This window comes from Strix aluco, chromosome 6, assembly GCF_031877795.1.
Source record: "Strix aluco isolate bStrAlu1 chromosome 6, bStrAlu1.hap1, whole genome shotgun sequence".
NCBI lineage: Eukaryota > Metazoa > Chordata > Aves > Strigiformes > Strigidae > Strix > Strix aluco.
The window spans coordinates 30437818-30551901 of record NC_133936.1 but is presented as its reverse complement, the minus strand read 5'-3'; the positions used below and the strand labels follow the sequence as shown (position 1 = coordinate 30551901).

The 114084-nt window shown below is 39.3% G+C and overlaps 3 protein-coding genes across 21 annotated transcripts; 2 read left to right on the top strand and 1 right to left on the bottom strand.

Annotated features, from left to right (window-relative positions):
- Nucleotides 1-7294: 7294 nt before the first annotated feature.
- On the top strand, nt 7295-37330 carry FAM117B (family with sequence similarity 117 member B). Its single transcript, XM_074829413.1, has 8 exons — nt 7295-8083; nt 14979-15130; nt 20009-20101; nt 20605-20718; nt 26729-26872; nt 27931-28156; nt 28993-29113; nt 31366-37330. Exons 1-8 carry the CDS (start codon nt 7468-7470, stop codon nt 31682-31684), a joined length of 1785 nt encoding a protein of 594 aa, XP_074685514.1. The 5' UTR covers nt 7295-7467; the 3' UTR covers nt 31685-37330.
- A 21425-nt stretch (nt 37331-58755) lies between these two features.
- WDR12 (WD repeat domain 12) lies at nt 58756-70388 on the bottom strand. Its single transcript, XM_074829411.1, has 14 exons — nt 70369-70388; nt 70217-70303; nt 70041-70135; nt 68665-68759; nt 67909-68015; nt 66914-67029; nt 66361-66515; nt 65544-65589; nt 64677-64762; nt 64340-64480; nt 64129-64234; nt 63187-63319; nt 62282-62354; nt 58756-61676 (listed from the first exon to the last, which is right to left on the bottom strand). The coding sequence occupies exons 2-14, from the start codon at nt 70255-70257 to the stop codon at nt 61599-61601; spliced, it is 1272 nt and encodes a 423-aa protein (XP_074685512.1). The 5' UTR covers nt 70258-70303; nt 70369-70388; the 3' UTR covers nt 58756-61598.
- A 156-nt stretch (nt 70389-70544) lies between these two features.
- CARF (calcium responsive transcription factor) lies at nt 70545-111165 on the top strand. 19 transcript variants are annotated; one of them, XM_074829390.1, is made up of 19 exons: nt 70545-70624; nt 75453-75574; nt 77158-77379; nt 78370-78490; nt 80730-80859; nt 82415-82499; nt 86877-87066; nt 89373-89493; nt 90409-90552; nt 90963-91196; nt 91593-91755; nt 92740-92815; nt 96653-96783; nt 97802-98168; nt 100174-100858; nt 105237-105280; nt 106628-107089; nt 107627-107789; nt 107908-111165. In XM_074829390.1, the coding sequence occupies exons 2-15, from the start codon at nt 75464-75466 to the stop codon at nt 100290-100292; spliced, it is 2214 nt and encodes a 737-aa protein (XP_074685491.1). In that variant the 5' UTR covers nt 70545-70624; nt 75453-75463; the 3' UTR covers nt 100293-100858; nt 105237-105280; nt 106628-107089; nt 107627-107789; nt 107908-111165. The 19 variants fall into 19 exon arrangements, with proteins under 19 accessions (XP_074685491.1, XP_074685503.1, XP_074685499.1 ...); XM_074829402.1 differs by having other exon boundaries at nt 100598-100858; nt 107908-109440; XM_074829398.1 differs by having other exon boundaries at nt 99586-100858; nt 107908-109440.
- Nucleotides 111166-114084: the final 2919 nt, after the last annotated feature.

The following is a 114084-nucleotide window of genomic DNA, read 5'->3' as shown; positions in this document are numbered from 1 at the left end:
GCTTTTGTTTGCAAGAAGTTCATGCCACAGGCTATCAGACTTCCTAATCAGAATGACCAGAAATATGGTTTTCATAAGGTACTTTTATGTGCATGAAACTCTGTGCATAAGAAGTGAGGTCAGTTTGTGCTCTGTTCTTGGTTTTCTTACTAACAGTTAGTCTGTATTTTTTGCTGTGACTGGTATTTTACCAGTCTGCCGTACTATTGAAATTATACCTGTTTTCTCAATCTCTTCCTCCCTTTCTTCCTCTTTCTTCCCCTCCCCTTTTCCTCTTATTGGAAAGGTAATAATTGAGCCCTGCAGATATAAAAAGTAATTTCTAGCACCTCCAGGTCTCTGGATTAGTTAAAAAATCAGAACTGATACAAATCATTGTAGCAAGTTGTAGGTCTGACTCTAGCCCATGAGGTAGGTGTTGCTGCTGCACACATCAGTTTTACTGGTGCAGCCAAGGCATATATGGGTGGCCAGAGAATCTCCTGCAGGAGGGAGGCCTTGCTGGATCTCTGCTGAGGTGGAAAGTATTTATTTGGAACCTGCATTTCCGTTGCCATACCAAAAATTTTCTTGCAGGACCATTAAAAATTCAGAATCGGGCATCAGAAACAGCTGGCTTAAAATCACTGTTAAGCAGGCTAATTTTATTTATTGTTTGCTTCTGGAAAACCAGAATGCAAGTAAATCATGTGTTTGAGCTTTACCCTGTGATCATGAGGGATAGAAATGTGCTTTTAAGGCACAAGCAAGCAGAAGTTCCCATCTGCTTACATAAGCCATGAACTGAGACTGTAAGTGAAACATGAGGTATTTGCAGCCAACAGAAGCAAGCAGCAGTATCTAAAAGGCTTGATTTGGGCACTGTGTTAACCCTAGCATAGCAGCCAGGCACAGGAGGTACTCACAGGTTCTCCTGTTGCAAACCAGCAGCAGCCAACAAGCTGCAGACTTGGGAAGCCTTCCCCCGTTCCAGGCTGGGGTGAAGGAGGCAGGCAGAGGAACTGCGCTCTGCTAGCAGAGGGAGCAAGGGAAGCAGGAGGAAGGGCAGGTTGGTTCATGATCCACCCATGGTGAGATGCCAGCTCAGAGACCTGGCTCCGTCCTGGTGTATGGCAGAGTTGAGCATCAGCTCTTGAATGCTGAGTTTTTCCTCATCATGCATCCCTGAGTCAAGTGCGCTTAGGCGGTTGCCCCTGTCCTCAGGGGAGACCAGGCATAGCCCAGCATGCAGTTCAGGGTGGCAGTCATGCTGTGGTTTCTCCTGCAGCAAAAGGGTTTCTGTGAGCTGCCAGGCAGGTTGCAAGCATGTTCAGGGAAGCCAAGAAACACATGAAGGTCAGGTGTCCACATCACCTTCCTTCCACCACGAACCTGCTGCTTTGGGCAAGCTGTTGAGCCTTCTTTGGAAGGACCCCAAGTAGACCTAGTCCAAGGATTTACTGGTCTCTGCTCCAAGGATAAGAGACAACCTGCAGGCTCGCCACTATGAAGCATCAGCCTAGCCATGACAGCCATGACAGCTGGAGATGTCTGCGTGCTCCTGCTGAGCAGAGTGAGCCTGACACCCTGGCTGAGCACTGGATGAGGCCTTGGCTGCTAACAGCAGTGGGGCTTGGGGCTTTGCCCAGCTTTGCTTTCTCCATCTTCTCGAGGATCACATCCTCTCGCTCAGCGATGGCTCTACGGCTCTCCTGGAGGCAAAGTCAGGCTGAGTGTGAGGTGCAATGCATGAGGATGGGATGGCACAACTGAGACAAACTGGTGTCTGGTTGAGATGTAACCCAACTAGTTAAAAGCTCCCCTGCCCCCCCCATGACTGAATATAAGGAGGATTCAGAACACTGCTTGAGCCATTCTAAGTAGATGTTTTCCCGAATCAGAGAATCCCATGCTCCCACTTCATCACACACTCTGCTAAAGTTAATTAGTTTAACTACAAGGCTAGTATATGTATGTGGAGAGAGAAGCAAAATCATTTTGTCACTGCCTCTCAGTGCATGAATAAGCCATGCCAACATGCTTTTCACAATCTCTTTAGCTTTTCTAAATACTATAAAAACAAACAGAAGCAAAACAAGATTGTAGGTCTGAATCAGAAGGAGTGAACTCTCTTCTCTGCTCTCTTAAGTGAAGAGTGTCTATAGTTATATGCCTATTCATCATATACAGGATGTTTATCATCCTACAACATGGCCATAAAATCTACATTATTGAAATATTGTCGTTTATCAAATTAATTGATAATGTCAAAAATTGAAATAAATATTTTACAGTACATAGTTTCATTATACTCACAATACAGAAATTGTGCTGGTGGCTTGTAGGAGGAATCAGTATTTAATATTTGTAACTCAAGATGTTTCCTTCTATAGTTCATACACATTCTTCTGCCCTGAGACTAGAAATAGAGAAACACGTTACATCTCTATACACAACACAAATACAAACAAATCTCTGTATTAAATTTGCAAGCTCTGTAAACATGTGCTAAAAATATTAAGTTTTTGGAAGAACAATTTTAATGAAAAATTACTTGCTTCCTAGAAGGAAGGAAAGTTTTATTGTTGGAGGGGAGGGATTATGTGCAAATTATCATTCAGCACCTTTCTTGCAGGATACCTTTGGGAGATTAAACTGTGTCTTGTTTAAATGAACCAGGCCACTTCTCTCAATGTTACTGAAACCAAAGATTGAGAAATGTGGTGGACAACGCGCCTTTTCTGCTGCTCATTCTCTTCCCTCAACAGAACCCAAGAACAGTTGCAGTCACTCTCAGCTGGTGAGAGCTCTTGTTGGTGAACCAAGCGTGACTCCGGTTGCCCCACTTCTTCAGCAGCTACACACTCACAACAAGGTTATTTCTTAGTGTTGCTGCTGTCATTTAACATGTGTTCAGAAAATTGATCCGTATGCATGGAAAAACATGTTGCATGTAGGTGAACTCGGCACCGGCCTCCAAAGAAATTAGTCACGTACTTCTAGGTTACGTTACGTGTGCCATGAACGTGCAGTGAAAATATCTCTCAAGCCTGCAGTTAAGTGTTGCATTGAGAAACGCGGTTTGTTTGTCAAAAATGTGTTATCTTAATGCCAGCGAGGCACTGAAGCCTCATGATGTTATTTATATGACAACTTTTCTTAAAGATTGTACTTCATAAAATGTGGCAGGAGCGCATTTTGCTTTAAGTTGTCTCTTGCTTATCGCATGTAGTTTGATTTCTGTCCAAGGTCCCATCTGTTGTTTTTTATTGTTTTAATCTTAATACCTTATTTCAATCTGCTTGCCTCCTCAAATCCCCCCAGATATTCTGGAATATTAACTAGGATCTTACAGGTTTTGTGTGAAGCAAATTCTATTATATTTGTCCTATTTTTTTAAAATGTCTTTTTCTCCTGTTGATATTGAACACCCACATAAACAAGCAAAACAAACTTACTCTGCAGGGGAGAGATGAGAAATGCAGTGAAATATCCTGGGGCATAATCTTATGTTTAGATTAGACTCCCAGAATCTTTAGTCTTTCAACCTTCAACGTTGCTTGCAACAACTGTAGGTAAAAAAACAGTTTCAGGCAGTAGATTGCTCCTTTACATGTGCTACTTTGCATTAATTTAATTTTGGAATAAGACATGAACATATTTGAAGCTACTTGGAGCACAGTCATTTTCCATAAGGTTTGCTATTATTGCTGTTATTACTATTATTTTTAACAGTACATTTTTCATATACATTACTATGAGCAGTGAGTGGTTCTACTTAAAAACTTTCAATCCTTAGTACAACAAAACTCCCTAAGTATTAGTTGTTTTAATATCTGTACAGTGGGATTTGGGCCTGTGAACTTAGTTAAACCTCATTGACCCTTGTTTCTCTGCTTTTCATTGTGGGTTACTATTTTGACCACTTCCCTGACTTGTTTACATCCCTATTTTCAGCAGGTTGCAGATTTGTTCATGCCACTATGTGTGTTTTATCATTCTGCCTTTGAGAGCACTCTTGATATGCTTCCAACGTTTGGACTGATTTGTTTGTATCTATCTGCAGCTTTTACTACACACTGTATTTTGAGAAAAGACCAACACCTTGCATGTAAGGGGACGTCTGCAATACCTACATTTAATCTCCCAACAATGACGACAAAGCAGTGCATTTCAGCAGGCCTCTGGTTAGGTGCTGAGTGCCTCCAAGTCGGTGGGAGGTGGGTGTGCTCATCACCTTTCAGCGGTGACACTTCAGCGTGGGATCTGAGCATACCAGTGTCTGCTCACCTCGTGCGGGCCAATGGGTTGATTAAAATACCAGGTAGAGAGGAGCTGAAGACGCAGAGATGGATCCTGTGTATGTGGGATCACGTGTGACTCCAGTGAGTTTGGAGTCACTAAAGTGATTAAGGTCACTAAAAGGCTGTTCAGGTGATACTGGTAGAAGGCTCACAGCCTCTATGATGACAATGAGTTTCATTGCTATTTTTTGGATCACTATTGGCACCATTACATTAGCTGTTATGGCCAGAGTAAGGTTGTCGTGGATGTGAGGAAATCCCAGCCTAAAGGTTCCACGTGAAATCGTATGAAATGTGTTGTTCAAAGTTGGCCTGGACAACATTTGGCAAAGCCTAAAGGCAGTAAGGAGTGTGACAGCTGAAACAAAACCCAGAGCTTGGGAGGTGTGAATTACAAGGAGAGTCTGGGGGGATCTGGATCCAAGTTATTCAGGGCTGGGGTTTTGTATTCGGATTTTTTTGTGTAACTAAAAAAATGTTTCAGAACTATTTTCAAGTAATCCATAATCCTGCTTTAGCTGTTTCCATTATTTCCATAAGGTGTAGGAGTAAGATCCTGTTGTAACACATTTGTTACAGTTTAAACAAATAAATGTATGAAGTACGAGGTGTTTGATTAGGTCTGAGTAACATGACTTTACATGTTGAACTTTCACATCTAATGCATGTAAAGCACTACAACTGCTGATGAGCAGTATACATGAATGCTTTGCTTTATATCCTCATAACAACTGTGTGGAGCGGTGCCATTTTTGCAGTGTGACAATAATGTGGGAAGTACTATAATTGTCACAGATATCTTCTGCATTCAGAGTCGTGACTTGGCCCATAACATGCATCATGCAAATAAATATGAATCAATACCTTTCATTTTTGGCCTCTTCAAAACAGTAGCAGGAATTAGAATGTGTCTGGAATATTTTATGCCTTAAAAATATCTTTATGGCACGCTGCTTCCAAACAACCCCAGTATTTCTGGGGAGGATAAACTGTCCAAGGAATGAAAGCCTGCTGAGCAACTGTACTGGCACTGGCAGCGGGTGCTGTCACAGCAGGAAGAGCTGCAAAGAGGATTGCGTCTTCTGCTCTTGACTGAAAATTGCAGCAAAGAAGTGAAATAAATGCTGCACAGGTTAACCTGCTTTAGGATAACCGTGCGCTGTCCTGGGCTGCCAACAAAGCAGCAGACAGGTTCCATTTATTTCTCCAGACATGCTGGGTTGCTGGTTTTCTACCTGTGGGGCAGTATGAAGCTCAGATACCCTTTTTCAGTATATACATGGAGTCACCAAGGGAATTACGAGATCCCTTCACCTCCAATGCTGGCGGTACGCAGCTCATACCCCACTCTGCCTCTCGGCCATTCCTGGTGAGGAGAGCACTGTCTCCCAGCTATTTCACTAATGAAGTGGGTTACCTGGGATTTTGCTGCTTTGCCACATTGTACCAGCAGTGCTTGTGATAGCTAGAAGAAAAGGGCTGGGAAGTGGCCCTATGTGTGTAATTTATAAGGTGACTTAAGTAAATTGTGCACTTGAAGAAAGAGATATAGTAGGACTGATGGTGATCTGCCAGGCTTCTGGTGCCTTCCCTTGACATAGTCACTTTCAGGAGTAGCCCAAGATAATTCTCAAGACTAGGAACAGCCTCTTGTAGCTGGTTTCGGTTGACCCATCCAGCTATCCTGCAGGCCATACTACTAGTATGTACCGATGAACAAGCATAATGTCCTTCAAAAGAAATTTAATTAATTCAGAATGCAAGAGCTAACTTTGTAACAACCTCATCACCAGAAATGCATCAGTTCTGTTCTCCTTTGCCAGACTGATTTCTCATAAAAAGCTCCTGACTCTGACAAGAGCTTTAACCTTCAAGGGTTTAGGTAGACCAGTGTCCAGACATCCTTAGGAAGGGCCCGTGCACACAGTCTTGCTTTTCAGGTTTGTTAAACTTGTTAGCCGCAAGGATAGAGCTCTTCAAAGGGGAAGCTGGGGCTTTTTGAGTGAAGTAGGCTTCGATCAGACACAGCAGAGAAAGGAGGAGAGAGAAAACCAAGCCCAAGCACAACCAAGCTGAAGCCAAGAGAGAACAGTATGCAATTTGTTGTCACAGCAGTGGTGTCATAGCAATGGTATTCAATTGCAACATGCAACTTGTAGAGCCAATATTGAAAAGAATTTGGGTAGGTTCTGGTAGCCCAGAACAGGCATAAGTAAATAAAGACAGAGAGGATTTATTGATTCCTTCAAGTTTTGAAGGTGCTAAAGAGTGTTTACCTTGCATCTAAATAATCCTAACACATGAACTAAGGCCTGTTTCATGCGTGTATTCTCTTCTCTAATATATAAATCAGGTGAAGAGGATGCCGGCAGTTAAAAGATTGTAGTGAAGATGTAAGTAATCAAATGGAGAAGAGTAAACGCAGCCATTAAGGGAAAAGGGGGTCAAGTCTGCCCGGATATTACCCACGTATCTGGTGCCACCATCGCTAATGCTCAGCTGGTGGCAACGCAGTTGGGTAAAACCGCTGCTGAGCCCTCGTCCTCTCGTGCGGTGCCTTTAGAGCTGATAATAACCGAGCAGCCCCGCTCCTGAGGTGCGGCCCTTGCCTTGGGACGGGCCCGGGGCAGGGGTGAGCGGAGCCGCCGGCCCTGCCGGCTTCCACGTGACCGCGGGCCGCTCGCGCGGGCGCGGCACGGCCGCCGCTCGGCCCCGGGGAAGGAACTGGAGGTCGCCCTCGGCGGCGGGGGAAGGTCCCGGGGCCGCTCGCTCGCCCGCCCCTGCCCGCGGCACGTGCCGGCGCGGGCAGCGCGCGGCCCCGCCGTCAGCCGCGTGTTGCTTTAAGCGCTGCCCCCTCCCCCTCCCCGCGCAGGCTCGGCCACTCCGGAGCGCGCTCCGCAGCCAATGGGCGCGCCGTAGCTGCGCGAGCCGAGCGGCCGCGCGCCCAATGGGAGGGCGCGGGGGGCGGGGCGGGCGGCCGGGGCACTATTGTTGATGAGGCGCACGGAGGTTGCGGCGGCAGCAGCGCGGGTCGCCCCGGGCTGGGGACGGTGGCGGCGAAGAGGGGACGGGGCCGCGGCCGCCTGAGGCGTTGGACTGCCGCGAGGAACTGCCCGCGCCCCGCGCCGCTCCCTTCCTCCCTCGCCACCGACGGTCTCCCGCGAGCCGCGGCTCCCGGCGGACAATGTCCCACCAGCGTGTGAGGCGCAACGGCTCCCCGACCCCGGGCACCTCCCTGGGGGGAGGCGGCGCGGCGGCGGCGGGTGGCGGAGCGGGAGCGAGCAGCCGCCTCCAGCCCATGCGGGCCACGGTGCCCTTCCAGCTCAAGCAGCAGCAGCAGCAGCAGCAACATGGCAGCCCCACGAGGAGCGGCGGCGGCGGCGCCAGCGCCCCGGGCGGGGGTCTCCCACGCGCGGCGCCCGCCTCGCGCAGCATCAGCCCCACGCGCGCGGCGCCCACCGGCGGCGGCAACGGCGGGCGCGGCGGCCCCGCCATGGCCACGCAGACGCCGGGGGGAGGGGGAAGCAGCGCCGCCGCCTCAGCGGCCGCCGCCTCCTCGCGGGGTAGCCCCACGCGTGCCGGCGGGGCGCGGGGGAGCCCCCCGCGGCCCCATCACCTGCCGCCGCCGCCTCCTCCCCCGCCGCCGCCGGGCTGCGGGCCCTCACCGTGCTCTTCTCCGGTGCCTCCGCTGCCGGAGGGCAGCGCTGCAGTGGCGGGCAGGGTCCGGCACCGGCGGCACTCGCCGGAGCAAGGCAGGAGCTCCCCGGAGAGGAAGAGCCCCAGCTCCCCCGTCTGCAGAGGTGAGCGCTGCCGTCGGCCCGCCCGCGCCGCGCACCTGCCGCCGTTGCGGGGGGGGGGGGGGGGGAGGCGGTGCGCCCGCTCGGCCGTTACCTGACGGAGGGGAATGGCGGGGGACGCGGGACAGCGGTGGCCGGGCCCAGCGGCAAAGGGCGCTTCCCGGGCGACTGGGCGAGGCGGCTCGGCGTGGCCGAGTTTCACCGGCGCGTCTCGGGGGGCGGGCGGGCAGGGCTCGGCCGTGCCCCTGCCCGGCGGTGTGTGCCTCCGAGCGCGCCGCGCTGCCGCGGGGGGAGGCAGGGGCCGGGGCTGCGCCCGGGCTTGTGCCCGCACTGAGCCTCCTCGGGCTGGCGGCAGCGGGTGTGCGGTGAAGGGCTTGTTGCTTTTGTTGCTGCTCTGGTGCTTCCTGGCTTTTCGAAGAGGGACAGAGAAAGCCGGGCGTGCCGTGTGGGGAATTGTAGCCGCTCCTGTAGCACTTCCGCAAAGACTGCCAAAGGTTCCCAGATGAGGGAGAGGCAGTGGTGTAGGGTATGTGCCCTACTTGAGATACTTCGGTACAAGCGGAAGGTGAATTTGGGGTCTGGGGGCTGTTGTGAAGCCGTGTCTGCGTCTCGTGCCAGATGGTGTGTGCTTTTGATCCAAACAGTGACCGCAAGTTTGCGATTAGAAAACTAGCTAGCACTGTAGGCATTGCACGTAGATGTAAGAAAGCAGTATTCAGTAGCTCCCTTAGTAGTTACTTTCAACATGAACCCTGCAGAAGGACGTGTGAACTTAAGAGTGATGACAAGCTTGCACTACAGCGAAGGTAGAAGATAGTGTGGGAATGGCATACATTCAGTAGCAAACTGCTTTTTAATGTTTTTGAATAATTAAAGCATACTGGGAATGCTGAAATGTAAGCGATATGTGGCATCTGGTTGAGGATAACAGAGGCTTACATATTAGGTCCTTTTTCTTCTTAAGATAAAAATTTACCCGAAAATGCATGAGTGAGGCTTTTTGGTAATGTCCTCAAGTCTGGAAAGATCTGTGACTTTTGAAATACCAGAGTTCACAGTTACTCTTTTTCATTAAATTGCGCATGGTAATCTACACAATAAAGTTGACTAATACACAGAAGTATATATGCAGAAATCTAGGACCAATGCAATTCCTTTAATGCTCCTAACATTGCTCCCTCTTTCTAAAATGATGATTATAACCAGACTACAGTATTGGGTTTATTTCTTTTTTTTTTTTCTATCCTGGCTCTTGAGAAATGATGCTGCCAGATTAGACAGTCATAACCAATTGGTACAAGTACTTAAGCTAATGTCTGTGTGACTTAATTTTTCTTTTTCTTTTTAATCAGACATATCACTTGAAGATTACCATTTGCTTGCAGTGTAAGAGAGCAGTGCCACAAAGGCATGTAGGTTCTGAAACAGATTTTTTGCCTTTCAGATAAGAGTAATTTAGGCTTTTCTAAAGGTTTTCTGAGGTTTTGGATTGAGGAATGTGTGTATTCTTCATTTGAGATTTTTGTTAATCGGTAATCTGAAAGGCCTTATACACATCACAAAATCCTATCTTCTTCCTGTGAACTTATAGAAACTCTTGCCCAAGACACAATATCCCAGCCTGGAGAATGTGGAACAGCATGACTAACCTTGAGATCCAGGTTCAAAAGTGGTTTGTAAAGGCGTGCATCAGACCACTTAGGGTGGAAAAGTTGCAACGTCTTCAGATCATTGCGTAGAAGCCTGTTGGCCATGCTAACATCTTTACTAGGTCTTAAGAATTAGCATATAGAAAGAAATAAGTCATTTGATTGCTCTACTGTGTTAAGATAACTCCTAGCTTTTTACAAGACGTGTGAGAACAGAAGAGTAGTGTCCATTTAATTGCCTGCATGTGTTTAAATTTCAGATCTTTCTGCTATTCAGTTTTCATCTTTTACTTTCCCTCCTTGCAGTCTCTAGCGCTTATTTCACAGACTTCATCTTCTATTTGCACATTAATGTGCTCTGTCCTTCCCATCACTGTTGTGGCCTTATTTCTATGCTGCGAGGTCTGCCCTGTAATCTTCAGTTTTGATTCAGTTTTCACATATGCACCTCTACCTGTGTGCAAACCACCCCTGTTAGAGAAAGTTCTTTTCACCTACTAGTAGACTTGCAAAATGAGATAGATGTGTATGCTCTACCTTTATTATTTCTTTCTTGGTTTATCTACTGAGTAAAGATCAAATGTGATCTTGTTATTTGTGTTCTTACATAAAACACATCTTCTCAGAAGTGTTCAACTCCAAAAATATTATAATGCACCAGGCTGTGTAAACATGAAGGCCAAGACCAGAGCCATAGCAGTTGTTTACTGACCCTTTCAGATGCCTTGAGGTTGTGAGAGTTTTCTTTATTGGATGCTGAACTTTGTGGTTTATTCCAGTTGACTGTATTGGACATTTAAACTCACTCTGAAAATTAGGGAGAAAAATCGGTTAGTCTTATCTGGAACTACATAGACCTTTAGTTGTTTAGAATGCTATGTGGAAGATTAAAGCCTACTTCTGTGAAAGGAAATGATGAAAATTGTTGTAGGAGTATATTGGAAAGTTTAAAGAGTTCAGATGTGAACCCCTCCTTGGGGTAGGGAGAAGGAATGGAACTCCATGGCACTCAAATTTCACTGTAAAATTTATTTATTTTAAGAATTTGGTGAGTGACACAGTAATAGCTGCAGACCTGTCAACATCAATTACCAAGGTTTTGTAGTAGTTATGAAAGATACTACTGTAGGAGAGTACAGAAGGCTTTGTGTACCATTACATGCCTGCTTTGCTTACCTAAGCTGTTTAACAAATGGTAGGTGTAAAGAATCATCTTTGCAGCATCATACTTCAGTTTTTTTTGTGGCTAACACTTCAGGGGAATTTATTTGGATTCAAAATGTTTTCATTCATTAGAATTAAGTAACTTGAACATCTTGAGCTTTCTGAGGTTTGATTTTGTAGAACAACGTTAATTCAGTCATTCTTTTACTGAGGGATCATTTTGAATTACTAGAAGCAAGAGTGAGAGTAGTTTTTGCATATATGAGAAGATAATAGCCAAGATTGTCTTCCAGAGGGCATATCCACAGTTGTGCTGTGTGCCTGTTCTCAATACTGTCTGAGCCAGTTGAATACTTTCAACAAAACATTAAAAAGTAGGTGAAGCCCCTGAGATCAGTTGTGTTTGAGTTTTTGGGAAAAGACAGCTATGCATGGGAGAGATCCCATGAATATCCTTTCTGAGGAAAAGGCTGCCCAGAACAGAACAAAAAGGTCAGCTGTATGCCTAGATGCCAGAAAAGCTAGTTACGTTTCACTCTTTCTTGCTTTTTTTGGATATCCTACCTGTATAAAAAGCTTCAGTTAGAACTCTGTCAGGGAACTTTGTGAGGTTGATGGTGTCCTGTGCTTTTCCAGCGACTCTTTCTGCTGCTTGCTAGTCTTGTTTAGTTTTCTCATGGTGTCTGTTAGAAGATCTTTCTTTGGACTTCTTATTTTCCTTTCTCAAAACTTTGATTTCAAATACGTAGAAGGATATCAATAGGACTGTAAGATCAATCTTCAAGTTACACTTCAGCAGTAATCTTTATTTTGCAGTTCTAACAACAGTTCTAAAATTTTCCTGAAAAATTGAAAGATGAGTTTTCAGAGTGTTTTGTCTTTTAGGACTTTCTTATGTGTTAGAACTTCCCCCCCTTCCCCCCCCCCCTTTCCCCCCCCCCCCCCCCTTCCTTTCTTTTATATATAGCAATTTTCTCCCTTTAGGTATTCAATTCAACAGCGTGTGTCCTCACACTGTCATTTCCTTTTTCAGTTGTAATTGTAGTTGTATGTTAAGACCACTCCCAAATCAGTGCTCTCTTTCCTACCTTTCCGTTAGTTATTGGTAAACGTTTGTTCAGTTTTGCTCTTCAGACACATTTTTAGACTGCCTTAGCTTAAATTGCCTTTGGAGGTGCCTGATTTCACGATTGCAATAGATGTGTGTGATACCAGTTTACCTGTAGCAGCTTTAGTCAGTCAGTTGTACTGCAGTGACTCGTGAAGACATGGTAACTTGCTTGTTATTTTCTCACATTATGGACTTTGTTGTTTCATATTGTGTATGTTCTGTTTATGCTTTGTTCTATTATTTTACTTTGCTTGAAGCCAGATTGCAGAAAGACTTTGTTTCTAAATAGATTTAGAGTAGTGACGGATGGATAGGAGGGTTGATATTTATCACAAATATTGGTTTAAAGAGATAATCAGGCCAATTAAAACAGATCTAATATTTAAGAAGCGTCTATTTGATGAAATAGCTCCATTGTTTTTCATCAGCCACAGCTGTTGCAACTGTTATCTCTGTGGAGGCAGATCTCTTGTTATGTAGGTCACATCAAGGGAAAATAGCAGCTGAACACTTGCTTCAAGTATTGTAGAGGAAAGTGCAATGACAACATTGTATATGTTCCCATTGAAATGTTTCAAAATAGCAAGAGGAGTTGTGTAGTAGACTTTGGCAATTTGTATTAAGATATGTTGTGAAGGTGGAAAAGTAAGTAAAACATACCCAAACATCTAAATAAAAGTAATTTGAAAACAGAGGTCCTTGAAGGAAGTTTTAAATTGGAGGTAAAGAGAGTATTTATAGGCTTTGTGCTCAAGCTTCCTTTGAACTTAAATAGTAAACAGGCTCTTCAGTTTCCATTCTGTGTGCCCAGCAAAATAATCTTTCCACTTTTTTTTTGTGGGGAAGGAGAGAGGGTAACAATTTCTGCTGCTTGAGTTTTGAAGCTGTCTGCTGCAGTGGCTTTGCAGATGATGTGACTGACTACATATACTTCCTGATTCTTAATTTTTTTTTTCCACATCCTTTCTGTTTCATGACGGTAAAAAGAGAGAAGCTTCTTGAAGAGGAAGAATAATAATTCAGAAGAAAAATAGGGAGAGTGTGGCAGCTATTTCTGAGACAAATAACATATTTGATATAACTTTGGCAGCAAGTGTAATTTTTAAGGAATGACACCTTGTATTAGCATGCCACATTCACCTATGGTACAGATAAAAGGAATCGTTTTGGAATCTTCTGATACAAACACACCCTTCAGTGTGCTGTATGGTGGTAGTAGTAGTCAGAGAATTTCTTTGATACAGGGGTCTAAAGCACATGGTAACTCCAAAATCGAGCTCTGTGCCACTTCCTGAGAGCAGATCTGCTGTGAGCTCAGTAGTAAGATTTAACATCGTTGGCACTAGTAGAAACAGTAAACCAGATGAGGTTTCTGGACCGCGTTAAGTGAATGTGGCTGATTATAGTGCTGATAACTATTTCCTTACAGATGAAGTGAAATATTTTTCACGCTTTTAATGTGTACACTTACAATGCAAAATTTGTATGAGGATATTTAGTATAGAATGTCACTAGACTTACATTTGGAAGACTGGTGTTCTATGAGACAAAGATGATGTCCACACCAATGAAATCTATACCTGACAGGTTTTATTAATATTTATGTATCTTTACTAGGTTGAAACTGCTTAGAAATTGAATTCTGGACTTCTGATGGCAGTGTTTTTATTTTCTGACTAGGAGTCAGGCACTAGTTCTTTTGCCCATAAATGAGTTTATGTAGAATACAAATTGCTACATTAAGTATACTTTTAGTGTAGGATTCATCCTAAGGCACAGTCAGGAAGGACGTATGACTGAGTTTTTCCAGCGCCCTTGTAAAGCTTCCATCTGATCTCTGTATCTTGTTTGCTGTTTTCTAGCCATTTGTTTTAGGCCTGTGTATTCATTATAGGTAAGATTAATACACAATTTTTTCAGGTATAATTATGTGGGGAGTAGCTGAATTGATAGCAATCTTGTATCATTGTGATATCTGGATTTGAATTTTACATCCAGAAAAGCTAGTAACACATAATATCTGAGCATGTATTTATATCTAAACCCTGGGTCTTTCCTGCTTGCTCGTCTCATTAATTTGACAAACCTCAAGTATTATTTTGAGGAGCGTTTCTTCCCAGTGTTTACGCTTATTAGCTTGTGGCGTAGTCTTTTACTGCCACTTAAAGATATCATTGACAGATGGGATAGATGCGAATTTTTGTTTTTAACCGTATTGTTTTTTCTCATGTTACTTCCTGTGCTTGTTATATTTAACTTTTTTTCAGTAAGGGTTCTGGTTCAGTATCTAAATTGTTCTGAAAAGTGGTATCAGTGTAAACACTAAAAATGAGGTGTTGCAGAAGGCATAGTGTCAGGCAAATATGAATGTAGTCACTAAGTAGCATGTAAAGGGAGGCAATGTCTTGATTATCTTGTAAAGTGTAAATCATTACCTTATCAAAGTTGACTTCTGGATCTAAGGGTTAGACATAACTCTATGAATCTGCCATATATTGTATACTGGGTAGTTAATAAAACATGTCAGTTTATAGTGTCCCTTGCATTAAAGTAGGTGAAGGGTAAAGGGCTAGTGGGGTGAACTCTAAACTTGGCATTAAATTGAAAAAGTTCAGCACAGATTTTCTTTGTTAGCCTTTATGTATGATAGCCCTTATGTAGCTATCTTTATTTCTTCCAAGCCTTCATCATTTAAGAATCCAATGCCTGTTGCACATTTGAGGGAATAAATGGTGGTATGTGAGTATCAATGGAACATTTGTGACATAAGGATGTTTTTAAGGAAACCATAAAAACACATTTCATTGCTTATTAAAACTGAATAGAGACTGAAAAAGCAAACTTAATTCCTGTACTAAAAGTATCTTATTGTATACTTATCAAATAGGAACTGCTATGTTATTATGATTTCTTGTAGGCAATTAAAATAATTAAGCTATCTGCCTTGCTTTCTAATCAAGTGTTCTTATTCCAGCTGACAAATCCAGACCACCTTCATCAAGCCCTTCCAGCATTATTCGCCGGACTTCCTCATTGGATACACTTGCTGCTCCATACCTTGCTGGACAGTGGCCTCGTGATAATCACGGACAAGCTGCTCCATGTATGAGAGACAAAGCCACACAGGTAGGATGGATTTTTGTCTTTGATGTATTTAAATGTGAAGGCAGGATTTAAATGCAAGAAGCCTTTCCCTTGAAAACATTCACTTTAGATTTCTTGCTTGCAAGTTCCTATTCACTTTCAAATTGCAGGAATCCTACCGTTGCTGTTATGTATGTGAATTATTTGCATTCTTCACTAAGAAGAAGCTGTGAACTATAATATCTGTTAAGAGTTTTATTTTGTTCTTGCCTCAGAAAAACACTAGTGTATTGCACATCTGTTGTCTCATTGTTCTTACAGTGTGCGGTGCACTAGATAGCACTGGTGTAACGTACTATTTCGTTTAAATTTATACAAGAGAATTTAGGGACTCCGTATATGTGTGTCTGTCTTAAAACTGAATAAAAAAGCTTCTGTAGTGCCTGTATAGAAGTTATTGTAGCCTTTCCTGTGATAGGCTGTTCATCCTCTATTTGTAAAAGGAAGGCGTTTAATGTTCATCTGAGATCTATGCATGAAGTATAGACAATTTAGCTCAGCTGGGAAGTGTTAAAAAAGTACATGATTTGCCAGTAAACTTCTACACCTTGGTAAAATTTCACAAGCTTTTAATGGTTCAGTCCTATGCCACCTGTAAAGACAGAACCAACAAGCAATTCAATGAAATCCACGTTACAAGAGTTATATGCTTATCATGACAGTTGTTTTATTACTCCCCTTACAGGGAGCTGTTGTTACATGGTATCCAACTGTATGCAGAAGTGATTCAAGATGGATTTTTCCATAAAATATCCCAATGTTTAATTTCTCCTTCTGTGGGTGTAGTCTGGCAGTGGATTTTGCTAACTTGTAGAGTGAAAGAAAAGCCAAGCATATCAGATTTTAAATCCCTATTTCTAGGCCATGGTTTCAACACCAGGTCTCCACCAATTCCAAAGAACATAACAGAAAATGCAGTTGGAAGAGAAACCAACAGCATGTGGCTCATGCTTGAGTTTGAGCCTGCCTTAGGTTTGGTAACAATAACAGAAATGTGGCCATGTCCGTTTCAGTGTACTGTCTACTCAAATGTGTAGGATGTTGAGCAGATGATGACTGCAGCATTGGTTGTTACTGTATGGCCTTCTCAAGATCCACAACAATTTGCAGAAAGAACCACAATTCAAAGAGCAGATCAGTAGAAAAGTAAGGTGTTAGGGGAATATGCCCATGTGGATAAAGTGGAAATAGAAACTGGTGAAGAAAGGAGAGCTGAGGAACAAGTTTTCTATGCAGGCAAATGAATTGGAAAAATGCGTAGAAGATGGGGTGAAAAGGGTAAACAAATCATAGTAAGAGAAGAGGATGAATGAGGGTGTATGATATACAAGGAATTACTGTTCGTGTTTAGCTATTACAAGGCGTCAGTAAAGGGCAGAACTAAACCAGTGTGGGTGCCTTAGCTATTTGATTTCTTAGGATAATACTTTTTTCAAAACAGTTATATTTCTATACTACTGCCAAAGTACTTGCTATATTCAGTTGACCTCTTTCAGTTTAGCTGCAGTTTAATGAGTCATGGTTGGGCTTTTATAATCTGTGTATTTTGCAGCTAGATATCATCCTTTTTGGTTTACATTTTTCTTTTGTCTTTTTCAATTCTGACACATCTAGGTGCTATGGTAATGGGACTTTCATATATAAGGGGAAATGTATTTGCAAAGATTAATGGGAAGACTGTAAAGGGCATTGGATATTTCTGCAGAATTAGTATATTTTGTGGTGATTGATGCTAGTATACTGCTGAGGGAAATAGAATGATCTGTTTGCACTTCCTAATTTAAAATTTATCAAACCAGTAGAAATCTTTGGGATACAGACATACATCTGTACCTCCAGCGCTTGTGTTGATACAACACTGATGAGACGGTGTTGCTTTTAATCTTTCTGGTGTGCTTGAGAGCAACCGTTTGAGCTAGGGACAAGTTTAAATACAATAGTTAGTTTCCCAAGATAGTATAGGCTCTTCATTTGTGTTGTTTAACGTTTCTGTAGATGTGCTGTAGATGTTCACTTACAAGATATTCTGGCTCTAGCGTGTAATTTCAGATTTCACAAAGTCTGATGTGAAATGGGTGCATTCAGATTTCAAAAGTTTACGGAGCAGGAATTGAATTTATTAAGATATAAAAGATTTTCAAGTTGAGTAAGCAGTGTATCTTGATTCTGTGGTTTATGGCATGAGGGCATAGAGTTATGTAGGAAGCAGACTGGGCAGAGACAGCAATTAGTGACACACTTTGGCTTGCAGGCCTTTACAGAGATGCCCATAGGTCATAGCTGAGAGCAGTATAAGATATCCCAGGTCACACAGAGATTCTCTGTATATCAGACTCATGCTTCAACTGATTATTTTGATGAAACCTGTCTATAAAACCAGACTGAATTGTGTACATGTGGAATGTTTGTTGGATGATAAGTGTGTTATTGAGCATCCTAGGGTCTGGCTAGAATTCATACATGCAGATATTGCTTTAAGTGCTTCTAAAACAGGTGTTTGTAATCTTGTGTCTCTTCTCCCTTGAATCAAACTGTTTTGGCTTTGCCTGTGACCATTTGAAGTACAGCTATGTCAAAGTACAAGTTAAAATGAGACAATTGCTTTGTATTTTTTAATTCTTAAAGAATAATTCATTTCACTGCAGAATTTTTGCCTCTAAGACTTCCAAGTGTTTTACTACCTTTGAGAAATTCAGCCTTAAACTCATTTCTTTCTGTAATTCTAGAACAGGCAGAAGGATGTTGTGAATGTTAACAACTAATAAGCAAGTAGTAGTACTTTAAGAACCTACAGAAACAGAAATCCCTCTTCGTCTATTGGTTGTTGGGTCAGTGTTTCTTGAAAATAAGTATTATAAACAAAATACAGGGAATAAGTAGGAAGAGAGTTGCTAAAATAGTATTACATTTCTGTCTTGATGTAAAGGTTTCCTATAATTTAATGTCTTATACCTACTCTTGTTCTAAAAAGATTTCTATTTGTTTTGAGGATGGGCATCAAAGTGAATCAGATATTAATTTAACTTAAGATTCAAGACTTATTTCATAAAGTCTTGAATATGAATTTAATACAAAGACTGATTAGAGTGTTAATGAGATTCCTGTAGGCAAGTGTAATGGTTGTGCTGAGTTGGGAAGTTAAAATTAGTGACTGAAACTTATTGTCCCAGGAGCTAGAGGATAGGATGAGACTCCAGACTAACATTTGAGAATTGCCTAGACAAAGATTGGTATTTGGGGATGAGGGTTATCAATTTTTCTATTTTATGGTGAAGATAAGTGAGTTCTTTTCTGGAAAAACAGATTCTAGTGGATTCTAATGTTGCTATGAAATAGGAATTTCAAAGCAACCCTACTACCTTTGTTATACATATTTGTCCTAGTTAGTTTTTTGACTTGGAACGATGATGATGGAAAATAGTGGAGGTTTCATTTATATCTGTAACTGAAGCCAATGGGAATTGCAACCTGTATGTTTGGAGTTACACCTCCATTTCCCCTGCAAAATGGGGGTTAATACCACATCATCATAGGCCTGGTGAATTTCTGTGTTCTGAGTACAGATGGGGTAAATAAGGTGACTTGCAATCTGTTTATCTCAAATGTAAGAACAACTGTTGCACACTGTAGATGTGAAGGATTTGAGGCAATCAAAGTTCCTGTCTATAGGAGAATGTGAGATATCAATGACTCCTAAGGATGAGTTAGCTAGATCACCACTGTATGGTAACAACTGCACTGTGGCAACAGCTGGCTATTTCAGTGTGCAAGCTGCTTCCAGAAATCCTTCCCCCTCTTTCATTAGGTATATTTCTTGTGACTGCATGGAGATTCTTGATAGATGTTATTATCCCTTTTCTTAGAGCCTTTACAGTTCACTGCTTTTCAAGGCCATTCTGGACATGATTAGGTGGGAATACAAACTGTCCCTAAAGCATGCAGTATTATCACAGACTTGCCTGTGCGTTTTGTTACCTTAAATAAATACAGTTTCTCTTAATGATACTTTGAATTTCTCAGAACTTTTTCACTGCAGTATGTTTGCAAGTTTCTTTATTAAATGTCAATGAATTTGTTAGTTTAGTGAAACTAGCTTAGTATTAAGTTGGATGATGCTTTGAGCAACCTGATCTAGCGGAAGGTGTCTCTGCCCATGGCAGGGGGATTGGAACTAGATGATCTTTAAGGACCCTTGCAACCCAAACCATTCTATGATGTGATGATTCTGTGATTATCTGTGTTGCTTTGTGCTTGGCCTGAGACAACTATGAACCTGAAGCGCTTTGAGGCATTAAAAAATTAATTCCTTGCTTTGCAATAGCTCTAGTGGTGTTTATATGCCTCACCTTCCTTTTTCTCATTCTTCTGAGCAAGAACAAGATTCTGAAGCTATACTGGTGTAGGCTTTCACAATGTTTACACCAAGCTACCCTTGCTAATGCATCAGAAATAACAAGGTCAGCATCTGTGCAGGAAATAAAATATACCATCTCCCTCAAATTCAGCACTGTTGTACTGGTTCTTCCAAGCTCTATAGCAGCTTGTGGTACATCTGGCTGTTAATACTGCCTTATGCTCAAGAATTTGGAAGGGAAACTAGCACGTTCCTGTATTGGAGTAGGTCTGAAAGCTGTGTTTTCATGTTGTTTTTTAGGTTTTTTTTTTTCAAATTACATAGTTTCACTCTACTTTTTCATACTTTACTTGTCAGACAGGCTTCTAGTCAGTGATTGCTTTTCACTCACAGTTCTGACTCTAACAAATCTTAACGCTGTTCTTTCTTCTAATTTGTCTCAAAATATTCTGCCAGAAAGTAGGAATTACCTTTTTTTAATTAATCCTGTAATCTTCTTGCTGCAGACAGAAAGTGCCTGGGCTGAAGAATATTTAGAAAAGAAGAGAAGCTCACACAAACGTTCAGCATCATGGGGCAGCAATGATCAACTCAAGGAGGTCAGAAATGCTATTATTTGAGATACCTTTGGATTAAATATTTTTACTGGTATGCGCTGTTACTGTGAGTTTTCAGGAAGGCGTGACTACTGTACTGCTTTGTTCTATTGTACAGATTGTGGGCTTGGTAAAAAATAAGAAATAGCTTTTCATTTGGTATTGATTTCATTTAATAATGCAAGACTATGAAAATTTTTAATCTGTGTGGGAAAGGAAGTGTCAAATGCAGGTGACATGCTTCATCAAAAGAGGAAATGCAGCAGTGACCAAACTACTTTCAAACTTTACATATTTCAAGTTCTTCCATTAAACTTCCAGAGGTATCTTCTGGGTTTCAGCTGAACTGGTAGCTAACATGTCAGGTTTGCAAAAGCTTAAGTCTAATTTAGTGCTGGCAGTAATTATGAACGTTGTGGTAGTAAAGAATTTTAACTAAGTGATGGAATAAATTGATGAAACAATGTGTGTACCTGGATATATCTGGTGAATTTTTCCTTTATTAGATTGCAAAACTACGTCAACAGTTGCAGAGGAGCAAACACAGCAGCAGGCATCATCGCGATAAAGAAAGACAGTCTCCATTTCATGGTAACCATGCAGCCATTAACCACAGTCAGGTAAGGCTGTGTGCTTCTTGGACATTTTGGGTAGCCAATACTATTTTTAACTCCTTTCAGGGTTGTGATTTGTCTTAAAGGGAACTTAGAAATACCACATACTGCTAAATATGTTGTAGCTATAGGTGAATTCTGTGAAATAGAACCATTTCCTTTTGACTTCCTTGAGTGTATGGGGTCCCTGAACTTTTTGTTACTTGGCTGGGTTGGCTTTGAACTCCCACTTTCAAAGAATTTCAGATAGTTAAATCCTTCCTTAAAGCAAGAATTTTAAAATGCATTCTGCAGACTCTACAAAAGGATGACAGATAATGTTTAATCTAAAAACTGTAGATTATCTTTTTCATTACACATTGCTGTAACAATTATGAATTTGCGTGTAGAATATGGAATGGAGCAAACTGGTAGTAAAATGATACACTCAGATAAAGTTGTAGTTTTTGCTGATCACATTTTGTGTCTTGACAATAGCACTTCTAATCCTATGATGAACTGATTTAGAGAGCTTAACTGACAAAAGGCTATTCAATGGGATTTTTATGTGCTCTATTAAAAGTGTTTATACTCTCCATGGCTTCATTCAGCCTTTGTAAGATGTTTTTTTTTTTTTTCTGTCATTTATCATGCCTTGAGATTTTAAGTAGTAATCACTTCAGAAATTGTGATGGTTAGGCCACCACATGTTCTGCATGCAATTTTAGTTCTCTCTCAAGACTGTTAATGAGGTCAGGTTTGCAGAGGTAATATTTTTAGCTGAATTAATAGCAGGTGGAAAAAAATTACAGGCTATTAGACACACAGATCCTTTCTCAAGTCTGTTTTGCTTGAGTAACTTCAAGAAAACCAGTAGAAAAACTTAGTCATTTTTTTTAGAAGAAAACTTTTTTTCCCCTACTGATATCTCCTGAATGTATATTTATGATACACACACAATTTTTTTTGACAGTTACAGAAAGAACAAATCCCTCACAATTGCCTTGCAAGTCAGTGTAGTTGAAAGAAATGGTGAAACTGTCAGTGTTGTGAATTGAGAAAATGCTTCAGTTGTGAAGTTTCTCTGCAAATCTAATTGTATTCCAAATTACTTCTGAAATGCAGTTAGCATTGTTCTAATATATGTTGTAGTTTGATACCAGTTAATGCAAACTATTTCCTTTCTGCCATTCCATCCTTCTGGAAATTATTTAGGCCAGGGAAGGAAGCTGTTGTGACATCAGCATGTGTCTTGCTCTACATGTACTTACCCATTCTGATAAAGGATGAAAGAAAAATACAAGGGGGAACCATACATAGTCCTGATAAGTAGCATCTTTTGTCTCAGACCTGAACTTAACTCTGCTATAGTTCATTTAATTAGGAGTCATGAATTTTCAGGACATAAGTGCCTTTTGAATCCAGTTTGTTATTAGTTTGAATTCTGTGCTACTAGAAGTATTGTATTTAGGATTTTTTTTAGAATGACATTTTTTGACATAACAATGTAGGAATTACTTCTTCAAACTCTTTAAATCTCAAAACAGAAACTGTTTCCTCTTCCTCTTCTGTATAGCAGAAGAACAGTTTGAATTTGAAACAGGCTGTCTAGTATAAATTCCTACATTTTGATCTGCTTTACTGAAGTAGGGGTGCAGTGTAGCATGCTGCTAATCTTAGTGACTGATATAGCTCAAATCAGAAGTCCAAAATGATGGAAGTAGAAAAATAAGTAAATGACTGAATCCCTTTCTAGAGGTTTTCAAGAAAGTTTATGAAAATTGTTGGGACATTTAAAAAAAGAAGAAAAAAAAAAAAAAAAGGCAGGTCAGAATACTTGATGCAGGTATTCTATCCAAATTTGTAGAACTTGTTTGAGGAATTGTTCTGTACTTGTGGGCAATTGAGGCATTTCAACCAAACAAAGAAGTGTACTGAGGAACTTCTGGTGTAGACCTTTCCATACACTGAAGAATTACATGTAGTCTAACAGGTTTGGCTTGGTATTCTATGTGTAGGTTTCTGAATGCTAAACTGTTGTCACTTTAACATAGATAATCTTAGTGGTTTTTAATTTTGAAAATGAACAGTGATGCCACTACTCTGAAACACCCCACCACCACCACCCCCAGTTATGTATATAAATTTTTTTGGCATCATAATTACTTTATTATTATGCTCATGAAATTTTGCATCTTGTATGGAGGTCTTTTGCGTTCTGCCAAATCTTAGAGTATGTGAATAAAACATTGCACAACAGATAATTAGTTTTTGGGCTTGTGAAACAGACTATAAAATATAAACTGAGGCAAAGTAGCTTTTCCAGCATTGTGTTACAAAACAAACCATTGTTTTTCTTGGTAAATTTTGTGCCAGCTGTGTTGAGCTACTTTCGAAGGGGGGAAGATACAGAAGGCTTCAAAAAGAGTTAAGTGAAGGGTTTAGATTATTGGCATTTAGAGGCTGCTTTCTAAGTCAGAGTGAAAATCTGTAACTGTAGGCATCAAGGGCAAAGTTCCTAGGCTTTCTCATTCCTTTCTAGGGAACTGCTAGATTAGAATTTCTGGCAGCAGCTCAGTTCCTTCAGGATTTGTGGAAAGGACTCTGTGGAAAAACTTGCAGTTAGTGATTAGAATATTTAGAAATTTTTTTTACATTCCCAACTTGAAGGAAACTTGTAGATGGTGACTCCAGAGGGTCATACAAAGATTTCTGAGCTCAAGAAGCTGGATTCCTGACAAGGCTGAGAAAATATGTAAGGAAATTGCCTTGGTAGTCTCTTCAAAGAGACCAGGTAAACTCTGTTTAACATTCTGGAAATGGCTTACTCTTCTAGTTAAAACTAAAAGAAGTAATTCCAGTGGATTTATTTCCTCTTCCCTACTAATAAACACTTAAGCTCTCCCACAATTCTTAGTTTTACCAAAATTTTTACAGTGGTTCTTACCACTTAAGCCTCCAACTTATTGTTTAGTTGTGCTTCTTTCTTCTATGATTTTTGTTTGAAGAAATAAATCCATACAATCTCTATGGAATAAGCTTGTTAGCTATGACTGTCCCTTTACTCAGAATCAGGAAATAGTTGCTGAGGAACTTGAGCAAGTCCTTGCTGCTGATTACAATTTTTTTTTCCCAGAATGATCAAATGTTTTTTTGCTTGTTTGTTTTTTTTTTTCCATGATGCCAGAAATGTTCCATTCTGCCTCTACACGAAGAGGGGTTTGCAGAAAAGTCACAGGCTCCTCTGGTGATCTCAGGATGCCTCTGAGAACGTTGGATTTTTAATTAATTGCATGGTACTAAATCTGTAAACAGGAGTCAAACCAATGGGATCTTCCTTTATTCTCAGTGTTAATGTAATGGAGAAACTAGAATTGAGGCCTGAGCTGAAGCCAAATGGAAGAATTAATAGATTAGGTCTTTAAAAATAATCTTTTTTCCTGAGTGTACTTGGCTGATGCTGCTACTTGACACTATGAACCATCAAGCACCCTCCTTTCACTTTCCTGGAAAGAATGTGTCCTTAATGTTTTACCAATTGATTGATCCTAAGCAACCACTAATGTTGAGACCAACTGCATACAGTTTGCAGTGGGGTGTTTTTTGTGTGTCACTCTTACCACCTTACATAGATAGAACACTTCCTTTTTGGAGATGCTTTCAACCTTGGGATGGTTTGATGCTAATATGCAAAAGCTTCAAAAGTCCTTGGATTCTATTTAAAGTTCTGTTGCTTCTTGAAAAATTGGAAGATCTTAGAGCATATTTCTAAAATGCCTGTGAACAATTTAGATTTGTCATCACCCACATTTCTTATCTCATGAGTTTATGCCACACCTGTAAGTTTCAAGACTCTGTAACTGTCCTGCATCAAAACTCCCTGACAGTGTGTTATTATGTGAGCACTGCAATTATTATCCTGTGTTTGGCACCTTGCTTCATTTTGTGCATTCCCAAATATGCAGATGAGTAGTCAGTTGTTGGTAGCCTATTCCTGTATGTCAGGGGCCAACTCCAGGCAGACCTCTGGAGGCAGTATTTCTAATATAAAGTTTCTTGTTTTGAGGCTCATTGTTCCACTACTGTAACAGTACTTCCTTCCCTTTCCACCCTCCAGCACTCCAGGTTAACAAGTCATCCTCAGTCATGTACAGAATATTATTTCTCTTAGAAGTGAAACATGCTATATTGAACCATAATGAACTCTGTTGGAGCAGCTTGCGGTTTTCTACTTTGAGCTCTTCGAATAGGACCATGATTCTAAGAATCTCTGTGGTAGGCAATCATATTTAAAGGATGGAGAATTTCCACATTTTGCTAATGGCTGCTGAAATCTTAGATGAGCATATCTGTGTTCTGCTTTCTACTTTTTAACAAGTTCATTTTGTCCTAAGAATGTATATATTTAATAACTGGGTGCATAAACAGTCTTTATTAGTGCCTAAACTTGTGCTGATATACATGTATTATGACTGGATATTGACCTGTATTTACTGGACTGTTGATCCAAGGCCTTGTTTGAAATGGAATTAGCGGGGTTGTTTTCTCAGAGCTTTTTGTGCTCTTCTTCAGTGGCTTCTGTTTGGTTTTTTTTTTCATCTTCAGGCAAGACTTTTGAAAATCTTTCCAAGTTTGGCCATTGTGAGAATGTTTAGTTTTTGTTGACATAAACAGAGTCACAAACATTTCCTGAACAGAAGCTTTTGTAGACCTTGTGCAAGTCTTTTTTTTGTAGCTATCCTAATGTTTTGGTAAAGCAAACCCAATATAATTTATAAGTTTTGCTGCCTTAGAGATTTGTGATTGTGAGAATAAGTCTGTATTGTGATTTGCACTTAGAATTCTCTTGTTTACATTAATTTTTCTAAGGTAGTTTTTCTGTCAGACAAATTTTGCATAGTTCTTGAGAATTCACATGCAAAGTCATGATGCTTTGGTGTCTGTCTATGCACAGTCTTGTTACTTAGAGGAAAAATAAAAAAAACCACAAACCAACCGCTTTGAAGACCAGGTGAGAATGCTACCATCCTTCGATCAGTAGAGGAGATATTCTCAATCACAGCACACTAGGTCACAGAGTCTAGGAATTTTACACAGGAATTCTACTGTGACTTTAAGTGTCATGCTGTTCTTGGAATTGAACTAAATGTTTGCAGGAAGCATTCCATTATCTGTAGTAGTATCCTGTATAATCACCAAGAGTCTGCTTTGAAGTTTAAGGCAGAATCTTCTAATGTTCTGCTAGCATGATTTTTTAACAGAGGGGAGGATGCTCATGGAGAGAATGGGAAATCTTGAGAAGTTGTGGTGTACCAAAAGGACCTTTGGAAGACTTCAGTAGTAACATGTTTTCTGAGAATGGAATTTTCGTGCATACTTTGAAACGCTGTTTTTTAAAATGTTAATCCTCATTCTGAAGCAACTATGTATTAACATTTGGGTTTGGGATTTTATTCTTTTTGTGAACGTTGTCTTAAACTGTTTTGTCAAACTTTTATTCTGACTTAAATAGTTACTATGTTGGTCTTCATTTCTAGCTTAGTGCAATCTTGCGTTTGTGGAATAATTTTCTTTCTGCATGTGTCATGTTACTGTAGGTGACAACAGACTTCCATTAAAATATAGTTTTAATGAAATTACAAGTGGTAAATTCCACAGCAAAGGAAGTGAAATTGTGGTACAGCTCACTTCAGAAGGAATGTGAATATATTTTAAAGGCTTCAAAATTCCTTACTTTTAAATGCTTGCTGTTAAATTTTCACTTGTAAAGCAGTGTCAAGTTGGAGGCAGACCATACCAAGGGAAACCTTGAGACTAGCTTGAAAGCTTTTCTTGCTAGAAATTAAATTTGACACAAAATTCACGATAGCTGTGTCTTCATTTAAGGCATCCATTTTAACACAATCACTATGGTTTCATGTAAATCCTTGGTATTGAGGCATGGATGTGTTCTGTTTAAAGGCTCACTTTCAAGTAGAAATAGTAACTGTTTTGTAAGTAAATCTACACTGCTTTCTCACTGTTTTTGTTTCTTCAGGCTCCCATCCCAAAGAGTGCTCTTGTTCCTGTGATACCTATTACCAAATCAACAGGATCACGATTCCGAAACAGTGTAGAAGGACTGAATCAGGAGATTGAGATAATAATTAAGGAGACAGGAGACAAAGAGGAACAGCTTGTTGTATGTATCTGCCACCATGATTGTTTTCTATAATTTTTTTGGTTTTGCTTTGAGGTTTTTAAGTCATAAGCTTTAGTTTGCACAGTTTTTGAATTAAATTTGTCTGGAACTAATTTTTCTTTCTTTAATAAAGGTAGTTGAAAAGTCTCCTGGAAAGTAAAAGGAAGGAAAGAGTTAAAGCTTGAATCTGAACCTTTTCCTCTGTGATTATTGTGATGTAATTAGTTTTCCAATAAAATAAGAAGTCTTAGTAAAACAGGGGAAAAGGCAAAAGGTCTGTTTTGAGTGCTTATGAGTAACTTTTTCTTCTCTGTGCCCATGCTGAACTGTCCCCATCGCCGTTGAAGCATAACTTGCCCATTTTTAACTTTCATTTTATTTTTAGGCATTTTTAGAGGTAAATTTAGTTCCAAAATATCAGAAATACAGGCCATGAAGATGATTAAGGGGCTGGAAATCTTGCATATGAGGAGAGACTGAGAGAGCTGGGACTGTTCAGCTTTGAGAAAAGAAAGCTCAGAGGGATCTTATCAGTGTGTATAAATATCTGATGTGCAGGAATGAAGAGGAGGGAGCTGAACTCTTCTCAGTAGTACCTAATAACAGGGCAACAGGCATCAGGCATTAATTAAAAAACATTACATTTAATCTAAATGCAAGAACACCACTTTTTTTTTTTTTTTTAATGTGCAAGGGTATTCAAAACTGAAGCAAGTTTCCCAGAGAGGTTGTGGAATCACTGTCTGTGGAGATATTCAAAACTTGACTGGACACAGTCCTGGACAGACTGCTTTAGCTGACTCTGCCTGAGCAGGGCTGTTAGACTAGGTGATCTCAAGAGGTCCCCCCTTCCAACCTCAGCGATTCTGTGAAATCTTGAAAAGTGTTGCCCTTAGTTTCTGAACCTGACTTATTTTATTTTCTGTTGGAGTCTTCTGTAATGAATAAAATTTTCTACTTCAGTTTTATGAAACCTGAAAAAACCCTCAGCATTACTGGATTTAAAGAAGCTGCTAACCAGACAAGAGCAGCCATCTGATACCTTTTATTTTTAACAGCCTCAAGATATTCCAGATGGGCACCGTGCACCACCTCCGTTGGTTCAGCGTAGTAGTAGTACTCGCAGCATTGATACCCAAACGCCTGGTGGAGCAGACGTGGGTAGTAACAACAGCAGCCGCTCCCAGTCAGTATCTCCAACCTCATTTCTTACCATTTCTAATGAAGGCAGTGAAGAAAGTCCATGTTCTACAGATGATCTTATTGCTGATTCCAGAGATAAAGGTACTGTGTAACTTGAAAAGTTCAACAATGCTAAACTTTAACTCATTGCTATGTGCCTGAACATGTAGTAAAAGAGGGGATTTGTTTCCCACATCCATGGAGAAATGATAGAACGTTTTTTGATTTGCAAGTGATCTGTTTTTTCCAAATTGCTCCAAATGCTGTGTGCACAGTATCTTGTGCTCTGTAATTGAAGCTGAATTGATGTGACGGAGGAATGTGCTTCCGAGACAAGTTTTTGTTTTTAAATAATAGATTCATCAAGTACTTTAAGCTAGGTGGAAAAAGCAAGAGTGTACAACAATAGGTGGAACGTCAAAGTAGGCTAGTCCTGTTACTTGTGTCAGGTATTTTTTATGATCTGGACAAAATGGGCAACCTTCCAGCATTTCATACATATACTCATAAAAGTTTAAATGTTTGGTGTTTTTTAACTACTCTTTTTTTACCAGACTCTTCTGAGATATATTAGGAGAATTTTATAATTCAACATAAACCTGTTCTGCTTTTTAAGGAATATTGCATCTGCCCGTTTCTTTTGGCTAGATGGTAATGACACAGGACCATAGATTCAGGTTTGCAGTTACAAACTGAAAGTGTCCAGGAATGAACAGAGGTTGCAGAGGAGCCTGAAAATGATATAAGGAGAGATAGAAAGGAGGGAGGGAATTGAGATAAGAAGCTTATTTGCAAATGAATACTTGGTGGCGAATGAAAAAGTTTCTTAATTTTATGACATTGGTAATGAAATGTATTTCAGTTTGGGGGGCATTTGAAGATATTGGGGTTTTTTATAGCATGACACATTTAAGTAATGAGATACTCTGTTCCTGCAGAGAATGGTAATAATTCTCCCTTGCCAAAATATGCTACCTCACCAAAACCCAACAACAGCTACATGTTCAAGCGTGAACCTCCAGAGGGCTGTGAAAAGGTGAAAGTCTTTGAGGAAAGCTTGTAAGTTGATCTTTATTATGTAAGAAATAACATTCAACATTCAGTGTTACCTATTGGTTTATTCATTTTGTGCCAGATCAGAATTATTAGTTCAGTTGCTAAAACCATGTGAACAGCCCGAACTCTGTTGTTTTGTGTGACTATATACTGGTATGTATTTATGTATTTTATTGATGGAATTTTGTGTTAAAATCAAAATCTTGAGAGAGTTTTTTTTAAAACCAGCATAACCTGAGAGGACTATCTCTTACCTGGCAGATAGTGGGGGAGGAACTCAATCAGGTACAGAGAGATGTGATAAGAAGCTGTAATGCAGGTGCATCAGGTAATATATGTCACAGCTTGACAGGCACATCCAGTAATCTAGACTCTGAAGACTCTATTCTTTTCAGCTCTATCTGTGTAGTTGTGAAACTTTAAGTGACAGAGGAGTGAATTTGACCCGGAGTATTTGATGCTTCGGTTATTCTGAAAAAGCCAACTTCTGTCATTTGAGAATATTCTGGGGGTTTTATGTTTTATTATTATTTGTGGTGGAGTTTTTATACCCTTATGTCACTTGGATTCAAGAATCTTAACCTATAGTTAAAAATTTCATTTCATCACACAAGGAGTATAATTTGGTTGTAATTCTCTTATGCCTATATTATCTGAACAATGCCATCTAGTATAAGTAGTAGTTAAAAAAATTATAGCTGCCTTAGTATATTTTCCATCTCTGATCTCTGCATATGGATTTTGAGAGGTCTCTATGGCCTCTCCATAGCAATGTGGAAAGGATTACAGTAACTTAAGTTACCTGTCTTTATTTTAGAGTGTGTAAACTATGTTGCCAACAGAGTAGATAGTCTTCATCTGCTTCAAGAACATGTTCTATTGTGGTTTGACTTGCATTTGCATTTCTTTTTGGATGTCCTTGCTGCGTAGCTGTAAGACTGTTTTGCTGTAGAGTGAAACAGGCTTCTACAGAAGTTTTTACCTGGCTATGGCAGTTCTTAGACACTGCAGTCTCATGCAAAAATCTTTCTCACATCTGGTACTTGCATTCCACACGTACATGGAATACATGAGTGTAACTATTTAAAGCTCAACCTTTGTTTAACATATTTCTGTTTGAAGTTTACAGGATTTTCATTTGGGAAGAAATTTATAAATGCAGGTGAATTTTCTGGGCACTTGGAGAATCAGCTAGACATGGAAATGTACCCTTTTTCATGAACAGAATTACTTTGCAGAGTAGAGTATCTCTTACAAGAGTATAGTGAGAGTTTGGCTTGCTTGGCCTAGTAGAATGAAGATAGAAGTACATATGGTTGTCTTACATGGAAGAGAGGGGGAGGTTATAGGCTAAAGGACAATGCTGTCAACAGGAAAAAAGGAGTATAAATTTCTAGTGGTTATTTTCCAGCAGGGGGGAGAGGCTTTGGAACAAATTCCCATAGTTTTGTCTTAAAGTGGAGTTAGACTAGCTTAGTAGATTTACATTGCAGGGTTAGAGATAGACACAGAAGGCATTCCTGTACTATCCACAATTTCCCTTCCAGCTCTCTTTTCCATAAAGCGTGTCTCTGAGTTGGTTGAATTATATGCTGAGATGGCAAAACTGCAAGTCAAGATCTAAATGTGTGTTCCACATGTCCTTCCCAGCTTATAGGTACTTTATCATGAATGCCACTTTGGGAATATTACATCTTACTCTCTGCATTGAGTTTTTAAGTAAGACAGGCTGATATTTTACAGAGATTCAGGACATGATTAGGTGAACATACAAAGGAGGCAGAAGTCTAAAAAAGGGGATCCCCCTATGATCATGAACAGCTCTTAGATGTGCAATATTGGGAACATTGCTATGCCAGCTTTCTTTCACAAGGCTTGCTGTATAAAGAGTGTCTGGGCAGAACTTGTTGGGTTGTGAAAGTTTCTGGAGAACGTGATCGAGAATACTTTCTCATGTATTGGATATGCCAATTCATGGACAGGGTTTGTGATCTGCAGCATGAAGTTTGTGTCTGTCTTGGATTTGGAGACAGCCTGCCCTAAGAACATCCTGTTTATCTCATAGTATATGTAAACAAGCAGTTTAAACCATCTTGCCGTTTGCCATGTGGTGCAAGTGTCACTAAGGCACTATTGAGTAGCTGAAGTACTTCAAGTTTAAACCTTGTCTCTGGTGATGTTCAGCAATACATACCTGCCACTGACAGAATTTGATTGTTCAATGTCATTTTAAAACTGTTGTATTTTATTTCTAGGCCAAAAGCATTGCATGAAATTCCAGCCTTCTACTGCCCTGACAAGAACAAAGTGAATTTCATTCCTAAAAGTGGCTCTGCTTTCTGTCTTGTCAGCATCCTCAAGCCGCTTCTTCCCACACAGGATCTCACACTTAAGGGCACTACACACAGCCTGACTGTCTCCTCCGGCATGACACCCAGTTTGTTACAGCCCATTTCTATGACCTCCTTGTCTACAAACACAGATCAAGACAGGATCTCTCGTGGAACAAGTACAGTAATACCACAGACCTCTATACTCCAGCAATCGGGACATATTGAGGAAGCTGAAGGATAGATTTAGATTGTCTTGACATTTTTCTGGGCAACTACTGGGAAAAAATTGGAACCAGTTGACTGGACCTTTCTGATCACACTATTTGCATTGTTTTAACAATTTATGGCACTGTCATAATTTGAACTGTTTGTATAATTGACAGTTTGGTAACACGTTGAGAAGTTCAGAAGGATGCAGCAGCTCGATACTCTGTTGCACTTTCTCTTATGAAGACTCTGGTTCTGTTTCTCTCCTGCTTTTTTAAACACTGGTGAAAACAAAGACTGTCATAATCCTTTGCCATTTAAAGGACCAGTTGTGATGCTGTGTGTCCTTTGACTTTTTTTCCCCATTAAAACAAAAATCTCAAGACCAACCAGCTGATCCCATTTACCATTGTAATCTGCAGAGGGAGGGGCAATCGGATGGTTTTGCAAGATGTCTTTTGTATGAAAATGTGTATTTTGTAACAAAAATTTGCCTTTTCTTGTGTGTAGCAGATGGTGTTTAGAAGACACTTTCCTGATGACGATCTCCCCCCCCCCCCCTTTTTTTTTTTTTGGTAGGGAAGGTTCTTTTTCACTTGGCTGTTTTACAGCTTCTGGGACCAAAGGATTGTTGAAGTATTTCAGCAGTCTCAAATTATGTGACCTTGCTGAACAGCCTCAGCCCTAAACAAAGTAAGGCAAGTTAATACATTTGAAACTTTTAAAACAGAAAAGTATCCAAAAAGCAGTGTTAGTATATTAGTGTACACTTTTTTGATATCAGAAGTTCGTGCTTCAGGTAAGTCACATTCTTAAAACTCCTTCCTTCACAGGATTCCCACCAGTGTTTGTTTATTGGCTGGAAAATTGCGTTTTAAAGCACTTGCCCCAGTATTGTTCTATTTGTCTGTAGGGTTTTTGTGCAGGGTTGGGGAAGAAACATGTTATCCTCTTACTCGGTATTTTTTCTTCCAGAAAATATGCCACTTGCCTCTTACAGGCTTGCTTGGCTACTTGTGGAGTTAGTCAGACTGAATCATTAGTCACTCTTGGCACAAATTTGCTCTGACATGACTCATCACTGTATTATAGACCCTGGCCACATCATACTGAAATATCTGTGCATGATTTATTCCCTTTTGTCATAGTGGTTTTTTGTGTGTCTGTTGAAGATGGTTTGTCAGGCATGGTATCTGTTACACAGAAGTTTACAGCAGCAGATACGTTCTGCCTTTTTGACTAACAACTTAGGCTGGCATGTAAAACACAGGATTTTTTGATACCTGGTCTGTCCTGATATGCAGCAGTTTATGGTTCCTTTGAAATTATAATAAAAAAAAGGGGGGAAAGGCAATTGCAAATGGAAACTCTTCAGCAACTTCAGTGAGGTCTCTTATGTGTTCCTGGAATGCATTACTTGGGTTTGAGTAAATACGGTATAGATATGCCAAAAAACTGCAGTGACCTGAATACCAATGTCATATCAACTTATAAAACAAATTGACCTTGTACCTCTTTTACAGAGTTAGATTCAGTAATTTCAAAGTAAGTGTCATCATGGACAGTCTCTGGGTCTGAATCTTGGTCTGTTACACATGAGGAGTTCTCACTGGTTTGCATATACATAGCTTCCATGGACCAGTTCCATACTTGGGTCCCCTCATAACTGCATCTATTTAAAGATGATACTGCAAATATAACAGTTTTGTTCAGTGCTTAATATGCTAACGTTCGTTGTAAACATGTCACCTGGGAGGAAAAAAAAGCCCTGCATACTTGTGCAGGTAGTTGTAGTTTTGATGCACATTTACTGTTCCTTTAAATCCTACATAAATAACTATGATAGCAACGTACTTTATTCAGCAAGTAAGTGTAAATCATACTAGCATGTGCAACTCCTGTGTTCATAGTATAATGAACCCTTATTAAAACATGCAAAAATTCAGCAAATGAAAAATGTACCAGGAAGTATTAAAATATTAGACCTGTTAAATAACTAACACAGAGAACTTGGTTTATTATCATTCTTTCCATCAAAATAGATAGGATTGTGCAGATGGGACTAAAGAACTCTGTTTTGAAGTAACAGCTCTGATACACTGAAGAAGTTGTTGAGGGACAGAGTTTTAAAGTAAGTGGCTTTATGCAGCACATTTGTGTAATTTGGCCGGTTGATAATTCCTTTCTAGGTTTTTGAATATTAATTAGTTTCTTCTGAAACAGTTACAGTGCAATTTGAAGTCTAAAATTTACTGCTTTAGATAAACCTGGTATGGTTGGATTTGTGGAAGATCAGATCATTCAGGTGAAGGAAGTGCTTGTAAGTCTGTTTTCTGTTTCTGTAACAGTAGCATGTAAAGAGTTTCTCCATCAATGCCAAACTGCCTAGTGCTTTATCAGGAGATCTTAACTGAATGGTTAAGAACCAAAGGGCTAAAGTTAACAAATAGCCTTTATTACAGCCTTGAGACTTAACTGACTTCACCAAAACTGCATTCTGATGTGTGTTTTTGTCACAGAGTGACTCTCCCAAATAGCAGTGGACTTTCTTACCCTAGGACTTTCTTTTGCACCTGTTGTTGTAGTACTTGAGCATCAATTTGGTAGTTTACATTGTATGTTATTGGACAGTGTACTGTACAAATTAGTGAGCTGCTCTGATAAAAACCAAATGTAAATGTGTGAGGTTTTTGCTTTTTATAGAAACAAACTGCATTCAGGACAACGTTCAGTCTTTTTTATATGCAGGACAACTCTGCTATTGCTGTGGCAGCTCTACTTTATTATGAATACAACTAAAGACTCAGAATTAAGAAAATATGACAGCTCTTGTTCTGAGACCAGCTTTTACATGTGTGCATACAAAAATTAGCCTTAAACTTTTTATGTGCTGTCTTGTGCCAGAGCAGAGCTGTTAGATAAAGTATTTAAATTTCAAAATAGCCTTGAGAGTGCATGGAGCTTTTTTAAAATTCTTTTATGTATAGAGTGGGGTATTCAGTTTTTTTGGGGGGTTGACCCATGCATTACTCAAGCAGTTTTACTGAAAGAGTTCAAGTTCTTTTAGCATACTTTAAATCCGAACTATGCATAGACCTAGTCAGTTCCTTGATTGCCTACTTTGTAGCTTAAGAAAAATTAAAGGTCTATTTTTATGCACAACTTGACACACTTGATATTCCTGTTTTCTTGGTGTTTTACACTTCTAGCCACACTTAAAGGCTGGCAACAGTGTTCAGTAACACTGACAGTTGATTCTGAGATATACTAAATGGTGTTCCTCCAGTTGTAAATCCTGCATAAGTCACAAGGAAGGAGGTCATCATTGTAATTAAGGTCTGTGGTGGCAGCTATGACTATTGGAATCCTTTTTTCTTTTTTTTTTTTTTCCAAAAAAACCCCAACTCAAGGCACAAGGAAAGAGGACCTCTATGTTAAACTTTGAACTTGCTTCAGCTGTTCTTTCCTTGCTTGGTGCCATAATCCTGTAGCAACAAATTTAAGTACTTGGAAGAGTAACAGATAATGCTTGAGTACATATATCTTGGAAGGAAATTCTTGGTTGCACGTACATATCTCAAGTGAGGGGAAAAAGGGAGTGAAAATTAAATATTGCATACTGTGGAAGTAAATGATTGCTGTGTTTGATTTACATAAAGCAATAGCAGCTCTTAAAAAGTATGTTTAGTCTCAGGGCTATTTTTTGGTTTGTTCTAAAATACAGTTTCCTGGAGTTGAGAATCTGAGATTGTTAGAAAACACCGAAGCTGAGCCTTTTGGAAAGAAAAACACAAAGTCATATCCATTAACCTTTCTTCTGCCTCAGGCCTAACTTCTTGTTGCTTATTGAGACTAATAGAATTCAGTGTTACAGCAATAATTCCTTGCTGAAGTATTATCTATTCTCTCCCTGCCATCTCTGAAACACTGATGTCTTCACAGTAACTCACTGCCAGTGATGTCCATATTTCCTTGCTGAATGTTTCCTTGGTGAATACCTGACAGCTTCTCTGTGAAAGGGTGAGAGAGAATGCATAAAAAGTCACCAGAGACTTGAAGTTACAAAGATCAGTGCTGCAGGGTGACTTCTTGGGTATCTTGATTTCCATTTGACTCATCATGAGCACAGACACATACAGTCTGTGTAGGTCTGTTGCTTTTATCTTTATGGTTCGAGGCAGGACTGGTATTTATAAGAACCATTTTTTTATAGACAGACTGCAGACCTGTTCTCATCCAGAACTGATGTGCACTTAGATGTATCTCCAAAGCTTGTGTGTAATTCTTAATTGTTCTCATGAAATGAATATAACCTGCAAAAAAGACCCTTGACATAAAAGCATCCAAAGACTTGAGAATGTCAGGACTGTGCTTTCTCCATATAATTCCATAGGTTAAGTGTGTGTCGTTTATCAAATGTCATAGCCTAAAGATGTTGTTATGGTTTACACCCAAACCAGGTTGGCATGTATTAAAACAAAAACGTTCACTCTTAGAAAAAGTAATAGAAGGTACGCCTTTCCTAACCTAGGGAGATGAAAAGCACTGTGGAAGGATTGGTTTCATTGTGATCAAAGAGTTCTTATGGAAGTGTTCCTCTAAACCTGGGTATCCCAGGAAACAAAATGACCACTTATTGCAAGATGTACCTGTATATTTTCTTGACATGAGTTTGTGAGTGTTCAGCAACTCTAAAAATCAGTTCTGCTCTTAGCCTTTTGTTTATACAAAGAATGACCTAGATGCATTGTTCTGAAACTGTTACTTTGTGTGTCAAGTCAAGTGAGGAGAGAATGTTAACTATTCACAAGTGTTTTGTGAAATTCCAGTCCTGTACCCCAACTGAACTGCAACAGTCTCTGAATGCTCCAAATGTAAATGGAGTCCTGTTAACTGCTTGCTCGATTTCATTGCATGTCATCAGTAAATACTTAAGGTATGGTCTTTGTTTAATAGTTCTTCATTGGGATGTGTATTTGACTACAGAGACTTATGTAGTGTTGACAGGTCTACCTGAATTGCAGAAGAGGACTTGGCCTGATAACACTGCAAGTTAATATTTCTTACACAAATTCCTTTTGAAACAACTCTGTTTGGAAAAAATCTAGTAAGCTAAAAAAAATGAAAAACCTTTCTGGACACCTCATCTACCCTAATTATCAATGTACTGATAGATAGAATATTGCTTGGCTTTATTCTAAATTATTTCATTTATTGAAATGTGCAATTTCTGAGGGTAGCACTCAGGGGGTGTCCAAAATTGCCATTAGATTTGCCTTTGTATGAAACTGGCTGATATGTTTTCCTCTGTTACACTGTGATAACTTGTGGAGGTGTTCTTGCATATGTTGTAATGATAGGTTACTTGTTGCATGTAAGGCAATTTTTGTAAGCAAGAGGAATTCCAGGGATGTTCTGCAAAAAGGGCCTATTCTGAGGTGATGTACACTGGTGTAAAACTGGAGCAGCTCGACTAATTTCAATGGAATTCTTGATTTACACTAGTCTCTTTGCTATGTGTAGTTATGCCAGTACTATTTTGCACAATATTATTTTGAATCTTGAATTCTGACTTGTGAACTGTTTCTACTGAAAACAGTGAAAATTTTACAAACTGCAATAGCGGAATGTTTTTGGGCTTTTTTTTTTTTTTGCCTGAAATAAAAAGTAATCACTTTGAGCTATGGATTTGGATTTGTTTTTAGTAGCAACAGCTTTTGTGTGCTCTGACAGCCTGAAGAGTTGCCTGAGGATTTACCCTGAGGGTAGTAGGTGTTTACTTCCAATAAAATATGCACTTTTAACCCTTTCAGAGGAAATTCATCAGGGTAGAAATCTCTGATTAATCCCTACCCTTATTCCTCCAGTACATCCTCAAAATAGTCCTGAGAATCTGCCTTTCCCTGTCTTCATCTGCAGTAGCTTTAGTCAATTCCTGAGCACTTTACAATTCCACTATTAGGGGAGATGCCACAAGCCATGGATTTTGGGTGCAGGGGGATTCAGCATGTGTTCTCCTGGGAGTGAGGGTATGGGAAACAGTACTGAGAAAAAAGGCCTGGATTCTTGCTGGTAGATTCATACTACTATTCCGTAGAATGCAACTGCTGAAGCTGACCTGGGAAGGTACTTAGACTGTTTGGTGAAATAGTCTCATATTCTACATGTTTCTGGTCACTCAAAACAAGCTTGTTTCTTCATGAGCAGAATTTGGAGCCAGGAGTCCTTTATACTAGAAATAGTGAGCTAGATAAATTATATAATTTGGGGTTTCTTGCTAGCTCTTTAGTAAATTTAAGTCTAATTTGTTTAAAAGGCTTGGAGCAATTCCCCTTCTGGAAAATCATTATCAGCTATCTTTCATTCCAGGATGAAGAGAGAGGTAGAAGATTTCCCTGAATCTTGAGGAACTGAAGGATTTTCAGTGTGTACCCCTCAAAGCAGAGCTGGCTTGTGCTTTTCTGTTGGTGGAAAGGGTTGGGCCAATACATCTAACAGCAGCATCAAGTTCCCAAGAGTGTGCGTTTCACAGCCAGAGTCCTTGGGTAAATTCACACCTAACTCAGAAGCTGCTTGGTTAAAATGTAAAAGAGGAATTCACAGCTGTTGGGAGTCTGGAGCAGAAGAGTCTTTTCTGTATTTGATGTTTCTCACATTTTATTCTTTTTCACCTGTTCAGTTGTCTGCAGATGTTTGCCTGTCTCCAGGTGAACAGGACCTGATTCTTTATTAAATAGGCTATGACCACATTCTCCATTAAACTATTTCTTCACCACCAATTACAAATCTAGTATTTATAGTTTCACACATGTAATGATGATTTTACTGTAAACACATCTGATGTTTAAATTCCTTCCACACCTTATATTACATATAGGTAAACTGCAAGACACATGAAGCTGATGAAGATAATCTATGAAGACAAAGAGAACTGAAAGAGTAACTCCATGTGGTGAGCAATTGGACAGTCCTCCAATTCTGATTTCACTGTGAGCAGTTACGTTTCTCAGTTATATAGCTGCTCATTTTGTTTCTTCAGATAGTGAGAGAGAAAACCAGGCAGGAGGTGGACTAGGAGAATTTTGTGGGTATCTCAGCTTTTTCTTAGAGTCAGGTTTGACCTGCGTAGCAAATTGGTATAGAAGTTGTAAGCCACGGCTGCATGTGTTTTATCCTATCCCCTTGTCCTCTTGCCTCCTCTTGGCTCTCTACTCAGCATTTGGAAGTTGTTATCCCACCCAGACTTTGAAACTTTTCAGATGCTACTGTCCTAAAATATTCCTTCTGTATACAGCATTTACAGAAGCACTGTTGACCTGTCAGACGTACTGGTTAAGTGCTGCATATGGTAGACTTAAAGTTAGAATAGGGTGGAGGAAATAATTCAGGTGAAGTTCTCCCATGCTTGAAATAGGCTGGATTCATTACCACTGCATGTACCGTTTTTCCAAGTCTTACTCCTGCCAAATAAGCCTTATTTGCCACGTCGTGCACTGTTTACAGAACCCTGTTTCACATACCTGAAGCCACAGCCCTGTAACTAATTCTTGTATTGATGTAGGAGCATGTCCGTAATGAATAATACTTTCACATTGTGGTGACATTGCTTGTAGGAAAGAAAAAAAAATCCCATAGTAGATAAAAAAATAATTACTGCAAGCAAAATAGAGCGTTGTTCGTTAATTCCTACTTTTACGAGCATGGGTATGTAACTGCGGTGATTAAGCTGTTGGTTAAGAAACTGTTTGTTACACGGTATGTTGTGGATGCCTTTTCTAAACTATAGATGTGTAGCTGACCAGTGTAAACACTGTTTCACTGTAAATAATAGTTTCACTGTAGATGGAAATGGCTATTAGGGAGGTTTCCCTGTTTCCTGGCAGTAGGTGCAAGTTTGTGAACAGTGAGTGCTGCCAGAATTCATCTGGCTGTGTGTGTCAGGGAGGCAGGAGGTGAGAATCTGTTCTGTTTGCACTTCTTCATCTTCCTGAACCTCTGAAGCTAATTACAAGTTAGGACAGACCTTGGCCTACAACATCTTGTTTCGGACAAATTAACAAAGGGCTACATCCTGGTCTAGCCTGAATCTTTTGCATGGCTTTTGCAAATTCAAGATTTTAATTGTGTCTTAAAAATATCCTTCTGTATACAGAATTCATAGAAGCACTGCTCAGCTGCTAAGACATATGCGTGTGCTGTGTAGGGTAAATGAAGATCTACAGCAGAATTTGGTTTACAATTTGCAGGTAAAATTAGCTATAATTACTGCAGTGAATACATTAACATCAGCTGGGAAACTACAAACTGGGCTGAGCAGTCAGATAATTGAGTTACTTCTCTTGAGATTAAGTTTTTGTTTCCATTTTCTGTTTAAATGGAGCAGTTTGTTTAATAAAATTTAAAAAAAAACCCAAACCCACAACCAAAAAAAACCCCAGAACCCTAGACCATTCTCAACAGTTTGAGAGCTGTAGATATTTAATCCCTTGGTAAGAGGTTGCTTAACAGCATGTTCCTGTGCTATGTATGGAACAATTCCCTTTCCCCACACAAAATTATCTTTTCCTAACAACTTTTGATGCAAGTTGTAAATCATGTCTTCAGCCCATAAAGTTGACCTTCAGGTTTCTGGGAGCTGTTAGCTAAATTTCAACAAATTTCTTTGTCCTTGGCGATGTCCTTGACTCAAGAGTAGGATGGGTGGCAGCATTCTCTTGCAGGTGTGTAACAGCTGCTATCCCAAACCACCGATATCCATCCACACCGTAAGCCAAACATATGGCAAGTGTCAGTTCACTTAGTTCAGGAGTCACAACGTGGGGTGATTCTGATCTTAAACTGCAACCTCTGGACAGCATCAAATGCAGCTATTCAAAGACCATAGTTTCACAAACATGTCTTCAATTGCGTTGCTTGTTTAAAGCAGTATCACCTACTTACCTGTTCTTTTCTTCCACAGCACCTTCAGTTGTGCCATACATCTCTTTTTAGAGCCACAACCCCAGTTAAAATAGCCTTTAAAACCCACTGCAGTGCAGTCAGAACTGAAAGGATCTGAAATGCAAGAGCAGCTAGAGCTGCATAAACTAAAAGAAATGTTCAAACTATGCCCCGCAGTGTAATTCTCCATGGCCTAAGGCTTTACTGGAACCCACAGAGGGTCAATGCTGGGTTTTGTGCTGTGAGAAGTTAATTACAAGTTAAGGCAGAGCTTGACCAGTGTCATCTTGTACTAGGCAAATTCATAAAAGGGCTACATCCTGGCCTAATCTGGACTTTTTTGTGTGTGTGATTCCTTGACAATATCAAGATTTTAACCATGAGATACCCAAGTCCCCTCATTTCTGGCACACTGGATCTATATTTCTAACTGTAGTAAAAACAGTGCAGAACCTGTGCTCAATCTCACCCTCGTTGCCAAAAAAGCTCCAGTGAAATTGCAGATAGCCAGCAGAACAATTCTAAAGCTTTTAAAGTGCAGTTAAAAATGAAAAGTCATGGCTTCCTCAGGGTTGGGAAATGATACCATCATCCTGTCCACTTTTATGTCCCAAATACAGTTTTGCTGTTTCAGAGGTGTGAGTCCTAAGCATGTGATTTCCTTGAAGATAAAACAATTAAAAAGAGTCCATTGTATGCCCTGGAGTATTTTCCTGGAACTAGTATTTGCCTGGTAACCCCAGGGATTTTATTTTTAGAAGATCACAGGATAAAAAGTAATTAGCTAGATCCAGTTTCCCCCCCCTTCTTTTTTCCTCTGTGACGTATCAGAAAACAAATCTTTTTTGCCCTGAACCATACCAGCTTATTAGGCTTTCAAACAGCTCTAAAATGTCCCAAACCGGAGTTACCAGAGACTGATTTTTCTCATAGTAGGATACTTTAATGCTGTTCTCCTTGGAACTTAATTGTCCACCATCATGCCAGATGGTGATGTGTTTGGAGCTGGGTTTTAAGCATTCTTTATAATGGTAAAATAAAACCATTCTGTTTTGAACACCACTGTAGCAAAATACCGTAAGTATTTGCCTGTTGGATAACTCTATAAACATTAAGTAGTTCATCTGCTGAATATCCAGTGGCATCTGCATTTGAAAGGAGATCCAGATCTGCAAAAAGACTGAACCATGTTGATACAGCTTCAGTCATATTCTGAACAGCTAGAAAAAATGTAACATGAAGTAATATTTTTGTTTAATAACATTTTTGAAAATTAAAAAAAAGTATTTAAATTGACCTCAGGAAATTTCCATAGGCAAACAAATAACAACTCAAGTATTTTCTTGTCTCAACAAACCAGAAATGCTAGCCTGACTTGAATTGATTGGTACATATAATAAAGTGGGAGATTGAGTTGCATCACAAGTTGAATGCAATTTAAAGGATGTTACAGATAATCTAGATTTAAGGATTTACTGAAGTAGAAACTGTTGGAGTTTCTTACCAAAAATATTTCATAATCCAATATAGAACACAATCTGCTTAAACCTTTTATCCCTCCCTCAGCATGAGTTCAATAACATGGGACTGACTACAGCCAGTGTTAAATACTGTGTGATAAGAGTGTTTATGTTACTTTTTCCTCTTCACTTACTGGCACATTTTCTGGCACTAATGGAACTTAAGAGTATGCAAAGTGTAGAACAAATTCTCTTCCAGTGCCAGGAGTGTCATACTGCTGTCTAACATTGTAGCATCTAGTGCTTTCACTTTTAAGTGCAAAATGTGGTTGACCTCTGAAAGAGAGAAAAATGGATTTGTGGTAACTTCTCAAGTACAGTGGAAGCCTAAAAGGACAGTAAGACTAGAGGTCACATGTTAGCTTATTTTTCCATTGGAAATTCAGATGTTACCACTTTTGCTGATAACTTTTTGAGAAGTAATGAGCTTTTGAGAAGTAATGAACTGGAGATCAACTACAAGCTTAAGATGCTGTAACATAGGAAGCTATTAGATCCAGTACAAGATACAGGCTACACTGTGGTGACTCAGTTCTTATAAATTAGCATTTATTCCAGTTGTTTGGATTCTGTCTTTCCTTTGAACAGCCTAAGGAAATAATGCCCAAGTAGATAGTATTAACTACATCAGATATTGTTCCTCTCTGATTTTTGTGTAGTGCTGGACACTACATACTTCATGTTTAAAAGCATGCTCTACAACACCTCCAATTATGGTAAGAATTAGAGATGGTTCTTTTTATTTTTGCTTTTGGCTGAAGTACTGATAGAGATCTTTATTGATTGCATGCAAGACAATCTCACTTAAATTTTAAAATGATTTTTTTTTTTGTGGATTTACTGGAAAGACTACTAGGATTCAGTTTAATCTATTCATTCCAAGCCTATTTCTGACTCTTATTCTCTTTTATAAAAACAGTCTAGAAAAAGCAACCTGGACAATTATTTTAAAATGTATGTTTGAGGAGTGTGCATTCAAATTACAAAATTCTGAACCCAACAAATTTTTAAAAAGTGAAAAGATGCAGTCCTGTTTCTGGAGAAGAGGGTGGTCTATACACAGTTATTTCCTGTTTGCATTAGTCAGTAGCGGAATTGAAGATGCTGAGGGTGTAGAGAGGTCCATGCCTCTGTCCCATGCGATGCCTGTCTCAGGTTCTGTTGTGGCTGAGTAGCTTCCCCATCTGCAACAACTGAATTTACCTCTAAATATTTTGACCTTTCTCTCAGCATATGTTTATGGTCTGAATAGTGCAAGTATTGATGTGTCATATCATGATTGCTTGGTAATGTAGATTTGTCCCTAATAACACTACAGTAAATCTAGGCCAAATCATTTTGCTATGACAGTCAGTCTTGCTGTTGTTTTCAGTGGAAATAAGACCCAGTCTTTCCTACATAAAATAATTGTGGACCTGTGATATTTTGCAGATACCTAATCCTGACATTTTCATCACTGCAAAGATAGGAAGCCAGAGGAGCTGGCTATGCTTTCTGATCATGTAATTGACTCCTGAGATGGCAGTCTACCTTGAACACTTTAAAATGTATTTTCACTTTGCTGGGAGATCTCTCCAGTACTGAAGGAATCAGGACTTAATAAGGGATCCAGATTCCAGAGTATTATTAAGATATATTGAGAATTGACTATTTGTCCTATTCTTTCAATTTTCTAGTTGCTAATATGTAACACAATTTTACTTCTCTTCCGTTAGTTCTCTAGTTGTCTTCTCTCCTGCAGAACTTCACAATGCGTAAAGTAGGACAGTGGGATGTAGTGTCTTTGTGTGTAAACTTACTCAGATAACTGTAGTATAACCTACTTTTAGGAAGAAAAATTAATTTCTATAAGTAATGAAGTTTTCATTTCATTGTTACTGAATTTCAGATGGCGTTTCTTAAATGAGTGCATATTCTCATTTGAAAGTCCAGGGTCTTTAGAAATGTTTTCATGCTTTGAAGTAACTAATTCTGCAAATGGCGTAGAACTGGCTTGTTGACCACTATACAGAGGACAGAGCAAATTTTTTTTCTCTCTGTGGCTGTATTGGGACATTTTAAGCCATAGTTGATTTGATTTATCCTAACATTGGATGTGGCTGTAAGGCATTAGCCAGCTGTTCCTCTCTACAGAAGATTATCATTGCTCAGGTTGTGCAACTCATGGTCTGACAGGTTGAAACACTCCCTCCTCCTCCTCCTCTTGCAGCACTTTGTGTGGAAAATGTTAATGATGTTAACGTGTTTCAGTACACAACGGTTGGGTTTTTCAAATCATCTGAGCTACAGGTGAGAAACAATGATTTTACTTTTTGTTGTGTACCTGTCTACGTAACCCTAGGGTATTTATTAAGGCTGATCTCATGGAAAAGCTGATTGATCTACCCCCTCTTCTGAAGAATAGTAATAAGAAAAGTCAAAAAGTAATTTTGAGTAGAGGTGTTAAAAGCATTTTTTTAAAATTTTTTTTACCTTTTTCTGGGCTTCAAAGCTGAGAATCATCAGGTTTACTTATCTGCACATTGTCTTCATTGAACTTCTGTCTTCTGAACTCCTGGAATAACTCCAGAAATAAAAATAGGCCAGAGCTGAAAAAACACTGCCAGAAGAGCTGAAAATTCAGCCAGCAGGCCAGAAGAAATTAAAAAAAAAAAAAAGTGTGTGCATGGGGTGGGTCAGTCCCATCATTATTTGTTAAAGAAATTATATAAATGTTAAATGGCAAAGTATTTGCAGTAGTATTGTTTAAAGGTTACATCGTTCTTGCAAAAATTGGGCGTTATATTTCAGAAATTTCCTTTAAAAAGGATAATGAGAGATTTGACTTTGAGTCTCCATTGTTTGTAATATCCTCTTTTAGCATGAAAATATTTTCTGTTTCCACCAGTTTTGTTTTTTTTTTTATTTGGCAAACATGAATATTTTTCCTGAACTTTAAGTAGAATGAAAAATCATTGTTTTTGTTGGCTCGCAGGCATTGTAGCTTCCCCTCCAGTAAGACTGGCAGATTTATTTTTAGAGCTGTTGTACCAATATATATCTTGCACAGCTATTTAGTGAAAGCAGATTAGATGAGCCTACAGAAAAGGTTTAGTTTAGGGCTTGCTTTCAAGATTTGAGCGTGAGCTATATGTGACAGAGAATGTAGTTCTTTGTGAATATGCAGTAAGTTTTACTCCATGGTTACACAGCTATCTGCTTAGTGCTCTTGGCTGTCTCCATCTCCCTCTAATCCAGCTCCAAAGGGACTACTTCTGACATTCCAAACTGCTGAGCAGCTTTCCGACAGCTGCCATTGAAATTGGAATAAAAATAAAACTGTTTTCTTTGCTTTCCTCCCAAGTGTGGATCAGGTGAAAACAGAGCCAATTTCTTGTGTGTGCCAACTGTACCGTACTGTTCCATTGCTGGTGTTGGGGTGATCACCTCTGATGTGCAGCTGTCCTCTTAAGACGACAACCAAACACTGAGAGTTGGAGCTGCACTTCGAGAGAGGACGAACGATAAATCATGGGCTTTGCAGTTCTAAGGCCTGGAGACGTGAGCCTCTGTGCGTACAGGGAACTGCTTGGCATTTCTGGTGAGGTGGTCCAAGATATACAGCAGTCATTCTTTACCACAATAATGGTGCTGGACCTTAACCTGTAGTATTCAGGCCTATAGAAAAACTATCTTAGGTGCCTTTCAAGTGCTTCATAACTTAAGTTTTAATTTTCCTGTTCCTGGTAATTAAGTTAACCAGATAAAAGATTAAGCACCCTATAAAACTTGTGTTTTCTAAAAAAAAATTTAAAAGAAAATACATTATAATAAAGCTGTTACTCCTTTGCCTTTATGGGCATTTCTATCCATTTGGTCTGCATTATAATAGATAAACAGTATGGACACACCTTCATCAAAGATCTCGCTTGGCTGTAGCCTCTCTGTCCTCTGCCTGCTTCAGCGTCTTGGCCCACAGTAGGCTGAAGGACTTCTGTAGGATCGAGGGCCTGGCGCTGCCCTCTCTTCTCTGCCTCACTAGTGTGAAAACAGCTTGCTCCATGGAGGACCTATTTGCTCTTCATCAAAAAGCTGTAACTCTGCCCTGTGTGGATATATAGCTGATCACATGTGATAGCATTCCTTTCTTTGCTAATCTGCTGTTCTATATGAGGATGAAATTCACTCTGAAAGCAAGTTCCTTCCTATGCAGTTGGATGTGTTCAAGCATGAGGAACTAAGAGGGTTCAGATAGCTAGTGACGTGCATGGTAGGGATGAATCAACACTGCTCAGTGTGCTTCTGGCATGCCTTCATCTGTTAAGGTGACTATGTTAATTGCTGAGATACTATTTCAAATTTCTTGAAAGAAAATTGCTATACATTCATGTGTCCTACCTATTCCAGTTTCTCTTGCGACAGAAGTTTCTTTAATAAGGTTAATCCAAACAGAATAAGAATGAATTGATCAGAGAGTGCTCGTGGTGCAGCTTGTGTTGAAATCGTAGTGACCTACCTGCTGTACAGACAAGGAAAGCCTACATTCCCCCTTGTGCTGATTCTGTATTTGGCCAACCCCAGCTACCTCAGTGGAAATACCTCTGATTTTGTACTGACATCAGGGAAAGGAGACTGCTACTATAAAGGTACATAACTTTTTTTTTTCTTTTTTAAATTAGGTAGATACAAATTAATGAACATGTCATCATTTACACACATGACATAATACTACTAGGAATATTGAATTTAAAACTGTTGTAATGGGAAAGAAGATGATACTTATACTATTATACTTAAGGTGAAAAAGAAAAATGAAAGACTGCAAATTGAAGGAAAAGATTAGAAATTAGCAAATAGTCTTTTGTTGGGGGGGTTTTGGGGTTTTTTTGTTTAAGAATTCTGGGAAGCAGCTATTTCCTAATAAAACATGTACAGAATGTTTATGATCCTTCTGGCCTCAGCTTGGTTTTTGTGCTTACTTATTAATATTTCTGGAAATGTCATCCTTCTCTCTGCATTCTTCAATGGGGTTGTTTAAGCGAGACTTCTGTAATGGCTAGGAAAAAAAATGTTAAGAAAGAAAGATTGCATCGAGCTATTGTTCCATCTCTCCAATTTACTGATTTGTACAATGCGAGATGTGTAATGATAATGTTCTCTCAAGTATCTGCTTGTAAAAAAAGTTTCAATAATGTATTTAGAAACTGTGTACGGAAATTCTGGTTATACTTCATAACACTGGGACTGTTTATATTTCCTCAGGAAGATGATGATGTGCCAAAATTTTGGTCACACTTAACAAGAAAATTCCATTTCTAAGTTACAATGCTGTATATCCGTTTACCAATTTCATCAGATGTTTTCTTTAATTCTACAAAAATATCCTTTTATAGATGAAATTTTAATATACAATATGGCCAAAGAGATTTAAAAGAGGAAAAAGTGAAGGAGGAGGATAAATGTTTCATACTTCAGTATAGATTGACAAATGAGCATGGGGAATGACCTTGAATGTGCCGAACACATTTTGGCTGTTTAATTCTAGATTAAATGATCATTCTCCTGTTCTGAAACTGCATCTGTAAGAAAGCCATTGTCTTAGTATAAAAGAAATTTATCTCCTGTGCAACAGAATTATATGGATGGAAGTCTACAGGCTGTTCAAGGACTCTGGACATGAGCTGAGCTATTTTGCAGAAATGTAGAAAGGTTACAAAGGGAGGCAAAGAAGGGATTGAAAAATCTGGCTGCTATTTGCATTGTTGTTTAACTGTCTAGTTCTACAGTATGTGGATTCCTATTTGATTCACTTTAAAAAAAAAAAAGTATATAAGATCTTGCAGGCTTGAAAAACACAATCGAATTTTTCAGCCATTTCTTCATAAAGTTTTATATATTCTAAAATGGGAAGACTCACTACTGAGCATGCAGTTCTTGTGTCCAGATACTTGTGCATGTGATTTTTGGATAGAAGGATAATTGGAAGAGTCAAGGGTGAATGAGCACAGAATCTTTTACTTGCTTGGAGGAAGATAAGGAATTGGGACGCTCAGCCTTTTGTTCTGGTGCTTTCCAGAAGGCTCTGCAGAATTCTTCACATTTAATTTTTCAAGTTGAAAATAAATTCTTCAATACTTAGTTACATTTGCTCTTTCATTGAAAAATATTAGTAAACTGTGCAAGACTGCTGTTCAGGAGTGGTGATTCCAGAAGACAGACAAACAAAGGCAGCAGGTCTGTGCCTACTGTGGTAAACTGCATGTTCAGTCATGGGTGACTGGGGAAGGCAGGTGAGCAGGAGTGCTCTGGCGCTATGGCAGATACCTGATAGACTGCCAGGAATGTGACAACAGGTTACAGTGACTGCCTTAAAGCAGGTTCACCTTCTGACAGGCATGCCTTCAGCTTCTCAAACTCAGACTTGGTGCCCCTTACTTTCATCTGTATCTAAACCCATGAAAACTGGAAGATGCAACAGCAAAAGGAGATCAATCTTTGACTCTTACACAGTATACTATCTGCAACATTTTCTGATTAGAGAATCTATAAATTCAAACTAACTTAGAAATCTGTAGGACTGGGATGTATTCTATTGTTACGAGGGTTTTTTACGTGCTTATATAATAAGGTGATCGTGTCTATCCCAGAGAAACTGACCATCTATTGGAGAAAAATGTAGAAATACTAAATAGTAATTATAACCTCTTCCTAAAAGTGAGAGCATACTGAAGATATGCAGGTAATCTTGTATGGTAACCTAGCAGTAGACATGCAATTTTGACTTTCAGTCATTTTGTTTTACAGAATTTTAACTCTGTGCACTTTGCACATAACTACAGTGTCATCCTGGAGGAGCATGTTTTGGGCAGAAACAGAGTTAAGCTTTCCTTCACCCTTTTGTTTCCTCAGGAAAAGCACTTAAAAGAGCAACTGCTGGAGAGAGAGAGAAGATGGAGACACTTTTGGAAGGCAAGTATCTACATGAGTAGGAAGGTTGTTGCATGGTTCCTCTTATGGTGACTTGTTTGTGGTGATAAGCACATTGTTCCATTTTAATAACAAATATAGGGAACAATAGGGTTTTGCTCTCCAGGTGTGGAGGGGATTCTCTTGGTTTTGTTTGCTGAGCCCACTCATGAGATAAAATAGATAGCAGTAGCTAAAACATGTACCAAGATGAAATGTCTTTGCCTCCACTTAAATCATGGTGAACTTGTTGGCAACCAGTACTTGTACGGATGAGTGAATGTCTACTTTTTGAAATTCCCCAATTTGGGTGCAGTTGTCAGGATACAGCTCCTGGGATTCATCTGTCATCCACAGCGATGCTTCTCTATTGCATGCAGGCTTGCTCCAGAGGATATCAGGTATTGTAGTTTTATGGATGAATGTTGGTAGCTCTTGCCCAGGATGAGACAAGGGCCAATCTGAAGGTGAAAGAAGAAAAAATAGTTAAATACACAAGAACCCAAGTGAGCAGAATGTTTTGGGGAAACAAGGGAGAAGTGGACCAACTGTAACTACAGCATAGTTAAAATTAAGACTTTTATTCACGTTTATCAGCATTCACACACAGGCCGCCTCTCGTTGCCTTCTTACCACATGGCAAGAACAGTAGTAAATGCTGCACTAAAAGATGGTACTTAGAGTTGATTTTCTTCCATTCTGTGCCCCAAAGTGGAAAAGTACCAGAGATGCATATTCCATAAATGCAACCCTGTATTTACAGCAGTAACAGGAACCTGTTTGCATGCTCATGGCCAACAGTGCAAATGCCCAACTTAGGCGATGCCCTTTTTTTTTAATTGGAATTCCCAACATTCTGAATATAAATAGAATTAATGACTCTTACAGTCTTGCCAAGTCTCAGTAGACAAGTGGGTGAAGGATTGGTTTTGATAGCAAGATGTGTGTCTGTCTACCCTGCAGTAGCATTGAACTCACCTTCAACCTGTTGACTGAAAGTGTCCAATAATAGCTTGAGTGTGTAACAACAGCTATTGCTTATTGTTGCCTGGGCACTTGCAGTAAGATCCCTCCTACGGAATTGCATAAGGCTTTGCCAAGTGCTAGTGTATCAGACTGAAATTTTGGATTTGGTATATCTCTGGATGGGCTTATATTAACATTTGGTCCGAGGTGGTTGTGCAGCCTGATCTGAACAGGAGAAGGATGTGTGGGAAAGAAATAGAACAGGCACACAGCTTGAACTGTCTTGAGTGATGGGGAAGAGAGAGGTGTGTAGAGCTCCCTTTTATCACCAGATCATCAACACCTGCTAGCTTGTACTTTACATACATCAGAGTTTAGGAAAGTGGTTTTCTCTTCAGGTATAAAATGACTTTTGCTTTTGACACATGTCCCTCCAAATACCTCTGCACCATATACATGCACGTTCTCTGAATCATACCTTCAATTGGATTAACAGCAGTGCATTGAACTGAGTGAATGGGGACTATTAAAAAAAAAAAAAGTGGAAAACCTTTGCGGTGCAGAAGAAAGGAGAATCCTTCTCTTGACATCTGCTCTTTTTCCAGCTTCACTTGTGTTCTGCTCTGCCTGAAACGTTAGTAAGAGCCCTAGCTTATTTTCTTCCTCAAATATGGCTATGAAAAGAAGTAATTGAAAAATAAAATGTGTGGCAATTCCAATTTATTGACTATTTTTATCGTGAGTACTCTGGGGGTGGCTGAACAAGCCCATTTTTCAAACTTGTAAGATGCATAAAAATATCTTCAGGTTTTGACAACATTTGCAGTTAGATGTGGTGTGCATGGGGTTGGGGGAGGAATTAATTAGAAAACCGAGTCACTAATGTCCATGTCAGACTTCATGTGGAACAACGGTGAAATGATGGGCATTGGGAAGAAAAAATGGCTAAGAGATATATAGACATGCTACAAAGGAAGATGAATGTGAAAATTTTACCGTATTATTAAATATGGTATTTTTTGCTGGTTTTCTACTTAAACGTCTTTAATTGAACTCTGGGGCTTAAGAAGGCATTCCGAGCAATGTAAGCTTTCCAGGAGTTTTACAAAAGGAAATTTTTCTGTTTTTTTTTTCTTGAGACTTATAGAAGCTTAGAAAAAATGTAATATCTGTGATACATAAATTAATAATGCCCTGAATAACAAAAAAAAATGCAAGAAGTTGAAAATAAATATGAGGGAGCGTGTGTGCATATGTTTTTATGTATACATTCATGAACAATTTGAAATAATTCTGAATGTTTAATACTTTTGAAATGCTCATTATGAACAGCAGACAGCATTTTGAAAGACTATGCAGTTGTAATGTAATCCTAAATATTAATTTCCAAACTGTTTCCCATAAATGTTCTTAACGTATCTGTAAAACACTGATTTTAATATTCCAAGGTGGGTTTTGTTTGGTTTTTTTAAGGATCAAGGGGTAAAGGTGCAAGGGAGGGTGAACTTCTTTTCCATAAATTTTCCACCTTAGTAGTCCTGTTATGCTGTGCGATTTATAATTAATAGCACACATGCAATTACATACTATTAAGACAGCATTTAAATTTGTACTTGGAAAGACATAAAATCCTTTTTAATCCATAAAGTAATTTTTTTTAGTATTAGGTGCCATTAAAGTTTTCAAGGATTATAAAATTCTTCTTTCATTACAATTATAGCTTCAGTAACAGGCCCTGCAAAGTCTAGTTAGGTTGAATATTTAACAAAGGGCTTTGTTTTCTTCTATTTGTGAAAAAGAAGCATTAATGTATTTTTTTCATGAAATCTCAATTAAATTCATGAAATGTCAAGAGATCAATTTGAAGCAGTGATTGCCTCAGGAGACCTTAAATGTTTTAATGGATCCTGATGTTATAGACTATATCTCTCTATATATTAAAATATAGAAAGAGATATTATATACCCCTAATGTTACATATTCAGTATTTATTTAAATAATAAGAATGCTAAAAAGAAGGACAAAAGGAAGAAGAGCCTCAAACTAGAACAAACTTCTCACATACAGTATCATAAAGTTCCTATCATATTCCTCAACTCAGCAGTAGATATCTGTGCAGGCCATCTGAATGGAACAAAAAAAACCCCTCAGAAAGAAATGTTGATTCATTATTTTGTGGCTGGAAAAGTGTAACATTGAATTATATAAGCATATAAATAAACAATATGAATTTAAAATTATAAAATTTAAGATATAACAGTGGTTTTTTATCTCAGAGCAATCAAGCTTCCTAGCAACAAAAAGAAAAGAAACTGCAAGTCAAGTTGAACAAAATTCTGGTTTTAGGGGTCATTGGGCTATTTCTATTGAGAAGGTCTTGTTTCAATACAGCATTTCACTGGGCAGCAGTACAATATAGGCAGAATCACATTCAAAGGCTAAACCAGATTTTAATTTGACATAAGCAGATGACATTTCTGTTTGAAACAAGAGTCAAACTTGACTAGTGACAAGTGCTGAGTGTACACTTGTAGACAATTTATGAAATATTATCACGACAAAAGGTACACACACAAAAGACTGGTGGTTCAAGCTATTTGTGCCTTTCATCAAAAGTAATTAGGATCACAGACATGGAGGGAGGATTAGCTTCTGGAGAATAAGTGGTGGCTTAAGCTACAGGGGTGCAGACATCTGACTGTGCTTGTTAAGACCATGGGTGGTGGTTCTTCACAGAGCCCTGCAGTTAGTGTAGGAGAGATGTTAGCAACCAGGGCTGCTCCTTATCACCTGAGCAGCAGATGTGCTTCCTTTCACTTACCCCCTGTTCTTCAGGTGCTCAGTAATTCTTCTAAAGGTGGGGGGAAAAACTTATAGCAGAGACATTTGCAGAATAAATGTAAATAACAAAAAGGTGTGTCAGGCAAACACTGTCTGCCATAATGGCCCTAGTGTCATCATGTAGTCAGTAATGTGTGTGGGAAGAAAAATACGGTGGCAATGCATTAGGCACCCAGAGCGTCTGCTATATTGGGACATGTTAGCCTAAAGGTCAAAACCTGATATATTTAAAAGGAGGGAGACTTTTACCTCCTTGATCTTGATACTCCTGTGAGGAATAAGAAACTAGATACTTTCCTTATAAAGCACAGAGTGGGTGGCAAAATAAGGAGAATAAATGGCAAGAAGATACTACTGCAGAAGGAAATGAAAAAGCTTATGTTTGTCTCTGACTTTTTACAGTAGCAGCCCTACAGACTGCTGTGTCATAAATTATAAAAAGTAATTGGAGAAGGCCAGTAGGAAATGGTGAAAGCAATACTTGAGCCAGCTAAGCAAAATGATAAGTGTCAAATGTGTCTGCCAAGATATGAGAGATACAATTCAGACATCCCAAAATGGAAAATATTTTTCAGTTGCTGTGCTATACTGCAGCAAGCTGAGAAAATATTAGAAATAGATATTTTTCATTAAAACAGATTTCTCTGGTACATAGTCTAATATTATTCTCAAGAATGATGCGGTCAGATAAAATTTTGTCTCTCATAATCCTCTGTTTACACCTAGAAAGCAATACCATACATACTGCGGAGATTCAGGATGGTGCACGGTGGATGATGCATGGCTTGTAAACCACTCTCCTTGCAGAAATGATGGCTTCTTTTTAACATGACGCTCCAGACTTGCACGTTCAAATCACTGGTAAAAGTGAAACAGGGAAACTGTAGGCTCTTCATCTTCTCATCTTTGGTGAGTTCATGCTGGATTCTGTGGCACTAGTATCTCAGGCAGCATTTTTCATACTAAACATCTGTTGTTTTGATTCCTCTGTTTAAATAGATTGGATTAGAAGGGGAGAAAAACCATCATCTCCTCCCCCTCACCATTCTGCTTCAAAGCTTAGTTACTATGAAGACAAATCTTATTTATTTCCTTACAGAAAAGGCTTTGCTGACATGCAGTATTTGATTTTTTTGGAAACTGGTTCTGACTCGATTTTCAACTACATCAAGATACAAAATCTAATTATTGTAAATTACGTTCAGATAGGCTGCATGTAAGCTCCTCTGTAAATCTAGATTAAGTCCACTGATTTTGATAGGCTTCGCGGTCTTAAATGACATGCTCTGGAATTACAGCAGTGTAACTGAAACCAGAATCTGCTTAAATCTGTGCTATTTAGATCTAGGAAACATTTTGTTTAATAATTTAACTGTAGGAGATAACTACTGGCCATAGTGCAGTTTTCTGAGAAGCAACAGAGACTCTGTCTCACAGGGTCTCTGTCTGCTCTTAAACCTGAAGGCAAAAACTTATTAACTTATTCTTTTAAATTTTATGGATATATTAAGAGGACCACTTAAATGTTGATGCAAGATAGAATAAAGATCTTTTCTGTAACACCAAGAACTATACTTGATCCCTGCTCCAAGTATTAAAAACCTACTGCCAGCAAGTTCCAACACCTGATCCTATGCACAAAGTCCACCAAAATAATGAACCACCAATCCAAGATCTGCTGAAAGATAAAATCTTTCATCTGAAGTTGAGAGTGGAAGAGTCAAAGATCACTGTGATCTTACAAGCACACAAACAGATTCTGGTCTCTGATGGAACTCAGTGAAATTCTGTTAGATTTTGACTTTTTGATATCTTTTTTTTTTTTTTAAGACCAAAAAGAGTTCTTGAATTTGTATGAATCTTCCAATATTCAGGCTAAAGTTGATGCAAAACCTGAGAGGGAGAGGATGGGAGAGAGATGGAAATTTGTGCTTTTTTTAATTAGAAAACAAATTACTGTAGTAGTGGATGGAAAACTGACTGTGAGCCAGCAATGTGCGCTCGCAGCCCAGGAAGCCAACAGTGTCCTGGGCTGCATCAAGAGCAGTGTGGCCAGCAGGTCAAGGGAGGGGATTCTCCCCCTCTACTCCGCTCTCTTGAGACCCCACCTGCAGTGTTGTGTCCAGCTCTGGGGCCCCCAACATCAGAAGGTCATGGACCTGGTCGAGCAGGTCCAGAGGAGGCCATGAAGATGATCAGGGGCTGGAGCACCTCCCCTGTGAGGACAGGCTGAGAGAGTTGGGGTTGTTCAGCCCAGAGAAGAGAAGGCTCCAGGGAGACCTTATAGTGGCCTTCCAGTACGTAAAGGGGGCTACAGGAAAGCTGGGGAGGGACTCTGCATCAGGGAGTGTAGGGATAAGATGAGGGGTAACAGTTTTAAACTGAAAGAGGGTAGATTTACATTAGATATAAGGAAGAAATTCTTTCCTGTGAGGGTGGTGAGACACTGGCACAGGTTGCCCAGAGAAGCTGTGGCTGCCCCCTCCCTGGCAGTGTTCAAGGCCAGGTTGGACGGGGCTTTGAGCAACCTGGTCTAGTGGAAGGTGTCCCTGCCCATGGCAGGGGGGTTGGAACTAGATATTCTTAAACCATTCTATGATTCTATAATTTATTTTAACGGGGAGTATTAGAAAACAGTTGTTTGTTGTGAATCCAAACCACATTGTAACATGAACAAGTCTTCCCACTAATGCACACCCATACCACACCTTCCAGACTTTGGTTCAGAGTACACGTTTTCAGCAGATGCCTCTGGATGTCTGCATCCACTGTTCAATCAGCATTGTGCCTTCAGGCTTATAAATCCCTCATTTGTGTGATTCTGTCACCCAGTAGATTCCAATGCTGCAAGTATTTTAAAAAAGGAGAGTGTTGCTTATTTGTTGTTATTCTCTCGATCCCCAAACAAAGCCCTATGTGATGGAAAGAAGTCTCGATCTGGCTGGCAGATTCTATGGTAACACTTTGGTTAATGCAGTAAACTCAAAACTGTTAAGCTATTCCACCAAATGTTGTGTATTCAGGGATGTGTGCACACATGGTAATGACACCATTTACAGTGGAGAATAATTTAAGTCCTCCTCTTTGATGCTGAATAGATTCAGAAAACAGTAATGTAATTCCAACACTAGATACCATTTTCTGGGCTTCTCAAGTGATACAAATGACTGAGACTGCCCTGTTAAAGTCACTAGTACTTGTTAGTGGCAGGAAAACTGATGCCATTTTCATGTATTCATATTCTACGTATCAATTTATAGTGACAGTGCTTATGATTTGTAGGTTTATCTCTAATTTGGCATGCAGCTCTGCATCAGATGTTACCGCATACTCATCTTCATTCTTTGGTGAGCTTGTTTCAATTTCCAATATTTCTTCTGCATTTTGTCAACCACTGGCTGGTCTCTTGACCTGTCTTTTGTGCAGAAATCCATGAGGTAGCTCTGTGTGTGCATGTGTGTGTAACAAACTCGGATGTTTTCAACAGCTGGGACAGAGTTGTAGGAGAGCAATTAAGTCAGTGAGCATTTCCTGAATGCTCTTCCAAGTGATCTCCACTGTCTTTCGCATGCAGTTTACAGCAGCTGTGGTCTGACTGAAGATCAGAACTTCCCTACTCCAAATTTACAGACCATAGACAATAGAAAGCATGATGAGGGGGACCCTTTTGGATTAGCAATCTAGATTATTGGGATGTTTTGCTATAGTTGGCATATCATATTTCTCCATACAGCTTTTTGTGATTTCTGGTTTGCATTCAGAGATGGTTTCAAACATTTAAAGAAATTTGTTGGCTTAAATTATAAGCTGAAAGTCTCAGTAGCAATCACAGAGAATTTATTTCAAAGTTTGTTTAGTTTTACAGGCTTTTAAACTCATGCTAAGATTCCCTGTTGACCACAGGCTACTAGTTGCCCAAATGGAATAAAGTGCAAAGATATGCAAAGCTGACATTTTGAAGTTTTGAATATGAATTTTGTAACTGATACAGAAATCTACATTTTTGTGGTTTGAGTTACGTTTTCAGCATTCCATACAGTATGTGTCTTGATTTGGACAGCTTGGTAGACTTATCCAGTCTGAGCAGCTGTTTTTCCTAGACCACACTCAGCCAGCTTCTCACTGGCAGCTGAAAAGCCACTCATTTCATGAAATTTACAGGGCAATTTAAATTGGTTTTCATGACAATTAATTTTAACCCAAGTTTTGCACCTAATTTGAGATCTCTGCCAACATGCCAACATCAAACAAAATTGGTGATTCTAACTCAACTGGACTTTTTTGGTATATGAATTGCAGCATAAGCTATTTTAATTTATTGCTGTCCAACAATGTAGTCTGTGCAGCTTGCTGTATCTGTGTGCTTCTCTCACCTGAGCTGGCCAAGCAGGAGTCAAGTGCAGGGACAGTTGAAGCTTTTGCTGGCATTCATGCTAAACCAGCAAAATAGCCATTCTGTTTACTTGAACATTGGGATAGAAAACAAGGCTGGATAATAGTTCTGCTTGTCAGAACAGGTTCTTCAGCCTTGTTTTCTGGAAAGCTCTTCCTCAACCATTTAACTATCATACAGAGGTGCAACAGGGATAGTGTGACAGGACAACCTGCCACAATTACGTATTCTCAAAGCATGTTTAGTAAACCTTACAGGCAAACAATAACTAATCCTACTAAATGTGAATACTTTTTTTTAAACAAACAAGAAAACAAAAAGATGCACTAAAGTAATAGCATTAAATGAAGCCAGGTGATAATCCATAAACTGTATTTACCCCTGGACTGGGGCATGTGAGGGCCAGCTTGGCAGCCCCATTCTGACAGAGACTAGAAATCCAAGTCAAGTGTGTTGACCTAGTTCACATTAAGTATTTAATCTGACAAAACCTTTCTCTTTTTCCACAACAGAGGAAAAGAGCACATGCTGAAATTTCAGTAAGGTCATGGAACAGATCTGCCCAAATCTGATCCACCTTTTTTTTTTTTTTTTTAAAAAGAAATATGTTTAGAATCACACAAACTTGAAAATGTCTTTGTGGCCTCCATTAAAATTCACTGATGAGAAAAACATTAAAAATTCTGAAATTCTTAAACTTATATCCATGTTTAAGTAACAAGTTGATAATTAACAAGACTTAGAACAAGAGTGTAAGAAAAGCGTGTGGTTTTTTTTCAGGGAATCTCTGCATATGCCTATCTAGCACTTTCTGTTGCTGAAATGTCACAGAAAATGCAGTAGAAAACCTCCTATCTCAGGAGTTTTCATTAAAAGTGTATTCCTTTTTCTAGACAAGCTTTTCCTTCCAAGCTCTGTGAAATATTTTTGTTTAAATTGTAGAATTCACTTCAAGCATAACCTCTGTGTGCTGAAATCTCGGGAAGTATGTTGAGTTTATACTGGAATTTCATCAGCCTGTACAAAACTCATTTGAATTTCATCTGAATTTATTTTCATTAAGGAAAAACCTCACCACCAGGCTATGGGGTGTATATTGAAAGGAATAGGCAGAGCAGTGCTGGCTGGAGTTCTGCATCTTTGCCCCAAAGTCATAAAAAAATGCAACCTAAGAAACCCCCAGTCTTCTGTCAGCCTGTCCTGTCCTCTCGCCTGTGCCTCTGGAGTGTACAGTGCACCCCTCAGCAGCTCCCACCTGCAGAAGAGGGTCCAGCTGTGAAGCGTTTGACTGGGGAGCAGGTATAGGAGGTGAGTCTGGGGGGTCTCAAAGCTGTGACTGGCCTCTGGGTTGCAGCTGCAGTGGGTGAGCTGACGCGCCCTTCCCTGCTGGGGGCCATGTGTCAGTGCAGAATGAAAAGATGACGTAGAACAATTTATTGCACAAGCTCTCAAATACAAACCCACCTCCCCTTCCCACTGATAACAAAAAAGGAGTAAAGCTTTCAGTAGTTGACTATTGTCTTTATTCCCCTCACTTGGAGCATCACTTTGATGTTTAAGGAAAACTAGCACTTAGCACGTAAGTCATTTATTGTTCTGTATTATGCTACTAGGGCACTATGACTATGCAGAAATGTTTGGAGGGGGGAAGTATTTTTGTGAGTAGAATCACTGTCAGGACCTTGATTCTGGAAGACTAAGTTTGGTTTTGACTCAGTTCTTTTATAATTTTAAAATCAACTCATGCTGGCTATTCTAATTTCACATCTTTATTTTAAAATAAAGAACTGTGTGTTTGGAGGAAAACAAATATTCTTATTAAAATGTTTTCATTAAGATTACAGATTGTCCAAAGAACTGTCAGTCTGACAAATCTAAAAAGTGTTTTTGTAGGTTCTAGAACTAGGACAGTAGTAATACAGATGCATTCAAAAAAATACGTTGTACTTATGCTGGTATCACTTCGCAATGTTAATATGGTCTACTTAGTTGCTTCTTTCTGTGTCTGACATAATACTTTTCCAAATAAGAGAACCCAAAGTGAGAAGAGGGTGCAAAAACCCTCCTGCTGAACTATGGTCTACCAAAACCTACCTTTCTAGTTACACTCTGTGTATTTACTACAGGTGACAAGTGTAGTAGATCTAATGGATTCAGTGTTTGAAACTGAAACAATTAAAGCCAGCTTGGATTTCTTAAGTCTAAATAATATTTATCTTTTTAAGCTGACAGTCCAACTGACATGATCTTTTTAAAAAGTATTTTTAAAATCCTTCTGGGAAGGCAAAAAAACAGTATTAAAGGCACCTATCTTGCATTCATAAGTCTTCAGACACATGCTTATAAGAGAACCCACTTATTTTTATCAACTACTTAATTGGCTGGGGATGTTCCACAGCTGACTGTAAAATACCACAGTAATTCTAAACACTATGCTCAAGTGTAGTTTACCTGAAAGAAAAACTGAAAAGAGAGTAATAAAATGGATGTTTCTTATGATACACAAAATAGCTCAAGACTTTAGATTAAATGGTCACTGGGAATCTTGAAGAGAAATGAGGGAAACTAGTTTCCAAACTTCCTTCACTGTCTTGCCTTCCACTAAAAACACCTCCAAACTTCACTTGGTTGAGACCTCCAAAAGAGAGGTATACTGGATTAAGGATTACCTAAAGAGGATATTACTCTCTTTTCATACTAAAATACTACTAGATTTAAAAAAAAAACTTTTATGAGTATTAGACCAACGATTGCTAGAATAGACTGGCATATCCACAAATGTGCATGTGAAATTATACAAACCTGTAATAGTGGGGAAGCAGGAATACTGCATGTTCCAGCACATACTAAATTCGTGCTCAAAAAATGCTTTGTATTTTTGGTAGGTTTACAAAACAAAATAGTTATTCACACGATATTTGCAAATTCCAGTTTGTGGAGTAAATAGACATCAGTATTTTAAAGTTTAAATAAGAAAAAAAATATAATCAGTTACTATATTAAGGTATGAATAGTGCTTTAGAAAGGATGAAGCATACTAAGAACATGCACGTGGATAATGAGATGAGGGCAAGACAACTAATTCCTTGTAAGCAGCATCTGTAAATAAAGGTTAGTCTAGTAGTTGCAGTACATTACTTGCAGAGCCAAGGGATCAGAGATCCCTCCCCCGTACCCGTGCCGTTTTCTCCACAGCTTTGCTGTTCTGGTATTTCCTAAACTGCTTTAGTTGGAACTTGTCCATATTGTAAACCTGGAGGTCAGAGTTTTTACTCTTCAATGAAAAATTATTAACTTTGCAATTTAAGCATTTGACTTGATTATGTTCTACAGGTCTTGTATTTATTGGAAGCTAAGACATTAGTGAGGATATTCAAGTTTGGTTTCCACATTGTTAAACTATGTGCTGGTTTAACATCACATATATGGCATCTCACAAACTGCAATAATAGCTTTTTCATTTCAATGTTGAATTAAAGCAAGACCACCACCAGAGAAAATGAGCATGTGTGGATAGTACTTACCCTCTATCCATCTAAAAGCCATTGCAAGTTTTTGTATCCATTCTTTCTAGGAACAAATTAATTTTTCTTCTGCCTTCTCTGTGTGATCCTCCACTTGTTTCTATACATCTGCTGCTTTTTAGGAGTAAGCTACCTCATTATTGTACTGCAGCATAACAGGTACTGTGGCACAAGGCAGGAACATTCTGATAAAGTAAGTTACGGCCCTAACTTATGAGCAACAAAATTGGAATATTTAATCTGCCAGTAAATCTGTCAAGTTCCTTTATATCATACCACTTGCACTGCCAATGTACTAAGTCTTCATCCTAGAAAGAAGCCTGGGTTCATCAATTAAGGGCCTAATTGTAAGAACTGCCAACAGTCCTACTGCAAGGAGAAGTCTGACTGAAGTCGGGTTTTTATCTGGTGAGGCATTAAAGCAATGAACTGTAGATAAGTTTTATTTTTTTTTCCAAGGGAAAGCAGGTGAACTCAAAGAAATAATTTAGTCCAGTGAGTAATTTTTCTGTAAGTATTGGGAACAGTTTACTCCTTAGAAAAAGGGCTGTACAAATAGTCATTTAAAAGATGTTAATTCAAAGTCATCAAAAAGGGAGGAAACACACTTTACTTTGTTTCACCCTATTCACATTTGTAACTGTTGTCATTCTTCTGTGACCAGTAAGGATGTAGGTTACCAATACAAAAAACAGGAACAACGGGTGTCTGAGCAACAAAAAAACTCCTTTCTTCAGATGTTGGTTGTATAGGGATGCTAACAGAGTGACTGCTGCAAAAATCTTTTGGGGGAAAAAAAAGTCTTCTGGCTCTTGACCTTTATGCTCCAACATCAGAGGCTGTAGCTGGGTATCTGTAGCAATACAGTTTGTTGTCTGCACCGCCGCTCAATAGCAACTAACGAGAGGAAAAGAAAACTGTGATTAATATCATTATTAATGTATGACTAAAACCCACAATCAAATTGTAGAAGCAACCTTGTCTCTTACCCTCCTCCTAAAATTAGAAGCAAAGTTTTGGCAGGAAAGGTTTTCCTGCCTTTTACTGAGAACAGGAGCCACACTGCAATCTGAACATTAACAAAATTTTTTTTTCCCATTTGATACATGTGTGTACCACTGCAGCAGCATAACAGCTTGCTATAGAGGAGTATGTAGTTCCCCCCTTCTACACGTACAGCCGTGCCCCAGTTGTCAGTTCACGCTGCTGCTTTAGTCTCCATGGCAGCAAATGGTACCTTGGAACATGTATTTTCTCCTTGTGGCTCTCCATGTTGTAATGCCCCCTTAATGCTACAGAGCTTAAACTGCCGTCCTACTCCTTTGCACAGTAGTTTGGGGAAGTGCTGCAGTGCATATGACAATAACACCCAGTATCAAGCAAAGCACAGCGAAAAGTTCCTGTCCTCTTTAAGCATAAAGGAGCAAATAGTCCATGACCGCTTTCAGCCCTCTTCCGAACCACCATGCATATAAACTGAGTAATGTGCTCTTCAGTCTTACCCCTGCTTCTGTCCAGTCCACACACAACACCTTGTCTTCATGAGCAGCCAAGTCGTACAGAGGAGCTTTGCAACTGGTAAAACACAGGTATTTACAGTCACATGTTTGAAGATATGTGAGCAATCACAGAAAACAAAATTGGTCCCCAGAAAAAATTCTATCATGATGCTATCAACCAGATGTGGTCTGGCAGTTATAAACACTTTCAGAGAGTACAGACATTCTACCATCTGTAATGTTTTCTCTCCTTTCTCCAGAGCTGATCACAGTGTTAACCTCTCCTACATCCCCAAAGAGAAAAGAAGCAACATTTTTCACCTGCTTGCAAACTACCCTGAAATTAAGTCAATCCTAATCCTGCTTGTTAGGAACAGTATATTATATAGTTTCCTTCTTCCATGTGTAGATGCTGCTTGACTGCGTGTTTTTTCCAGAAAAGCCATTTATGTCTTCTGAATGCAAACCAATTCATTGCTTGGAAATTTGTAATGAAAGGTCTGAAAAGAGTATCAAGTGAAACTTCACACTGGTAGGCTCATTCCTTAGAAAGAGAATGTATTTTGTTTCTTACAACAGAAGAAGGGTAGCAGACCTTCTGCTGTTCCTAATCCCAGTAGCAATGTTATGGATGCTGCCTTCTGCATGTTAGTCAGTCCTGCTGTTAATGCCAGGTAAGTCCCATGTTGGAACACCATACAGCTCTCACAAATATTAAGCCCCATGTCCTCTGGTAAACAAGTGTTTTTCTCCCTTTCATTATATGCTTGACTCCTACAACCTAGAGGATTCTCAAACGCCACAGGAATTTCCAGTGAATCTCTCAGACTGCTTTTGCTATTTCATTAGGTTAACTGACCCTGTAAACTTACATGCCTTGACCAGCAAAGAACACGTGTTCATTTTACCTCCTTGTGTCCCAGAGCTTCACAATGTTGTCCAGAGAACCAGAGATCAGCTGATGCTCATGGGTAGGTGACCACTTCACAGATGTCACCCAGCCTGTGTGAGATGTCAGAGACAGGAGAACCAAGGAGCCATCTGAAGAGAAAGCAGGGGAAAAAAAAAAAAGACATCACTAGACTGAAACCAGCACTTGTAAGATGCAGACAAAATCCAGTGAGAAAAGCAGTCAGCCACATATTTGTGTTCAAGGTAAGTGTTTCTCCCACCAGTAATTCTAACTTCAAAAATCAAAATGAACTTTAAAGAAAGCAAACAAGCCACACAAGTTCAGAGTGAGGACATGAATGACACACCAAACAAAATGTATTTTCTTGTCACTAAACTCTTTTCAAAGATTTCTGAAAAAAGCAAACCAAAAAAACCCCTTTTATCATTAACATATAAGATAATACTGTTAAATGCTGGATTAGATTTATAGAAGCTAAACAGCTAAACGTCTATGAAAACAAGTAAACATGTCAATGAAAAGCCTATGGTAGGTTCAGTCCTAAATTATCCACAATCCTGTCAGATGTGGCACCACTATATCCTAACAAAGCGACTACTGTTTCACTTTAATGATGGTCTGATCAACACAGGTGTGAACCTTAGAAAAGAAATAGTTCAGGGTTGCAATTGCACAGTTGAACATTTGTTAGTTAAGTTTAAAACAAAAAAAAAAAAAGGGATAACCTAAGCTGAGTTACTTTTCTAAATTTTTAGGTGAGAAATCAAAAGTCTTGCATCAGATTTCGGAAAATAGATGTAACTTTGTATTTAATAAAAGCTCTTGAATGGCTTGTTTTAAGCGGAGGGACCAGAAAACAGTTTGTGAGATGTCTCCCAACAGGGAGAAGTTCTGATTTTGAATGAACAACTTTGAGAACATGCAAGTTTTAGCTCACCTTTGCTGCGAGGATCCCATAGTCTAATATGTCTGTCAGTGCTCCCAGATGCGAGGCGTCGACACAGTGGTGAGTAAGAGACAGAATTAAACACTTTGTTTCCTGTCTGTCAGAAAAGAAAATAGTAACTCTAAGAGAGGAGCTACTCTATTGCACAACTTATTTCTTTGAGCTGGACTTCAGCTGAACCTACAAAGTGTAATGATCTCACCAAAGTTGATTTGAGATCTCCAGTCTCAGCATCCCAGAGTTTGATGGTGTGATCCCATGATGCACTGCAGATTTCTTCAGCATCTGACCACAGCACAGAGGAGACAGCTTCTGTGTGGCCAGAGAGGGTTGCCAGAGGAGTCTAAAATTTAAAGGTGAGAGATTAGATTGAATATAGTCATAAAATCTATTACATCAACAAATAAAAATATCTTGTCTGATCAGCCTGAGACATATCACTGGAAGTTTCCATATAGTCACTTTTAACTAAGAGAAATTCTTCTGTATGGCTACACCTCTAAAAAAAATATCCTGGACAAACCTAGAGCTCATCTTACCCTTGTTAGTCCCAACTGTTCAGTTTTCTGCTTCTTCCGTGGTCTGTTAGCTGCTTCTTCCATTTCATCCTCTTCATCTGTTGGTACTGTGACACAAGACAAGTCAGACTTGATCCTGAAGTTTTTGAGTGGCATTTCTATCTAAGTAATTAAGCAAACCCCTGTATTTACAGGACCTAACCTGTCTATGATGCATGAATATTTCAACCTTTTAATCTCATCTGATCAGTATCATCTCCATTTTGAGAAAGAAAATGAATACAGAATAAGTGCTGTTCTCCAGGTCACGCAGTTTTAAAATGACATCCCAATGAATTTTTAAGACCATCTTTACGCATGGAAAATTCCAACATTAATTCAGGTGCGTGATAAACACAACCTTTCTTTTAGATATAGTACCTACGTATATACTCCCAAACTGAAAGATTATGACTTGGAACAGCAAAAGAAAGCATTCAGATCAAATGGGTTTAGACTACATTTCTAGAAGAGACCTGGTCATCTTACTACCCTCCATATTATAGCATCAATAATAGAACAGAAAAATAATCCACACACTTCTGATTTGTAAGAAGTCTATACTCAAACCTGCACATTTATATAAATCCATTAAAAATAAATGAGATAAAATACTGTGTTCTGAATAAACATCAGCACACAGTTGATAACCGTATCTGAAATTGTGTTTCCAACTAAAACAGTAACTTGATATACTGTTGTATAGCCTTCTATAAAAAGTTCTAGCTTGCTTTTAATACTACAGACTCAAATTCTCTTGAAGAAAAAAGTATTCAGATATCTTTCACGTTGTTTTAAGTACAGGTTTTTTTAAGAGAGTCAAGAATCCCAGCTTTATGCTTATCTTACCTGCAGACCAGATCTTTAACATCTTATCCCAGGATCCACTGCAGAACTGTATGAGCAGAAACATTTTGTTAAAAGTTGATCCAGACAGATCTTGTAAGCCGTACTAAATACAGTTCCTGCTTGAAAAATTAACCAGTGGGTTATAACACATGAAGAAGTGCTAGGTTCCTCAAAAAAAAAAAAGTCAGCATAGATCCAATTATTCTTTGTCCTTCCTTTGCAGGAAAAATATCTACAAAATATCTCTATTTCCTTCATCACCAAAAGGTTTTATTTTAACCTGTCTGATATTGAGTTAAGCTGGGAGCAATGACTCTACCTTTGCAGTGAGTGCTCTTTAACTGTTGAATTCCTCGATAAAGGGAAAGGACCTCTTCTACCACCTGCTTTTTCTGAGTATCACTCTGGAAGTTTTTTTCCCACCAAAGCTACTGTGAAAATTTAGGTCAAATTTGAAAGTAGTTCAGTATAACCCAAAATTCACATGCATTATAAGTAAAATTTACTTTAAAATAAACATTCAGCTTCGCTCACAGAAATCAAAAGCAACAGTATAGTGTCCTGTGCTATCTAAAGTCACCTTTAGCTTTTTGTGATACTAGAGGTTAAGTGCATCACTTTGAGAAGATGGCCTAGCACGGATATACCACTCCTAATCCTCAATAACCACCATTTGTAACAAGACTGGAAACTTAGAAGTGTGTCAGTCATCACAACATGATGACTAGTACGTATGCAGGGACAAAAATATGATTAGTTTGACATACAGGCTGCTAACATCCCAAAGGACAAAGGTTTCTTTCCAGGAGTCACTCACTTTAGTTCTCGAGCAATCAACAGCTATGGAGTCTACACTCCCAGCGTGTCCCCTGCAGCAGTGAAGGGCTTTCACTTTGTTTTTCTCCACATTCCACTCCCACAGCAGGACAGTTTGGTCCATAGAAGCACTGAGTAACAGGCATGATAAACTATCTGAGGAAGAAAAAAGTCATGGTTCACACCCAACGGCTTTACAAAGTCTTTATAGTCTAGATATAATTATTCTAGTCAAAGCAGAAATAGCAGATAGAAACTCATACCTATCTTAGTTTATATCATGTTACCCTGCAAGTACAATTAATGTAAATACACATACCAATATTTGCTAATGCAGTCTGCAAGGTGGATAAACAACACACATGTTAAACTAATTATGCTCATTACTGTTAAAGGCCTGTTTTACTCACACCATGACTTAATTTCTAACAACTCTGATGGAGATCGAGATAATTGTAGCATTTAGATAATTAAATATTCATGGCTGAGGAATGCTGACATTTCTCCCCCAATAAATCAAACCATTACTACTCCCCTAATATATATACACTGACCTTGCTTCACCCATGCCACATTCTTCACTACTTCTGTATGCCCAGCTATCGTCATGATGGATTTTCCTTCCAAAGACCAGATTCGAGCAGTCTGATCATAGCAGCCAGTTAATATCCTACAGGGTACAGAATTTGAAACATTATTGTCTTTAAAACCAATGTTTTTATGAAAAAAAGTTTCAACCAGGAACTTGGAAAAAATATTAGCGTAGTAACTAGTTAGCTGCAATGAATTCAAAATAGCTACTTTGCGTATCAAAAAAAAAAGTTTGGAAAAGTAAAAAAATCATTTTGTTACAGAGCAAAGCTTCATTAAAACCTACAACTGCAAGGCTAGGAGTAAGGGCCAAAAAGAAGAGCAATAAGAGTACTGAATATTCTGGTAGGTGAGACTCAAGATTGCTTATGTCATTTAAAATAAAAGATAATTTGTTGTTCATGGTATTACTAGAGGATCTCAAAGCATTTTCAAAACGTTCCTTAATGTAGGAAAATTGCCTAGCTGATTGGAAAATGAATATGAAAATACAGTAGAAAAGGACAATGATGGTTGGGGTTTTTTTAAAGAAAAGCTCTGCATAAAGGTACACTATTATATTTGTTTCTAATGAATGTCACATTTGAAGTCAAGGGTTTAAGCTAAAAAGAGATAAGGAAATCTTGCTGTCCTTTAAGAGAAAGGATAGTAAACAGCATTTGTATTATTCATTCGTATTAACAGTATCTCATGTTCATGACTCTAGGTGTTTTCTGCTTCCGTTAAAAGTCACTGTCACCATAGAATAGAGGCCTTAAAACTGAACTGCTTACAAAAACAAGTAGCTGACTGACTTGACAGGTGGAAAAAAAACAAACAAAAAAAAACAGAGCAAAGGGGAAAAAAAAAACCCAAACCCACATTATTAAAGAGAATACCACTCCATTTGACACCATGGAGACCTTTGCACACAACAGCAATAAGCAAGACAAAACTCAGAATTGGCTTAGTGTGGTACCATTCTTCAGTGGCTTGCACAGAACTGATCCAGTCATCATGGAAGATGCATTCCTCTGGCTGAGGGGCCATATATTTCTCCACATATTCTATTTCCACCACTTCTTCCTGAGCTCACAGACAAAATACTTATTTAGGTTGGTTTTATTTTTTTTAATCAATAACAGTAAGATTTGATTGTAGCATGGTGCAAATACACAAGTTTATTGGATAAATATCCTGGTATCCAAGTCTTTTCCCACATTAATGGAATTAAAGTCTTTAGAAAAAAGTATCTAAATTATATTGCTTTCCATATTTTTATCAAATTACTATTAATAGCAAGCTGGAAACAAAAGCAAATAATTTCACTCTTCTCAGATTCCTCTTCTGTATTTACCCATACAAAACACTTCATGACATTTTCTAGAGGTAATACTAACCTCCCCGTTATCCCCCAATGTAACTAATAGAGTAGGAGACAAAAATATATTAATGATCAACTGAATAAGACAAGAATTTCCCCTCTGAACTGTTTCCAGACAACAGACTGGATAATATTCCTTGCACTGCTCACTCCCATATTCTCTAATCACTTTGCAGTTCAGAATGGATTTTAAACATACAGGGAGTTCTCCTGGGAAAGTCAGAAAAGAAATAAAACTGAGCAAGGAAATCTGCCTAGTCAGGATGACAATGTAATACCTAGATCAGATTGAAGTAAACTGGCTAAGTCTGTTCTACTGTCCAAGATGGGGAGAAACTGAGTGTGACTTACCGTGGAGATATTTTCCATTTCCATGTGTGTGACCAGCGGCATACGCAAGAACTGGCCATTGATGAGGAAGTCAAATTCCACATATTTGTGATCCGCTGAAACAAATTAGGAAAAATCCATGTTCAGGAGTCACTATTTATTGGATACCATCAGAATAGCATCATTCAGTCACTGGTTCAGGAAAATGGAGCCAGCAAGAGGGTAAAAAAAACCAACAAAAAAACCCCAAACCCCCAACAGTTGGTTTCTTCTCCTAGCTGTAAGCGGGCAGCCCATGAATTCCACAGGACTGTGTGAGTTAAGAGGAAGGAAAATTTGCTGTTAGGGTTCAAAGAGTTAAGTTTGCCTCTCAATGTTAACACATTCTTTTCTAATTCCTTTTCTCTGTAGCTACATCTAATCAAACCCCAGTGGTCCTTCATCATTGTTCTGTATGGAGCTTGCCACTGGTAGCCCACATCTTTATCATTACTAGCCAGAGCCCTGCACTTGAGGCAGCAATAGGAAAATCATAAGAATTTTTGGTTCATGTTTCTCCCTCTGTAATGGCATAGTTGACAAAGGCCCTACATTTTGACAAGAAAATTGCATGGTGCACTAGTTTTCTATTCAAGGTTGTTTGCGATGTCTTCAGTTAAAAGCAACTTGCAGAAGCCTCAGCAGGTTAAGATACAATTAGCCTAGGGATTTTTCAACAACATCACACAGGGGTCTTTCCCCCAAAAAATCTTTTAAGTCAGACCCATTTCAGCTGGCACTGACAGGATGGTTGAACTCTTCTCAAAGGCTTTCATAAAGAGCAAACCTTTGGTTTTATTAGTTCTTTTGCCAGGTTTTGGGAAACCTTTCCATTATCATCTGCTGGGGTAGCCTGATCTGTGGTGCTGGGCACAGGTGCTGGGCAAAGGGTGGAGCATTTCTCCTGGGACTGCCCACCAGCACTGATACCTGCTGAGTTTCAGATCAAGTTCAAAAACTACCTTGCTCTGGATAGCCAGACCAAAACCGAAGTGCAGGCCTGGCTCAGGCTGAGGCCTGACTTCACTGAGGGGCCTGTGGGTACCAGGATGCTGCTTCTGACTCGGACAGCACGTTCCTTTGGCCCGGCCCGCCTTGAGCCGTCCCACTTGCGGCACCATGCCCCGCAACGGGTCGAGTTCAGCCAAGGCATGAGCCCAACTCGCCTGGTGCACACGGCAGCGGGGCAGCCTCCGGCAGAGGTGAGGGCACGCGGTCAGACACATGGGGCTGAGGTGGAACCCGTCACCCCTTGGCCGAGCGGCTCTGAGGGAAAGCTGAGCGCGCAAGGCCGGCGCCTGCTCGGGGCTACTCTGAGCTCCCGCCTGGCAGAAGTGGCCGCCCGCCCCGGCACCTACCGTTGCCGGCCGCCAGCAGCTTGTTGATGAGGTGGCTGAGGTCGGTGGTCTCGGAGGCCGCGGGCACGGAGAAGGGCACATCCTCCACGGCGTACCTGCGGACACACAGCGTCATTACCGCCTCCGCGTAACCCCCTCCTCAGCCCGCCGCCCGGCCCGGGCGGGTACCCCCTCACCTGCGGTTCTCGGTGCGGAACCGCGCCGTGAGCTGCGCCATGATGCCTCGCCCCCGGCCACGTGCCAAAATTAGCCGCGCCCGCCCGCGGGGCACCGCCTCCCCGCCCGCCGCCTGCGCTCCGGCCCCGCCGAAGCCCCTTTCCGCGGCCCGGCCCGGCCCGCGCCGCCCGCTGCTGCTGCGCCCGCTGCGTCACGCGGCCGGCGGCGGGTTGCCGTGGAGACCACAAGGCCCAGCATGCCGCGCGCGCCCCGGCCCGCGAGCTACGGCTCCCGAGAGGTCCCGTGCCGCCACCTTCCCGGCGTGCTCCGCGCGTCCCCTCCCGGCCCGCGAGCGGGCGGGCGGGCGCGACGGCGCGCGTGCGCCGAGGGGCGGGCTGCATGGCGGCGCCTGTGGGAGCCGAGCCCAGGTGGAGTAGGCGCCTTCTGGGGGGTGGGAGGAAGGGAGCCTCCCGCTCCCCCCGGGGCTGCTGGCGGCGGGACCGCTATGGGCCGGGCCGCGCTCTTCCCCTGGGGCGGCGGGCAGGGTCCGCGCTTGTGTGTGCCGCTCCCCCCTGGCCCCGGGGCTGTGGTGCGGAGGGGTGCGACGGGCGTGCGGGGCCGTGGGGCAGGGGATGAGGTGCCCCCCGTTCCTCTCAGGGTGGGGGGCGCTTGCCGTGGGGCACTCGCAGGCCCCTGCGCCGCTAGAGGGGTGTCCCGTGCCTCCCCCTCACCCGGGGGCCGCCTTGCTGCACCCCGGGCCGGGCCGGGGCGATGCGGGGCAGTCCGCGGTACTGGCTTTGCCCCCGTGGTGGTGAGTAGTTCCTGCGGCGTTGCAGGAGGCGGCGAGCTGGCGTGTGGGACTGTTCGCTGCTGATGGTGTCTTCCTGGTGTAACCTGGGTTGTTTGTTTGCGTGTAAAGTGACACATCAACCGTAAACTTCCTACTAAAAGTAATAAACGCAACATACAGTGGACTCTAAAAGAGGCTGTAAGTGAATTTACTTTTCTGGGAGAAGGCTGCTTGTGTGAGTACCTGCTGCGTGCTTGGTGTATGTATGGTTTTTTTTTTCCCCACCTTTTTGACAGTTACTTGTGGCCTCAGGGAACAGCTGAGCTTTCCCTGTGTGGGGACTCAGGTTGGGGCAGCTTGTTGGAGTTGACAGGTGTTGAGTCATGATGTTTTCTGAGACTCTGAAATTTCATTTATTTCTTAAGTGTACTTAACAGATCTAACATTGTTTATCAACATAATTGATACAGGTGCATTTTCCAGATCCTTGTGCTAGCTACACAAAAGTGACTTACTTGAGAAACCTTTTAAGTAGGAGTCCCCAGATCCTCTGTGCATTCTTAACAGTATCTGCCTGGTCTTCCATGACAGAAATAAGCTAAATCTCAAACCAGGTACAAGTTAATATAAAGCTAACTGTAACTCATTTACTTGAGGGTATCGCTATGCCCTAATTTCCTCCTTGTTATGTTTTACCATAATTTGTGCTCTTCAGAATGGTGGTAGAGAAATGTTACCGGAAGTAGCTTTTCTAGAGAGAACGTTAAATTGTTGTAAGCTGTGCAATTATCTTAAATCTTTTTATAAAATCTCAGAAACATTTCATGGAAAACTCAAAAAACATTGTTGGTGAAGCATTTGACTGCATGTATTTCCTGTGACGAAGCATAAATTAAAACCAGAATGGGGAATATTGCTGTCAGAAATGCTAAAATATGAACTTGTACAGTCAAGCTTTGATTTCCCTTTTTTTTGTTTTTAGGTGGGTATGCATTAAAAACTTGAAGCTTGAAAAATTCAAGAGAATTCCCTCCCTCCTGCCCTGACAGAGTACTCCTAGGTAGAATGTGCTTGTTATCGCAATGGACTTACCTGGTTTTTACAGTTTAGGTTTCTTACAACTAAAATCTTGCACTATTGACTCAGTGTTAAAGTAAGTAGCTCAGGGATGTCGAACGGCAGTGTTTCCTTTTGGAATCTGGCTGCATGTTGCCTTCACAAGGAGGCCTTTCGAGGGAAGGCAGAGGCAAGCATTCGTATGAAACCTTAAAATTATGTCAGTCTAGAACTGTTGTATTTTTAGGGACCACTACTTGTAGTTGGTAGGTATATTTATTACCATAGAATGAAGAATCGAAGGCCAGAAAATACAGAAACCTAGTACCCTGCCTTAAGGTAGGGTGGAGGTGTAACTGGTCAATAATCAGATTTTAAATTAATGCTAGTTTGACTTTTCTGTTAGTGTCTTTAAAAGTTTATATATTAAGAAACAGTATGTGGGCTTCTGGATTAGAGGGGAGATTCCAACTGTTATGAGAAAGGTTAACCTCAGAGTGGACATTGAAATCTTGTTCCTAACATTATACAAGTTGTTGAGAGTTGCTGACGTTACACAGGTTGTGTCTGTGGATGACGGTCAGTGAGAACCTAGCATATGTAAGAGGTGCCCTGGCTTTGACAGCTGTATTATCGCGGGAGTTCTTGATGGCTAAATAAATGAAGATCTGACTGCCTTTTGTGTTTTGCTAAATTATCTTGAACTATCAGTGCGTCTGTGTTTGGAGTTGAACTACTGATGTCAATGTGTAGGCTAGACTGCAGTGTGTAGTGTTTGCTCTCTTGAAGATCCTGCCTGTAAGACCCTGCGTAAAATTCTCCTCATGGTTTTCATGTTTGCCTGTGCTAGCAGTTTCTGTGGCCGCTTGCTCTGTAGAGTTGAACCAAGGATAGCAGTGGCTATAGATTTCCCTTTATTTTGAGCAAGGTGCTTCCCAAATGGAAGGAGGGTGAAGGAAGCACTCCTATGGCATTAAAATGTGCTAACCCCAATCTTAATCCTTGCTAAGCCTTGGAGTGGTGGACTTCACAGAGAGCAGCCTGTGGGGTGATTTGGGTGGAGCTGAGTTAAGGCTAAAGGTGAGGCGTGGAGAGCTGCCTGTTTCAGATGTGCACTGAGGATACAGCTGTTGATACCCTTTTACACTAATGTTAAACTCCCACATTTCTCCTTCAACCCATTGTTAAATGTGGGATACAGTGGTGGTATACTGGAAATTTTTGTGACACTTATGTAAAGTGTTTATGAAAAGAGATACTTCTATGTTATTGACCCATTAATGACAAAGTATCCATACATTATATATATGTATACAGGATTAAACTATCTTGTTTGGGGAATTTATTAGCAGTATTTATACAACTATAGCATTTATTATTATGTATGTACTTGTAAGTATCTGTAAAAGTTTATTTCTTTAAGACAAAAAAAAATCTTTTTTGTTTGGGGTTGCACAGCACTTAGGTTAATGAAACCTGGATGGTTAAACCATGAATTTCATTGTCCAGGGTGATGTGTGTGCCAGTGGTTTACCTGGGTTAGAACAGTGATTAGACAAAGTCACAGGGCAAAAACGTACCAAGGGCGTTTTTTAAACACAGAGATAAAACTTCAGATATTTCTGGGCTGCTTGTAAGAGGAAGCTGGATAAATATCACTGTATATTTACCCTACTGCTGTCATTTTTTCCTTGAGCTTTATTATTAACCAGCATTAGATACAGGATATTGGGCTACTTGGGCTGTTGGTCTGTCCTGAAACAGCTGTCCTTGTGTTCTGTAGTCAAGTTCCAGCACACTCAAGGTACATGCCATTGATATTCCCAGAACAAACTTCTTCAGTTAATCTCACAGAATTGAACGTGCTGCTTTGGCAAAACTGACATATCTTCTTTACATCTTTTAACTGAGGGGAAATGGTTGACTGATGATGACATCTAGTTTTCTGTCTTTTTTTTTCATTTGCTGCTAACTGCTTCAGACATTTTAATTGAAACATCTCATAATTGTTCTCAGATCCAAATCTGCAAAATATTTGGTACATGTGATGTAACTTCATTTGGAACTTGGTTTGGAGTGTCATCACTTGAAAATTGAATGGAAAAATAAATCTGCTTTAGATGGAAGTATTTAGTATATTGAGCATATGAGCAGCTTAACTTCACAATGTTGTTTGTATCAGCAGGATGCTTTATTCAGCTTCAAAAGCCAAGGAGATGTGGATTTACTTTGCCTGCGGTCCTTTATATCTTTGCAAAGCAAAATAAATTTGTGCCTGTAGGGCTGTACAGTTCTTTTCAAGTGAGCCTTTTACATTCTCCCTCCTGAAGCTGTAAACGGCTGAAATACGCAGCCAAGAAGGTCCATCTCAAGGAATTTACTGTGTGGTGGGGTGAAGAAGATTAAGGTGGTAGGAGTCTTGTGCTAATATAACACTGCCTGACTTTAAAATAAACAATGAAAGGGAAAATCCTGAACACCCTTCCCCCTCCCTCACCCCAAACTGCAGGAATTAAGTTTTCTTCTGTTCAGTTTGGCACATTATGTGTGTAGTCTAGTATATATGTACTGTAGTAATGTAGGGGCCAGGTTAATTTGTCATTTTGTCTCATTGCTTAAGAATATTCAGGATTGGTCACTGCTTTAAAGGGCATACTGTCTGGGTGAAAGCCTCATCCTGTGGATGTGGCAATTCACTGTCCAATATTATCTGTTTGCTTGAAGGTTTATAGTGGGCAGCTGAGTTCATTGACTTAGTTTTCTTTGGGATAGGAGGTAAATCTCTGAAGTCCCAGGAGCTTTGTCTTTTTGTCTTTTATCACATGATTCATGGCAAATTTTGTTTTGAATATCTGGCATTTTTCCTGCCCAAAGCTTACTGCTGTAGACTAACAATAGTAATTTAATTTCATTTAGATGTTGTTTTATAACCCTTTGAAACAAATGTAATTTACTTCAAGATGGCTGCATGACAGAGTTGGGTAACACAAATCCTGTCTGTTGATTGTGGAAGTAGATGACTAATATTTTTGTAGAGCAGTGCTGGCATGTCTTTAAATATCAGGTCTTCTCTAGATGTGTATGGTTGTTAGTTGACTGCTTGTGAACATATGTAGATGAAAATAATGGGAGTGTGAATGTGTGTTTTGTATCTGTGTGTGCAATGATGAGTCAAGCAAATTGTCGTATACAAGAGGCTAAGCTGTACTCCTGGAGCAACGCACTGAAATTTTCCTGCAGTGAGTAGTAAAGTGATAAAGAGGCAAGGATTTCTTGAGGGCTGTGCTGTTAGCTTGCAATGGCATTAGAACTTGTAAGAATAAATTTATAACACAAAAAAACCCCTACAACAATGTCTTGGTTGAGGTTAAAGTATGGAAGGCTGAAATAAACTTTTGTAACTTTTTCAGGTCATCTTGTAATGGAAAAAAATGGAGCTGACCATGCCATTGCTATGGAGGGATCTAATGATTTGTTCATAGGCAACTCTAATAGTACAGGAGAGTCAGAAACAAATGATCAGGTTTTTCAGGTGAGGTATGAATGTCCTGTCTTTGTAGATGCTTTCTTTACATCCTTGCTGATGAATTTACAGTACAATATTTCATCAATGTGTTTTTTCTTGCCTTTATAGTAATATATTGTGTCTTTTGAAAAAGTATAGAAGTTCCTTCCCTTGGATTCTTGTGCTATTCAGTTTTGAACTGATGAATATCTGGATGTTACATGTAATGACAACTGTTAGTAATTATATTAATAGATCTTGTTATAGTGCTGAAGTTTTATTGTGTTATATGTTTTATTGTGTTAACAAAATCCTTTAATAAAAGAATACTTGATGACATGCCTTGAAGTAGGAGGGGTTCGGAACACTTGAAAATCAGGTCATATTGCTTAGTGACCAAACGTGGCAAATAAGAATCCAGGGACACAGGACATCTGTGTAGGTATTGGGGAAGGAAAGTCTTTAGTGTATTTACTATCAAATATTGCCAGATGTTCCTAGTCAGAGAGATTTCTGTGCATAAATGTTCTTCTGCAGATTACTTCAGCTAACATAAAATATCACGCTACTAAATCAAGTTTACGTTCTCTACACAATGTCTTTAACACAACTAGTGCCATTTATTTGTTGCTGCTTTTCTGGTGTAGTTTACAGTAGACAGTTTCAGCACAGAAGATTTATACCTGCATAATTTTTGAGAAGATGATTTGACCCAGGTGTGACTTCAGTATGAAATTTAGAAACATTTTTCCCGACTCTTTTGATTTGTAGATTGACGTTTCTGCTACAAAAATTTGCAGAGTTGTTTGTGTGATTGCTGCAAGAGATACAACAAATTGCACTCCTCCTTGCATTGGCCAAATGACAGCCTGACATGATATTTTACACAAGGGCTGCCTACTTGCCATTATTTTTACATGTTTAATATTGGTGTTGTCAGAGTTTCAAGGATATTTGTGCTTAAACATTTAAATTCAGTGAAAGTGGGATGTGCTCTAAGAACCTGATTCCGCAAGCTTGATGAGAATGAGCTCTGAGTACATGTTTTTTGAGACTTGCAAAATCTGATTCTTGGTCTTGCACTATATAATTCTGGAACTTGAATTGGTGTTTTTGTGTTGTTTGTGTTTCTTCTGTGGTAAAGAATTAAGAAAGCATATAGAGCTTTTTGTCTTCGTAGTTAAATGCATGTATCTAAAGGCCGGGTAGAACAGGATTTCTTATGAAGTCAAATCAAGTTGGCGGATGTTTTACAGGTGAGGTTTTTTTGTATAAGTTCTCTCAGTTTCTGGGTAGACTTGAGATGATTGATGAGTGATTTTGGGGAGCAGGTTTTGAGTATGAGGGATTTTCTTTCTCCTTAGTAGAGAGAGTTTGTTCTAGGAAGCAGAAATATAAGTACATTTTCAACATGGAAAAAAAAATAGAACGGCTAGTGTTAGCTAGTAGCCTCTTGATCGGAAGGACAAGAGCTCCCTCCAAGTTTACAATACAGTACACTGGTTTTAAGTGTTCTTTTCTTTTTCTTTCTTTTCTTCTTTTTTTTTTTTTTTTAATAGAAATTGCTACTCAAGATTAAAGTACATTTTACTGTTTTTCCTCTGTGAAAGCATCTAACCTGCATGGATTCCAGGGATCCATTGTTTGGACAGAGTGACTCTCCCACAGCCTTGCCCATCGCAGTACGCATCTCGGGCAGTTCTCCATCATCGGCAGCACCCGCGCGGCCACCCCAGCCGCAGCCTCACTCTGCAGAGGAGTTCCAGCTGGCAGACCAAACCGGGCAGCCTCTCTATGAGCTGCAGCCCCTAGGAGGGCCCAGTGCGCCCATGGTGAGTCAGTGTGAAACCCTGCTCAGGTAGGCAAATCCTGTCTGCAGCCGTTACTAATTTTATTAAACAACAGTTTACGTCTTCTGTCATTATCAAGCCTGGATGTTACTGTATGATGAGATCTTGTACTTCTACCGCTGCTGCTTTCTCTGTATTCCTGGGATAAGTCTCTCTGTGGGTTTTTTTTGGGGGGGGATTAGAACATTAGCGATAAGCTCACCCAGTATGTCGTGTCCCCATCCCCCCCCCGATTAGTTTGCTTAAAACATGGCTTTGTAATTCTTAACACTTATTTTGTAAAAAGGTAACTCATCCAGAGCGTTTGGTTGGCATGTCTTGTACTGGCACTAAAGACACTTCACCCATTTAAAGTGTAATAAATCAGAAACAAGACGATATTTTATGTTATTCTAGGCTTTATAACATTGTTGGGAATGAGACCTTGGTGATGATGGGAAAGTTTACCATAAGCAGTTGTTTAAGTTTTCCAGAATTCTAGGAGATTTAATGTACTTTTTTTTTTTTTTAAAGTCTTGGAGTTTTTCTTCTATCTGCTTTTGCATAAAAAACTGCCCATAGTAGTGAATTTCTTAGGAGTAATGGTCAAAATTTTTATGTGTTGTGATTAGTTCTGCTAGTCCATGAATGGGGTTACAGTGAATTGAACTATGAATTGCTTTCAGGTTTTTGATAGCTTTAATAATAGTGTTGTAAGTTTCAAATAAATGTGTGATTCATCATAAAATCATGTAAGGTGTTTTTTTTTTCCTCTCCTTTAATCAGTTAAAGGGCTATTTTACAGGGGAAAAGTAATTTTAAGAAACTGACAGTAAATAGGCAGTTTCCTTATTATGTGAAATCAAGTTAATTTACAGGCCCCAGTTCCAACCAGAATATTTCCTGTTCTGGTAATAGGCAAACCCAGTTGTGCTGCATGATGTTCACCATACAAACTAGTGCCATTCATGCTTTTGTGTGATTGCCTTCCAGATGATTGTTGCCAGCCAGTCAGAAAATGGACAGGTGCTGCATGTCATTCCTTCTGCCCAGCCAGGAATGGCCCAAGTGATTATTCCTCAAGGTCAACTTCTGGATGTGGCCAGCACGCAGGGTGAGTCTAACCTGTGAGTCTTGATGTGTGTTCCTTTGACTAAGCATATCCTGCACAATCTCTTTTTAAGCACTTTGTTTGTATGTGTTTTCTTTTCTAAGTCAGTTATAAGACAAAAATACATACTTACCGAATCTGCTTTATGACTATGCATCTGGCACCCCACACACCTCGTTTTCTGTTGGGCAAAAGCCTTATGAAAGAAGAGCTATTATGCTTACTTTAGATATGTGATGGATAGATAGAGATATAGAGCACAAAGCTGCTTCTTGCCTTATTTACCATTAATAAGGGTATCGGTGCCAAGTCAGACAGCCGTACTATCAGCTTCAAATTTTCACTGCCTGTTTACTTCATTTTGAGCAAAGTAGTTAATTCATGTAATGCATATAGAAGAATTAATGTTCTTCTGGTCTGGTGATGATGCATCTTTTATGAAGCCAGGAATGAAGTTCCCAGGTAGAAATTCAGTTCCCAGTGAAGAAAATGAGATGTAACTTTCACTTCATTGCTAACTTTTTCCCCTCTATCTGTTAATGGTCTCATTTTAAGCATGTGGTGAGATGCACAACTGGAAGCACAAATTTTAAGCTTTCTCTAGAAAAGGGACATACTGAAATCTGAAAGCATTGATCTGCAAGCCTTGTGGGGTAGCAAAATGCTGTGTACTAGTTTGTATTCACAGAAGAAGACCGAGAACTAGGTGGTCACATTTTGTTAAACTCTCCAAGGTTTTTTTAAACTGTTTTTGCATTTTCTGGATAAAATTCTCAAAATTTGAGCAAATTCTCAAAATCTGAGCACTAGTTAAGTGCTCCAGTGGAATGAGAGCTCAAAGGTATGACTAGAGTCCTGATGCTGGCTGGATAGAAAAGAGAGTTGGGATTTAAGCCATGATCCAGCCCTTTTCTCTTACAGTTGGAATAATATGATTTCCTGACCTTGCATTGAAAGGCTTGCTCCTACTCATCCTTCTTTCCCTCTGCACCTGCTCTTGCAGGGGTGAGACCACTGTTTGGTTACAGTGTAGTCTTCTGTGACATTAAGTAGACCATGAGCCTTTAGTTACTGAAGAATGGCTGCTACTTTTTGTAGGCAGTAAGTTGCAATGCTGAATAGAATTTTTGTATTCCCATTTTTCATCCTACATTGGGCTCCCTGTTTGCAAATAGCTCAGTTTCACAGTGTTTGAATACATGTTCTACAACAGTGCTACAGCTTTTTTTGTGGGTTTTTTGGGTTTTATTTTTTTCTAGAGACTTACTGTGTAAAAGACTTTGTAGTTATTTGATCTTCAAAAGACAGTAAGGCTTGTCATTGGTTTACTGTGGAGATTAAAGGGGAAGGAGAATGGACTGTCAGCCCTTGAGTTTCACTTGCCTGCACATGGTGGTAATGCATGAAATGGCACAGGCTTCAGAGCAGACCGTGGTGTCTTAAGGGCATGTCTACAAAGAAGGAACCAGTGCTCCAAGCTTTAAGCCAGAGTGGTGTTACTCTGAGGTGCACACTTAGGAATCTTCTGGCACAAGCTTTCTAGTGGAGTGATTTCTGTACTGAGTCAATAGCTTAACACTCTCTCAGGGTGGGGGAAAGAAACTTTCATAATTGAAGGACAAAAATCCACAGAGAGCGAGCTCCCTTTTCTTTATGTTGAGCCCAAAGTATCAAATGTCTGTTTTCACAGTTTTCCATTATGTTTTTATTTAACTATACATGCAGGCTTCAATCTAACGGTATTTTTTGGCTTACAGATTGCTCCCTGTTATCAAGAAAGTCTAAAACATTTGTTCTAACAGCATGTCAGATTCAATTACAAGATGTCTGTTTTTTTCTTGTTTAGGTGTTCTTTTCTAAGTACAAAGCAGTATCATAATCTCAACCAGTGTGTGATTTGCAGCTGAACAAAATAGTTGTGCAATCTTGTATGGATTTGTGGAAATGTAAAGCAGAGTAATTTACAAGTTCTTATGATTATTTGATTTGTTATGGAAGGATTCATTAGCAGTAGCATGATTACCAAAGTCCTTGAGTACAAACAACCTTATCAAGTTTATCTTCATATGTGTGCCTAGAGCTTGAGTATTGATTCACAACTATTAAACTACTCTATCATCTAGAAATCTTATTTCATATGTCAAAATGCTTGTTTTTCTAACACACAGAGTTTAATCACAGCTTGTCATTTCCCCATTCCAAGTTCAGTTATTAACTAGGGGGCTGTTTTATTTTTGCAAAGATGTTTCAGAAGAGAAGCATGGTGATGGGAACTTGCAGACTGTGGCAGTGGCTGCTATAGCAGACAGTGCAAGCAGTTACATTCTACATCCACAGGCATCTCTCACCGTATCAAAGAAGACAACCACCAGGTAGGTGAGGAGTTAAAAGGATGAACAGTCACTTTGATTCACTCTTAGTTTTTCCTTTTTTTCTTGCAGTTTGTTTTTGCAGTGGTTATCACAAAATTACCATAGAATGGAGATTGTGAACCCTTAGTATTAGTGAATGATGTGTAGCTAATTGTGTTTGCAGGCAGCTTTTGTATGTGGCAGAGCAGTGGAAAAAGCAGCTAAAGTACCTGTGTTCTGGAGATAGTTGGATATATTCTAAGCAGAGCAGTATGTGACGTTTAAAGTAACACATTGCAAATTACTGAAATTACTCCAAACAGACATTGATACTGCCAACCAAGAGTTGACAGTGATCCAGTGAAGGGACTGCAGGGAAGGTTGAAGTTTGAGGGAGCAGGGTTTCTTGTATGGGTATATTAAAACCTATACAAACCATCCTACCACAAGAAGAGTATTGATTGTAGAGATTAATTTTTTAGATAGAGATCTCAATAGTTAGCATTAACAGGGAGAGCCTAATCTTTGTTCTCTGGATAACTTCTTCAGCTTTCTTTGATAAAATATGAGAGTAGATGCTAATTGTGGTTTTTTTGGTGGGACATGTAGACAGGCAGATTGGTCAGCAAAGTTTCTAAAGTTAAAATAGCTGGTATGTTTTTCTTCTCTTGATATCCACCTGATTCTGTCCCCATGCTAAGGGATGCCTACTATTTTAATTCCTGAATATTGTGAAATTCTTTTTTGCTTAATAAAAGAAAAAAAACCCAAACCAACCAAACAAAGCAACAACAAAAAAAAAGGTCAACCCCCCCGCCCAAGACAACATTTACTCTGTGGATTGCAGGCTGGCTTTGCATTGGTTTATGCTTTTTTGAAATCAAGACGTGAAAGAGATTAGAGTAATCTCACTGCAGTACAAATTATATATATTCAAGAAACATTTAAAATTAAGAGAAACAGTTGGTGAATGGATTTTGTGAACACGGTGTGTACGTGTTAGAAAAATAATGCTGGAAAGGAGACATATTGGTATGGACAGGAGGTGATGCACTTGAGCTTTAGAATAATAAACATTGAGTAAGCATTATATCTGCCCCAGGATTTAGAGCATGGAGGAACTAGATTCTTAAAACAGTTATTGCAGCTGGTTTTCAGTAATTTAAAATATATTAAAAAGTGCAGCATTTAACTAGTGTTTGATATTGGTTTTAATCTTTAGCATTCTACCATCAATCTGCATAAGAAAATTATCAAGACAATCAACTGGTCTATTTCACCATGTTTTGTCTATTATTGTCAAGCAACAATATTGAGAATACTGAATGCTCAGAGGTCTTCCTGAATGTAGAAAACAGTGGGTTTTTTGAATACTTACATTTACTGTAAATGATTTTAACAATGAAACAGAATATGCGGAAAATTAACCCAAGGTTTTTAAGGGAAGTTGATACAGTATCTATAGTTTGATCATATGCTGCAGGGTTGTACATAATGCACTGATCCGTTACCTGTTTAGACTAAATTGTTTCTTTCCTGGATGTATAGACTTCAACTATACTTTTTTATTTTTCAGGGTTGTGGAAGATCCCTTTCCCATCCCTCTCCAGCCATTGCCACCAAATACACCTGCATGGGCGCGCCGTCTCAGGAACTGTGAGGTGGGCTGCAAAAAATTCTGACGATGTTTTATCATCTAGATCTAAGATAATGATCTTACTCCATGAAAGGAATAATTCATAGTTGTAAAAGTTGTGTTCAAGCTTCTTGGTATTATGAAATAGTACTGCTACTAGCTGGTACTACTAGCACACTTAAACATATAAAATGCTATGGAATCCCTTCATTTTTTTGGGAATGCTAGAATAACTGACCATCAACAGCTCCTGAAGCAAAAAATGTGCTTCTGAAATCTTGATGCAGTACAGTGCTGGAAAAAGCCATTGTGTGCTGTAGTAGAGTTTACTCTTGAACTGCAGTGCAAGCTCTGCTGTTGTCTGCTGAGCAAATTGGTTTTTGTTGCCCTTAGTGATCCATTAAGTAAAGAATATAATTGCTTTTGTATGGCCTAAGTCTGTAACTGTTCATATTAGTTTTTGTTGTCACATAGAAATCAAAATCCATGTGACTCGCTGGGGTCAAGTCTGGAACTTAGAGTGCCTTAATATCAGTATTTCTATTTTAAATAATCTCACAGACTTTTTGGTTTGTATGGGGTTTTTTTTTTTGTTTTTTTTACCAACACTGTTACCTGTGCTTGATTTTTCTTTTGTTAAAAAGTGCTGTCTTTATTCCCAGTGACAGCTTTTGACCTAAACAGAACTCTCTCTTTATTTGCATATTGTTAGATGTCTGCAGAACTGTCCGGATGACTAAGATGATATCAACAGCTAGAATGCATCATAAATCACTTAAAAGGAAGGGAGGGGAGATAGGAGGATTCTTGAGAGATCACCTGCCCCTTCCTCCTGCTACCAGACTCTTCTTGATAGATGTTTATTTTACTTTCTCGTAATACTTTTTAAAAGGAAAACTCATACTCTCTCTAGCTGGTTCACCTATTTAGAGATCCCTACCATTTGAAGTTTTTCCTATTGGCTTGGCCACAGATAACTGGAAATTGCAGTTGCAGGGACTTAGAAATCTAATTTCTTTCTGTATCCACTTAGAAATATTTTTTAAATTAACTAAATATATTAATCTATTCCTCTTTTTATATGCCTTTTATTTCATACAAATGGTACTGTCCACTATTATATCTACTTAAACATTAAAGAGGTCAGAAAATTAATAACATGAGTTCTTCCATGGTGGACATACCGTTTTCACAGGATAAATTACTTATTTCAGTTGGCCAGTGAATTGTTAAAAGTCCGGTAAGATGTATAACCCTTATTACTGTGTTTTAATCACATACTTCCCTGTCATAATATCCCTGTAGCTTATCTGAATCATTTCTTACTGGTTTAATTTTATAGGAGGACTTGTATTATGATTCGCTTTGTCTGTCTGAGTCTATTACGAGAAATTTCACCTGCTGTGTTTAAAGTTCACAGCAGCAGCATTTATAGAAGAGTTCTTATTTTTAAAGAAAAGGAAATCAAAATATTGTCTGTTTAAATGTATTCTGAGGATATAAACATCTGCCTCTGCTCTTCAGCAGAACTATTGTCTTTATGCATAAATCCTCCCCGTGCCTTTAAAACAAAATTATTTTGTTGCTGTTCTCCCTGCAGTCAGCCCATCCAAGGAGAAGTAAGCCAAATTCTCTTCCTCTTTGCATGTTATCAGCAGAGTTGCTTTGCTGAGTTTGTCAGTTACACAGTGTAAATTCCCTGGAGACTGCTGGGATGCATGTGCCTTTTCGTGGGCACAGACTAGAGACAATGGGATTTGATTCTCTTGCAGAATGTTTTGTTACTAGTAACAGGATTGAGGGGTCCAACTGGAATTTGGAGATATAGTAGAGGTGCAGATAAATATGGCAACTCACGATTCCACTCTTTCAGTTACTTGCCGGAATAGAAACAAACAGTGTTGAGGTCTTTGTGACTTCTACAGGTGGTGCCAGCAGGTGAAGCCATGGCATAGCCTGGGTATGTGCTGCCAATCGTGGATCCCAGGGACCTGGCCAGGACTGAACCCCGAAGGGCAGTGACTCCTTTGGCAGTTAGTGCTGCAGGCAAACACAGAGCAGTAAAAGATGCAGCTGTCCAAAATTAGCACTAAGCTCTGTGTTTGGTGTTGATTCCCTGACTGCCTTGAAATACTCAGCTTACACTTGCTATGCCTAGACAATGTAATGCTTCTGGTATCCTGCTGCAGTTAGTTCACTCAAGGAAAACTGCAGTCTTGGTGTGCGCACTTCAGTGTAAGCATTTATGTTCCCTTGCTGAGATGAAGCTGGTGGGGGGAAAAAAAACCTGCTCCCTTTTTCAGTTTGAAGCTTGGCTGGAGTGAAGGGATTGGAGAGTATCCGATTACTTTAAAGTAATTACATTGTTAATAAAAGTGGATTTAAAGAAAAATAGTTATTTTCTATAACCTATTCAGTTTTCAGTGGTCTGATCAGAATGCGTTTCTAGCATGTTTCAGCATACTGAAATAGAGTGTAATTAAAAACTGCATTAATTAATCAACTGTACAAAGCTAAGTTCATTTATTTGTGTGGAGCAGATGGTCTCATTTGTCCATTTGCTCCTACTTGGGAAGCTTCTAGAGAGCAGGGATCCTATGTGCTGTATGATTTTCTTCTCCTCCTACACTCCCACCAATTTTGGGAAAATGATTTATCTTGCACAGAAGTAAAGCCAGAATAGAGACAGTGCTTTAACTGCTATTGCTACTTTTCAGGCACAACAGTTTTATCAGTCTTCTCATCTCCCTAGAATAAGGTCAATGACCTATTTATAGTGACAGGCATAAGATATGGAAAGAAAAACGCTGGTCACGCTGTATTCACTGTGTGGAGTGGTACTGTAATCCCTCTTGTGAAAGGAGGCATCCCAGGTTCCCATAAAGAAGGTACTTCTGATGCGTCCCAGGCTGCTTTGCTTCTCCTGGATTTTTCAGATCAAGTGTTGGACAGAAATGTTATTTATAATTTCTGGCTAAACAATCGCCAAGTTCTCTTACTCACCACAGCTGTGTGAGTGCAGCCTATGTAGACTTTCTAAAGTGCTGGAGCAGTGTGCTTGCAGTGCAGTGAGCTGCAACTGCTATCAGAATGGCTCATGCAGCCGGTGCATACATAACCCTCTGCTTTTGGGCTTGCACTAGCAGCCACACCGTGCTGGCCCAGTTCATTCACAAGGTGTTGTGTTCTTTGTTGACTTTCAGTCCTGCTAACCACAGACATTTTGTTTTTCTTAGGTGACTATGAGGCAGGTTTTATGCAGTTGTCACTAAAGTATTTGTGCGATAATAATCTTGGAGAGACACTGTTGCTGCTTTTATTGCCAGTATTATTTAAATATCTGGCTGCTCTGTCACTGAAGGCGGCAAAATAGATCCATCAGACTTTAGTACTCATTCACCATGCATTTGCCCCGCAGAGATACTGTAAGACTGAGCTAGCAAAGTACTCTGACTGTTATAACCATCCAGCTGCTTGGTCAGCCTGATCCTGAGCTGCATATGAACAGAAGCGAACATGGCATTCTGAATTCGGATGTAAATCTCTTCTCTGTCCTAGTGGTTTTGCTGCTTGCTGGCTGGCCCTGGTAGACTAGCACTGAACCAGCTGTGATGGCTCTGAGTAGCTGAACAGCTGTCACAGGGGATGTTGCAAAGTCAGCAAGTGTGTGGGGGTTTTTTTGTGGTTTGTTGGGGTTTGGTTTTTTTTTTTTGCTTTGAGTCAGGTCAGATTCATTTTTTCTGGAGTTGCCCAGAGCTTAGCAGAGTTCATTGAAACCATCATCAATTTGCACATGGCAAATTTGGTATATTATGTTTCTGTGTAATGCTGAGAATCAAGAGTGCCTTGAATACTGGGAGGGGTATTACGTGAGACATTCAATTCACAGTTAGTGCACTAAGTGGGTGAGGCAGTTACTGGTGGTATAAGCAGGTATATTCTGCTCCAGCTCAGTGCAATGTGTCTGTGTGTTGAAGCAGATGCATAGACAATTTTCAGTGCTTTAGAGATTCTCTGTGGGAGTCAAGTGAAAATGTTTGCAGAAGATAAATTTGTCTAGGAGGTGACTGCAACTGAAGTGTGTGTTGGGGAAAACAACAGGAGCGAAGTTGTCTTATGGAAATCATAGCTGGCAGCAACTGTAAACTTTTCAGGGGTTCTTGGTGTATATAGCGTCTTGGAAGACTGACAAAATCCTAACCTCAGTGGGGATTTCTTTGGTGTTGGATCCTCTGGTAAATCTATTTATGAGGATACTAGTGGGGAGAAAAAACCGTGAAATGCCAGAAATCTGGACCTGTGTCCTCACCTGCCTGAGTCCCTGACTGCTTTTGTTTTCTTGTGTAATGTTCAGCAGTCAGCTGGGTGAATAATCCTATTATTTCACCTCCTTTCCATGCAGAAAATTGGGGACTCGTACCGCGGCTATTGTGTGAGCGAGACAGAATTAGAGAGCGTACTAACGCTACACAAGCAGCAAACACAAAGTGTGTGGGGGACGCGCCAGTCTCCAAGCCCAGCCAAACCCGCCACACGGTTGATGTGGAAATCTCAATATGTCCCATATGATGGGATCCCCTTTGTCAATGCAGGTAACTAACTTTTATTGTAATAACTGCTTTCAAAATTTCAACGTCAGTTGCTGACTGGCCATAAAGAAGGATCTTTATGGTGCTCCTTAGTGTTGATAAAGTCAAGGCACAAACATTTAAAAAAAACCAACTTGGACACCTCTGTGATACAGTCTGAAGGAGCTTGTTTCCCTGAAACCACAAGCTTATGTTTTGTTGTGATTGCTTCCTTTTGTTCTTTAGGAATAAATTAGTTAACTACCATTTGATGGAGGTTCTTGTGATGAGATCTTTAGGTGGAGATCCCATCTGCTCTATCAGGTTGTAAAAGTTCTCATAAGGGAAAAAGCTTTTTTGAGTATTCTTGCCTAACTTGTAGATCCTTTGAAGAGTTTGTTCCACAGGAGCCAATACACTATTTAAATGGCACCCTTTAAAAAAACAAATTTAAAAAACAAAATAAACATCTACATATCTCAGCAGACAGATTTTTGTTTTTTAAAATTTATGTGCAGACTTCACAAGTTGGTAATTACATATTTAACTCATGCAATGCATATGTGAAATTACTAAGAGTTCATTCGGATATGAAATGAACAGGTTTTAATTGTTGTGTAAGGATCATGAACGGCTGGAATGTAGGTTGTGTGCTGGGTTTTTGTCTTTTTTTTTTTCTGAAAGTAACTGAAAAAGTGAAATGTTAGCACCAGTTTTATACTTCACACTTTGTCTGAAGCTTTAAGAAAGGTAAGAACAAAGCCAAAACAACTTACACTTTTATTTTTCCCCATAATGCATGAGACATATTTAGTTTCTGTAAGATCTGCATGATAAATGAATTTCCCCATAGTAAGATACTTAGAGCAAAAACACATATAAATTTTCTTTCAAGTGTTGTAGACTAATAGAGACTCAGATTATTACATTGTAATATTTTTTGCTCTGCTCAGACCCCGAACAGGCATTATGCATATTTCAAATGTGTTGCCTTTCCAATATATTTAGGTTTAGTTTATATCTCCTCTATGAAAAGCATTCATTACAATCCTTTACACCTGTAGAGCAGAGGCTGTAAATATGATTTACTGCACTGCAGTTTAAATCCCAGATAACTGAATTCTAAACTGTGCAGGACAATTGTGTAGGACAAAAGTGTTGTTCTTGAGGAATTTATCTCTTCTGCATAAGTGGAATCAATCTGTAATAGCATCCCTGCTGTTCTTCAGCTGTGGGGAAATATAGAGAAGCTGGGTAGCTCCCTATAGTGTAAACCATGCACTAATCGTCAAATTCTTGATTGTTATTTTTAATAAGAATTTTGGATAGTTGATACTTTTGCAAAAAAAAGGGCCCCATCAAATTGCTTTTGAGATTCGTATTAGCAAGGACTAGTTTAAAGCTGTTGAAGTCTTTTCAATTCTAGAACTTTGATTTAGTTATATTTTAAATTTCTTATTTATTTGCAATGGTTTTTAATTTTTTTTTTTAATGTCACACTCTAAGGCAATAGATCATTTGGTGTCTTATGGAAACACATTATGTTGCTGTTGTGATACTTAAAAAGGTTTTGGTTATATCACTTTTGGTACAGGCAGCTCCTTGCCTGCATACTGGAGTATATGAATTATAAATAAAAGATAACTAAACATGACATGGAAGAAATTCGGAAGAAGTTCCTTTCTTGACCACTTTAATGCTATACCTGTTAGCTTTTGTTAGAGGTCTGACTGGAAGAAGTCACTTACTTCAAATTTAGAGCAAAGCAATATTTGTTTAAGCCTGTCTGGTTTTGTGTGGATATGTCACACTGAAACAGTGTTATTTAGCAGATAAGATAGGTCAGACTTGCAAGTAAGAATTTATGGGACAGATGGTCTGAAGTAGTGATTTAAGACAGGAGGCTGGTGATAGCTGCTGACCTGTGATTTCATCTGTGGATTTTCTTGATTATTTCGGGGATTGTCCTTCTCTTACGTTTATTACCAGCATTGTGCTCCTTTGGTAACTTGCAAGGCTGCTCACCTTGTAAAATATTGGTGTTCACCAGGGCAGAATCCAATATTTTGCCTTCATATATGTCGCAGGAATGTTGTGAGGTGTAATAAGTGTGGGAAATGCTTTGACAATGCTCTGTGTTCCTTACATGCTGTAAAAGAAGTATTTGCATTATATCTGAATGCTTGCTACACTTAAGTGTACTGCCTTCTGAAGTCTGATGGTAAACAGAAATAACTGTTTCGAAACTCTCATCTTCTGTGTAGTTACTGTTTTAGTGTCATAACTTCAGTGGTTGCTTGAATAAATTGGGCATTACTTTCTGTTCCCAGGAAGCAGAGCCATTGTAATGGAGTGCCAATATGGGCCACGGAGGAAAGGGTTCCAGCCCAAAAAAGCTGGTGAGCAGGAAAGCACCTCTGGCCATCTGTACAAAGCCACCTGTCCAGCAAGGTAAGAATTGTCTATAAAGCTGGAAGAGCTACTTGGCATCCTAAGAAAGCGTTCTTTGTGAGCCTTGACAGACCACTGTTTGGGGTTGATAGCTCATACACAGTGTAGCCCTTAACTTCATCTCCTTGATAACTTGAGGTTAATACTCATTTAGAGGGAAGGAAGAGATGCTGTCCTGTTAAAATGAATAAGGCTGAGATTTGATAGGTTGCCTGGATGCAAAGTAGCAGTACATTACGATGTGAAATACAAGTGGGAATCATTCTCTACCTGAGCATTAGTCCGTTATTGTGGTGTCCTTTAGTGACCATTTTTGGCCCTAAAACTTTGTCATCTTATTTGTTGTTTTTTCATTGCACTCATATCAGTCAATCATCTTAATTTAACAGATGTCCTATTTTCTGAAGGAGTTACAGTTCTTCCTGTTCACTGGAGACTTTCTCCTTATCCAATACTAATGGTTTTTCTCTTTGTCCTTGAGCATCCTCCTGGGTGCTTGTTCAGTTTTTACTGAGCTAAGAGTGTGTTTACCTGGCCAGTTGCAGCTAGGTATGTATGTGCTCAATTCTGGCTTCAAACTGGGTGAACTACAGCCTGGTCAGAAATGGTGTTGTGCTTTTACTATACTGAGGGACAGAGGGGTTTTGCTGAGGTGCAAAATCACTCTGGCTGAGTGGCTTCCAGACCAGAAGTGTGCCTGTCTGCATCCATCTTCATCCATCTCTGTTGGTGTGTCCTTAACAATTCTACAGCTCTCTTACAGGCTACTCACCCCCTGCAATGCTCTGCTTGAGCTTTTTCTATACTAATATCTGACACGAAATAGGTGGGGTTTTTGCCTTCCCCCCCTGAGGGCAAAGTGTACTGAAGGAGGATTTTTTTTCTATTTCTCCTCCTCCTCCCTCACCTTGGAAGGATCTATATTAAAAAGGTTCAAAAGTTCCCGGAATACAGGGTTCCTACTGACCCTAAAATTGACAAGAAGATCATAAGAATGGAGCAGGAGAAAGCATTCAACATGCTGAAGAAGAACTTGATAGATGCTGGCGGTGTCCTCAGGTGAAACTTCCACTTTTATCTTGACAAATGAAGTAAAAAAGAGCAATAATAAGGCCCTTGCTTAATATCAATAGTAAAAAATCCCAGAATGTCAGTAAGACTTCTGTGGCTCTAGAGGATTAATTTGGTAAATGTGTTAAGCACCAGGCTGTGGCATTTCAGCAGGTGTTTTCATGCAGGGAATAGATAGCAATAGTTATATTATTTGGGGATTTGAGCTGGTTTATTTCGCATTGAAAGGTGTGAGAGGGCCCTGAGCTATGAAAGGCAGTATCTTCCAGCTCAGGAGCTGTAAAAACTTAAGTCAGTCTAACCATCTTGTTTGTGATTGTCAGACTCTTCCCCCAAGAGACTTATTTTTTGTGCCTTTGCTTGAGATTTGTGTGTAGAAACTCTTTCCTTCTTGCCAGGTGGTATGTACAGTTACCCACTCAGCAAGCCCACCAATATCATGAAATGGAAACTTCCTGCCTCCCTTCTTCACCCTCCCATTTTTCTGTGTCTTCTCCTGAGGAGGAGGAGGAAGTTGTTAGAGATGAGAGCTGTACTCTGCCTTCCCGACTTCATCCTCAAGTGGCAGACAAGATCCGAGAACTGGTGTCTCAGGGAATAGAGCAGGTCTATGCAGTGAGGAAGCAACTAAGGTACAGAACTGTCTGGCACATTCTCAGTCTGTAGTGCTATATCTGCTTTTGCATTTGATTAATTTGGTTTGCAACTAAATGGCAGTGCTGATGCATTACTGAATATATTTTCCATATGTCATGAGAATCTGTTTTTCCCAACTTTTGTCTTCTCTTTCCATTTTATTGTAGGTAGCCGCTAAGAGCTGCTGTCCTCTTGAAAGTTAGTTGAATAAATGGGGGTTTTAATTTCAAACTCTGTAGCAGATGCACAAAGAGCTGGGTTAGAAGATCATCTAGGTTGCTCTTGTCTTGTCATTGCAACAAGGGGAGGCAGAAGGTAGCAGTGTCTATAACACAGAGAAATAGCATAATATATTTTAAATATACATTTTAATGTCCTTTAACATGTGACAGAAAGTATGTGGAAAGAGAATTATTCAAGCCTGATGAAGTGCCAGAAAGACATAACCTGTCCTTCTTCCCCACTGTGAATGACATCAAGAACCACATTCATGAAGTGCAGAAGTCCCTGAGGAATGGCGAGATGGTGTATAACTCGGAAAGTATCCCAGCAATGGTACGTTGGCCTTTGTGCTTCTTTATGATTTTTGGAGTTAAATACTGGAAATCTTACTTTACATTTTTACCATTTAGCTGTATTTCGTCCAGAGTTTTCAATGACTATATTTCCAGCAGCAATATTTTCAGTGGAATCTCTGTTTGAGCAAGATTGGATTAAATGAGAATAAAACCTTCTGACCTTATTCAGTATTTATCTCATCTACATTAGATTGCTATTAGTTGATTGACAAATTATGTAATACTGGCACTTCATGATGACTGCATGAACTGAAAACTATGTGGTGTAGAAAAATTGTCACGCATCAGAAAATTTTATTCATGGCTTTGTCACTGTCTGTGTTTTGGAGAAGTTACTATTACTTTTCCGTATCTGAAAAATGGGGATGAAGTATGTCTCAGGTGCAGTCTAAACTAGGGCTTGCACAACATTTTGAATGTGTAAATATTAATAAATGCACTTTGTAGCAAGTGAAGTAAGCATGAAGTAGATACTTCAGAATGCTCAGTGACTCTTATGTGTTGTTCCTTCATTTTCTTCCACCTATTGAGTAATAAGGGATACACAGTAATCCTAGTTTTCCCAGTTATGAGGCTCACTGCTGAGGAATTGCTGATTTTAAATCAGCTTTGACAAACTGTACTCTTAAATCATGCTGTGTCATCAGTCTTTTCCCTTTCCCTATGATGCTCTTGGCCCAGGTGAGTGAGTGATACTTGATAGTCAGCCCAAATGGTTTGGCTGTTTTCTATTTTAAAGTCTTTGAACTGTCATGAGCAGTCTTTAGCCTCCCTGGTACAGTGCATGTTAAAAAATCTTTTTTTTTTTTTTTTTTTTTGTAAACCAAGAGCTCCCAAAATACATCGTTATAAGAAAGTGTAGTTTTAGACACTGTTTTGATATGGGTACTGTATTGAGCCCATGTTCCTGTGGTAGACAAACTTGCACCCTTTCTGAGAACTGAGATCTTTTTCCTTTCAGCTGCAGTGGACCACAGACAGTGGGAATGTTCTCACAGAAACAGTGACTGTTACGTTTGCCTCACCACCTTCAGATGGTAGGACTGCCTTAATAACTTAGCTGTCTCCAAGTGTGATTTGTTTTATTTGATATGTCACAGAAGTCCAGTTTCCTTCCAGAGGTTGCTGTCATGTTCTGTCACTCAGCTGAACTTAAGAAGGATTATCCTGCTGTGTCTATTTTGGCATACTTTTTTTAACTATTTGACTGCATGTGTGACAAAATATGTGTAGTCATGATGGGGTTGGCAGAAGTATGAAAATTATAAATTTGGCTTTTATTTAGCATCCTCAAACAACTGAAGATTTTAACGGGATGGTTGTGTGGAAAGAACATTTTACCTTGGATGAAGGTGCTAATAACACCTCTGTAGAGAGAATTAAATTCCTACTGAACAGGGCACACAAAACCTAAGAGCCATCTGGGTACTTGAGTTTCTTGATAGTTTGTGCTTCACACATGCTTAAACATCTTGTTAAAAAGGACTCAAATGCATATTGGGATTCTTGCTTCTCACAAAGTCATTGGCTGGATGAGTTCCACTGCTAGGATCATGCCCTGAACAACAAACACTGTACTTCTGTTGTCAGAATTGAGAGCACTCTTTTCCATTTTTCCTTAATGCTTAGAATAGAAATAGAAACACAGGTGTTTAGTAGCAGCAGAGTTGTGAGATACTTTTCTTCAGTTCTTTATGTGGTGTAACTTCTTTATTAATGTGTGGAGCCAAAGTAACATCACTTTCCAGCGATCGTTGAGCCACCAAAACAAAGTGTTAAACATCCCACTCTGCTGCAAAACCAGAGTGTAGATAGTGTAGATTTCTATAGAAACTTGGTTTTATGCATTCATGGTCAAAGGTCTGGTTTTTTTGAAGGTCGCTAGTTACACTATTTTTCCTTTGTTGAAAGTTGGTTCCTGTTACTATTACTTTGACTTCAAAACATGTACTAAATCAAAATACAGGTGTTTGTAACTACATCTACTTGCTACCCATATAGTTAGGATTACATATAGGCTGAGATGATCCTCTGGATCATGGTGGCTGTTAATATAAAATGAGATTATTCTGTCTTTTCCCCCAGGTTTCAAGGCTATTTTGTCTAGTGTGACACCAAAAGAACTCTTCTGTGTGCTTGTGGGTGCTTTTCCCCATCCCTTGTTTAATAGGTTTGATGTGAAACTCATCAGAAAAATTGTTAGCTTTTATCAGGGATATGATTGCAGCAAGGTGGAAGAGTGTGATGATTTGCATACATCAAGATGATGCTGCAGACTTCTTAGATGATTTTAATCTCAGTGGCACTGCCAGCTTGTTACCCCATTTAACTGGAACGTGGCGGCGGGTACTTTTTCTTCCAGACTGCTGATAAAGTGTACAGGAACCAAAGGGGCACTGCCATAGTTGTCATGTTTGAAGGTTTACTTGTGTTGACAGTTATCCTCCACTGTGGTTTTTGCCTGAAGAAGTCCTGATGCGTTTGGGTTTCTTTCCCCTTTGGCCCCTGTCGCTACCTGACCTATTTCTTATCTTTGTTGTAGCAGGAACTAAAACCCCACAGAGGTTTGGCTCACTGTGTGATATGTCCTAAATGACTTGGTGAACCTGATTTACGTGAAGCAGTTCCATATACACCAGTGCATTTACAGTTAATAAAAAGGCCAGTCTTGGGCTTTGTTTTGCTTGGGATTTTTTTAAACTCTTATCTTAGCTCTTGCTGCAATGGATGAATTTGAACTGAAAACCATCATGTATGCTTGGTGCTCTTAGGGTAAGATTTTCAGTGTTGACAACTGTCAGAGGACAAGAGGTAAATTTTTAGGCTCAGTTTGAATTGTGTCCCTCTTTTTTTATGGAAGTGTTGTTTTTTAGGAGAAAAAAAAAAGGAATTTGCAATATGAGCAGACTTAGTGTGCTTAAACTTGCATGTCTATGTTAATATTTCCATTACTGCACTTTTATGGAGAGACACAGAATAGTTGTGCCCTCAACAGCTGTGATAGAGCTTAGCAGGGATGACTTTTGGTATGAACTGTCTGAATGCTGGAGAAGGTTCAGGAAGACCAGTCCTTGCTTGCTTGCTTTGTCTTTCACAGATAATTTTCTAAGGCAGAGTAGCCTATCAAATGTGTAAATGTCCATTCAGTGACATACTGAATTTTAAAGGAAGCTAGAGAATTGGATTTGTTTAGTTTTCCAACCACTTCCATTTGTTTAGTTTTCCACCCACTTTAGTGCACCAATTCAATGAATATAAGCAGATATTCTAATTCCAGCATATCTTGTCTCCCCTTATATATGTGGGTATGTGTTTGTACGCATTGCAAACACATGTTTATAATTGTATTACAAGTCTAAGCAAAAAAAGAAGCCTGACTGAAAAAATCATCTCTCGTTAGCGTATGTGAAATGGTAGCAAGGGGAAACAAGTCTGACTTTTCTGACTACTGTTTGTATGCATTTTTCATTTCAACTTGTGCTGGATGGGGGCAAATTTACATTTAAGAAATCAAACAATAACAGAACTAAACCCAGCTTTTTGTTTTCTTGTGCAGAACTCCATCTCTCCATGTGATACAGCTTTCTCTGTTCTCTCCTAGGTGTAAGAACCACTGTAACTATCAAACTTAAGGGTGCTCCCACAAGTGAGATAAACTACCTGTATAAATAATTTTTTTTTTTAACTTCTGACATTCATACTGAATGCCCATGCAGTGTAAGGAGTGGCTAGATTAGGAGTTGAACTATGAGCTTTATTTCTAGGCATGTTCGTGTAGAATACAACCTAAGGAAAGAACTATCATCTCTTCCTACATGTGAATATTCACATATGCATATGGAATCTCTGTATAGTATTAAGAAGAGCCTAAACATTTGAAGTAGTTCTGTTCAAGGAGATTTTATAGTGTATCTTGTGGTCAGTTACGATAAAGAGTTAGAGTTTGCAAATCATTATTTATGTTGAAAAAGGTATCACCATTCACTTAGATTGCTGGAAACTTTTGTATGATTTCCTGTAAGAAAGCTTTTTGTGACTGACCTTTCTCAGTTTTCTTCCATTCACTAGGCTAATCTACATGCACATAGCAAGTTCTTCTTTTACAGTTATAGCAGTGAGACTGTGAAATAAGAGGCTAAGCAATGTCTACTTGTGTCTAGATAAATCTTAACCAAATCTCTGGGTGGCTCAAACAGGAAATAGAATGATCCCATGGGAAGTTTTCTTGCAGAAATTGCTGCAAGTGAATCTCAGTTTTTACAAGTCTTCAGGAAATGAAGGCCATCATTCTTGCATTAAATAAGAATTTTGAGGATATGATGTAATCTGTAGGCTGAAAGGCCTCCTGATAAATGGACTTTTGGTGTGATATTGCATAGAAGTTATCCTAATTCCACAAAGATGTTTGGAAGGGAGTGGTGAGACTTAGGGGATTTCCTGTGTAAATTTTTATTTTAGAAGACAACCATTTCTTTTGATGCCTGTCTGTTATTGAGCCCTTACTGAGGTGTATGTATCATCAAATTATTTGATTGCTGCTTTGATAGAAATGTTTTCACTTTTATGTTGAAACTAGAAATGCAAAGCATAATGTAGGGTGCAGTTACTTTGCTCTCCAAAATGGATTTATTGGTGCTTCTTTTTTTCACTTTGAACAGGCACATACAATCTTCCTACAGTATTCTTTTTCTCATACCCAGCCTTTTTTCTTTAGCATCCAAGTTCTTCTGCAAAGACAACAACATATGTGTAAATACATGTCTTCTATATGTCTACATTGAGATTGAAGGGGTTTGTTCAGTTTGCAGGGAAGGCTTTTAAACAGGAAGAAAAAATTTGTTGTAACTGTCTGCTTCCTCTCTGTGGCTCTGTAGGGACCTCAGCAGGGGAGTCAGTTGTCATGAAAGCAGAATCCAACCAGAGCGGGGAGTCCTTGCTACCAGAAACAGCCCAGCTGTTGTCTTCACTCTCTTCTCTTCAGCCCAAGATATTTGCACAACTTCAGGTACGGTCAAGTTGTTTACAGAATGTCAGACGTTCTGTGCTGGGGGTGCTGAAGGTGAGCTGAGAACAGCAAGTTCCCTCTTAACTAATGATCCCAAACACTGGCTAGATAACATGGACTTTGAAATAGCTGTCAACTCTTACTTTGGCCTCTCTTGCATGTCACACTTCACATGTATCTGCGGTGCAGGAGATACTACTACCATCTTTTGACACTTTGAAGTTAGGGTCTCTTGTGAAGGCAAAACCAAGAAGATGAAGGTAGTGGGCTTCTGCCTCAAACCAAGCACCTATTCATTTTCCACGTGGTCTAGTCATTTCATAATGAAATGCAAAACTGAGGGGAGATAAGTCAGTCTTATTATTCGTTTTAAGTCCTTCTCCAACCTCTTAAGGAAACACATTAAAATCCTAAAACTACTCCCAGCTCAGATCTGTAAACTTACAGGTTGAAAGGCTGAAGAGTGGGGATAAGAATGTCGTGCTTAAAACAGCTTCTTCTAAAGCTCATCTCCCTTCAAAGCTGGCTCTCAGCCTTCTTCCCTAACTACTTCCTTGAAAAGCTACCTTCATACTTCCTGAACCCCAATGAAATGCATGATCTCTACCCTAGAGATACAGTCTGCAGTAATACGCTGTTCTACTTGCTGTTTCCTTCTCCTTCTGAAGACAGCCTGGCTCCACCTCACTCTCTTTGTTTTAAAGCAGTATGCTTAGCTTTTAGTGCCCACCTCTTGTGGGAATGGGCAATATTGAGGAATGATTTGAAACGTGAGTATCAGTCCAAAGTGAGAGCTTTATGGTCATAAGTAGTCTTGTAAATGCTGCTGAATACCATTGTCCTAATTGTTTTCTAATACAGCTTTAGCCTAGGGTTGCTGGGATTGACTGCTCAAAAGAGGTGATGTCAGGAAGTCAGAAACTCTCCAGTTCCAGCATTGCAAAATAAGTGCCATTAAGTGCAAATTCCTCCTGGTGTGAATAATGGTATGTTAGTTCTTCTGCCTTTTCTTTCACAGGGATTACAGCTGCAGTCAACTTTTACCTCCACAAATGGATCAACAGCCCTGATAGCTGTAAATAACCATTCCCCTTCCAGCCCTGCAAGTCTCCTGGATTCCATAGGGAGTGCAGTAACCAACCATTCTCTAGTAGTTAGTCAGGGACACAGTCTGCAAGCAGGTGCTGGCCTAACACAGCACAGCACTGCTGCCTCTGCTTTTGGGACTCCGGCTGTCTCTGATCAGAGTCTGGTCACCATGGGCCAGTTGGTAGCAGTTGGAGGGGTAGATGACTCCAGACGCCTAGAAGGAGGAGTCCATCAGATTCTCTTGGGAGATGTACAGACTATTCCAGTACGGATTGTGGACAGCCATCCAGCACTTAGTAAGTTGCAGTCTTCCCAGTAATATGTAAATACAGAAAATACAGTGGATTTTGTTCTGTGTGTCTTGAAGAAAGGAGAGAAATGTGTTGGTAATAGGGAACTCCAGCATAGACTTCTTACAGCTGATTCTAATTAGTTTTTACTGTGAAAACATGACTGTAAAGAAAAACAAACCCAAAACTTAGTTACTTGCTGTAAAAAGATGACTTCTTAATTAAACTGCTTATCACTTTCTTTGACCAAATACCAACTTATTTGATGAACACAATATTTTTGCCAAGAATACTAATATTTAGCTAAAATTATTTAATAAAAATATTTTTTAAGGAAAAAGAAGAATAGAAAATAGCCAATATTGAATCTAGTTAGAACTCTTTGGAAAGAAATGTTTTCTGATGACTTCTTTGCACCATTCCAGCAGATTTCTGAATTTTAATAAACTTTTACTAGGATCCTGTAGTCCTCAATATGCTTTAGAAGCGATCAGTTGGAGTTGTATGTAATTGCTTGGAATTTCAAACTTCTGTTTGAAAGTACTTCTTAAAAAATACGCAGTAAACACCATAAAATAACCCTCCCTCTGTCAAAATAGAAGACTTCTTAAAACCATTGTTATAAAATATAGATACAGTCTTTGAATTCTCAGCCATGGAACCTGATTGAGTGTCCATGAATGACTCTTGAGTAGTTTTGCAGGAACATCTAGGTAAAGATGTGCTAGATCATGGCCTTACACCTTCATAATGTCATAGTGATAATTATCTCCATATGTCCTAATGACTTTTGCAGGTCAGTAAAACTTAATTTGTACTAAATTCTGTAATATTCTGAAAATGGAAATCGAAGACTACATGAAGAAATAAAAAGGAAATAAAGGGTACATGGGGAAATATACTGAAATTCATACATGTTAAAGTAATATTGGGATATTTTACTGTGGCAGTATTGTCAAAGTTAAATTTAAGGGATTTTCTGCCTGCTGTATTCAAATGTTTGTGTTACTGGTTGTTTTCCTTTTTATAATTGAATTTGACTACTGAGAAATTCTGTTTTCATTCAGGGTAAAGAATTTCAGAGGGGTCATTAAATGTACTTCCTCCATTCAGTTGTTTAACCCATTTGTTCACTCTAGAAGTTGATGCTTCTCAAAAAGTTTTCTAAGTGATGAATGTTGTAAGTGAATTTTTAAAGAAATACTCTTTTACACAAAAAAAAAATGTAGCCAAATATAAAATTTTATAACTGCAAGGACTAAACTCACTGTTCCTTTGGGATTTCCTGAGGGTTTTTTTCTGCTCAAGGTCTCAGTCTAACATCACCAGCCTGAATTTGGAAACTGTGAGAATATTGGTGCCATTCCTAAGTTATGTGGAGGAGTTGCCTATAAAATGAGCAGATCCTTTTTTTTTTCTTCAGAGACAAGTTCTTTGTCTGGAGAGCAGGAGGACAAAAAAAAAATCTAGACTGAAGAGGAAATAATGTTACAGAGCTTATTTGGAGGAAACACCATATACTTGAACTTAGCAGTTCAGTCAGTGTGTATATCAAGGTATTTTTTTCTCCTGTGTGTGTGCATACACTTATGCACATGTGCGCTTGGTTAAAATTATCCTGTGTGTTCTGGATTTTCTCTTGTCCAAGTGCTAACTTAAGAATAAGCTATTTCCTGCTGAAAATGGATGTGCAGTCATTGAGAAGTGGCCAGTCATGCCTGAAGTGTAAGTCATTCTCTAAATCAACATGTTTTACACTTGATATTTTCAGCAATAGCACCTCCATTCCTCCTTTCCCCTGGAAAATAAAAAAAAAAAAAAAAAGATGGTAGCTTTATTTTTCCATGGGAAAGAAGAAAGACATTTTGTGTGAGAGTAACTAATTTGATATCTTCAAACATACTATTTTTTTATAAAAACTGCAGTATTTTTAAATGCATAGTTACTGGGGCAGAAGGATTGTCAGTGGAATTTGAACTTCAGTGTTTGATTTTTTTGTTTTGTTTTTAAGCTGAAGAAAATACAGAGGGTGTTATCTGTGTGAGCCAAGTTAAACAAGAGCCAAGAGAAAAAGCTTTGTCTATGGAGCCAGATAAAATCAGAGACTGCTGTAGTTCCTCACCTATTTAAATCTGTGAAGCCTGGAAGGATTTTTCAAATCGGAGAACTTGGAAGGAAAGGCGGATGCTCTCAAAGTAATGCCGTTCTTTTTAAATCATATTGTGACATTCAGACTAGGCATATTTTACACTAGTTCTGACAGACAGCTGTTTTATTTTATGACTGATGTGGCTCACTGCCAATCCCAGGTCACTCACTTGCCCTGTGGAACACCACCTCTCTCTTCTATTTCAAGTTTTGAGTAATTTGGATGCTATCCAAATGGCCTGTTTTGGTCAACATTTCTGAAGGTCTTCCACAATTTAATTCCTTAGCTTTAGAGTGTGGATCACAATGCTGGGTTTGCTTTTCTTCTTGAGACCCTCGACTCTTACGGCACTACAGAGACCATAGAATCTGCCAGCTCCAAGACCACAGAACCCAACAGCAAAGTGTACTAATACAGCAATGGTTTTGTGAAAAATGAAGGTCCAAGACGCTAAATTTCAAAGTGATGAAGGACATGGATGCTTAAGAAAATGCAACTTTGACCTGATCATAATGTTAATGGTGTGAAGATCAAGGAGAGGAGAAAGGTGAGGTTGCCAGGTGAACATAAGGCTGTATGATGAAGTGTGTGAATTGTAATGGTGAATGTTTTCAACTTTGACATCTTTGAACTTACGTTCTGGCTTTATAATAAGGTTTGTTGCTCCATGCAGCCTTTGCAGTGGTACTGTATTAGCAGTTGGTCATAGCATCTAAATGCAGAAGTCCTATCTCATGGAAGATGATTGATGCTGCCATTTCAGCTATATCTACTTTTTGCTGTATGTACACTTACTCTATCAGCTCAGATAAATATGATTTAACCTGCTGCTTTTTGTGATGTAGGGCTTATGGATACATTATGAACAAAGAGAGGTCCAAGAAAACAAATCAAGTGTTTTGGGTTTTTTTCCATGGGAAAGAGGAAAGACATTTTGTGTGAGAGTAATTCTTTATCTCCAAACATGAATCCAAGCAATATGTGCAAGTGTGCTGTCACTATAACATTCAGAAAACAAACATCTTTTCCAGCGGTGACAGCTTCTAAGACTAAAGTGATCCATATTACTTAGAATAATTATCAGGAATCTTTAAAAAAGCGAATATGATAAAGAAATATATTTTAGCAATATTTAAGCAAAAGCCGTAATAAGTGACAAGGACTGAGTTGCATAATCTGTGACAGACACGTTTCTTTAAGAAAAAAAATACACCTACAAATAACTTGGATTCCATTTAAAGCAGTAAATAAAATTAAAGTGATGCCAACATAGGTATCAAGTTAAACAATGACATTGTTTTTTTCAGATGTTGAATTCTTATAACAACGTTCAGAGTAATTTGTATACAGCAGTATCAGCAGTTCTCTTATTAGTTCCTAAGTGGTTGAGAGCTTGATCATAAAATTAGATATTTTTTTCTGCATGCTATACAAGAATGCAATTTGAGGACTTTCTCTTTTTCAGACTTAAAGAAACAAAAAAAAACCCAAACCAAAAATATTATATGAACATAGAGATTGACATTTTTAAATTGTTAAATTTATTAACATACATTTAAGTCATTCACAAACATCATCTAAATAGTGGCCATTTAAAATTAATTGTTATTTTTCTTTTGGGTATTTAAAGCTAAAACTTTAAAAAGTCTCACATTGAACTTGGGTTCCTAATGCCTTTATATGCAGCATCTGTTAGGTAGGTGCTATATCTTAGTCTTACCTTAAAATATATTAAGTTCTGTGAGGTTAATTAACGCTGTTATTGCTGTTCATTTAGAGCTGTTGTTTATGAGTTAGTTTAAATAAGAATTTTCCAACGGGATCATGCTCTTATTAAATAAGAGTCAGTATTTTATCATGCAAGTGCATAGAGAATCTCCAGTTCTTTGGAGTCTCTCATACTTAGTTTCTACACTGTCTTGTTTTGTGGTATGCCTTACTCATTTCTGGGTAGGTAAAATTCAGCAAGGTTCACCCTTGGGTGATTTTTGTTGTCGTCGTTGTTAATTGTGAAAATATGTCCAAAATGGATGTTCTGTTCTGCAGTCATAGTTCTGGAGCACAGAGGCAGTAGTCACCTTTTCTTTTCCAACTCAGTAACTATATATGAGAATGGGTACCTCCTTCCATGCTGCTGTATTCAGTGATGCCATCACCTTCAGTTTTTCTTAAACTAATGCATTCCAAAGTATATCACCTTTCTCAATATTCCTAATTTTTTGATAATTGTTCCTCATTTTTGAGAATGCTTATCCTCAAAAGAATAGATTACAGCTAAGGATTACCAGCAGGAGGTTATTTTAGTTTTAGTTCTCTTCAAAGCAGACAATACATTTGTGGTTGGAGTAGAAGCTTAAGGAAAGAGAAGTTAGATTTCCATCAGTTCTTGCTAGTTCCCTCATTAACAGATCTGTTCTTTAACAGTCACTGTTCTTCCCATCATGAGTCTTATCCTGTGCTGAACAGTATTTCTGATGGTACTTCTATTTCTATTATTGGTTTAGTGCTCACAGCTGGAGGAAATAGTCTTTTTAGTCCACCTTGAATTGCAGGCTGTGAAATGAATTTTATAATCTACCCTGATTTGCATGGTACCCTGAAAACAATAGAACAAAAGGTTGGGAGAAATTTAAAGAAGCAGTAAAGAATTAATTGTTTTTAAAAGCTGGGATGAGAGTTGCAATTCTGTTCATTGAAAAATTTTGTTTGAAATGCTTCTTCAGCCAATACTCAAATTTTTGTTTTCGGTTTCCTTCATTTTCACAGAATTTAAGTTCTTTGTTTTCCAAATAGATATTCTAGTTTATTACTGTGTTATTTTTTAATTTAGCATAACCTTTCCTCTTTAAAGAGTATGTTTGCGTTTGTTCTGTGCATGTTGCTAATGGAGGAACACAAACTCATCACACATATCCAGTGTCTATGTTTAGCTTAACACCTTTGTTCACTAATGTCCACCTAAATCTTACAGAAAACACTATTATATATATGAAGAAAGTCGGAAGTAAACAATACTACTTTCAATGCAGTTAAATTTCTTTGAGTAGTATACTTCAAGGCTGATTTTTCAAAGAAAGCTATGTAGCATGGTACGAAGTAGTTGGTTATTACTTTGTGTTGGAATTGTAGATGTTTTTCTGATGTTTGCTTTGTTTTCTTGTGGTTCAAGCGTTCTTCTATGTTCAAGTGTTTTATTTTGCAAACCTAGAAATCCTGAGCTTCAACAGTACTGTGAATGAACAAACTCTTCTCCAATTTATCCTTATTGTTGGTTACCCGTAACAGTGATTGGTTGGCTTTACAAGAAGGGCTGTGCTTATGTATGTGCATGAAAACCAACTTTTTGCTAAAATGTAGAGAAGACAAAAAGGCACACATCCATAGCTCTTGTTCAAGGCTGCCAGCCCCTTGGATGGAAACCAGTAGTGTTAATGAGTCCTTTTTGTGGCACAAAGATTGTTGCAGTTTGTACAAAATTTAGAGAGACAAATGTCTGTATATGTGTGTGTGTGTGTATATATATATTTATATAGTAACTTAATGTATAATATTCCTATGGAAATGTAAACTACTTTTTCTTTTAAAGTAATGGTCTATGTTGTGGTTATGGGGGCTCAGGGGGAGAGATGCAAGAGTGACTTCAGGGCAGTGGTGTCTGGGGATGAAGGAGAACAAGTATGAGAGCACCAGGGAGACCAGGTGGAAGAAGGTCCTCAAGGTGTGTGAAACGCAAGGGTCCTGTGGGATGGGGGAGGCGGGGCTGGAGGGGGCTGTTCTGGGGGGGCTCCAGGGCCCTGGAAGGGGGTTGTGAGCCCTTTGCAAAGGCTCAGTGCAACTCCTTGAATCTATGCCATTAGTGGATAGGGTGAGTTCATGGTAGGAATTTAAAGGTATGGAAGAAGAGGGAAGCCTGTCTTGCCCTCAAAAACAACAAAGCTGCTTGAGTTTTGGTGAGTACCAGAGGCAGGTAAATGAGTTGCCAGTCTGAGATGCCCGTTCTTATCTTCTAATATGAAGAAGAAACTCCTCTTGAAGCTTCGACCCAGGAGCGTAGACTCTTTTCCTTTACCAAAGAAAATATACCTTTTCTTCCCAGTGCAGTTAACTTGCTACTCTCCTTATCCCTCTGACTGCAGCTCTATCTACGCCAAGCATGCTCAGTATCCACACGAGTCTCTCTTCTTTCACACTTATTGGGACTTCCACCCAAGTTCCATGCCCTCAGGTCCTCTGATTCTCAGTGTTTCACTATTATACTGTTGGAACAGCTGATAAGTTAACTGCACAAGTGGTGAGATTTGCTCCTGTCAGTTTTTCTTCCTGTCTCCCCAGGATCCTAAATCCATATGTTCCTTTTAACTGCATTAAGTTTTTTCCTTGCTTGCTTTGGGGCTTATTATCCTTACCTGGATGAATATCAGGCAGCCACATTTCACAGGACATGTGTTACATTCACAGTAACTGAAAAGATTTGAGAAAACAAGGATAAAAGGATAGTTTCTGCCAGCTGTTAGGTCTTTATGAGAAACTGGCCTTTTTCCTTTCATACCACTTGAGTTTCTGATTCTGGCTGTGGATGTTAGCTGGCTGTTGACTTGTCTGTCTGTTGGCAAACTAACAGTTTGCTCCCTTAAGCCTATTCAAACAGATATGTTTTCAGAAGATTAGGCGGGAAGAATCTATTCCATTAGGGGTAGAAAGTATGGTATAGCTGAGGATGGTGCTGAGGAGGTGAAAAGTTACTGCTCTTTGTGGATCTCTGAGAAAATTCTTCTTGATTTGCCCTTTCCTTCTGAACAAACCTTTTGTAGGAATAAAATTCAGAGCCTATCCCATCAGTAATGATTATCTTCTCCCAGAAACAGTGCACCTCATTAATGAATGAAACAAGCATTGTGTAAAACAGGCTGTGTTGATTTTTTTAGGTCAGAAGCTATCCAGCAGGTCTATCCAACAAGCAACAACTCAGGTATGATTTGGGGGGAGAAAGGAAGGCAAAAATCTTGTCACATGACAGGAGCGTATGTGCGCTCCTTTGGGTTTTTTTTTACAATATAAGCTGTTACACCTTAGTATGTCATTCCATTCCTAATGCATGTGACAAATGACATGTTTATTTTCTGAAGGGATTTGATGTGTTTTCTGGAGAGTCTTCAAAGGAGTAATCATAAACAGTACTGCTGTATCACAGAAAGTATTAGTGGGTGTTTGTCATCTAAGACCCCATCCTGTTCTAGTACAGAAGGGGTTTTAAAAGCGTGGAAAGCTTTCTGAGGACAAATACTGAGTGTCCTTGTCCTAAGGAGTCTTCCATGGACAGAAAAATAGGGGAGTTAGATGCTGTGGGAGTAATTCTCATCAGTAGTCTGTTAGCCTCTGCTAGACAGAAGAAACCTTGTGAAAGGCATGTATATGATAACCTCTCTATGGAAAAAGTTACCTTTGGATGCTTAATAGTTTTAAGTGATATATGCATACGGGATTGTATGTATCTTAAAAAAAAAAAAAAAGGAAAAAAGAAACTAGAGACATGAATATAGTTGTTTGCATGTAGTTCTTTAATACAGTTTTAATTACACTTAACTGTGGTTAAATGATGCAGATATTTTAGGGCACATATAATCAGATATTTTAGTGTGGATAATTGGAATTCATGGTTTTACCACAACCATCCTTAGCTCTGCAGTGCAGCTCATTTGGCATGTACTGGCCTTCTGTTAATGACAGTCTGCCTGTTTAAGTAAGAGCATGCTGTTCTAAGTAAATTAAATTTCTCTCTCTCTTCCTGATCTTTTTTCTAATAGAGATTGATAAGGCTCATAGGAGGATGGAAATCTGTTTGTAGTGTAGTGATTTCATAAGAGTTGATTTCTAGGTCCTCAGTATGAAGGAAGTAGAGAGCAAAAACTTACGTACTGTTGGATCTGCCATTTGGTCATTTTTCTAATGTATTTGGATTTCTACAGCTGGACAGCATAAACTACCACTAAAATACTGCTAAAATTTTAGCTCTATCCTTTGGTTGAATGGTGATAGTTCAGTGACTCCAGGAAAGATCAGAGCCTTGCTTCTGCTCTTTGTAGAATAGTCTCTAGATACTATTTAAAATGTAATTAGATACGGCAATGAAATGGCAGTAGGAGAGCCAGAAACAGAGATGTATGTGTTGGCAGACCAGTGGAGAGGGAGAAGTTCAGTCCCAGTGCCCTTGTTCCAGACTAATGTTCTCTGTGCTAGTCCTGAATGCACCTTGAGAAAGAGTGATGATTTGTCTTTGTGTTCTGACATAGCTGTTCTTTCTGCTTCCCCACTCAAGAAGTTGTACAAGCCTGCAAGGGACATGGAGATCATGAAGAAGGTGTGTAAGATCTTATGGGAGGACCTGCAGGAACAGAATGGAGGAGACTAAAGGTTAATGACATGACTTCTATAAAGCCCACATTCTTTGGTGGGAGGAAGAGGATTTTTCAATAAAGAATAAAAGTAAATCTTCCTTTTCAGAAGTGTTAGAATTACTGTGTGTCTCTAATCTGCTTCACTCTAACAGAGCTAATCTGGGGATAAATTCTGAGGCTATGCCCATGTGTTCTGCAGTACTTGTTGAGCAGAATAAAAACTTTCCATTTCTTCCAGCTCCCAAGAGCTGCATTTGTGATTCCACCTGATGCACAGCTGCTCGTATTTATCTCCTCAAGGCTCGTGGAATTCTGCTTTCCAGCTGAAGGGAAGATAGAGGTCTCCGTGTATGAAAACTTGATGGACAGTGTACATAGTCTGAGTGAGTTGGGAGCACCTAGAACAGTCACCCTCAAGCATGCTGTAATTTAGAAATAGGGGGTGGTAGAAGAAACAAGCAATTGAAGAAAATAATGATAAAAGTAGGCATTCTGTACCCTCTTCACACAATATCTTTCCTTAAACATCTTGAGAGAAACACTGGTCAGCAGTGAGAGAAAAACAAATGTCAATTTCTCTCCACTCCCCAACTTACAGTTTAAAAGTGGTTTTGCAAATTAGCCACAAGTTTGGCCTAAAAAGTATCTTATCCTAGATCTAAGTGTGCAATGTTTAATTCCTAAAGGACCATGCTAAAAATTCCATTGTGCGTTGTCAGGTTGCTATTTTTTTAGACATAAATTTAACTTTTTTTCACAGATACTTCTCTTAAAGCTAAAATTAAATGGGAGAGAGAATTGGAAATATAATTATTTGTTTCTTACAGATGACACTCTTCAGTTTTCTGAAGTGTGCAGGTGTTTCCTCCTTGGCTTCTACTTCTAGCTCTTAGTTCACTATGTTTTGGATGTTTTCTCAGGATCACTTACCTCCGAGAGTACTCGAGATACTGGCAAGAGACCAGAGCGGAGAACAGAAGAGGAAGTGAAGTTTGTAAAAAGCTGCTTACAGGAGATAGAAAGCCCTCAAAGTTACAGCTCAGGATTGCAGTTTCTTCTGGCTGAAGTGGTTCAGTTTAAATGGTAAATGTTTTCTTAATAGACAACTTTTTTTATTGTTGATTTTGGTGCTGTTTATGCTCTGAGCTCACATCTAATGAAAGCTAGAATGGTAATCACATATATTTGCTTTTATCTTCAGTGCACTAGTTATCTTCTGAATGCAAACTGGTGTAACAACTCCATGTTCTTGGCTGTTGACAAAGCTGTTATCACATCTGAGGTGTTCTGTACATGGAAGGAGATGGAGCAAGTGGGGACCTTCTTATTTCTACTGAGAACAGATGATCTGTGGAAAGAGGCCTTTACCAGTTTTGAATCAATACCTTCACAATAATTTGGTGGGTGCACAGGTTTTTCATGTCAGGTTCTAGTGCATGTCTAACTTTGAACATAGTACAAGCCATAAAATTACCTCTTCCTGGCCTCCCCATATGTGGTTTTTTTTTTGTCTCTGACCACTCTACTCATACTCAGCACTTTTGGGGAGTGGGGGAATTTTTTTAACACATTCTCATCTTCCACTTTTCTGCCTTTCTCCCATTGCCTTTTCCTCCCATCCAGAGCAGCACAGAAACAAAAATTTCTTTTTTTAAAAAAACTGCTCTATCATCCTCTGTTTCCCGTGTTTGGGGATGAATTTTCTCTGCTTTATTGTGCTAGAGGTTAATTCCTTGCATGACTGAAATGTAAGATGCTGTTATGTTTTGCTTGAGGAGGGGGAGGTACTGGGGTGAGCTCCACTGCCGCCTTCACTCCAGAAGTTCTTGCAGGAAGCACCTGTCACAGGTTCTGCTCCTGCACCTGCGTCTCCACAGAGGCCAGCACAACTGCAGAGCTGTGCTGATGAGAGCAGCATCTTGCACTACGTGTACCAGCAAATTCAGTACAAATAACTGCCCTTCTCCCCCTTATATTGTTTTGAATCCAGATCAGTCTGTGGGTCTGGCCCATTGGGCACCCCACAAATGACTCTTTGGGCACAACTTGAAGGGAAGTACCGGAGAGGGTCAGGAAGTTCTTATCTCCAGCTTTTAGGTTATGCTTCTGTATTGAGTGCAGGTGCCCAGGTGTGGGTGGCCCTGTGCATGACACAGCTGGTTCCAGCTAGCTCTACAGTGGACCCACTGCAGGACACAGCTGAACTCATCAGTGAAGCTGGTGGCACCTCTGAAAGCATATTTAAGAAAGGGCAAAATGCTGCATGACACGGAGGAGCGAGGAAGAAAGTGAGAGAAACAGTCCTCTGAACACGAAGGTCAGAGAAGAACGAGAAGGAAGAATTGCTTCAGGTGCTGGAACAGCTATTTCCCTGCAGCCCACGGAGGACCCCATGCTGGAGCAGGTCGAGATTTCCTGAAGGAACTGCAGTCCATTAGAGGAGCCATGCAGGAGCAGGGTTTGCTGAAGGACCTGCAGCCTGTGTAGAGGACCCATGGTGGAACAGGGGAAAAGTGTGAGGAGGATGGAGCGATAGAAAGGAGCTGTTACAGACTGACTGCAACCCCCCCCATTCCCCTTTGCCCTGTGCTGCTTCAGGCTGGGGGGAGGTAGAAGGTGTGAAGTTGAGCCTGGGGAAAGAGGGCAGCATGAGGGGAAGGTGCTGTTTTAATTTTTGTTTCTCACTGTTTTAATCTATTTTAATTGGCAATAAATTAATTTTCCTCACATCAAATCAAGTACTTCAAATTTATATCTAGACTCAAGTCGCAGTGGAAAATGCTGATTTCTCTTTGATCACTGCAAGTTGTTATGCCTTTAATTTTTTAAGTAGGACACAAAATGGATCAAATTTTAATTTTTAAGAAGTCTTTCTGTGTGTAGAAAGGAGTGCACCTTGTTTGAATCAGGAGTTGCATTGTTGAATGTATTCTAGTTAGGCCTTTCAAGTTCTGCTTATTCACTTTTTCACTAGAGTGAATTTCAGCTGCAGAGTCAACTCAGGAACAGGTCTAATCCATTACATTTCTGCTGAAAAATACCAGCCATATTTTTACAGGTTTGAGCATGGGAGAATCCTTCTGAGGAAAGGATGCTGCAGCAGTAGATTCTGCTTTATCTACTTTAGTAGTGTTGTTCTTACAGATATTAAGAATGCAGCATCTTCACAGCATTATATCTAGCTGTGCTTCAGAAGGGGGCAAGCTTTGGGGTGAGTGGCATCTGGTGAAAGTACTGTAAATCTTGTGAAAAGAAATAAGCAGTTTGGGAATGAGATTTATATTCCTGTGCTTTTCAGAGATTATTATCCTGAATGAGAAGGGAACTTCCTTAGAAGGTAAGTTTTGTATGTGGGGTCTTATACCACCTACCAAAGATATCTGGCACTGGCCACCAAGGGTATCTAGACTAGGTGACATGACGCACTTAATGGTTTCTGATAGGGGCACTGTTTGGAATACAGAATTGGTGGATAGCTTCCTAGCATTAGCTAAATTAATCTTTAATTTCTTCCCCTCTCTCCATGTCTTTCTATGAAAGGAAGATTTTCTATTAAAAGGAACATGGTTAGTTTTTAGTTGTCTGTATGGAGAACACAAAGCTGTTTGTGGTGGATAAAGAAGACTTTGATAATAAATTAGATGAGCTTCAGAAAGGATTGCACTATCATTAGAACTTTCAAGTAATTTCTTCCAGTGATATAGCTCACTTTTGATTATTGTCTTACTGTTTACTTATTGTATAATCTATTCCATAAGCTTTCCTGGCTACGTCAAGGCCATAGAAGAAATGCATATAACAATTCTCTTTTCTCTTGAACTTTTATAAAAGTGAAAAGAATTCCCTGTTTTGCAGCCTCAGGGATAGCCATGCTTGCTTAGCCACCAACTGCTCTGGAAGAATACATGATTATCTGTGTTCCCTAGCTACCAAAAAAATCTTTTGCACTGAAGTACTCCATAAATTTGTGAGCTTGGATCAGGCAAAGTGAATTTGGCATCTTGGAAAAAAAAAAAAAAAAAGACAGGCAAACTACTGTGGAACCAAATTTAGCATCTTCAGGAGCTGTGGTTTAGGGTTTATTAGTTGTAATTGTAAAAAGATCAATGTTTCCATAGTGAAACATGTTTTTATTCAGCCAGTTCAATCTATGAAAAAAGTGTCTCCATTCCTTTTATTTCAGACTTGTGAACTTCTTTGCAAAATGATCCAAGAGATCACTAGTGAGATTAGTTAATAAGTGCAAAATGGAAAAGTTTCACTGTGGACAGGTGGCAACAAAAGATACCATAAAGTCAGCCAGCATAATTATTATTGGTAAGGTAAGATCTTTCAGACATTAACTGCAGGCTAATACTTTTGGTGGTATGATGACATTTATTCTGGTCTTGCAAACAAAAATAGTAATTATGAGCCATTGCAGAAAGAACTGGGAAATAAAGCACTTTGTAAAATACCAGTCTGTGTGGGTTTGGTTTCTGTTGGCTTTGTCATGCTGTTACTTGGCATTCAGCTCCTTTACATACCCTGTGTAGGATCTGTTTTATCTGATCTCATATGTAGAATAAGTTAAAATGAGTTAATTGTTAACACATAGACCCTAATACACAAGTTCTTCATGGCAAGATATATGATATTTCATGTATTTTCTAATGAATAGTTGAAGTGTTTGAATACTACTGGTAATTACCAGAGGACATTTGAGAGAAACTTTACATGTTCTATATTCACTCTTTTATCTGTGTTTTGCTTTTTAAATTGATGAATTCCCATTTCTTTGTGAGCAGTTATTAGCAATGAAGTGGTTGTTTTCAAATAAGCTATAGGTTCCTGACTGCAGCAGAAATGACTTCAGGTAGGGGAACTGGAACCATATTTAATTTTGAGCAGCCAGAATTTCTGAAGAGAAGAGGCACTGGAGCTACCTCTGCATTCACAAAAACATTACCTTTGGGTCATAATATTATAAAGATCAACAAGGTTTCCAGAGAGGTTTGACTGGCATCATACACAAATATAGTATGCTGTGAGGCAGCGATGCTTCCTGCTTTGTTATGAGATGCCTAAAATAGTCTGTGTTCCGTTATTTAGTGTCTTGCTGCTGACATTCCAGTGGGATGATGCAAAGAAGAGAGTCCACAATAAATTTTTTGTTTAAACCCAGAAACAGAGGCAACAGCTGGAATATTTTTAATTTTTTCCATGGGTAACTATCTTGAGATATTTGAGGAGTAAAAAATCGGGTTTTTTTGTTTTTTTTTTTCCTGTGTAACACTGTCTGGTGACAAAGATAATATGTTAAGTTTATTTGGAGGATTTTCTAGGATCCAGGATCAGGTAGTGCTAATAATATTGCAGATTGTTAATACTGCCGTTTGGGCTTGCTTTCAGATTTCTGGTCGCCATAACTTAATTTCTTCAGGGGAGTTTTGTCCATACACTGAATGGTCATGCTGTCTCTGGGATGTGGAGTATTGTAGCCTTCTTTACTAATTTAGTCAGGAAAGATTTGTTTGCCATTACTTAGATGATTTACAGAAAGGTACCGTTGACTGTCTACATAAAAACTAGTTTTGCAGAGATGGAATTATTTAAGGCTGTTTAGAAGGCAACACTGGCCTTAAGATGGTGAGTGAGTACTGATATTTTGAGGAATTGGAGGGGAGCAATTTTTTGATGTTGTCGTTGTTGAATCTTAGCATTCACCAAGGGCTGATACCTGAAACAGAACTTCTTTTGCACAGGTCAGCAAGTGTTTTATCATCTTTGACCACAGAGTAAGAAGTGAACTAGCGTTATTGGCTACTTGATCAGCACTTACTCAGATTCCTTCTTGCTGTTTTCAAATGAATGGTTAACCTTTGACTACATGAGAAGTCAGATTTTCCAACCAAATATTTTGGCTGCCTTCTTGATGATAACAAGCTGTGTCAGAAATTTCTAGAAGAGAAGCAGTGGAAAATATTGAAGAAAGACCTAACAAAGTCTGTATCACAAAGAAAATGAGCACCAAAAGTAACTCCTGCTTTTGAAAAGCCCTTAGAACATGTTCTTAAATCCTGGAGCATTAACCAAACTGGCATTGTGGACCTGAGCACACTCTATCACAAATCTCCAAAACCCTCTCAGCAACACCCACACAAGTTTGTTCCTGTTCATCCAATGAAAGGAGTCTAGTTAAGACACATACTACAGTTAAAGTTAATTATTTATAGTGTCATTTTACCACATCCCAGTTTAATAGGTTGCTTGACAAAGCAGTTTAAAAGCACTGATGTGGTCTAAAATTGAAACTCCATTCTTAAAAGTAGAAGTCGGAAAAATAAGCGTGTTTAAATGTGTAGTTCCCCCGGATTTGCATTAAAAGGGAGACAGAGGGGAAATAATACTTGCTTGACTGTTGCTACTTTTTTATGCCTGTCATCCCTCCAGGACTGCTGATGTGACACTTGGGCATACATACTGGTTTTTTCCAGTGGTAATTTACTTTTCATTATGATAAGGAAATGTGTCTACGCCCTCAACCATTTTCACCTGTGTTTTCTTCTGTGGAATACACCTTTCAGATGAAATACTGAGAGTCTTTTTAAGATTGCAAGATACTTTCATGTTTGTATATCCATCAAATACAACTAGGAGTAAAACTGGATAAAACTTGTCCCTCTTTCAGTTCAGGTGATAAGTTGTGTGATGTAATTGCTCTGATATTTAAAGTATGTTGGTTGATTACAGCTGTAATAAATGCTGTAATCTTTGTAAAATTTATGCTTCTAGGTATTTTGGAGATTAATACTATTGAAATGTGGTAATTGGAACCATAGCACACTGTTCTGAACATTGCCAGGGTAAACTGATTAAAGTTTTTGGTGAAACATGAAGTAGGGATTAGACCTTTCTGGCAAGGCCTTGATTAGTCTCAAGGGTTATTTTTGTAGTGTTGAACTTAAAGGTAAGTAAAGCATAAAGACATGCTCTTCCATTACATTAAGTATCTTGAGAAATTTTGAGACTTACTTACACTTGCAACAGGTTTATGCTAGAGAAATGTCTGTCTGGTACCTTAGTGATGCTCCAAAAGCATAATGATCCTGTGAAAAGCAAGATAGCTTGATAGAGGTGATTAGTGGAGATTTTCCTGGACTATATATATATGTAAGCTACTTGTAGAGAAGTCTTATGCATGAAGAATACAGGCCTGGAATTTTCTCATGCTTAGATGGGAATCTGTCCGTGACCTTAGCTGAGATTGGGCCCTTTGGCCAGTGTAAATGACTCTGTTCAGTCAATTTGTGTTGTCAAGAGGTTATAGAAAATAATCTGTCTGCATATGGAATGCACTAGCAAGATGGACAGAGTTAACTGTAGCTTCTGATTATTC

Coding starts and splice junctions, on each gene's coding strand:
- WDR12 (XM_074829411.1), bottom strand. CDS start 70,257: ATGGCGCAGCTCACGGCGCGGTTCCGCACCGAGAACCGCAG. Junction 64,481..64,676: donor AACAGTTGGGACTAACAAGG/GTAAGATGAGCT, acceptor TTTAAATTTTAG/ACTCCTCTGGCAACCCTCTC. Junction 64,235..64,339: donor GAGATCTCAAATCAACTTTG/GTGAGATCATTA, acceptor CTTTTCTGACAG/ACAGGAAACAAAGTGTTTAA.
- CARF (XM_074829390.1), top strand. CDS start 75,464: ATGGAAAAAAATGGAGCTGACCATGCCATTGCTATGGAGGGATCTAAT. Junction 92,816..96,652: donor TGCCTCACCACCTTCAGATG/GTAGGACTGCCT, acceptor GTGGCTCTGTAG/GGACCTCAGCAGGGGAGTCA. Junction 96,784..97,801: donor AGATATTTGCACAACTTCAG/GTACGGTCAAGT, acceptor TTTCTTTCACAG/GGATTACAGCTGCAGTCAAC.
- FAM117B (XM_074829413.1), top strand. CDS start 7,468: ATGTCCCACCAGCGTGTGAGGCGCAACGGCTCCCCGACCCCGGGCACC. Junction 26,873..27,930: donor ACAAAGAGGAACAGCTTGTT/GTATGTATCTGC, acceptor TATTTTTAACAG/CCTCAAGATATTCCAGATGG. Junction 29,114..31,365: donor AAAGTCTTTGAGGAAAGCTT/GTAAGTTGATCT, acceptor TTTTATTTCTAG/GCCAAAAGCATTGCATGAAA.